The sequence below is a fragment of the Aquarana catesbeiana genome, linkage group LG08 (assembly GCF_042186555.1).
Source record: "Aquarana catesbeiana isolate 2022-GZ linkage group LG08, ASM4218655v1, whole genome shotgun sequence".
In the NCBI taxonomy this organism is placed as follows: domain Eukaryota; kingdom Metazoa; phylum Chordata; class Amphibia; order Anura; family Ranidae; genus Aquarana; species Aquarana catesbeiana.
In genome coordinates, this window is record NC_133331.1 from 73,647,377 (window position 1) to 73,791,555 (window position 144,179).

Consider the following 144,179-nt stretch of genomic DNA (forward strand, 5'->3'; position numbering starts at 1 on the left):
TGTGAGGGGAGCAGGCGCGATCGTCTCCACCGATACCTACGGCTCCGGTAAGCAGCGGAGATGACCAGAGCGCAGCTTACCCCTGCAGTTTATCATCTATACCTTACACGGATGGGTTTTGCAAATCCTTCATTTATGGACTGGAATATTATTGGAACTCTGCTTTCTTTTTCCTTTTTTACCCTTTTTTTTCACTGTATAAGCAGAAACAGTGTAAAAAAAATCCCTAATCATCCCTACCCCCAGAGTAGTACAGTGTCACTATGGTGACAAAGAGCTACTCTAATGAAAGGATGTAAAAAAAGGAAAATGTAAGAAAAAAAAAATGTTTAAAAAATTAAATAAAAAATGATTTACAATTTTTTAATTTTTTTTACATGCTGTGACCAGTCAGTATCCCTGATCACTGCCAGACCAGTCATATGATGACACTTTAAGAAAAATGGTGGAACTAATTTTATTTAATTTCTTAATTTTCCAAAATATTGTGACAAAAAAATTACAACTTGTGGGTGGCATTTTGGGGTCTCAAGAAATTAGATATGCCATCAGTATATCAAGATTGATCAATTTTCAAATATACAGGATATACCATAGTTTGGAGACGCTATAACTTTCACACAAACCAATTATTATACACTTATTGGGATTTTTGTTTTTTTACTAAAGACACGTGGCAGAATACATTTTGGCCTACATCTATTAAGAAATATGATTTTATTGGATATGTTTTATAACAGAACGTAGAAAATAGGTTTGTTTTTTTCAAAATTTTCAGTCTTTTTTTGTTTATATAATAAAAAATAAAATACCCAGTGGTGATCAAATACCACCAAAACATAGCTCTATTTGTGTGAAAGAAATTATATGAATGTAATTTGTGTACAGTGTTGAATGACCACGCAATTGCCAGTAAAAGTAGCGCAGTGCCTAACAGCAAAAAATGCTCCGATCATGAAGGGGGTTAGGAGAGCAAGTGGTTAAAAAACTTTAATCTTGGAAAAAAAAAAACTTAAAAAAAAAACACCCCCAGCAGTTCTACTGTGGCCATTTTCAGTAAGGTCAGATAGTTCACATAGCATTTACTTCTTGGAATCCATTTGCCCTTAGCTCAGGCATGCAAGCAGGAGGGTGTGCTTAGCTAGAAAGCCTCCCCTCCCACAAAGACTCCTAGGATGTGTAACATCATTTTGGCCTAGACCAAAAACCAGGAAAGCAACTGAAGACATGTATTAAGTTTAACACAAGTAAAATAATATACCTTCCTATCTATTTACTAATGTCTATTCCCCTTGAGCCTTTGGGGTGTATATACAGCTACCCGCAATAAATATTCTCCGCCCAGCCAGGTGTGTCAGAGTGTGTGGTTCTATATGCAGAGTTGTGGGCACAGGAACAAGGGACCCAATACACCCAGCAGCTCCTTTTGGGGTAAGCGCTACACTACATACCCAAAAACAGACAAGAACTTGGTGTGAGTGCTTCTAAGGAGGAAGGATATAGGGAAAGGTATTCCTTTTGTTCTGGATCTGTTACCAGAGTGGTTTCCGCTAACTTTTGCTGAAGTAGAAATGGTCAATTAACTTTTAAATTATATATATTTTTTTGCAATCAGTAATTTGGATTAGTTAATATATATTCACTGCTATAGAATACCCACATCGGGCTCGAGTGGGTAAATAGGTGGGAGGACGGGCGGGTAGGGGGGATGGATATGAAAGCACTGTGTGGTAAAAGAAGGGTAGAATCAGGGAGATATCTACGAGTAGTCCCCCCCCCCCCTTCTACCTCCTAAATATGTTTTTAATTTTTGTGTGCGTGGTTTTGTTGTGTCTTTTCGGGTGCTTTTGGGGGGCTTTTTTTCCCACCAACATAGGAAATAGTGAGTGGTTGGGGTGGGTGGTGTACAGACTTTTAGGCAGAGTGGCCAGGTAGACCCTAGAGTATAGTTGGGAGGAAGATCAGAAATGGTACTTATGCTTTGAAGAGGGTTTCCCCCATTTCTCGCTTGTCCCCTTGCCTCCCTTTTTTTGGTGAAGAAACGTGATATACAGTATACAGTGCCTTGAAAAAGTATTCATACACCTTGAAATTTTCCACATTTTGTCATGTTACAACGAAAAACATAAATGTATTTTATTGGGATTTTATCTGATAGACCAACACAAAGTGGCACATAATTGTGAAGTGGAAGGAAAATGAACAGTGTGGCGTGCATTTGTATTCAGCCCCCCCGAGTCAATACTTTGTAGAACCACCTTTCACTGCAATTACAGCTGCAAGTCTTTTTGGGTATGTCTCTACCAGCTTTACACATCTAGAGAGTGAAATGTTTACCCATTCTTCTTTGCAAAATAGCTCAAGCTCTGTCAGATTGGATGGAGAGTGTCTGTAAACAGCAATTTTCAAGTCTTGCCACAGATTCTCAATTGGATTTAGGTCTAACACATGAATATGCTTTGATCTAAACCATTCCATTGTAGCTCTGGCTGTATGCTTAGGGTTGTTGTCCTTCTGGAATGTGAACCTCCGCCCCAGTCTCAAGTCTTTTGCAGACTCTATCAGGTTTTCTTCTAAGATTGCTCTGTATTTGGACCCATCCATCTTCCCATTAACTCTGACCAGCTTCCCTGTCCCTGCTGAAGAAAAGCTTCCCCACAAAATGGTGCTGCCGCTGCCATGTTTCACGGTCGGGTTGGTTTGTTCAGGGTTATGTGCAGTATTCGTTTTCCGCCACACATAGCGTTTTGCTTTTAGGCCAAAAAAATTAGATTTTGGTCTCAACTGACCAGAGCACCTTCTTCCACATGTTTGCTGTGTCCGGTACAAGGCAGGGGCGGAAGGGGCGGATGCCCTGGGCGGTACAATTTGTGGGAGGGAGGGGGACGCAGGTGAAGTGCTGTCAGTGTGCTTCACAGTACACACTAGCTGGCGCCCCTCGCTGTACTGTAATTGTCTGTACCTTACTGCTGTAATGTGCCAAGTGCGCTCCTGCACCTGGCACAAGCCTACACAGTCCGCACCAGCTATCCTGCCAGAGCTGCCCCTTCACCCCCCCTATGAAGGCGCTTTGTAGTCCCGTCTGCGTGACGTCACTCATGGCCGGAGGCGGTAGAGGAGGAGAGCAGAGGGCTGCTGCCGAAGCTGCGGGAGGAGCTGCCGAGGAGGAACCAGCAGTTGAGAAAAAACGTGTGTATGGCCAGCCCTCTCCTCTCTGACCTGTCAGGTAACACATAGCCAGAAGAGGAAGTTTTCTGCAGAGCTCACTTCCTCTACTGGCTTTTCTGTGTTAGCTCTGGGCACTCACTGCTGCTGCCCTCGAGCACGCTTCTGCCACCAGCACTGTAAGCCACAGCTGCAGTGACTCCAGAGGCAGCTTGTCCCCGCTTGCTGCTGCTACTGAGACATTGTAGCACAGAGCCGAGGAGCTCTGAAACTCCTCATCGGCTCTGTGCTACAGCAGGTGGAGCTCTCTGTACTCTGAATAAAAAAAAAAAAGCCTGCACATACCATAGAGACTGGTGGCTGTCGGAAGAGGTGAGGGATTGCCAAAGACTGAAGTTGAGCAGAGAGGGCAGGAGTGCACTGTAAAGGTGTGGGGGATGGGGGAATATGTGCTGAGAGAAGAGGTAGCAATTTGTGCAGAGGGAACAGTGAAGGGGGGGGGGTAGCAGAGAGGAGATCTGGGGGGATTTGGAGAAAGAAGAGCTAGAGGGATGTGTGCAGAAAGGAGATCTGGGGGATGTGTGCAGAGAGGAGATCTGGGGGGATTTCTACAGAAAGGAGAGATAGAGGGATGTGTGCAGAGAGGAGATCTGGGGGGGATTTGTAGAGAAAGGAGAGCTGGAGGGATGTGTGCAGAGGGGAGATCTGGGGGGGAATTGTAGAGAAAGGAGAGCTGGAGGGATGTGTGCAGAGAGGGATCTGGGGGGGATTTCTACAGAAAGGAGAGCTGGAGGGATGTGTGCAGAGAGGAGATCTGGGGGGATTTGTAAAGAAAGGAGAGCTGGAGGGAATGTGTACAGAGAGGGATCTGGGGGATTTGTACAGAAAGGAGAGCTGGAGGGAATGTGTACAGAGAGGGATCTGGGGGATTTGTACAGAGAGGAGAGCTGGAGGGATGTGTGCAGAGAGGAGATCTGGGGGGGATTTGTAGAGAAATGAGAGCTGGAGGGATGTGTGCAGAGAGGGATCTGGGGGGATTTGTACAGAAAGGAGAGCTGGAGGGATGTGTGAATAGAGGGATCTGGGGGGATTTGTAAAGAAAGGAGAGCTGGAGGGATGTGTGCAGAGGGGAGATCTGGGGGGGATTTGTAGAGAAAGGAGAGCTGGAAGGATGTGTGCAGAGAGGGATCTGGGGGGATTTCTACAGAAAGGAGAGCTGGAGGGATGTGTGCAGAGAGGAGATCTGGGGGGATTTCTACAGAAAGGAGAGCTGGAGGGATGTGTGCAGAGAGGAGATCTGGGGGGATTTGTAGAGAAAGGAGAGCTGGAGGGATGTGTGCAGAAAGGAGATCTGGGGGATGTGTGCAGAGAGGAGATCTGGGGGGATTTGTACAGAAAGGAGAGCTGGAGGGATGTGTGAATAGAGGGATCTGGGGGGATTTGTACAGAAAGGAGAGCTGGAGGGAATGTGGGCAAGAATACCTGCGGAAATCCCCAGGGAGTGAACAGTGACAATAATTGGGGGGGGGGGGGCGCAGTTTGCCATCTTCGCCCTGGGCACCAAATGACCTTGTCCTGACACTGGTCCCCCACATGCCTTCTCGCAAACTGCGGGACTTCTTATGGCTTTCTTTCAACAATGGCTTTTTTTCTTGCCACTCTTCCATAAAGGCCAGATTTGTGGAGTACACGACTAATAGTTGTCCTGTGGACAGATTCTCCCACCTGAGCTGTGGATCTCTGCAGCTCCTCCAGAGTTACCATGGGCCTCTTGGCTGCTTCTCTGATTATTGCTCTCCTTGCCTGGCCTGTCAGTTTAGGTGGACGGCCATGTCTTGGTAGGTTTGCAGTTGTGGCATACGCTTTCCATTTCTGGATGATGGATTGAACAGTGCTCCATGAGATGTTCAAAGTTTGGGATATTTTTTTATAACCTAAACCTGCTTTAAACTTTTCCACAACTTTATCCCTGACCTTTCTGGTGTGTTCCTTGGCCTTCATGATGCTGTTTATTCACTAAGGTTCTCCAACAAACCTCTAAAGGGGCTTCACAGTACAGCTGTATTTATAATGGGTTTAAAACGCACACAGGTGGATTCTATTTACGAATTAGGTGACTTCTGAAGGCAATTGGTTCCACAAGATTTTAGTTAGGGGTATCAGAGTAAAGGGGGCTGAATACAAATGCACGCCACAGTTTTCACATATTTATTTGTAAGAAATGTTAAAAGCCATTTATTCATTTTCTCAATTTCTCTTTGGCTGTGGTCTGTTTTTTTCTTTTCTTAAAATAATAAAAAAGAGTTGAACCACAATTATGTACCACTTTGTGTTGGTCTATCACATAAAATCCCAATAAAATACATTTACGTTTTTGGTTGTAACATAACAAAATGTGGAAAATGTCAATGGGTATGAATGCTTTTTCAAGGCACTGTATGGATGTAAGGATATTTTTCCAGGAGATACACATTGTATTTTATATTTATTATAGGCTTGTAATTATATATGTATATATATATATTGAGGCTCATGTGAAACCTTTCTTCTGGTTTCTTATGGTTGTTTTTATTGAATAAAAGGAATTGAAACACAAGTGTGCCCACTAAATTGCTGTTTTCATTTATTTTTAGGGTATGTAAAGGGGGGGGGGGTAGTTAGGTTAGTTTAATTTAGTGGTTTTATATTTTCCCAATTTTTTGCATTATTAGCACTTACGATGTACTATCACTTTAAGTTTCTATTTTTCTACAGGTTTTTTCTTTCTGTAAAAATAACATAAAATAGTAAGGCTAATCACAGGCAATTTTGTTGGCCACAAGAATGGGTCCAGGATGGTTTAAAGGAGTTTTCATAACCATCAGGAGCCGTTTAAACTCAAATGCACTCTTCCAAATCACCAAAACCACCTTAAAGTGATATTTTTTTTTGTTTAAAAATAATAAACATGTTATAATTACCTGCTCTGAGCAGTGGTTTTACCATTGGCTCAGCCAATGAGGAGGGAGAGCCCCCGACACCCGAGGCTTTTGTGCAACATCGCTGGATTGAGATGGGCTGCTGCATACAGAAGGTTTTTTGCCTTAAAGAGGTTGTATACCCGCTGGGTTTTTTTTTTTCCCGTACACCTGCAAGGGAAAAGGCATAATGAGCTAGTATGCACCGCATACTAGCTCATTATGAGATACTTACCTTAGAAGGAGGCGCCGGCATCTCATCCTGTCCACGCTGAGGGAGCTGACATTTCCCCTTGGCGTGTCTTCCGGGTATCGCGGCTCAGGCGATGTGAGTGGCCGGAGCCGCAATGTCGTCACTCCTGCACTTGCGCGCAGGAGACTTCTGTCCGGCAAGCTCCGGAGTGGTTTCAATAGCCTGACTGGGCGTCATATGACGTCCTCAGGATATTAAGCCACTGCGCGCCCCGGGGGCGCGCATCGCGGCGATCGTTGTTGCGGTGTGTCAGTCTGAGACCCCGTAACACCGATCTAGGTAAAGAGTCTCTGACGGAGACTCTTTACCACGTGATCAGCCGTGTCCAATCACGGCTGACCACAATGTAAAGAGGAAGAGCCGGTGATCGGATTTTCCTCACTCACGTCTGACAGACACGAGTAGAGGAGAGCCGATCGGCTGCTCTCCTGACAGGGGGCGTCTGTGCTGATTGTTTATCAGCACAGCCCCCCCTCGGATCCCACCCAGGACCACCAGGGAAGCCGCCCAGGACCACCAGGGAAGCCGCCCAGGACCACCAGGGAAACCAGCCACACTGGACCAGCAGGTATGCCCCCTAGACCCCCAGGGAAATACTAATCTGTGCAAAGGCAGCTGCCAATCAATGCCCAGGCAGCTGCCAATCAGTGCCCACTCCAATGCCTACCACTGCCAGTGCCACCAGGGATGCCTGTCAGTGCCGCGTATCAGTGCCCATCAGTGCCACCTATCAGTGCCCATCAGTGCTGCCTATCAGTGCCCAGCAGTGCCGCCTATCAGTGCCCAGCAGTGCCGCCTATCAGTGCCACCCATAAGAACCCATCTTTGCAGCCTTTCAGTGCCCATCAGTGTCGTCTATCAGTGCCCACCAGTGCCACCCATGAGTGCCCATCAGTGCCGCCTATCAATGCCCATCAATGCTGCATATCAGTGCCACCCATCAGTGCCGCCTACCAGTGCCCATCAGTGCCGCATATCAGTGCACGTCAGTGCCCGCTCATTGGTGCCACCTCATCGCTGCCGCCTTATCAGTGCCTGTCAGTGCCACCTTATCAGTGCCCATCAGTGAAAGAGAAAACTTACTTATTTACAAAATTTTTTAACAGAAACAAAAGCAAAACTTTTATTTTTTTCAAAATTTTCGGTCTTTTTTTATTTGTTTCGCAAAAAATAAAAACCCCAGAGGTGATCAAATACCACCAAAGAAAGCTCTATTTGTGGGAACAAAATGATAAAAATTTAGTTTGGGTACAGTGTAGCATGACCGCGCAATTGTCATTCAAACTGCGACAGCGCTGAAAGCTGAAAATTGGTCTGGGCAGGAAGGTATATAAGTGCCCTGTATTGAAGTGGTTAATGCATAGAATGCATTATAAAAAAACTTCTGCCTTTAATCTCACTTTTCTAATTGATGCCCATACATTTTCCAAAACTGTGAAATTGATCAGAAATCTCCCATTTTTTTTACATTGTTTGGGGAAATAAGAAACTCTGTTTCACTTATCCATAATAATTATAATGCTTTCAAATATTTCAAAGAACTCCTTAAAGCTTCTTTAACCTCTGTGTTCCGAAGACTATATATCAGAGGATTTAACATAGGTATAATTATACTGTAGAACACAGAAGCCACTCTGTCTTGCTGTAGAGCATAGCTGGTAGATGGGCGAAAATACATAAAGAGGACAGTCCCATAGAAGACACTGACAGCAGTCATATGAGAAGCACAAGTGTTAAAAGCCTTGTATCTACCCTGGGCTGACCGGATCGTCATAATGGCCCGGATAATGTTGGTGTATGAGACAAGGATGAGTAGGAGGCAGCTCAAGGTGACCAGACCACCTAAAATGATCAGAATGGCTAAGTTCACGGTTATATCAGAACAGGACAGCTTGTAGAGTGGTGGAATATCGCAGAAGAAATGATCAATAGTGTTGGATCTACAGAAGTTAAGACGAAAGACACCAATGGTGTGCACAAGAGCAGTCATAAAGCCTCCGAAATAGGCAGCAGCCACCATACGGAAACACAATATGCTACTCATGAGACTCCCGTACTGCAGTGGGCTACAGATGGCCACATAACGGTCGTAGGCCATGATTCCCAGAAGAAGACATTCGATGGTTGCAAAGGACACAAAAATATACATCTGCAGAGCACAACCAACAAAAGAGATGACCTTAGCTTTACATAAGAAGTCATTCAGCATTTTAGGAGTGACTGCTGAAGAATAAGTCAGGTCTGCAAAAGAAAGACTGCACAGAAACAAGTACATGGGCTTGTGAAGACGTTTGTCCACCATACCTAGTGTAATAATCCCTATATTGCCTACCACGGTTACGATGTAAATATATAGAAAGATGACAAACAATGGAATATTGAGTTTAGACTGGTCAGTGAGCCCAGTGAAAATAAATTCCAGCATGGAACTCTTGTTTAATGCGAACATATTTGAATGTCCTGAATCTGTTCAGTAAGAGAAGAAATGGCAATAACTTTCACTGTCCTTTATATTTAAACAAAAATAAAAAGAAAGGTTGAGTCCCAGGCAATAATCACAGGAAAAAAGCACATAATGCAATATATGTTCAGCTGAACCATGCTGCTGTCTAATGGCAAAGGATCAGATGCTGCAATGCTGAAGACAAAAAGGGTTGACAACGCTCAGGAACTAAGCTGGAATTGATGGATAATGGCTGCAATGAACCACATGTATACTCAACAAGGTTGCTGGTGATTTATTCCAAAGATTAAAACAGTACAAAAACAGTACAAATTAACATTGTCATTCACATTTGTACTGTTTTAATATTTGTAATAAATCGCCAGCAACCTTTTTGAGTATACATGTGGTTCATTGCAGCCATTACCCATTAATTCCAGCTTAGTTCCTTCGCACCATCAGCCCTTTTTGTCCTTTATATCTGAAGTAGCAGCACAATTTCCAAGATGTCAAAACTTCAGTTCCCATATATGCTTGTTTTTCTTAAAAGCAGCTTTAAAATAATTGAACGAGAAGTTATTGTCTTAGATTGTCTGGGCAAAAATAAAATGTCTACATATCTGCAAATCATGCACATTTCCCCATATTTTCGCTTTAACCACTTGCTTACTGGGCACTTCAACCCCCCTCCTGCCCAGACCAATTTTCAGCTTTCAGCACTGTCGCACTTTGAATGACAATTGCGCGGTCATACAACACTGTACCCAAATGAAATTTTTATCATTTTTTTCCCACAAATAGAGCTTTCTTTTGGTGGTATTTGATCACATCTGGGATTTTTATTTTTTGCTAAACAAACAAAAAAAGATGGACATTTTTGAAAAAAAAAAAATCATGTTTCATAGTTTGTTATAAAATTTTGCAAACAGGTAATTTTTCTCCTTCATTGATATGCGCTGATGAGGCAGCACTGGTGGGCACTGATAGGCTGCACTGATGGGCACGGATAGGCACAGATAAGGCGGCACTGATGGGCACAGTTAAAGCGGCACTGATAGGCACAGTTAAGGCGGCACTGATGGGGACAGATAAGGCGGCACTGATGGGGACAGATAAGGCGGCACTGATGGCCACGGATGGGTGGCACGGATGGGTGGCACGGATGGGTGGCACGGATGGGTGGCACTGATGGGTGGCACGGATGGGTGGCACGAATGGGTGGCACGGATGGGTGGCACGGATGGGTGGCACGGATAGGTACCATGGATGGGGGGGCACTGATGGGTGGCACTGATGGGCACTTATGGGCACTGGTAGGTGACACTGATAGGTTGCACTGATGTGGGTGCTGATGGGTGGCACTGATGTGGGTGCTGTTGGGTGGCACTGATGGGTGGTACTGATGGGTGGCACTGTGGGCACTGATGGGTGGCACTGTGGGCACTGATGGGTAGCACTGTGGGCACTGATGGGTAGCACTGTGGGCACTGATGGGTGGCGCTGATTGTTGGCACTGTGGGCACTGATGGGTGACGCTGGTGGGCACTGGTAGGCGGCACTGGTAGGCAGCACTGCTGCCTATTGCCTTGTGTTAGAAGATCGCCGTGATCGGGACTGATGTCCCGATCACGGCCGCCGGTGATCGGGTCGATTACTGGCTCTGTTTACATCACATGATCAGCTGTCATTGGCTGACAGCTGATCATGTGGTAAGGGGTCGGGACCAACCCCTTACTCTGATCTGTGATCAGGCGAGTCTCATAGACTCGCTGATCACCAAGCGCGCCGCGCGCGCCCTGCAGGGGGCGCGCAGGCCGCTCATGCACGGGACGACGTCAATAGACGTCGTCCCGGCAATTTAGATCCGCGCTGTTGCCGTCATTTGGCAATGGCCCGGATCTGAAGCTGTTAAAGACTGTACAGAAAAATGCCTGTTGATTCTGCTAGAAATTCAGCAAGCTCCGAACTTCCTGTGACCCAAAAAGACCAAATACAGGTGTCGCTCAGGTAGAGAGGTAAAGTCCAACTAAACCGCTGTGAGTGTAGGCAGGGTCCGGGAGCTCGTCTTAGCTCCAAGCTGCAGCAATGTCAAAGGAAAAGATTTATAAGCCGCACATCATGAAGCAGATCCATATGCATGAAGTGAGATGAATGGCAGCCTCAGCCTGGAGCCCATTCAGGCCATACCCCCAGTGCATTTCACGTCACCCCTTGACATACCTCCTAACTTTCTGGGATGGGAACGAGGGACACCTATTAGCAAAAGTTTGTAGGCATAGGACACACCCCATGCCACGCCCTCTTAAAGGAGAATTATACAAAAAAAATGATTAGTGAAACTGACAAGTGTTTTTTTTTTTTTTTTACCACTACTATTCCATTATACTGGCTTTTGGAATTTACAAATGCAGCAATTTAGAAATTTGATGAAAGGTTTAGCACTGGGAAACACTTTTTGAAAGATAAAAAGTGCATTTTATATACAACTATATAGATCAGACCAAAATGAGGGACAAATGAGGTGGAAAGAGGGACAGAGGGACTTTGTTCCAAATCAGGGACAGTTGGGCGCTATACCTTGGAGCTTAATCAAGGGGTGGAGCGAAATGCATTGGGGCGTGGCCTGGCTGTGGTCTGGGCTGAGGCTGCCATTCATCTCATTTCATGGACATGGGTCTGCTTCATGATGTGCGACTTATGGATCTTTTCCTTTGACATTGCTCCTAACTTCCTGCTATAAGCTTCATGCCGCCTCTGCTGCACTGAAATCCTATTGCTTGTTTTCAGCACTGTCCAGTTTACTTCTGAAGGATTACAGAAATACTTCCCTGCTCCTTATCTTCATTGCATAGAGGAAGGTATTATGTAGTGCTTCAGAGGAGAACTCTGCAGGGCTGACAACACTGTCTATGATTTTAGTATAGCTGAGGGAGTGTTGTCACCTACATAAAGTTGGGTGTTCATTGGATTCCTGGCAGGAACAAGAAGTATTTTTCTTTACTTTTAAAGAGTCAAAACATGGGAAGATCTGCATGTACTGCCACATAGCTGATATATGTAATGATTCTCAGTACACAAAGACAACCATCTGTAGAGCACAGCCACCAAAAGGGATGGTCTTGTTTTATATAAAAAGTCCTTCAAGCATTTTGGGAGTGACCACTGAAGAATAAGTCAGGTCAACAAAGGAAAGATTGCACAGAAATTAGTACATGGGCTTGTCAAAATGTTTGTCCACCATACCTAGAGGAAGAATATCCACATTGCCCACCATAAACATGTAGAAAGATGACAAATGTGATGAATGCACTTTCAGATCCCAATGTTGTGACCAGAATAACACTTTTGCAGCTCTGAGACAACAATATTAGCACCAGCAGAGTGAGAGTAATATGACAATTAACTACACAATTAACCCTTTGCATACACATACAGTAACGTTTACCACGATTAAAAAAGAAACACACTCCATTTATGATATCTGCTATTGCATTTCTGACCTTTTAAAAGAATTGTCTGTATCACTTTCTACCACAGTTAGAATTTTAACAGAGTTTATAATATAGTAGCTTTGTTCAATGAGGCAAAAAAGTTCTTTAAATTTCTGATAAGTGCATTTAGAGATTTAGCGTAACAATTCTTAAATATTGTTTTTAGCAATAAAAAAAGAGAAAAAATTGCGTAAGAAAATAATTGCAGAAAAATAATATTACAAAACAGACAATTACCAACAACATTAAAATAAATGGGATTAAAAGTTAAAATTCTTAGCAAAGTTTGCCTGGTCTTTGGGTCCGTGCAGCGTCCAGTTCGCTTCCACGATAGTCAGAGGGTATATCAGAGTCACCGGCTCTCATAAATGGCTCCTAGAATTCCTTCATAGTTCTGATGGTAAGCATAAACTGCTGAGCTGCAAATGAAGCCATCTTTTCTGGTCCCTGGGGAGGGCGCTTAACTAATTAAAGGGTCTGCGGAGTGTGCTAAAGGAACTGGAGAGTATTGTATTATGCTCAGCAGGCACACCCCCTAATCTCAACTTTTCAAAATACATATACTATATTTCCATCTGTCTAGGTTTAACAACCAAATATTCAACATATTAATGAGTAGAATGATATCATAATTTGTCAGAAACTAAACATGATATATTCCAGAGGTATGTTTCTCTTAAGAGGACCAATCTAACCCATGTTCCCTCTGGACCTGGTAACATAGGTCTGTTTGATGTCCTACTGATTGTTATTTTATTTTACTAGATTGTAAACTCTAACTAGCAGGGCCCTCTGATCCCTCCTGTACTGAATTGTATTGTAACTGTACTGTCTGCCCCCATGTTTTAAAGCGCTGCACAAACTGTTGGTGCTATATAAATCCTGAATAATAATATATAATGCTATATATGCTATATAAATGAAGAATAATAATATACATTAGGGTAACCACAGTTTATGAATGTAATTCCATCACAGCATGAATTATGGATTATGGTGCATAGGGTTTGTCTTTATGGTGCATAGGGTATGTCTTTGGTAGTTAAAAAAAAAACCTGACTCAAGATTAGATATGACCTTCAGGTTCTGTTCGAGCATGAGGTGGGCAAACCAAAAATAAAGTGGTTCTAAAGCCTTAAAGGGGTTGTAAAGTAAGAAGGTTTTTTATCTTAATGCATTCTATGCATTAGGATAAAAAGCCTTCTGTGTGCAGCAACCCCCCTCAGCCCCCCTAATACTTACCTGAGCCCCATCTCTGTCCAGCGATGTCCACGAGTGTCTCAGCCGTCCGACACTCTCCCTCCTGATTGACTGAGACACAGCAATGGCGCCATTGGCTCCCGTGGCTGTCAATCAAAGTCAGTTAGCCAATCAGGAGAGAGAGGGGACAGGGCCTAATGACAGCTCTGTGCCTGAATGAACACAGGAAGCTGTGAATCAGCTTGGGTGCCCCCACAGCAAGCTGCTTGCTGTGGGGGCACTTAACAGGAGGGAGGGGACAGGTGCACAAAAGAGGGACCCGAGAAGAGGAGGATCTGGGCTGTTTTGTTCAAATCCACTGCACAGGGCAGGTAAGTATAACATGTTTGTTATTTTAAAAGAAGAAAAAAACGAGACTTTACAATCACTTTGTGGTTTTTCACCTTAATGCATTCTATGCATTAAGGTGAAAAACCTTCTATGCTGCAGCTACCCCTCAGACCCCCCTTTTCCTTACCTAAGCCCATCCGATCCAGCGATGTGCATGAGCACATCAGCTCCAGCCTCTGTCTCTCTTGGACAGATTGATAGCAGCAGGAGAGATTGGCTCCTGCTGCTGTAAATCAAATCTGGTGACACGGGAATGGGGGTGAAGCAGAGTCCCACTGTGTGTAAATGGACCCAGCAGCTAGCATGCACAGGTGCCCCTAGGGAAAGCAGCTTTCCTTGGGGACACCTGATGAAGAAGAAGGGCCTGGAGTGCCAGCAGGGGACCCCAGAAGAGGATTGGGGCTACTTTGTGCAAAACCATTACACAGAGCAGGCAAGTATAACATGTTTGTTTTTTTATAAAAAAAAAAAAGCCAAAGGTTTTATAACCACTTTAACAGATATGCCCAATTCTTCTGCCCGCCTAAACCCCTTGCTGCCACAGCTGGAAGTGATTCTTTAAGTTGTGGCTGGACTTTAAACATGCCTGCCTTCATTTATCTTCATTACTGTAAATATTAAAGGAGAGGGGTGGCAAATCGTCATCTGAACAGCTCATGCATCCAATCGAATCCAGGCTTTGACCGCTGACAGTGCTGGCTTTCAGAAAATAATAGCCACAGTGGGAAATTAATACATCCTGTTCAGCATGGATGGAGAAATCTGTTAGATATTTTTGTTCAGCTGAAGGAAAAAAAAAATCCAATGGCTTTATTTATATATAAAAAAAACAGAGCTATTAATTCTGAAAACTGCACATACCGTATATACTCGAGTATAGGTCGAGGCCCTAATTTACCACAAAAAAATGGGAAAAACTTAGTGACCCGAGTATAAGACGAGGGTGAGAAATGCACAGCTACTGTAAGTGGAAAAGAGGGTCAACAATGCCCATTTGCAGCCTCACTGTGCCCATTTGCAGCCTCACTGTGCCCATTTGCAGCCATAGGTCCCCCCGAACTTCAAACTCAGTAGTTAAGGGTTCCAAGATGCCCTCTAGCTGCAGCCAAAATTTGGGGTCTCTGAACCCAAAGGGTGCCGAAATGACATTGTTGCAGATGGACACAGTTGACCGACTTTGGGGCCCCGTACCTTGGGGCCACTTAGTGCTAGGAACTCCAAATTTGGCATGCAAACCCAGTGGAACTAGCACCATAAAATATCCCACGCTGGGGTTTCTAGCACCAAGTGGCCCTGAGATATAGGGCCCCAAATATCAGTTGTCAAGCACTTTTCTGCAGCAGAGAATGACATTTTCCGAACCTATTTTGGGGCCCCGTATCTTGGGGCCACTTGGTGCTAGAAACCCCAGTTTTTGGATATGTTATGGTACCAGTTCCACTGGGTTTGCTCACTAAATATGGGGTTCCTAGCACCATGTCGCCCTGAGATACGGGGCCCCAAATTCGGTTCAGAAAATGTCAAGCACTTTTCTGCAGCAGAGAATGAGATTTTCCGAACCGATTTTGGGGCCCCGTATCTCGGGGCCACTTGGTGCTAGGAACCCCAGCTTTGGATATGTTATGGTACCAGTTCCACTGTGTTTGCACACTAAATTTGGGGTTCCTATCACCAAGTGGCCCTGAGATATGGGGCCCCAAAATTGGTTCGGAAAATGAAATTTTTTGCTGCAGAAAAGTGCTTGACTGGAGTATAAGTCAAGGGGGGTACTTTCAGCACAAAAAAATGTGCTGAAAAACTCGACTTATACTCGAGTATATACGGTACATATATTCTGTACAAATAGGGGCAAAATCTAATGTTATTAATGTATTTTCTCTCCAAGCCAAATAGTATACATCCATTCATACAGAATAGAGTGAATCAGAAAAATGCTGCAATAATGCCATTAGAGTTAGCCAATGAACATGGCGAGCAAATATCCTAGAAACATTTTCCAGCATTTGCACAGAACAAATGTAGATGCAGTTATGCAGGACAAATAGCTCTACAAATTTCTTATAAATACACCCTTAAGTATAAATGGCCAGTTTGAGCCTCATGCTTCTTTTTAACCACTTGCCGCCCACACACAGTAATTTTGCCGTGAGCGGGCAGCAGGCAGCGCAATCCTGTGACTATTCTGTCATGGCGCTCGGTACCTGGCTGCACTGAGCAGCCAGGGTATCATGTGATCGCTATAACCAATCATAGCGATCACATGATTTAAATGTAAACAAAACAGTCATGAATGGCTTACTATTATAATGCTGTGATTGGCCCACAGCTATCACATGGTACCTGGCACCCTGTACCATGTGATTAGCTGTAGCCAATCACAGATTACAACAATAAGCAAGCTGTCATGAATGAAAGCCATTTATGACAGTTAAAGCTATTGTTTATAACAGTGATGATCACTGTTATAATCAACAACTGTGTAAAAAAAAAAACCCACCAGAGTAGTACAGTGTCAGTATGGTGGATATGGAGAGTATGTTCAAAAAAAATCTTTAAAAAAAAAAGAAAAGAAATTCTTAAAAAAAGAAAAACAAATTAATAAAATGTAGGAAAAACATATTTATTTATTTGTTGTTTTTTACATACTGTTACCAGCAAGTATCCTGAAACACCACCACACCAGTCCTATATATTTTACATTTCATTTAATTTTTCAAAAAACTGTGACAAAAAAATTACAACTTCAAATAACTCACCATGCATCTTACTATATACCTGTCTACTTTTCAAAAAGGGGCCATTTGGGGGATATTTGTACTGCCCTGGCTATTTAGAAATGAGGCAGAAGTAGATGAGGAGATCTGGAAGCCGCACACCGGTCTAAAAGTTAGTGCCTTTATTGTTAAAAGCTGGATCACAGAGGTATACAAAACACTACAGCAGGAGTGTACAGGGATCAGTAGACGCGTTTCGCACTCATAGCGGGTGCTTACTCATTAGAAATGAGATAGGAGGTCAGTACATCAGGATTAACCAATTTTCAAATATTCCATAGTTTGTGGACTCTATAACTTCCACACAGGCGAAATAATATACACTAATTTGGGTTACTTTCTACCAAAGAAATGTAGCAGAATACATTTTGACCTAAATTTATGAAGAAAGATTGTTTATTTGCAAAATTTTTATAACAGAATTTACCAAAACCCTGTTGTTTTTTTTTTTTCCAACATTTTTGGTATTTTTTTGTTTATATAGAAAACAATAATACACGCAGTGGTGATCAAATACCGCCAAAAGAAAGCTCTGTTTGTGTAAAAAAACATTATATAAAACTTTCATTTGGGTACAGTGTTGCATGACCGAGCGATTGCCAGTTATATTAGCGCAATGCTGAATATCAAAAAATGGCCTGGTCATTAAGGGGGTAAGATCTTCCATAGGTCAAGTGGTTAAAGCATTTCTGAAAGTACCTGAAATAGAAAAGTAACAGTAAAAAAAAAAAAAAAAAAAAAAAAAAGGAAAAAAAAAACGTTATTGTTGAAGTTTTTGCTCACAAATGCAATGGTATTACCTCTTATCCTCCTAAAATATAATACAGCACTGTCTCCTATTAATGAACAACTGCAGGGAAAAACCTACTTGTACAAATGATGGTTTATGATGAACAGTAGATTAGAAATTCAGAGCTGAAAGTGATTCTTAAAGGAAGTGGATTACATTTATATTATTATTATTCTCAAGGGACTCTGTCTTTGTTGCATTGTAGATTGCGTTACAATTATTCTAAGTCTCTGAGGGTTCCTAAATTAGTTTAATGTTTAAAAATATGTTTAATGAAAATCTCCATCATTACATTAGATGCACCATGAATGTAATAGAAAGTTATAGTCAATATTTGTTAACATTCATCACTAAACATGATGGGCTCCATTCTATTGTGGATTTGTCATGTTATCAGACCATTATTTGTGGTATAATCAGCATATTTAAACTCCAACAATGAACTTCTCCTATTTGGCTCATTTTTAACCACTTGACCTTCGGAAGATTTACCCCCCTTCATGACCAGGTCATTTTTTGTGATACGGCACATCGTTACTTTAACTGACAATTGCGTGGTCATGCAATGCTGTACCCAAAAAAATGTATGTCATTTTTTCCCCACAAATAGAGCTTTTTTTGTTGTATTTGATCGACTCTGTGTTTTTTATTTTTTGCGCTATAAACAAAAAAAGACCAACAATTTTGAAAACAATATTTTTTATTTTTTCTATTAAACATATAAAATCAAAAAATTTAGGTCAAAAAGTATTCTGCTACATATTTTTGGTAAAAAAATCCCAATAAGCGTACATTGATTGGTTTGCCAAAAGTTATAGCGCCTACTAGGGGTTGATCGATTATGGGCGCGGACGATATTCTCTTTTTTTGAAGAATCGGTATTTGTAACAAATTTACCGATATTACCGATATCGCTTCAAGTGGTTGTACCAGGGTGATCACCCCGATACCATTCTTTAGAGCGGACAGTCAGCTTACTTGTAATAACAACCGATGCAGCCTCTCGGCCGTTATCACAAGTAGTGGGAGGGGACTCAGCCGCTTCCTGCCACTCAGCCCGAGCCTCCTGTCCCACCGGGGGGCCCCAGCAACCAGGCGGCACAACCGCCGGCTGGCCAGAGACCCCAACAAAGCCGGTTGCTTTGTTGGGGTCTCTGGTCTAGTAACCTGGAAGCAATGTCATGACATCACTTCCCGATTACTCTCACCCTAAAGGTGCCGGTTTTAAAAAAATATGAAGTATTCAAAAACGCAGATCTTGGCGTTTTGAATACTTTTAAGTGCAGTGGAGGTGTTTGGGGTCCTTTAGACCCCCGATCCCTCCATAAAGAGTACCTGTCACTGCCTATTACCTTCACAAGGGATGTTTACATTCCTTGTGACAGCAATAAAAGTGATAAAAAAAATGTAAAAGGACAGTGTAAAAATAAAAACTTTAAATCTACAGAATATCGGGCACCAGATGTCGGCTATCGGCCTTATAGACAGCTGAAAAATCGGTATCGGCCCTGAAAAAAACATATTGGTCAACCCCTAGCAACTACAAACTATAGTATATACTGGAATTTATATATATATTTTTTTATACTAGTAATGATCAGCGATATTGCGGCGGACAACTCGGACACTAACTGACACTTTTGACCCTTGTGCGTACTAATGACACTGGCTGAGAAGGGTTTAAACATCAGGAGCGATCAAAGGGTTAATGTGTGCCTAACCAGTGTTTTTCTGTACTTTGTGTGGGGATGTGATGGATTTAAAAAAAATAGGAAGTATTCAAAAACGCTGATCTTGGCATCTTGGATACTTTTAAGTTCAGTGGAGGGGTTTGAGGTCCTTTAGACCCCCGATCCCTCCATAAAGAGTACCTGTCACTGCCTATTACTGTCACAAGGGATGTTCACATTCCTTGGGACAGCAATAAAAGTGATAAAAAAATATGTAAAAGGACAGTGTAAAAATAAAAACTTTAAATCTACAGAATATCAGCACCTGATGTCGGCTATCGGCCTTATAGACAGCTGAAAAAATCGGTATCAGTATCAGCCCTGAAAAAAAGATAGCACAAAGCAAGGTCCATAAAGACATGGATGAGCGAGTTTGGGGTGGGGAAACTTGATTGGCCTGCACAGAGTCCTGACCTCAACCCAACAGAACACCTTTGGGATGAATTAGAGCGGAGACTGTGAGCCAGGCCTTCTCGTCCACATCAGTGCCTGACCTCACAAATGCGCTTCTGGAAGAATGGTCAAACACTCCCATAGACACACTCCTAAACCTTGTGGACAGTCTTCCCAGAAGAGTTGAAGCTGTTATAGCTGCAAAGGGTGGGCCAACTCAATATTGAATCCTACGGACTAAGACTGGGATGCTATTAAAGTTCATGTGTGTGTATAGGCAGGCGTCCCAATACTTTTGGTAATTCTATCTATCTATCTATCTATCTATCTATCTATCTATCTATCTATCTATCTATCTATCTATCTATCTATCTATCTATCTATCTATCTATCTATCTATCTATCTATCTATCTATCTATCTATCTATCTATCTATCTATCCTTTTCTCACTTCATTTCTACTAACTTTTAAGAGAAACAGATCAGCATTTTCTGATGTTATTCTCTGCCAATTTTTAATGAAGTTCTGTTTACGTCTAGCCTCTTCTCTAGAGAAGGTGATCTCAGTGTGTATTGGGACAAATCAGTCTGTTTATTGAAACCTTGTAGCCAGAATAGTAATATCTCCTTTGGGCAATATGTTATTTATGACAGGAGAGAATCAGATGGGATCTAATCTGCCATTGTCTCTGTGCAGCAGCAATCTTTAGCTGGATACATGAAAGAAATATTAATTTAGCTTTTCAGTTATAGAGGTGGTCTCTTAGCTGATATTAAAAAAAAAAAAAAAAAAAACATTTAATGCAAATATATGTCTACTAAAAATCATTAAAGTGTATGTAAACCTTAAAGCAGAACTAAACTCTTTCAACCAACATGAATTGTTTTTAATCCTTATGCTGCTATTATTAGTAAATAGATAGGAAGGTATATTATATTTACTGTTTTTTAACTTTTTTTTTAATTTCTTCAGTTGCTTCCTGGTTTCTGGCCTAGGCCAAGATAATATCATATATACCAGGAGTCTCCATGGGAGGAGGGGCTTTCTCAGCTAAGCACACCCTCCTGCCTGCATGCTTGAGTTAAGAGCAGATAGATACCAGGGTTTAAATGCTACATGAATCATCTGCCCTTACTCAACATGGCCCCCGGCTAGAAATTCTGGGGGGTTGTTTTTCAAAGTGATTCCCCAACAAAATAAAGCATGGAGACATGAATGGATGGGGAGTCTGCTTTGAATATTAAAAATTAATTAAATCGTGTTTTCAGTTTGTGGTGGTCAGATACAGTTAACGTGTTACTAAACCCAGGACCCTGCATTCACTATAGCTGGTCTCCCACAGTACACAGAACATGGAAATGCAATTATTTTAGTAAATACCTTTTCCCATCAGAAGTATAAAGCAGTCATGTGACTTCAGTGTCCAGCTGAGCATGGGTTAAAGCATTCTACTCTGACTGTCCTATGAGGCCGCAGGACCCCTGAATTTTTGTCTGGACAGTGCTGATTGGTCCTGTGCTGATCACATGCACCTTCCCCCAAAAAAAAAAAAAACTCTAGCAATACACACCAAACTGAGCATGTGCAGATTGCCCCCAAGGCTCTGTACTATCAGCAGATGGATTGGTGACTGTGGAAGAAGGGGAGGATCAAGGAAGACAGGATCAAACAGCCTTTGTTACACAATGCAGAGGATTAACCCCTTCCACAGTGAGTATAAGAAGCATGTTTTATGGCATATACAGGCTGATTTTACTGATGTGGGTTTAGTAACACTTTAAGTTCCACTTTAAAAATGGCCTTTTCTGACTTGCTCTCTTTTCGTCTGTTTAATATACCATTGAAAGTGTTTTGATATATCTTTTTGATAAGTACAAATAACTGTTGACCCTGCCAGAAATCCAGCAAACTCATAATTTCCTGCAAATTTTCCTATAATCTCTAGTTTTGCCCTATAGGACACAGATTGAAAAAAGGGGGTTTTAACCTTTTCCTACTTTATCCAACATGAATAAAAAGGTTTTGCTTTTACAATATCTCACAACAGTTAGTACACCCCTCACATTTTTGTAAATATTTTACTATATCTTTTCATGTGACAACACTGAAGAAAGTGATTCGTGGGGAAATTAATTTTATTATTATTATATTATTATTTTTTATAATTATTTATATTAATTTATTATAATTTATGATTTTGTGTTTCAAACTTCATCATACCCGGGATATCTACTGGACTCTTGGTGGACAGATTTAAGTGTGTTATTGTTAAGAATTACAGGCCTACAATATAAAACGCCAAATTTCTATGCAAAATAATTGTACCGCTTTGAGACGCAAAAATCTGACATAATCATACCGCCAGGGAGGTTACGGCAGTGCTGGAAAATAACAGTGGCCACACAAAGTATTGACACTTTGGTCCCAATTTTGACATTTTCACTTAGGGGTGTACTCACTTTTGTTGCCAGCGGTTTAGACATTAATGGCTGTGTGTTGAGTTATTTTGAGGGGACAGCAAATTTACACTGTTATACAAGCTGTACACTCACTACTTTACATTGTAGTAAAGTGTCATTTCTTCAGTGTTGTCACATAAAAAGATATAATAAAATATTTACAAAAATGTGAGGGGTGTACTCACTTTTGTGAGATACTGTAGATATACTTTAAAGAAGAATCGTTGCCATAAAGTAAAAAAAAAAATAACTTGTTGAATCCCTGATGCTGGAACTACTTTAAGTCGCACAGATATGAACTGTACTCATTGGGAAACATGGGTTGTGACTTGTCATGCAACTTTGGGGTCCAAAGTCACATGAAAAGTCACACAAGTGTAAATGGGGCCTTAGGGGATCAAATGCATGTACAACGTAGCATTTAGACCTGTCCTGATCTGTTCTGTGGTTGCTGAGCTGTGTGGTCAGACAGCTTACCTCCCTGCCCCCACTGCTGTTTGACCGTGCTGTGTACAAGAAGATGGATGTATAATTAGGTGTGACTGACAGCGCTTGTCTCTGGCTACAGGCGCACACTAGAGACAAGCACCGTCATTCAGCACAGCAGGGGAAGGTACAGATCATATAGCAACACAAGTGCTCACAAGAACAGTGGATCAGTCAGTGCTGGTGGGGCTATGCAATCTATCGACCGGCTGTGTAATTGATCTGCCGGCTGTGAGTTTTATCAGCCGACAGATCAATCACACAGCCCCACCAATTCTGACAAATCCACCACTAATGTGAGTGCAATGAAAGGCACTGTGGATGAAGACCAGGCACTGTGAAGAAAACATCTCTGTGATTCAGCAGGCTACTAGTAAACGTCCAGGCTCTTCCAGGCAACTCTACGTCTAAAGCAGGAGGCAACGCCCTTGAGGGAACACTCACAGCTGATCTCAAGCAAGTGTCTCTGCGATCCCCTATTGCATAACCAACTGTTGGCACTACTACAGTGAGGGAAAAAAGTATTTTATCCCCATCTGATTTTGTACATTTGCCCACTGACAAGTAAATGATCAGTCTATAATTTTAATGGTAGTTTTTTTTTAACAGTGAGAGACAGAATAACAACAAAAATATCCAGAAAAAAGCATTTCAAAAAAGTTATGAATTGATTTGCATTTTAATGAGTGAAATAAGTATTGGATCCCTTATCAATCAGCAAGATTTCTGTCTCCCAGGTGTCTTCTATACAGGTAACGAGCTGAGATTAGGAGCACTCTCTTAGTCCCGGTTCACACTAAGGTGACCTGTCAGACAACTTAGCCGCCTGACAAGTCAAGCTCCATGCAGTGCAATGAAACCACTCCAATCAGAGCGACTCAAGTTGCTCAGACTTAGAAAAAGGTTTCTGTACTACTTGAGGGCGACTTCAGAGCGGCTTGCATTGACTTTATTACAGAAGTCGTTTGCAAGCTGCGCTGAACGGGGCAGCTTCAGAGTTGCACGACTTTGAAGCTGCCTTAGCGCTGGTTCACACAGGGGCAACACGACTTACAGCGCGACTTAGCAAGGCGACTTCAGCGCGACTTCAGCGCGACTTCAGCGCGACTTGGGGCGACTTACAAGGCGACTTCAAGTCGCCTCCAAGACAGGCGACTTTCCAGTGGCCAATCAAACTACAATCCGCTCTGGGGGAGGGAGGGGTTTGCGTGAAAAAAACATCTTCTCTTCCTGTGAAGTCGCTTCACTATAGACCACGATCCGACTTGTAGGCGACTTCCATTGAAATCAATGGGTACAAGTCGCCTACAAGTCGCCTTGAAGTAGTACAGGGACCTTTTCTGAAGTCGGAGCGACTGCAGTAGCATACATATAGACGGCTCTCATTCACTTACATGGACTTTCAGATGTCAAGCGACTTGGGGCGACTTGAGGTCTGACAAGTCGGATCCCAAGTCGCGGTAGTGTGAACCGGCACTTAGTGTGAACTGGCACTTAAAGTCAGCTTGTTATCTGTATAAAAGACACCTGTCCACAGAAGCAATGAATCAGATTCCAATCTCTCCACCATGGCTGAGACCAAAGAGCTGTCCAAGGATGTCAGGGACAAGATTGTAGACCTACACAAGGCTGGAATGAGCTACAAGACCATCGCCAAGCAGCTTGTTCAGAGGGTGCCAACAGCTGGTGTGATTATTCAAAAGTAAAAGTTAAGCCTCCTCTGCCCCCTCTTGTTCCTCCCCATTGGTCTTTTAATTTGATGGATAGACCCCCTACCAAAAACAGATCTTCAGATATGGGAATGAAAGGGCCACAGATTATTTTTACAGTAAAAGTCAAGATTTGTTTATAACTTTAGCTGGATCTACTTACTGATTTATGGTTTTAAACTGAGGGAAGCAAATATTAGAGGGGATTTACTAAAACTGGATAGTGCAAGATCTGGTGCAGTGCTGCACAGAAACCAACCAACTTACAGGTTTTATTGTCAAGGCTTAATTATACAAGCTGATTGGCTACCATGCACAGCTGCACCAGATTCTGAGTGCTCTGGTTTTAGTAAATCTTCCCCCATTGTCTAAATACAAAAATCATGCGTCTTCTTCTATGAATCTTGGAGTGTTTTCAACATTTCTTCCAGGTCTGTGCACTAATCATAGGTGTGCGCACAGGGTGTGCTGGGTGTGCCTGGGCACTCCCTAATTACCCTGTGTGCGTGCTGATTCCCCCTGCTGCCCAGTCCCGTATTGTCATTCCCCCCATAGCGCCGCCGGCTGCTGTGGGGGATGTTTCAGGATGGACAGCGGGGGGGGGAAGGGTCTGATAAATATGTCATTTACAGGCCCCTTAATTTCCTGGATTAGCACAAGTGAACGGTACGGATCGCTCCTGTGTCCATTTATAACTGAAGCATAGTAAACTGCATTTACTATGCTTCGGTTTGTGAATGAACAGGAAGCTGCTCAGCACGGAGCACTTAAGATTCATTCAGTGTCCTGTGAAGCTGAGGCTGCATAGAAAAGGACTGGTGAATCTCTGTCCTCGGTCTCTGTTTAGAGCTGTTTAGAGCTCTGGTTAGAGCTCTGATATTTCATCAAAGCTCCCCAATAGGGCTCTTAAAAAATTGTAAAAATAATGGTAAAAAATTATATTGTAAAAAATCATTTTAAAAAAGTGTAAAAAATAGAAGAATAAAATAAAAAAAACGACTAACACTGTCCACTGCTCTACTAACACCATCCACTGTCACCAATCTCTGTGCTATGACACGTCCACTGCTCTTCTGACACTGTCCATGTTTTAATGCATTTTAAAATGTTCATTAATATTTATTTATAAGCATGTGTGTGTGTGTGTGTATATATATATATATATATATATATATATATATATATATACAGTATATATAGTCTCTCACAAAAGTAAGTACACCCCTCAGATTTTTGTAAATATTTTATTACCATATTTATCGGCGTATAACACGCACCCCAAGTTTAGGAGGGAATTTTAAGGAAAAAAAACTTTTAGGAGGGAAGTTTAAGGGAAAAAAAACGTACATTAAAATGCCCATCAATGCAGCGTTATCAGTGTCCATCTGCAGCCTTGTCAGTGTCATTGCAGCCTTTTCAGTGTCAGTGCAGCTTTGCCCCAGTGCAGCCTTGTCAGTGCAGCCTTGTCAGTGCAGCTTTGCCCCAGTGCAGCCTTGTCAGTGCAGATTTGCCCCAGTGCAGCCTTGTCAGTGCAGATTTGCCCCAGTGCAGCCTTGTCAGTGCAGCCTTGCCCCAGTGCAGCCTTGTCAGTGCAGCCTTGCCCCAGTGCAGCCTTGTCAGTGCAGATTTGCCCCAGTGCAGCCTTGTCAGTGCAGATTTGCCCCAGTGCAGCCTTGTCAGTGCAGATTTGCCCCAGTGGTCAGTGCAGCCTTGTCATTTCAGTCTTACCCCAGTGTCCATTACAGGCTTGGACAGATTTAAATATGGCGCAGAGATTGCAGGGACTCGGCGGAGAGGAACGAGCGTCGCCTAGATCACATGGACAGGGCGGAGCCGAGATACACATAGCCGAGTGTACTCGGCTCTTCTCTGCGCCGCTCACAGTCACGCCCAGTCCCGCCCTATGATGGACATAACACAGGTTCAATGGCAGGACTGGGCGTGACTGTGAGCGGCGCCAAGAAGAGCCGAGTACACTCGGCTATGTGTATCTCGGCTCCGCCCAGTCCCTGTGATCTAGGCGATGCTCGTTCCTCTCCGCTGAGTCCCTGCAATCTCGGCGCCATATTTAAATCTACACACGGCTATGTGTATCCCAGCGGCGATCGCAGCGATTGCTCCGATCGATCACAATTAGTGGGGATCGGCTTATAACACGCACCCACGATTTTCCCCTGATTTTAAGGGGAAAAAAGTGTGTGTTATACGCCGATAAATACGGTATATCTTTTCATGTGACAACACTGAAGAAATTACACTTTGCTACAATGTAAAGTAGTGAGTGTACAGCTTGTATAACAGTGTAAATTTGCTGTCCCCTCAAAATAACTCAACACACAGCCATTATTGTCTAGACAGCTGGCAACAAAAGTGAGTACACCCCAAGTGAAAATGTCCAAATTGTGCCCAAAGTATCAATATTTTGTATGGTCACCATTATTTTCAAGCACTGCTCTAACCCTCTTGGGCATGGAGTTCACCAGCGCTTCGCATGTTGCCACTGAAGTCCTCTTCCACTCCTCCATGACGACATCACGGAGCTGGTGGATGTTAGAGACCTTGCGCTCCTCCACCTTCCATTTGAGGATGCCCCACATATGCTCAATAGGGTTTAGGTTTGGAGACATGTTTGGCCAGTCCATCACCTTTACCCTCAGCTTCTTTAGCAAAGCAGTGGTCATCTTGGAGGTGTGTTTGGGGTCATTATCATGTTGGCGCTGCAGCCCAGTCTCTGAAGAAAGGGGATCATGCTCTGCTTCAGTATGTCACAATACATGTTGGCATTCATGGTTCCCTCAATGAACTGTAGCTCTCCAGTACTGTCAGCACTCATTCAGCTCCAGACTATGACACTCCCACCACCATGCTTGACTGCAGGCAAGACACACTTGTCTTTGTACTCCTCAACTGGTTGTCGCCCCACACGCTTGACACCATCTGAACCAAATAAGTTTATCTTGGTCTCATATATATATCCATGTCCTTAGTCTGCTTGTCTTCAGCAAACTGTTTGCGGGCTTTCTTGTGCATCATCTTTAGAAGAGGTTTCCTTCTAGGATGACAGCCATGCAGACCAATTTGATGCAGTATGCGGCGTATGGTCTGAGCACTGACAGGCTGGCCCCCACCCCTTCAACCTCTGGCAGCACTCATATGTCTATTTCCCAAAGACAATCTCTGGATATGACCCTGAGTACGTGCACTCAACTTCTTTGGTCAACCATGGTGAGGCCTGTTCTGAGTAGAACCTGTTCTGTTAAACTGCTGTATGGTCTTTGCCACCATGCTGCAGCTAAATTTCAGGGTCTTGGCAATCTTCTTATAGCCTAGGCCAGTGATGGCGAACCTTGGCACCCCAGATGTTTTGGAACTACATTTCCCATGATGCTCATGCACTCTGCAGTGTAGTTGAGCATCATGGGAAATGTAGTTCCAAAACATCTGGGGTGCCAAGGTTCGCCATCACTGGCCTAGGCCATCTTTATGCAGAGCAACAATTCATTTTTTTCAGATCCCCAAAGAGTTCTTTGCCATGAGGTGCCATGTTGAACTTTCAGTGACCAGTATGAGAGAGTGAGAGTGATAATACCAAATTTAACACACCTGCTCCCCATTCACTCCTGAGACCTTGTAACACTATCAAGTCACATGATACCGGGGAGGGATAATGGCTAATTGGGCCCAATTTGGACATTTTCACTTAGGGGTATACTCACTTTTGTTGCCAGCGGTTTAGACATTAAAGGCTGTGTGTTGAGTTATTTTGAGGGGACAGCAAATTTACACTGTTATACAAGCTGTACACTCACTACATTGTAGCAAAGTGTCATTTCTTCAGTGTTGTCACATTAAAAGATATAATAAAATATTTACAAACGTGAGGGGTGTACTCACTTTTATGAGATACTGTAAATACACACACGCATGTGTGTTTGAGCTCTGGGGTGCACATTCTAATACAACAGGCTGTCCACACCTATGAGTGTGAGCCTTGTACCTGTAATAAAGACCGGTCACTGCTGCTCTCTCTCCTTGTGCAGGGGGACTGGTCTTGTCTCCGCCCCTCCTGTAGTTTTTTGCAGGCAGCCTGTAATGGGTGGAGTTTGAGTATATAAGTTGAAGAGCTGGCAACTTGTCCTCCCGATAAAAGTACTTTATTGATAAAGGGTACAGTGTGCAAATTACTGCAGCTTATGCGTTTCATTAAAAAAAAAAAAAAACCTGGGTGGCTATGAATAAGGTTTTTTACAGAAACGCACAAGTTGCTGTAATTTGCACACTGTAACCTTTATCAATAAAGTACTTTTATTGGGAGGACAAGTTGCCAGTTCTTCACATTATATTCTCATGCTGTTTTGAGTGCCAGGAAGACATCTTGAGCTTTGGAGCATGGTTGGTCTATCTCCAAGGAGAATTAACCTAGGCATATACAGTGCCTTGAAAAAATATTCATACCCCTTGAAATTTTCCACATTTTGTCATGTTACAACCAAAAACGTAAATGTATTTTATCGGGTTTTTATGTGATAGACCAACACAAAGTGACACATACCGTAATTTTTGCTCCATAAGACACACTTTTTTCCCCCCTAAAAATGGGGGAAAATGTCTCCGCGTCTTACTGAGCACTCTCACTTTCTAGATGTGCAAAGCTGGTAGAGACATCCCCAAAAGACTTGCAGCTGTAATTGCAGCAAAAGAAGGTTCTACAAATTATTGACTCGGGAGGGGGACTGAATACAAATGCACGCCATGTTTTTCAGATATTTATTTGTAAAAAAATTTGAAAACCAGTTATCATTTTCCTTCCACTTCACAATTATGTGCCACTTTGTGTTGGTCTATCACATGAAATCCCAATAAAATAAATGTACGTTTTTGGTTGTAACTTTTTCAAGGCACTGTATCCTTGTTAATGGGTGGAGCTGCTGGGCACCTCCCACAGCTTTGCTCTCTGCACAGGCTACAGTGCCCTAAAAAAGTATTCACATATTCTCAATTGGATTTAGGTCTGGACTTTGACTGGGCCAGTCTAACACATGAATATGCTTTGATCTAAACCATTCCATTGTAGCTCTGGCTAGAAGTTTAAGGTCATTGTCCTGCTGGAAGGTGAACCGCTGCCCCAGTCTCAAGTCTTTTGTAGCCTCTAACCGTTTTTCTTCTAAGATTGCCCTGTATTTGGCTCCATCCATCTTCCCATCGACTCTGACCAGCTTCATTGTCCCTGCTGAAGAAAAGCATCCCCACAACATCATGCTGCCACCACCATGTTTCACAGTGGGGATGGTGTGTTCAGGGTGATGTGCAGTGTTAGAAGCGTTTGCTTTTAGGCCAAAATGTTCCATTTTGGTCTCATCTTCTTCCACATGTTTGCTGTGTCCCCCACATGGCTTCTCTCAAACTGCAAACAGGATTTCTTATGGCTTTCTTTCAACAATGGCTTTCTTCTGACCATTCTTCCATAAAGGCCAGATTTGTACACGACTAATAGTTGTCCTGTGGACAAATTCTCCCACCTGAGCTGTGGTTCTCTGCAGCTTCTCTATAGTTTTCATGGGCCTCTTGGCTGCTTCTCTGATTAATGCTCTCCTTGCTCAGCCTGCCAGTTTAGGTGGATGGCCATGCCTTGGTAGGTTTGCAGTTGTGCCATACTCTTTCCATTTTCGGATGATGGATTGAACAGTGCTCCGTGAGATGTTCAAAGCTTGGGATATTTTTTTATAACCTAACCCTGCTTTAAACTTCTCCACAACCTTTTCCCTGACCTATCTGATGTGTTCCTTGGCCTTCATTATGCTGTTTGTTCACTAAGGTTCTCTAACAAACCTCTGAGGGCTTCACCAAACAGCTGTATTTATACTGAGATTAAATTACACACAGAAGGACTTTATTTACTAATTAGGTGACTTCTGAAGGCAATTGGTTCCACTAGATTTTAGTTAGGGGTATCAGAGTAAAGGGGGCTGAATACAAATGTACCCCACACTTTTCAGATGTTTATGTGCAAAAAATTTTGAAAACCATTTATCATTTTCTTTCCACTTCACAATGATGTGCCACTTTGTGTTGGTCTATCACATAAAATCCCAATAAAATACATTTAAGTTTTTAGTTGTAACATGACAAAAAGTGGAAAATTTCAAGGGGTGTGATTACTTTTTCAAGGTACTTTATGTACAACACAGTGATGATTTCATTGTTGCATTTACAAGGTAATATCTGGGTTTGCAAAGGCATTATGGGTTACCACTTCTTATGTAATTCTTCAACATAGGATCATAGTTACATAGTAGGTGAGGTTGAAAAAAGACGCAAAGTCCATCAAGTCCAACCTATGTGTGTGATTTTATGTCAGTATTACATTGTATATCCCTATATGTTGTGGTCATTCAGGTGATTATCTAATAGTTTCTTGAAACCATCAATGCCCCCCGGTGAGACCACCGCCCGTGGAAGGGAATTTCACATCCTTGCCGCTCTTACAGTAAAGAACCCTCTACATAGTTTAAGGTTTAAACCTCTTTTCTTCTAATTTTAATGAGTGGCCACGAGTCTTGTTAAACTCTCTTTTGCGAAAAAGTTTCATTCCTAGTGTGGGGTCACCAGTACGGTATTTGTATATTGAAATCATATCCCCTCTTCTCCAGAGAGAATAAGTTCATTCCTCGCAACCTTTCCTCATAACTAATATCCTCCAGGCCCTTTATTAGCTTTGTTGCCCTTCTTTGTACTCACTCCAATTCCAGTACATCCTTCCTGAGGACTGGTGCCCAGAACTGGACAGCGTACTTTAGGTGCGGCCGAACCAGAGTCTTGTAGAGCTGGAGAATTATCGTTTTATCCCTGAAGTTGATGCCCTTTTTAATGCATGCCAATATTCTGTTTGCTTTGTTAGCAGCAGCTTGGCATTGCATGCCATTGCTGAGCCTATCATCTACTAGGACCCCCAGGTCCTTTTCCATCCTAGATTCCCCCAGAGGTTCTCCCCCCAGTGTATAGATTGCATTCATATTTTTGCCACCCAAATGCATTATTTTACATTTTTCTACATTGAACCTCATTTGCCATGTAGTTGCCCACCCCATTAATTTGTTCAGATCTTTTTGCAAGGTTTCCACATCCTGCGGAGAAATCATTGCCCTGCTTAGCTTAGTATTGTCTGCAAATACAGGGATTGAACTGTTTATCCCATCCTCCAGGTCATTTATGAACAAATTAAATAGGATTGGTCCCAGCACAGAACCCTGGGGGACCCCACTACCCACCCCTGACCATTCCGAGTACTCCCCATTTATCACCACCCTCTGAACTCGCCCTTGTAGCCAGTTTTCAATCCATGTACTCACCCTATGGTCCATGCCAACAGACCTATTTTTGTACAGTAAACGTTTATGGGGAACTGTGTCAAATGCTTTTGCAAAATCCAGATACACCACGTCTACGGGCATTCCTTTATCTAGCTGGCAACTCACCTCCTCATAGAAGGTTAATAGATTGGTTTGGCAAGAACGATTCTTCATCAATCCATGCTGATTAATGATACCGTTCTCATTACTAAAATCTTGTATATAGTCCCTTATCATCCCCTCCAAGATTTTACATACTATTGATGTTAGGCTAACTGGTCTGTTATTCCCAAGGATGTATTTTGGGCCCTTTTTAAATATCGGTGCTACATTGGCTTTTCTCCAATCAGCTGGTACCATTCCAGTCAGTAGACTGTCAGTAAAAATTAGGAACAATGGTCTGGCAATTACTTTACTGAGTCCCCTAAGTACCTTCGGGTGCAAGCCATCTGGTCCCGGTGATTTATTAATGTTAACTTTCTCAAGTCTAATTTTAATTCTGTCCTCTGTTAACCATGGAGGTGCTTCCTGTGATGTGTCCTGAGGATAAACACTGCAGTTTTGGTTACTGAAGCCCCCCAATTCCCTCGTGAAGACTGAGGAGAAGAATAAATTCAATACCTTCGCCATTTACCCATCCTTTATAACCGGATGTCCTTCCTCATTCTTTATGGGGCCAATATGGTCTATCCTCCCTTTTTTACTGTTTACATACTTAAAGAATTTCTTGGGATTCTTTTTGCTCTCCTCCACTATGTGTCTTTCATGTTCTATCTTAGCCGTCCTTATTGCACCCTTACATTTCTTGTTGCATTCTTTATAAAGTCTGAATGCTGATGATGATCCCTCAACCTTGTATTTTTTGAAGGCCTTCTCCTTTGCTTTTATATGCATTTTTACATTGGAGTTAAGCCATCCAGGACTTTTGTTCGATCTTTTAAATTTATTACCCAATGGGATGCATTGGCTAATGCCCTTATTTAATATGCTCTTAAAGCAAACCCATCTCTCCTCTGTGTTCTTTGTTCCTAAGATTTTATCCCAATTTATGCCTTCTAGCAAGGTTCGTAGTTTAGGGAAGTTGGCTCTTTTGAAATTCAGTGTCTTTGTATTCCCCTTATGTTTCCTATTTGTGTGATTTATACCAATTGACCTGTGAATATTGTTTCCTAAATTGCCCCGTATTTCCACATCCGTGATCAGGTCTGTATTGTTGGTAATCAGTAGATCCAGTAATGCTTTATTTCTAGTTGGTGCGTCTACCATCTGACCCATAAAATTGTCCTGCAAGACATTTAGGAACTGGCGAGCCTTAGATGAATGCACGGTTCCCTCCGCCCAGTCTATGTCTGGATAATTAAAATCCCCCATTATGATAACACTTCCCATCCTTGCTGCTAATCCAAATTGTGATAGGAGATCTGTCTCCCCTTCCTCCCTCAGGTTAGGGGGCCTATAGCATACTCCCAATATTATTTTTCCCTTAGCTTCATCCCATAAGGATTCCACCTTCTCCCTAGCTCCTTTAGTGATGTCATCTCTCACATTCACTTGTACATTATTCTTGATATATAGGCATTCCCCTCCCCCTTTTTTACCCTCTCTATCCTTGCGATAAAGGGTATATCCTTGAATGTTTGTCAGCCAATCATGAGAGCTGTTGAACCAAGTCTCTGAAATTCCCACAAAATCCAAATCCTCCTCGTACAACAGTATCTCTAGTTCACCCATCTTGTCCGCCAGGCTCCTGGCATTGGTGAACATGCCACGTAGTTTAGTCCAGTCGCATTTTATTCTTTTATTGGGTGTTCCGAGATTGCAACTAGGACTAGCTACTATACTTACCTTGGGTTTATGTGCTTTGGTCAACCTACCACTAATGCCCCCAATACAACCCTCTGAAATATGTTCCGCGCTGACTATCTCTACCTCTGGACCCTCCCCCCCATCACCTAGTTTAAAAACCCCTCTAACTTTTTGCCCATCTTCATTCCCAGCTGATCTGCACCCTCCTCATTTAGGTGCAGTCCATTCCTTCTATAGTACCGGTTATCGACTGAGAACTTGGCCCAGTCCTCCAGGAACCCAAACCCCTCCTTACTACACTAGCTCTTCAGCCACTTGTTTACTTCCCTAATCTCCCTCTGCCTTTCTGGTGTGGCTCGATGTACCGGTAGTATTCCTGAGAATACTACCTTGGAGGTCCTTTTCCTCAATTTAGCTCCTAAGTCCCTAAAATCGTTCTTTAGGACACTCCATTTGCCTCTGACTTTGTCATTGGTGCCAACGTGCACCATGACAGCTGGGTCTTCCCCAGGCTCTCCCAGTAATCTGTCCACCAGATTTGTGATGTGCCGAACCCGAGCACCCGGTAGACAACATACTGTTCGGCGCTTCAGGTCTTTGTTACAGATTGCCCTCTCTGTCCTCCTAAGAATTGAGTCCCCTACCACCAGAATCTGTCTTTCCTTTCCCTTCGCTTCCCCCCCACTCTCACTGGAGGAGTTCTTCCCCTGGCAGCTAGGAGAGTCCCTCAGCTCCAGCAGTGCTGGTCCCTGACTGGTTTCACCAATGTCACTCAATGGAGCGTACTTATTGGGATGCTTCAGCCCTGGATCGGCCTCCCTGCAGTGGTGTATTAAGGTTTTGTGCTGCCCTAGGCCTGATTAAACGCATGCACCCCCCTAATTTAAATACGACCCACCCCATCCTGCCGAGGCCACACCCCTTCCTGTTTAAGACCCACCCTATCATCTGTAAACAACACCCCTTCCTCTTTAGGCTTATTTGGCACCTTTCAGGGGGGAACGGGTACCTGTTTCTGACAGGTACCCTTCCCCACTTCCGGGAGACTGCGCTGTCCCCTCTGAAGTTTGCCCCCCCCCTCCTCCTTCCTCCACTGGTCCATTCAGAAAGTGCAACGCGCTTCGCACATGTGCAGTAGGGAACCGGTCGGTTTCCCTTACCATGAATGATGGTGGCAAAACCCGAGAGCCAATCCGAAAATCGGCTGAGGTGTCGACATCGCTGGATCCCTGGACAGGTAAGTGTCCTAATATTAAAAGTCAGCAGCTACAGTATTTTTAGCTGCTGAGTTTTAATGCTATCACGGGGGGGGGGTCTCACTGTGCCCATCAATTGCAGCCTCACTGTGCCCATCAAACGCAGTCACTGTGCCCTCAAACGCAGCAGCCACTGTACCCATCAAATGCTGCCCTGTGCCATCAAACGCAGCCACTGTGCCCATCAAATACTGCCCTGTGCCATCAAACGCAGCCACTGTGCCCATCAAAACGCAGCCACTGTGCCCATCAAATGCTGCCACTGTGCTATCTAACGCAGTCACTGTGCCCATCAAATGCAGTCACTGTGCCCATCAAATGCAGTCACTGTGCCCATCAAATGCAGCCACTGTGCACTCAAACGCAGCCACTGTGCCCATCAAATGCAGCCACTGTACCCATCAAATGCTGCCACTGTGCCCTCAAACGCAGCCACTGTGCCCATCAAATGCTGCCACTGTGCCCATCAATTGCAGCCACTGTGCCCATCAAATGCCACTGTGCCCATCAAATGCTGCCACTGTGCCCATCAATTGCAGCCACTGTGCCCATCAATTGCAGCCACTGTGCCCATCAATTGCAGCCACTGTGCCCATCAATTGCAGCCACTGTGCCCATCAAATGCAGCCACTGTGCCCATCAAATGCAGCCACTGTGCCCATCAAATGCTGCCACTGTGCCCATCAAATGCTGCCAGTGCCCATAACACTGATATACTTTATTCAATCATTGTACCTGCTGTCCTGGGGGTTTCCCTCGTGCTCCTCTCTCTCCTCCTGATGTCACAGCTAGATCCCGCCCCAGGGCCGAGGAGAAGATTCACTGCAGGAAAGCAGTGCAGGGGAGGGTAGGCGGAGCTTAAGGCTCCACCTGTCACCTGCTAGTTATGGGGGCGCGAGTGACACACGCTGCCCCCCCATGAGATAAAGCCCCCCACACGTCTTGCCGATTCCCGGCTCCCGCACACTTGGTGGCCGGCTTTCTGTAGCGGCGCCGTGGTGTATGGGCGTGCTTGGCAGAGAGTAGGGGGGCGTGAGATACACGCCCCCACTCTCTGAAAAGCACGCCTATACACAGTGGCGCCACTACAGAAAGCCAGCCGCCGTGGGCTGCAAGTGTGTGGGAGGCGGCAGCGGGAACCGGGAATCGGCAAGAGGGGTGGGGGGGCTTTATCTCATTCAGGGGGGCGGCCCTTTTTGCCGCCCCCCGCAAAGTGCCGCCCTAGGCCTAGGCCTTGTCGGCCTAGGCCAAAACACAGCCCTGCCTCCCTGGCACTTCCCCCTCTACCGTTCATGATTGTCACCCATCTACTCTTTCCTAGTGCCTGCACCTCTTTGTCTCCACCTGCATCTGTGCTGGCTTTCCTTTAGTATGGAGGGACTTCTCAGTGCTGACCGTTGCTTCCCCAGTTTCAGAACCTGGGCTTCCAGGGAAACAATGTGCTTACATTTTGCACAGCAGTATTTACCCTTGATCGGATGAACAAGGAACGCATACATGCCGCAAGATGTACACAGGTACTCAACAAGACAATACACAGGTACTCGCAGAACTACGTGCACTCGCAGACCTACGTGCACTCGCAGACCACTTGCAGAACTACGTGCACTCGCAGAACTACGTGCACTCGCAGACCACTCGCAGAACTACGTGCACTCGCAGACCACTCGCAGAACTACGTGCACTCTCAGACCGCAGATCATCTCCCACTGTCCGGGTTTGTGCAGGTTCACTAAGGCCCCTTTCACACTTGTACGACCTGAAAGTTGTGTGATTTTGGTGCGACTTTGTTGCAAATTATTTGCAATTTAAAGCAATGCCTGTGTAACCTTGAGGTCTAAGGACCTCAAGTCGCATCAAAGTCTGACTAAAGTAATGCAGGGACTACTTTAAAGTCGCACAGATATGAATGGTACTCATTGGAAATCATGGGGTACGACTTGTCATGCGACTTTGCAGTCCCAAGTCACAGGACAAGTGGCACAAGTGTGAAAGGGGCCTAAGAGATAGTTGGCACAAAATACAGATTTTATTACAAACTGTTTCGTAGGCAAAATTACAACTTTAATTTTAATATTAGACTCTGGCAACCTACTAACATTAACATTGTAGTGCATTATAATATTTGCATTTAAAGGTGAAATCCAATCTTCCCATGAATATATAAATGTAAATATCAATTTTATCATCAATTGTGATAATAGGGATGAACACTCCCAGGTTATTGGGATTTCCGGATAAGATCCCAAAGGATAGCAGTCCATGTTTTTCTCTGTTGTCCTCCACCTTGTGATCAGTCGATGTTGATTATCTGCTCCTCTTTAATGATTCATACAATTTCAGTGACTGGAACTTCGTTCCCATCAGTAGGACACGGGCCATAGGTAGTAGTAGCACTATCCTCTGTGTAAAATGAATAGAAAACAATTTATTTCATGTGACAAAATACACTATTTACATACTAAGGGCTCATTCACACTAGTGGTTGAGGGGTAGTAAACCCAGGATGGAGCCGTGCTTTTACCACCTCTGTCCCACCCCTAAAGTAACTCCTTTAGCTGCGGTGGCAGGAATTATGCCCCCTGTTACTTTGGGGGGTTGTACTGCCCACTAGACATGTGCAGAATGAAAAAATGTTTTTGTTTAATTTCCATTAGTTATTTACATAAAATTAGTTTAATTCATTGAATTTGTTTTTCAAATTAATTTAATTTATTCAAACTCAATTCGACTGAATTTGGAAACTTTGAATCATTTTGAATTTAATTCAAAATGATTCGAAGTCAAATTTGAAATTTGGAAGATGGTTATATTCATTCTATTCCATTCTATTCTATTGTTTTTTCAATTCTATTCTATTCTTTTATTTCCTAGTCTATTCTATTCAAATTTATTCCATTCAAATTTGGGAAGATGGTTATATTGTTATATTCATTCTATTCTATTGTTTTCTTCATGGTATTCTTTTCTATTTCATTTTGAATTCTATTTTCTATTCTATTCAAATTTATTCTATTCGAAATTCGAATTTTAGAAGGAGGTTATATTCTATTTTATTCCATTCAATTGTTTTTTTCTATTGTATTGTTTTTTTTTCTATTTGAATTCAAATTTGTTCTATTCGAAATTTCAGAAGATGGTTATATTCTTTCTATTTTATTGTATGTTATTCTTTTGTTTATTCTATTCCATTCCTTTATCTTCTATTCTATTTCATTCTGCTCTTTTATTTATATTTTGTATTTATATTTATATTTTGTTTTACTGTCTTCTTTTCTATTCCATGTTATTCTATTATTTTATTTTCCAATCAATTATTGAGATTTTTTAGCAAGATGTAAGAATCAGCAAGTACATCAACATCTGATATTTTTCATAAATTGCATATCTGTTTACATATATGCAGAACATAGTAAATAAGTGTATTTTGCTTATGAACAAATTACTTAACATGAGGGATTAATAAACCAAAACTGTACTCTTTGAAGACTATTCTTTTATTTTCTATTACTTTATTTTTTATTCTACCCCTTTATTTTCTGTTCTATTTATTTCCATTCTTTTATTTTGTATTCTGTTCTGTTTTACGCTATTATATTTTATTTTATTTTTTTCTGTTCTATTATTATCTGTTCTATTATATTCTTTTCAATTTTATTCCTTTATTTTCTATGCTATTTTATTCTCTTCTGAAATTCTAATTTGATTCGCAAACTATTAGAATTTCGTTAAAAATGTTCATTTTGTTATTTTGGATTAGTTTAAACTCATTACTATTGTAATTCAGGAATTCAGATACTTTAGATTTCCCAAATAACAAAAAATGTGTCCGAATTTCGATTCCGATTGAAACGAACTGCACATGTTTACTGCTCACCAAACGCAATCCATTTACTCTGCAAGCCGCCTGCAACCAAAGTCAATGCATGCGATTGCGGAATGCTAGCGCTGGATTCCAAGGGGTTAAAGCAGGCGGTGAGAAGGCAATACGACACCTCCTCACCGCCTGTCAAATGCTCTCTGAAGAGCGATCTGCGCTCAGATTGCTTTTCAGAGTGCAACGCTAGTGTGAACGAGTCCTTACATACTTCCACATAAGCCTCTTTGACATGGGCGGCAGCTTCTACTGCCCTCTTCAGCACCATTGACTTCAATGCATGAGTTTGACAGGTGATGCCGTTGTCAAGCTCAGCATGCAGAGTTCAATTTGCTGCGGCCCCATCATGTGTACAATCCCCCCCGCTGCATGTCTGCTTGTAGGTGGGCGGTAAAAAAGCTGATCAACTATCTGTTTTTTCCGCACTGTGGCTGCTTTGGGAATGTTTCCCTCCACTAACTGCTACACCACTGGGCAAAACGGAGGTTGGATGAAGGCAGCGCAGAAGCGCTGATCATGGCGCATCACACTTACTTTTTTTCTATTAACTTTATTCTAAATGTCATACAGTGAGACTTCATTAGGTTCCATTGAACACATTGTGGTGGACTGCGTCGCTTTGCACTAAAAAGTCATGCTTGCCATACTTTTTTCCAGCGCACACCACCGTTAAATGGTGGTGTGCACCAGCCATGCAGGTGAGGAGGCATTTTGCTTTGTCTTGCGGTAGGACTGACCTGGAATAGCTGCTCAACACAGTCTTACTGCACCTAGTGTGAATGAGCCCTAAAAAGCTATGCTCCAATCGGCGGTAGAGTAGCGGCTGACAGGCATTCAGGAGTTACTACCACCTCCTTCATAATGCCTATTTTATTTTATTTTTTTACCTTTTTTTTTTTAATTGCCAAATAGCAATTTTACATTAACCACTTCAACCCCGGAAGGATTTACCCCCTTCCTAACCAAGCCCTTTTTTGCCATACGGCACTGCATCGTTTTAACTGACAATTGCGCAGTCGTGCGACGTTGTACCCAAATAAAATTGATGTCCTTTTTTTCCCACAAATAGAGCTTTCTTTTGGTGGTATTTGATCACCTCTGCGGTTTTTATTTTTTGCGCTATAAACAAAAAAAAAAAAAGAGCGACAATTTTGGAAAAAAAAAGCAATATTTTTTAATTTTTGCTATAATAAATATCCCCAAAAAATATATAAAAAAACAAATTTCTTCCACAGTTTAGGCTAATATGTATTCTTCTACATATTTTTCATAAAACAAAATCGCAATAAGCCTATATTGATTGGTTTGCGCAAAACTTATCGCGTCTACAAAATAGGGAATAGATTTATGGCATTTTTATTATAACTTTTTTTTAAAATTAGGAATGGTGGCGATCTGCGATTTTTATCGTGACTGCGACATTGTGGTGGACAGATCGGACACTTTTGACACTATTTTGGGACCATTGGCATTTATACAGCAATCAGTGATATAAAAATGCACTGATTACTGTGTAAATGTCACTGGCAGGGAAGGGGTTAAACACTAGGGGGCGATCAAGGGGTTAAGTGTGTTCCCTCAGTGTATTCTAACTGTAGGGGGGATGGGCTAACTAGAACATGACAGGGATCACTGCTCCCGATCACTGGGAGCAGTAGATCCCTGTCATGTTGCTAGGCAGAACAGGGAAATTCCTTGGTTACATCTCCCTGTTCTGCCTCTCCGTGCCACGATCGCGGGCCACCGGCGGACATTGAGTCCATGGGACCAGCGGACATGCTCCAGTGGTGCACGCCGCTGGCAGTGTGCGTGCCACCGGCGGTGTGCGCGGGCTAGCCGCCAATGACGGAGTGACGTATGGGTATGTCATTTTGTGCACCCGTGCCACTTTGCGAACGTATATCAGTGTGAGCCGGTCAGCAAGTGGTCAAGGACCGCAGAACAACTGCAAGCCAATCGTTTGCTTGCAGTTGCAGGTTCGCCCCATTGATCTCAATGAGACAGTTTGACAGGTGGTGCAGCCTGTCAGACTCTGCAGCCCAAGTTAAAAATGTGTGTGGTGTAATCAGATGCTTTGGAGGCTAAAGCAGAGATCTGGGGCCTAATAGACCCCAGATCTCTCCAAAAAGAGGACCTGTGAAAGCTCAAGCTATCACAAGGGAAGTTGTCCATCCCTTGCAATAGCAATAAAGTTTATATAAAAAAAAAAAGGAACGGCATAAAAAAAACAAAAAACGTGGTGGCATGGCCGGAAGACGACGGAGGGACGGCGGCTTTCTGGGGCTCTAAGCGATGGGTGATCACCTCAAAAATACACAACAACGGAATCAATTGATTCGCCAGAACACTAGGACCATGTTGAAATGAAGAAATGAGAGATCTGCTCCACGGAAACTCACAGAATTCTACCCGGGGAAAAACCGCTTCCAAAATGGTGCCAGTGGACCTGTGGCTGCATCCTGCGGTGGCCCCAACCTCTCACAAGCACAACAGAATGCTGCACACACAGCAATTTCCTCTCCTCACCTGCATGGGAACAGTTCCCTCGCCTTCACACCATCCACGAGCCCAGCCAAATCTAAATTGAAGCTCTCACAGGACACAGCACAAGACACGGAGGTGAGCCATAGTTCATTAGCTCCCCCTATGTGCCCAGCTACAGATAACTCCATCGCTGCATATCCCACTACTAATCAGCCTGTGCTGGTCACTACATTGAAAGACATGCTTCTCACACTGCAAACCTCCATCCACTCTGATATCTCCAAAATGATGCATCATTTTATCTCAGAAATTACATGTATGGGAGAGATAGTCACCATCATTGAAAACAAACTGGGGGAAGTGACCTCCTCCTTCAATACCTTAGTAGATGTTCAGAGTGAAGGGGTTGAAGATATAGAGTGGATGAAAGCTAAGATCTCTGACTTAGCAGACCGTTCCAGAAGGAACAACTTAAAAATAAGAGGCATACCAGAGACAGTCCAACCCTCAGCACTAAAAGATTATTTCACACAGTTGATGTCTACTTTTCTCCCTGATGCATTCCTGGGTGAATTCATAATTGATCGCATACACCGGTTGCAAAAACCGTCCTATCGGCCAGAAAATGTCCCAAGAGACATTATTGTTAGAATTCATTTTTTCCAAGTCAAGGAAAATCTGATGCGTGCCGCACGCAACCAAGCTGAATACCCCCAGCAATATGCCAATCTGGCTTTCTACTCTGATCTCTCTAAATATACCATGCTGCAACGCAAAAACTTAGCCACTATTATGAACCCCCTGTGAAACCATCAGATATCATACAAGTGGGGTCATCCAGTTAAGCTGATCATCACTAAGGACAACAAAACCCACTATGTCCATACCCTGGACGAAGGTCTTTCTCTGCTGCGACAATGGCACATCCTGGAACCACTGGAACAGAGGCAGCATAATCGCAGCCAAGGCTCCCGCACCACCGGTGACTGGGATGATTTTGATCCATCGGATGATATGACCACCTGAGTCTCTAAAGTTATTTCTAGCTTACTTGTAAGCCCTAGATTGCTTGCCCGATCCCAGCTCGTCAGCCTAAACCCCCAGTTTTAGTCGCGGCACAGACCGCTCAAGCAGAGTTCTGCTTTTTATATTTTTAGATTTCACCCACCCCCTGGAAACATTATACGGGAGTTAACTGTTTAAATTCTGATTTGTTCTAATTTTTTACAGTCTTTAGTCCAACACCGTTCTTCCTACAGCGTCTGACGGCCTCCAGATCTACAAGGTTCCTATAAGAACTTCTCCACAAACAGTGAGTCCACCATCTACCAGCACCTGCATACCCTTTTTAATACACAAGATATCACCACTAACTTACTCTCATTCTAAACCATATAGCTGAACCCACACATATACCTACAACTAATTCAGTGGTAACTCTACCATCCAATATGCCGATCAAAATAAAGTCACTTAAAGTAAAGGGTTTAAACCACCCGGGAAAAAGATATTCCCTCTGGTCCGAAGCCCGCAAACTTCATAGTGACGTACTGTGCCTCCAAGAGACCCATTTTTGTCATGATAAGGCGCCAAAAATGTCTCACAAAAACTTCCCACATATCTTCTGTGCTAACTCTCAGAACAAAACAAAAGGAGTATTGATAGCAATCAGAGACACGGTAGCATTTAATTTGATATCTACAATTGCGGATCCCCAGGGGAGATACCTTATCCTAATATGCAAAATGAATAATGCCACCTTCACTATTGTAAATTTATACGCTCCAAACACGGGCCAATTACGCTTCCTGCGGAAACTACTTAAATAAGTACATAAAAACCAGCAAGGCCGTACGCTCTTTTGTGGGGACTTCAATTTAGTCCCTGACCCTTCCATTGATGTTAAGGGACCCTCTCCTATACAACGCCGGAAATCTACTCTGACTCCACTACTACAAGCCAACGGCTTATTTGACATATGGAGATGCCAACACTCCATGGAAAAGGACTTTACCTTCTTTTGAAAACCATATTGCACTTATTCAAGAATCGACCTGTTTGTCGGAGACAAACAACTCCTACAAGATGCCATTGAGACAAAAATTCACACCATAACATGGTCAGATCATGCACCCACCCATATGTATAGGAGACAAGTCATCTCACTCATTTGCCACCAACTGGAGAAATGATCCATACCTCATGCCTATACCTGCCAATACGACATTCATACAAAAACGTCTGACAGAATACTGAGACATTAATATGCCTACAGCTAGCAATCCTGCTACATTGTGGACAGCCCACAAATTGTTTGTTCGCAGTGTTCTAAATCAACTGAATGCACAAACGAGGCGCCAAAGGACACAGCAGCTGACAGAACTACTCAATAAAATTGAAGATAAATAAAGTATCCCCCAGGCATTTCAATAGCGATAAAAGTTTTATGGCCAGAAATGATCTTAAAACCTTCTTAAATGCCAAACACACCAAGTCACTATTAAAAATACGATCTTCTTTCTACGCAGCCGGTAATAAAGCTGGTAAACTGTTAGCAAACCAAATCAAACTAAAACGGAACTAAAATAAAATTTTGCATATCCTACATCCCTCTACCAGAGACAAAGTATATTACCCCAAAGATATAGCTAATGCGTTTGGTGAGTATTATCGCACGCTATATAACTTAAAAGATGACCCCAACATAATACAACCCATGGATTCTGGCATATCAGACTTTCTAGAATCAATGAATCTTCTCAAACTTTCCTCAGAACAACTGATATCCCTCAACGCTCCATTGTCCATACAAGAAATCTCCCAAGCTATTTCCACACTTCCCAACGGTAAAGCCCCGGGCCCGGATGGCTTCTCTGCCGAATATTACAAATTATTCAACAAAACCTTAACCCCCCATATCTGTGATATGTTCAGCGCTGCTGTGTCCTCTGGTCAATTACCAAATGAAATGCTCTCTGCCAATATTGTAACCTTGCCCAAACCAGGGAAGGAGCCAGATACCCCCTTAAATTTCCTCCATATCTCTCTATTAAACACTGACCTCAAATTGTATGCCAGATTAATAGCTCAGAGATTAACCCCCATTATACCACACATCATACACCCTGACCAAGTAGGGTTCACGCTAGGCAGACAAGCCTCAGATGCCACGCGAAAAATACTAAATCTCCTACATTTTACTGAAAAACATAATATATCAACTCTATTCATTACCTTAGATGCCGAAAAGGCATTTGATAGGATTCACTGGGGTTATTTGAAATACACTCTCACCAAATTTGGATTTCAAGGCAACATATTATAGGCCATTCTAGCCTTGTATTTTAACCCCAACGCTCGAGTTCTCTCAGATAGGGTCTTTTCAGACCCTTTTATCATCAACAATGGAACAAGACAGGGATGCCCCCTGTCTCCATTGATTTTCAGACTAATGATGGAACCCCTGGCTCAAAAAATCCGATCCTCAAACTCCATTTTAGAAATCAAAATTAAAGGTCAAGAATTTAAAATCACACTATTTGCGGATGACATAATTCTCACTTTGACTGATCCGGCCTCTTCCCTGGTAAAGGTATGGGAAATCTTAAATACCTTCAATGCATGTTCTTTTTACAAGGTAAATGATTCCAAATCCAATGTCCTTGGCATTCATATTGCTAAATCTACCAAATTGCATCTACAATCTACAATTCCTTTTTAATGGGTATCCTCCTCAATGTCTTATTTAGGCATATCCTTGACATCTCCATCCTCAAACTTATATAGCTGCAACTACCTGCCATTTCTCCACACTTGCAGGAAAGATCTTCAAGAACTAAGCAAACATTATCTCTCCTGGGCTGGTAGAGCAGCAGCTTTTAAAATAACCCTTCCGAAACTCTTGTACCTATATAGAGCTCTACCAATACAGGTCCCCAAATCTTTTTTTCCAAGCTATTAAAAGATTACTGAGCACGTTTATATGGCAAGGTAAGTAACCTTGTTGTTCTTATGCCACTATTGTAAAACACAAAATTGCAGGAGTTATGAGCTTCCCAGACACAAAAGATTACTACATGACTGTAATACTGGATCAAATCAGACATTGGTTTAGGCCTCTGTTTCACAAACAATAGCAATTTATCAAGCAGTCATTTGTACCTGAAGGCAATTTAAGCTCTTCTGCTAGCTCAGAAAACTCACATAAAACCCAAAAAAACAGATCGCCCAACGATAGCAGCCGCAGTTGAGGCATGGCACTTCCTAGTCCAAAACACATCCCTCCCACATCCCCACATCCATCACAACAGAACAGCCTCCCACTGAAAGAACTAATACATAATGACCAATTCCTTCCATTCCAAACTCTTAAAACTAGATACCTAATACCATCGCAAGGTGCATACACATATAAACGTATAGCCTCCTATCTGAAAAAAAATCCTGCACCATCAGTCATAATTCCTACCAAGTCATGGTCCTTCTGGACTTCAAACTCCCCCAAAGCAAAAAGAATAACCCTAATGTACAATCTCTTACAAAACAAAGACATCAACTTACAAAATATGGGAAAGGGATCTACAGGCCTCTTTCTCAGATTCCCAATGGCGCTCAGCCATACATTACAACCACAAAGCATCCACCTGTATTAATTATTGGGAACTATCGCAAAAAATCCACCAAAGAGTGTATCTTACTTCTGTACAAATGTATAAATTTGCAAATCTTGACGACGACAGTTGTTGGAGAGGATGCTCCTCCAAGGGTTCACTAATACACATTCTCTGGGATTGTCCACACATTCACACAATTTGGAGAAAAGTATTCTCTTTAATCACAGATATCACTGGGATTATCACTAAACCTACTCCATCCCTAGCTATTCTCAGTATAGGACTAGAATCCTTCCCGTACGAATTCAGAACCATAATGATGCATATTCTATTTGCTGCTAGGTTACTCATATTATGCAAATGGAGAAGCTCTTTAATTCCAAATGTTTCTGATGTTAAACACCAAATAAACTTGATCAAAGAATATGAATACACTTCTGCCTTAAAACACAACACTCATAAATTTGTCAACGCCTGGAAGTTTTGGTTGAAATTCTAAGCGTGAGTAAGTAATGTACTTCCTTCTTTGGTTTCTCCTCTGAGTTCTACCTTGCTTGGACTAACAGACTGTATCCCACTGTTTACTTCTAGATGTATACATGTACACATGTTATGTGTTCTACAACAATATGTTTCCTTCCTTGTATATGAAAAATTAAAAAAAAATGATTTTGGAAAAAAAAAAAAAAAAGTAAAATAAACATTTTTAGCGCCCCGTTCCCTGTCAGCATAGCGCGCGTTGACCGCTTGGTGTAACCATGGAAACAGGCCAGCCTCAACTACATCGGCTGCTCTCAGATCTGTGCTCAGGCTGTGGGGGCGGCACTGAAGCCCCAGTACAAGGCAGAAGCAGAAAAGTCTGCGACTGCCAATGTGAGGCTCATCAAATTTGTAAATGGCTTGTTTCTAATTTAAACCACAAGACCAAATAAAACAGGGATTGTTTATTTATAAAAAAAATTTTAAAAAGTGCCCTGTCCCCTCGTGCTCATGCGCAAATATGAGCATGCACTTAGAGGTAAAAGGTGATTGCACCACACATGTGAGATATCGCTGCAATCATCAGGGCAAGAGCAATAATTCTCCTGACAGATCTCCTCTGTAGCTCAAAACTGGTAACCTGTAAATGCTTTTAAAGTGTCACCTATGGCTAATTGAATGTACCGTAGTTTGTTGTCATTCCATGGGCACGTGCAATTTTAAAGAGTGACATGTTTGGTATCTATTTACTCAGAGTAACATCATCTTTTATATTTTACCCAAAAATTGGGTAGTATATTGTGTTTGTGTTTAGTAAATTCTTTAAAGTATATTTCCTTAAAAAAAATGCGTTTGAAAAACTGTTGCGCAAATACTGTGTGACATAAAAAACCCACCATTTTATTCTCCAGGGCCTATATATATAAATAATGTATATATATATATAATTATATATAATGTTTGGGGGTTCTAAGTAATTTTCATTCTGCATGCTGGTCTACTTCTTACCATTTTGGTAATAGTCGTATATTTTTACATTAACCGGTTTGAGGCCAAAGACCACCATATCTTGCACAACGAAGATATTGTATTCTTGTGTTGAGTGGTCCAGCTGAAAAAAAGAAAAAGAGAAAAGAATTTCAATTAACCTTTGCACATTAAAGCGGTAGTAAACTGTAAAATAAAATAAAAAATCTCCCTGTAAGGTAGTGTCACAATGTGCATTATGAAAGAATTACCTGAAAAGGAAACCCTCCAGTGGTGCACTGTGACCGCTGACAGGGCTTCCATCTTCACTTGGTCTTCCTTCCAGGAAGAGCTGCAGCTATTGGATTGGCCGAGCCGTGACCCCCTTGTGCATGCGCGTGGGATTCACGGCTGTGGTACAGCTCTTTCAATGGACGGCGCACTGTCCACAGAGAGCGCAGTGCGCATGCACTAGTGACATTATCGGTCCTGCTTAGGTAAATATCTCCCTAACTGTACAAGTTTAGGAGATAGTAACTGTACCTACAGGTAAACCTTATTATAAGCTTACCTGTAGATATGCATACAAAAACCACCTTTACTACCACTTTAATCCCTTGGATACCAAGGTACATTTATAAGCAGCTTGAGAAACAAGGGGTTAAAACAAGTTCTACTGCAGCCGTGAGCTTGGTACCAATCGGTACATCGAACGAGGGCCTTTAAAGGGGTTGTAAAGTTAATTTTTTTTTTTTTAAAAAATAACAAACATGTTATACTTACCTTCACTGTGCAGCTCGTTCTGCACAGAGTGGCCCCGAACCTGGTCTTCTGGGGTCCCTCGGCGGCTGTTTCAGCTCCTCCCCGCAAGCATTTACCACCTTAATGCGAGCTCCCTCGCACGGTGGTGAGTGCTTGCGGGCGCGCTCCCGTGATACAGCCGGCGGCTATAGCCGCTCGCTGTATCACTCGGCCCCGCCCCCGCGCCCGTCATCGGATGTGATTGACAGCAGCGCGAGCCAATGGCTGCGCTGCTTTCAATCCATCCACTGCAGCCAATCAGCGACCAGGCTGAGCTGCAATGAAGATGACGAGGACGAGCAGCGAAGATTCGAGGCGTCAGGTAAGTAAAACGGGGGGGCTGGGGGCGGCGGTACTGTCAAAAGTTTTTTCACCTTAATGCATAGAATGCATTAAGGTGAAAAAATTTTTACCTTTACAACCCCTTTAAGGCAAAAGTGATCACTTTTATAGGGCTCCAAAGTTTCCCCCTTCCACTGGCGCCCGCAGTGGTTCTCAGGGTCTCCCGTTCTTTTGGGGGGCCCAGAACTGTGCTAAATATTTATATAAACACCTGTAATCTTTTCTGCAAGGTCTTCAAACTACATTCAAAACACATCTGGCCACAGCAACTGTCCTTGAAAATACCCCAACAGGCTGGTAGTGGTCCGTGTATGGTAATATGGAGACTCTAATGGGCATTCCCTGATGTAAGGGGGGACTCTGACGGGCACTACTGGATGTCAGGGGGGACTTTGATCAGCATTCTTGGATATAATGGGAGGACTCTGATGGACTCTCCTGGATGTAAGAGGAGACACTGATGGGCACTCTGGGATGTAAGGAAGGAGACTCTAATGGGCTCTCTTGGATGTAAGGGGGCACACTGATGCACACTCCTGGATATAAGGAGGGACTCTGATGGGCACTTCTGAATGTAAGGTGAAACTCTGATGGACTCTCTTGGATGTATGGGGGGGGGGGCTCTGATTAGGCATTCTGGAATGTAAGGAGGGACTCTGATGGACACTCCTGGGTGTAAGGGGGCAGCTCTGATGAGCTTTCCTAGATGTAAGGGAGGATGCTGATGGGCACGTCCAAAATGTAAGGGGAAACTCTGATAGACACTCTTGGATGTAAGGGGGGAAACTGATGGGCACTCAGGGATCTCAGGGCCAGGGGGACATTGATGGGCACTCCTGGATGTATGGGGTGACTTTGATGGGCACTTCTGCATGTAAGGGAAAACTCTTATGGGCATTTCTGGATGTAATAGAAACTCTTGGATCTGAGGGGGCTCTAATGGGCACTCTGGAATGTGGGGGAAGCTGATTAAAGTAGACTTGGATGGGCTCTCCCAGATGTAAGGGGAGACTCTGATGGACAATCCTGCATGTGGGGGAGGGGGTGGGCTCTTTATAAAACTGATTTTTTTTTCAGCCTGTTAATGTCTGTAAACCCCACAAACATAAAATAAATCAGTTAAATGTTAAAGGGGAACTCCAATGTTTTCAAACACCCAAACTGCCCCCTGCCACGCTAAGTGCTGGGAAGTGCGTTCTGTAGCAAACTCTGGTGCTTATCCAATAAGGAAGAGCAAACAACAGCGGTGATGTGGGATTTGCAGCAACACGTAACAACCAGAGAAAACCTCTTCCCTGGATGAAGTAGGCTGTACTTTGGTTGCTACGGGTTGCTGCAGTTTGGATAGTCTTACTGAATTGGCTTGTTGGTGTTCATCTCCTGACGATAAAACTATTAATGGATTTAAAGTGGAGTTCCACCCACTTTTACAACTCTTCAGCATCCCTCACTAAACTGTGCACTGTAAACGAATTGGATATTTAAAAAAAAAAAAAAATTCTCAGCACCTACTGTATATCTGCTGTATACATTTTTCACTTCCTCCTCCCTGGCCGCGGCTCATCGCATCATTTCCTGTTTGCAATGCCTTCTGGGAAGGGGCGACAACTTCCTCTGAAACTGCCGTTGCTATGGAAACCTGACCTGAAACCTATTACACTGCTTGTGCTGCACTGAGCATGTGCAAGATCTGCAAGGATGAGATCCAGGAAGAAATACAGTCTGGCTTCAGATGCCCACACTTAAGATGGCCACGGCCTGCTGTACATTTATAAAATAACAAACTACTGCTATAAACGAACAAAACAGACCTTAGTTTACAGACTAACTTTACTAGAATACATTAAGCTTGTGTATTATAGGGGTATTTTTATTTAAAAAGTATAATTTCGGCCGGAACACCAATTTAAGAACAAACCTTGAGAATTTACCAACCTGATCCAGATAAATGAAGACAGAGTTCTGATTGGACTCCACTTTTTTAACAAAAGAATAACCTGAGAGCTGAAAAGAAATAGAAAGAAGAATTAATGTTCAGGCAATGTGCATGGAATCCAGTAATTCATGGGTATCATAAACAATTGGCAGTTTTTGTTTTTTAATAAAATGACTGTTTTCCCCTTTCATTGCATTTCAGTGCTCCTGATCTTCTGCAGCCTCTTTGCAGCCACTTTCTGTCTACATGCACTCCAGCAATGGCTGCATGGCATTTCCCAGGGTAGGCTGACAACAATGGACCAGGCCTGTGTATTGCGTGTTGAAATGACCTCTTGTAGTCTCCATAGGGACAGCATGTGACAGAGTGACATTGCACGACAACTACTGGGAGATTGGGACAGGGGGTGTCATCCTATAACAGGAAGTGCCTGAAGAAGGATGTAGGTGAGGCCTAAGTTAGGTACCTTGAGTTGGGAGTAATTAGCCACGCAATTTGTATATAGCAGGCAGGGAAGGGGGTAACTTATTGTTGCTGGTGCGTGGCCTATTGTTTCTGATGGGGTCTTATGTGACTGGGAGGGATCTTCTGTTGATGAGGGGTCTATTGTTGATGGCTGCTGGAGGGTCTATTGGTGCTGGGTGATCTATTGTCGCAGGCAGGGGAGGGGGGTAATCTATTGTTGCTGTTGGGGAATCTGTTGTTGGCTGATGGAGGGCCTATTGGTGCTGGCTGCTGGCTAATTAGTAAATAGTGTAAACCTGTGTGTATTTTAATCTCAGTATAAATACAGCTGTTCTGTAGAGAACCTTAGTGAACAAACAGCATCATGAAGGCCAAGGAACAGACCATACAGGTCAGGGATAAAGTTGTGGAGAATTTTAAAGCAGGGTTAGGTTATAAATCCAAAGAAAAAAAACGCTGTTTCAGGTGGTGATAATCCAAATGGATTAGATGGGCTGGGTGCTAGCCCCGGCTCGCCACCGTGATATGAGGGAAAGGAAGAAAGGTACGGCTGCACAACACCATCAATCCAACAACGATTTATTATGTCAACATGGACTTCCACCAATTCATAGGACACATAAAAGAGGTGACGCATTTCACACTGCATTAACCATGAAGAAGCGCAAGATAAGTGTGAAACGCGTCACCTCTTTTCTGTGTCCTATGTCCTGGTGGCAGTCCATGTTGACATAATAAATCATTGTTGGATTGATGGTGGTGTGCAGTTGTACCTTTCTTCCTTTCCCAGGGTTAGGTTATAAAAAAATATCCCAAGCTTTGAACACTTCACAAAGCACTGTTCAATACATCGTCCGAAAAGGAAAAGGGCACAACTGCAAACCTACCAGGACATGGCCGTCCACCTAAACTGACTGGCCGGGCAAGGAGAGCAGCCAAGAGGCCCATGGTAACTCTGGAGGAGCTGCAGAGATCCACAGCTCAGGTGGGAGAATCTGTGTACTGGTCAACTATTAGTCGTGCACTCCACAAATCTGGCCTTTATAAAAGAGTGGCAAGAAGAAAGCCATCGTTGAAAGCAGTCCCATTTGCAGTATGCGAGAAACCATGTGGGGGACACAGCAAACATGTGGAAGAAGGTGCTCTGGTCAGACGAGACCAAAATTGAACTTTTTGGCCCAAAAGCAAAACACTATGTGTGGTGGAAAACTAACACTGCACTTCACCCTGAACACACCATCCACACCATGAAACATGGTGGTGGCAGCATCATGTTGTGGGGATGCTTTTCTTCAATAGGGACAGGGAAGCTGGTCAGAGTTAATGTGAAGATGGATGAAGCCAAATACAGGGCAGTTTTAGAAGAAAACCTGTCATGCCCCGTACACACGATCGGATTTTCCGATTGAAAATGTGTGATAGGAACTTGTCGGAAATTCCGACCATGTGTAGGCTCCATCACACATTTTCCATCGGATTTTCCGACACACAAAGTTTGAGAGCAGGCTATAAAATTTTCTGACAACAAAATCCGTTGTCGGAAATTCCGATCGTGTGTACACAAATCCGACGGACAAAGTGCCATGTATGCTCAGAATAAATAAAGAGATGAAAGCTATTGGCCACTGCCCCGTTTATAGTCCCGACGTACGTGTTTTACGTCACCGCGTTTAGAACGATCGGATTTTCCGACAACTTTGTGTGACCGTGTGTATGTAAGACAAGTTTGAGCCAACATCCGTCAGAAAAAATCCTAGGATTTTGTTGTTGGAATGTCCGAACAAAGTCCGACCGTGTGTACGGGGCATTAGTCTGCAAAAGACTTGAGACTGGGGCGGAGGTTCACCTTCCAGCAGGACAACAACCCTAAACATACAGCCAGAGCTACAATAGAATGATTTATATCAAAGCATATTCATGTGTTAGAATGGTCCAGTTAAAGTCCAGACCTAAATCCAATTGAGAATCTGTGGCAAGACTTGAAAATCTCCATCCAATCTGACAGAGCTTGAGCTTTTTTGCAAATAATGCCGCGTACACACGGTCGGACTTTTCGTCTACAAAAGTCCAACGGACGCTGACGGACTAAAGCTGGCTGGTAATCCGATCGTGTGTGGGCTTCTCCGGACTTTCAACGGACTTTTTTAGCCTCAAATCCGACGGACTTTAGATTTGAAACATGCTTCAAATCTTTACGTCGTAAGTACGACGGACCCCGAAATCCGCTCGTCTGTGTGCTAGTCCGACGGACAAAAACCCATGCTAGGGCAGCTATTGGCTACTGGCTATGAACTTCCTTATTTTAGTCCGGTGTACGTCATCACGTACGAATCCGTCGGACTTTTGTGTGGTCGTGTGTAGGCAAGTCCGTTCGTAAGAAAGTCTGCCGCAAGTCCGCCGAAGGTACGTCGGAAGTCTGTTGGACAGGCTGTCGGACTTTTGTAGACGAAAAGTCCGACCGTGTGTACGCGGCATAAGAATAGACAAACGTTTCACTCTCTAGATGTGCAAACCTGGTAGAGACATACCAAAAAGACTTTCAGCTGTAATTGCAGTGAAAGGTCGCTCTACAAAGTATTGACTCAGGGGGGCTGAATACAAATACACGCCACACTTTTCACATATTTACTTGTAAAAAATGTTGAAAACCATTTTTCATTTTCCTTCCACTTCACAATTATGTGCCACTCTGTGTTGGTCTATCACAAACATCCCAATAAAATCCACTTACGTTTTTGGTTGTAAAATGACAAAATGTGGAAAATTTCAAGTGTTATGAATACTTATTCAAGGCACTGTACTTACCATCATTTTCTTTTCCTGGCACTAATCCATGGCAGAATGCTAACAGATGTATGCTGCCATTTTGGAGCCAGGAAAATGAAAAATGTATCAAATACCTTCTGTAATTTTCCTTTTCTGGTGCCAATACATGGCAGCCTACTAACACATATATGCTGCCATACTGGTGCCAGGAAAATTGCAAATTGTATTAAATATTTATTGGAATTTTCCTTTCCTGGTGCCAATCCATGGCAGAATACTAGCACATGTATGTTGCCATTTTGGTGCCAAGAAAATTAGAAATTGTATCAAATTTCTACCATAATTTTCCTTTTCTGGTGCCAATCCATGGCAGCATACTAACACATGTATGCTTCCATATTGGTGCCAGGAAAATTAGAAATTGTATGAAATACTTTCCATAATTTTCCTTTTCTGGTGCCAATCCATGGCAGCATACTAACACATGTATGCTGCCATATTGGTGCCAGGAAAATTGCAAATTGTATCAAATACTTATAATTCCATTCCATAAAGGTAATTGGATTGTGTGACAGACCTCTGTTCTCAACAAGAGTATGTCCACCGTACAAGCTTCCTTTGTCCAGCACCAGCACGATCCAAGGCCCCTTAGCCCACCCAGTCACTTGTCGAGACATCAGTTTAGGGTGAAGAAGCTTAAGACTGTTTATTCAAACACAGACACAAAGAGATATACACTCAGGGGACAACCCCCCTTCTTTGCATAATGACACAGGGTGGGGTAAACTACATTCAGTAACAAGAGACACACAGGTGTATTCAACTTTCCAGCTGTAAACCGTCTTATCAGCAGGGAGGGCTGTTGGAGGAATTCCCCCCTCCCTCCACCCTGCCCTATTCTACATGCTAGAAACACATATACATCCCATAATAGGTTGCTCCCAAGGCAGACAGAAACAATAGAACAATGAGATACAGCCACACCTCAAACTATCTAGTAAAAATCTACAACAGTTTACGAGACCAAGCTTATACAATATTCCAGCAGTCAGAAAGGTGGAATTCATTTATCTTCATATATTTCTTGAGGGACATTGTTCAGAAATATTACTGTCCCAAGTGAAAGAGCCCCTTCATTCTTTCAACACAAACCACACATATAAGACCCAGGATAACAGGGGTACAAGGAAATGCTGAGTCCGGTGTGGTTGTACGATGAGTCAGGTTAGTGCAGACCCGAATGGGGTTCTTCTCAGTCACCCTGTGCCCCTAATAGACACAGGGTAACTTAAACATAGGAGGGGCCAGGGGAGCTGGACAAGGAGTTTCCAGAGCTATCTAAGGTAAGCTGGGTTCCACAAGCCCCCCGCCCAAAGTGGCGTCACAGATTGATTCTATCCAAAAAGGTTATTACAGCTAGAATAGGGTTAACCTGATAACCTTGGGTTTTTGTAAAATGAATGCAATTTGTTGCAATGGGGTTTTGATTCAAAACTTTCCTTGGGGAGCAGAGGAGCCTCCAGTGATGTGTACAACTACTTCTTTTTAGTTCTATCGGCATTTGTTATACTGTTAACATTTTCTTATACTTTACCAGCAGTGCTGTAAATTCATTCGTACTGAAACCCGACAGCATTTCAGCTTCAATAACGACCATATTGGTGGTTGTCCGAGGCCCATTGTAGCTGCAAAAAAACACCCAGTAGACCATCAGTTTTCATCAGTCTATCCATCAGTTATTTCCAGTAAAATGACAAAGATATTCAAGCCAGAATTTAAAAACAGATATTCTCTCATTATAGGGGACAGTTATGAAATATTGTAAATTGCTGGAAGTTGGATAGTCAAGAAGGCACCCCAACAAACTTCCATCATGGCATCGTATGTGGGTTGCGTCTGTGCGTGACATAATTTCCGGCACCGCGTCATCGTGCCGGGTGGTTGCCATGCTTGCGTCACTTCCGGCGCCACTTGCGCATGCGCGGTGGTGATTTCTTGGCGTCAGCGCCTCATCGGCAACATTGGACGCCAGTGAGGTGGAGGGGATATAAATAGATCCCCTTTTTCTGTAGACAGGCAGTGGCTGAGTTGGGAGCAGGGCGATACTTGATGCTTCAAATCGGTGAAAGGTAATAACGCTCAGACATTGGTGGGAACTACTAGGACTGGAACTTAGCAGATTAGATATGAATGCTTCCTCTTTTCTGTTTTGTTTGGCTATCCATTAGGGTATTTAACCACTTTAAAGTTCTCTTCTGGGAAAAAGCAACCCTCAGATCTACTAACCGTTTGGAAGTATCACCTGCTATGATAACATCCAGTACCATAAGTTGGTTCCCACATCTGTTTTCTGAGGTTTAAATATATTTATCTTTTATGGTCAGAAAGATACCATTGTTGATTTTTTTATTCTTGTCTGTCTAAGTTCATCATCTATCCCCCCTTTCTAGATAACCCTCAGCCTTATGGGGCCTGTATGTCCTTCTCTGTGATACACCAGATATCTCCGCTTACTTCAATGTCCTTGAGACACCAGGGTCGCGATCTCCAAACATAGGGCTTGTTCCACAGTTCAGGTGGGGACACAGCGGGGGGGGTACTCTTGGTCTAACTGTATCTGCGATATAATTTCATTTATATTTTTGATGTGTTTAAAATATTGTTCCGTTTATTAAAAACTGATTTTATTATACTGTTTTTCACCTATAGTTACCATGCTATGCAGTGCTTGTTGGAGGTCTCCTGAGGAAGCCATGGCATGGCGAAACATGTAGAGCAAGAAGTCACTGCTGGTTACTCATATTATGGTTACTGTATGATGATACTGTGATGTTTTATACATTTTGTATAAATACATTTATATTTTTTATATATTTGCTTAGGTAATTTCTTGGCACCCTAAAAATTCCATATTCCCTCTCTTACCAAGACAGTTATGCAATGTCAAAATATTAATTTCATTAATGTAGTAGTGCCCTGCTGGTTATATAAAGAGGCAGAAACTGGAGGGCCAGTAGGATAAGTTCACTTTAAAAAAAAAAATAAAATAAATTGACTTTTTTTTTGCAGGTAAAAAAATTTGCATATATATATATATTTTATTTTTAGGAGCTTGGAAAGCATTGCAACCACAATCAGCAGATCACTGATCCCATACAGGTCGCCTGCTGACTGTCATTTTAAGCTGTTTGCCCATTCCTTGTACGGACAGGCAGTTACACACTGACAGGAATGATCAATGTGCTGCTCGCAGGGCTGAACTGGGTATAAAAGCCAGCCCTGGTACAGGAGGTGGTCAGAGGCTGTGCAGACATGGTACAGGAGATGTCAGAGGCTGTGCAGACATGGTACAGGAGGTGGTCAGAGGCTGTGCAGACATGGTACAGGAGGTGGTCAGAGGCTGTGCAGACATGGTACAGGAGATGTCAGAGGCTGTGCAGACATGGTACAGGAGGTGGTCAGAGGCTGTGCAGACATGGTACAGGAGGTGGTCAGAGGCTGTGCGGACATGGTATAGGAGGTGGTCATAGATTGTGCTGACATGGTATAGGAGGTGGTCAAAGACACATCTCCCAACTTTTTGAGATTTGAGAGGGACACCTACTAGCAAAAGTATGTAGGCATAGGACATGCCCCCCACCATGACCTCTAATAGAGAATGAACCCCCAAAAAAAGATTAGTTAAACCCACAAGTGCTTTATTTACCACTACTATTCCTTTATACAGTATTGGCTTTTCAAATTTACAAATGCAGAAATTTTGCATTTGGATCAAATCGAATGCCTTACATTTAAAAATGCCGGTTGGTTGAGCGTGTACAGGTTTTCACAAGCCCGGCTACCTTGGGAAGGCGCATGCACAGCTAACATGTCAGCCTGCCACCATATTTTTTATGGACGCTGCTGCAGCCATAGCTCAGAGCGGCCCCAGGGCAGGTGGCTTACCAAGAAATTTCCCACTAACTGGTAGGCCAGTCCAGCCCTGACCAAAGCGCTCAATGCTGCAGACATTTATTGAGAACCAACAGCTGCTAAGGCTGTTGGTAATTGTAGCCCATTCATTCACAGAACACTGTGAATATATGATGTGGCTGGGTGGATGAAGCCCCACAGGGCCACATTTTTCTTAGATTGTGGCAGCGAGCAGGGGGAGAAGATCCCACGCTTGCTGCCATAAAAGGGATTCGGGTGGTGCGGGGTCAGTCCATTTGTAATATGTTACATGCAGGCCTGGACTGGGACATTAAATAGGCCCGGGCATTTTAGACTGAGCAGCCCAGATCCCTTGTAGGAATTGGCGGGAGGAGGGAACTCAACCCAGCAGTGCTGAGGGGAAGTATAGGGGGCGGGAGAGAGTACACAGAGGCCTGGAAAGAGGACAGGGGCCCGGGGGCAGCAGAAAGAAGATGGATAGGAGCAGAGGCATAACTAGAACCTTCAGGGCCCTGGTGCAAGAAACTATTATGGTCTTCCCTGAATTCTGGTCCTGGGGTCCTTCCCACTGATCCTGGGACCCTTTATTTCTATTGCAGATCCCTTCATTAAGGATCAGATGTGGGGCCCTTTTACATGTTTTGTAGTGGTGGAATGCCAGGTCCCAGTCGCAAGTGCGACCTTTGCGACCCTGGTAGTTCCGCCAATGGGCGCTAACAATATTTTTGGGGGTTCTGTAGCACCCCCTGATGCCGCTTCTAGTGACAGGAAGGCTGCATGGGTTCCCTGCAGCATGGTCAGGGGTCACAATTGCGGGTGAAGCTATACCATTGAAGCTATACCATTGAAGTGGGGGGGGCAGTATACAGTGTGGGGGGAGCAGTAAGCAGTATACGGGGAGAAACAGTGGGCAGTATGCAGTAGGTGGGGAGCAGTGAGCACTATACAGTGGGTCAGCAGTGGGCAGCATACAATGTGGAGGGGGAGCAGTATACAGTGGAGGGGGAACTGTGAGCAGTATACAGAGGTGCTAGAAATATTTTTGAGGGTTCTGTAACACCCCTGGTGCCACCCTAGTGACAGGGAGGCTGCATGGGCCCCCTGCAGCATGATCGGAGGTCGCAATTGACCCCCGAAGCTATGCCAGTGAAGCATTAGACAGTGGGGAGGAGCAGTGAGCAGTACACAGTATGGGGGGAGCAATATACAGTGGGGGGGCCAGTGGGCAGTATACAGGGGGGGAACAGTAGTGGACAGTATACAGTGTGGATGGGGAGAAGTATACAGTGGAGGGGGAGCAGTGAGCAGTATAAGGGGGGTCAGTGGGCAGTATAGGGTGGGAGGGACAATGAGTTGTATATGGGGGGGAGCAGTATACAGTGGGGGGGGGCAGTAACCAGTATACAATGGGGGGGCAGTGAGCAGTGTACAGTGGGGGAGAGCAATATAAGGGGGGAGCAGTATATAGTGGAGGGGAGCAGTGACCAGTATACAGTGGGGGGAAGCAGTATACAGTGTGGGGAGATGCAGTGAGCAGTATACAGGGGGGAGCAGTATACGGAGGAGGGGGGTGGACAGTGTAAAGGGAGGGGGCAGCAACCAGTATACAATGGGGAGGAAGTGAGCAGTATATGGGAGAGAGTGGGCAGTATACAGTGGGGAGAGCAGTGAGCAGTATACAGTGTGGAAGGGGGCAGTGAGCAATATACAGAGGGACAGCAGTGGACAGTATACAGTGTGGAGGGAGGGGCATGGGCAGTATACAGCGGGGGGGGTGTACAGTGGAGGGCAGTGAACAGTATACAGTGGGAGCAGTGTATGGGGGAGGGAGGGGGCAGTGGGTAGTATACAGCAGGGAGGGGGAGTAGTATGTAGTGGGGGGCAGTATACAGTGGTGGGGATGCAGTGAGCAGTATACAGGGTGGGAAGAAGTTACCATTATACAATGGGGAGCAGTGACCAGTATACAGTGTATAACAAGTTTAATTACCACTTTAATCAGCAACAGAACCTGTGTAATTAATATGTGTTCGGTTTTAAAGGGATGAGGTGGCAACCCTGGGGGGGTGGAGCATAAAGTGTAATAACCACAGTAGGAAGCTGAAGAATTGCACATGGAGGGAATTGCTGCAGGAGACACTCACCATATGGATGGAGGTGAAGCCTCCCAGGGTTGCCATCTATGCTCCTCCTCCAAGTCCTCTACCATTTTCAGCAGCCACCTGTGCATGTAAGTGAAGATGGCCACACCCCTGGCCCACCCACCAGCTCAGTCAGCCAGTGTAGCTGCAGGCTGGGAGAGAGACCATTAGGTCTGCCAACCAGAGGAGTTTGCACGTCGGACACAAAAGCTGCACTGCACCCTGGAGGAGAAACCAGAAGTAGCCTATAGTTCCGTATGGGCTCCCTGGTTGCATACACAGACGTGCCCGCATGGGCCCCCTGCAACATAGAGGAACCAACACGTTCATTTATCTACTGCCACCACTGAATGCCTGCAGGAGGAGAAGTGGGAATTCAGCGGCAGCAGGAGAGAAATGCACGGTTCGGTTCCTCTATGTGCTGCCCAGCCGCCCCTCCTACCCAGGTGGCCCCAGGCCAACGGGCACATGCCCGGTGTGCCCTATGGCCAGTCTGGGCCTGGTTACATGTTACACCCTGAATATGGGTGTAATATGGAACATGTTACAAAAAGTGTACTTATCCTTTAAATCCAAAAACAAATTGGATCCAACCGATCAGGGGTTTCAAAGGCCCCACTTCATTGCCAATGAGCAAATATGCGTCCTCTGGGTGCCTGGTCCTCAGCACTGAGGGGCTGCATATTTGTGTGAACTGTCCCAATGCACCTGTGCCGAGAGCGTGCATGCTCCTGGCACGGTCACTGTCCCTTAACCGAAAGCTCCCGATCACGTCTTGCGACCGGGAGTTTTCGGACCACGTGACCGCCAATCTTAAGCCACGCCTCGCCTAAACCTCTTAAAGGGACGGGAGGGGCGGCTCTAAGAGGTTGATTTATTCTGCCCATTAGAATGCGTTAACGCAAGACTGTGCCTAAACGCATAACGTTAATGCGCGCTCCTCTTCTGAATGCACATGTGGTGTTATTTTTTTCTGCCTCTAAACGCATGGAAATACCTGTATGTGCATGGACACATGCGGGTGGATTTACTAATGACAAATAGACTTTGCGCCCATATGCCGAGAAAATGGTTGAGCGTGTACAGGCTTTCCCGATCCCGGCTACCTTGGGAGGGCACTCTGCAAGTGCAGTTGCTTCAGAACCTAATAAATGAGGGGAAGCTATGCTGACTTCCGTCATCCAATTATGTGCAAGCAAAAATGCTGTTTTTTTTATTTTTCTTGCATGTGAAGGGATAGTCTTTGCAAAGTGAAATGTCACCAGGAAGAAAAATGCTGACTATGACCCTAAGAACACCAGTCAAGCACAGAGGTGGAAACATTATGTTTTGGAGCTCTGTTAAAGTTACCGACCAACTTTGTCGCATTGAGGGGCCAATGGATGGGGCCATGTATTGTAAAATATTGGATGAAAACCTTCTTCCCTCAGCCAGAACACTGAAGATGGGTCGTGGATGGGTCTTCCAGCATGACAACGACCCAAAACATACAGCCAAGGCAACAAAGGAGTGGCTCAAGAAGAAGCACATTGACCACTTCCGGACCACCGCACGCAGATGTACGTCCAAACTTTGAAGGGGGATATCGTTGTTATGGCAGCAGCTAGCTGCCATAACCCCGGTGTCCCCGTTTTCGAGCGGCGGCCAGCTTTCTGATAAAAGTGGTCCCTGCGGCGGATTCGCCGCGAGATCACTTTTATCGGTGGCGGGAGAGGGCCCCCCCCTCCCACCGCGATCCGGTGCCCTCCGCCACTTACCGGAGCCATCAGTAGCGGCGGAGGCGATCGCGTCGTACTCCGTGCTGTGCCTGGAGACGAGTGAGGCTAAGATGGCGCCCACTTGTCTCCATGACACTGCTGGGCGGAAGCAACGTCAAAACGTCACTTCCGCCCACGCCTCTTAAAGGCATATTTTTTTCAATGTCATTTTTTTAAATGACTTATTTTTTTTTTTATTTTTTTTTTTTATTGCATTTTAGTGTAAATATGAGATCTGAGGTCTTTTTGACCCCAGATCTCATATTTAAGAGGTCCTGTCATGCATTTTTCTATTACAAGGGATGTTTACATTCCTTTTAATAGGAATAAAAGTGACACAATTTTTATTTTTTTAACAACAGTGTAAAAATAAATAAAATAATGTAAAATAAATAATAAAAATAATTTAAAAAATTTTTTAAAACCCCCCGTCCCGACGAGCTCGCGCGCAGAAGCGAACGCATACGTGAGTAGCGCCCGCATATGAAAACGGTGGTCAAACCACACATGTGAGGTATTGCCGCGACCGGTAGAGTGAGAGCAATAATTCTAGCCCTAGACCTCCTCTGTAACGCAAAACATGCAACCTGTAGAATTTTTTAGACGTCGCCTATGGAGATTTTTGAGGGTAAAAGTTCCGCCAAGACGCCATTCCACGAGCGGGCCCAATTTTGAAGCGTGACATGTTGGGTATCAATTTACTTGGCGTAACATATTTCAAAATATAAAAAAAAAAAATTGGGCTAACTTTACTGTTGTCTTATTTTTTTATTCAAAAAAGTGAATTTTTTCCAAAAAAAAGTGCGCTTATAAGACCGCTGTGCAAATACGGTGCAAAAAAAAGTATTGCAACGACCGTCATTTTATTCTCTAGGGTGTTAGAAAGAAAAAACATATATAATGTTTGGGGATTCTAAGTAATTTTCTAGCAAAAAAAACCTGTTTTAAACATGTAAACACCTAAAATCCAAAACGAGGCTGGTCCTTAAGTGGTTAAGGTCATGAAGTGGCCTAGCCGGTCTCCAGACCTTAATCCTATAGAAAATTTATGAAGGGAGCTGAAACTTTGAGTTGCCAAGAGACCTTAAGGATTTAGAGAAGATCTGTAAAGAAGAGTGGACCAAAATCCCTCCTGAGATGTGTGCAAACCTGGTCATCAATTACAAGAAACGTCTTACCTCTGTGTTTGCCAACAAGGGTTTGTCCACCAAGTACTAAGTCATGTTTTCCTTGGGGATCAAATACTTATTTTACTCACTGAACTGCAACTCAATTTATAGCATTTGTATCATGTGTTTTTTCTGGATTTTTAGTTGATATTCTGTCTCTCATTTAAAATACACCTATGATAACAATGATAGATCCCTCATTTCTTTGTAAGTGGGCAAACTTACAAAATCTGCGGGGGATCAAATAATTATTTTCCCCACTGTAATTCCACCCCATAGGCTCTCACAGACATAAGATATGGACAACCCGTTTTTTTTATATATATGCAGTATTCGTTGACTAGAGTGACACTACCCACATTGGGTACACAATGTTTTGAGGATATATTAGTGTGTTACCACACACATATTTGGGCCCTTCTTTTTTCTTTTTTCTTTATCTCACAGAGGGACGCTTAGAGGCAGGAAAAAAAAAGTCAAAGGCCTGTAAAAGTGGCGCTTTTAATGTCCTGTGTGTATAAGGGCTCAATATAGCGTGCCCAGCAAGCGCACCTATTACTGCAGTAAACAGTTCACTTGGGCCACAACAAATTATTTAAAGGGACAAGAAACATGGAGTTAGGCTTCAAAGTTATAGTGAACCCATAATATTTTTTTTATTTAAAATAACAAACACGTCATACTTACCTGCTCTGTGTAATGGTTTTGCACAGAGCAGCCCCAATCCTCCTCTTCTTGGCTCCCCCGCCGGTGCTGTTGGCTCCGCCCCCCCCTCCACCAAGTGCTCACCATAGCAAGCTTCATGCCATGGGGGGCACTCGTGCGTGTTCGCTCCCAAGCCCACCTAGTGTGTCCATAGGCCCCCTCTTCATTGGTTCTGATTGACATTGGTTGCCACTTCCTCCTGCTGCTGTCTCTGAGCATATGAGGAGAGAGAGAGCCAAACTAATCCCATTAACTGATCCCACTAACCTTTAGAAAATAGAATGAATGTTCTTAAAACAAACTATTTCAAACAAAATTTTACTTCTGTATAGCCAGCTTAGTCCTGTGTCCCTGACGAAGAACAGTACCTGACAACTACATGAAGGTAGAACATTCCATCTGTACAGACAGTGGCCTCTGCAGAGATGCTAAACGGCGACTTTTCCACCTCCGGCAGTTCATTGTACTTTAGGACAATCTATTAGGAAAAAACAGATGGAATTAGAAGATTTACCAACCAGTTTTATTTAATACCACAGGAAAAGGAGCAGTGATGTGTTAACACCTATAACCACTAAATCACAAACCAGCTTTGAGCAGCTGTTTAGCCCCCGAAGGTTTTACCCCCTTCATGACCAGGCCGATTTTTGCGATACGGCACTGGTTTATTTTTAACTGACGATTGTGCAGTCGTGCGACGCTGTACCCAAATAAAATTCCTGTCCTTTTTCCCACAAATAGAGCTTTCTTTTGGTGGTATTTGATCCCCTCTGCAGTTTTTATTTTTTGCGCTAAACAAAAAAAAGACTGACAATTTTGAGAAAACAAAACAATATTTTTTGCTTTCTGCTTTAAAACATAGCCAATAAAAAATGTGAAAAATCGAATTTCCTAATCAATTCAGGCCAATATGTATTCTGCTACATATTTTTGGTAAAAAAAAAAATCCCAATAAGCGTATCTTGATTGGTTTGCACAAAAGTTATAGCGTTTACAATCTATGGGATAGATTTATAGACTTTTATTTTTCATTTTTTTTTGTTTTTACTGGTAATGGGGTCAATCAGCGATTTTTAGTGGGACTGCGACATTGCAGTGGACAAATCTAACACTAAGTGACACTTTTTAGGGACCAGTGACACCAGTAGTGATCAGTGCTAAAAAAAATGCACTGTCACTGTACTAATGACACTGCCAAAGAAGGGGTTAACATCAGCGGCGTCAAAGGGTTAAATGTGCTCCTAGGGAGTGCTTTCTAACTGTGGGGAGAGTGCTATAACTAGGGGAAGACAGAGATCCATGTTTCTGCCTAGCAGAAACACAAGATCTCCATCTTCCCCTCTTGTTTACATAGGCAGACCGCCATTCTGCCTCTCCTGAGAACGATTGTGGGGTGCCAGCAAACATCGGGTCCACCGGACCGGCTGATTGGCTCCCGCTGTGTCTAATCACAGCAGGAGCGGGTCGCACGTCCCTGACCCAGTACACAAAATCACATACAGGTACGTGATTTTGCGCAGGAGGGCCGCCCTGCCAAAGTATAACTGCATGGGCCAGTCCAGAAGAGGTTTTGCACAACTGTGGAAGCTTTTACTTTTGCTTTCAGAACCGGGCAAACTAACTCTTTCATTGCCAAAGCTTTTTATTTATTTTTTTTGCATTTTTTGCACACATTTACAAAAACATTTTAGGACTAAAGGTTACTTAACAGCCCTGGGGCCCGCCCCCTGAAAGCAGAGACCCTGGGGAATAAAATAGTGGTAGCTCCATTTTTTATGGCACAGGATATTAGCGCAAAGGTTTATCAAACATACAATTGCAGTAAAAAAAATGACACTAATTCTAGGGCACACAGACACAATATTTGTTTGTAAAATATAAAAGTTGAGGTTGCGGAGAGTAATGTGGAGGTGGGGGCTCAAAATATTTTTTTGGGGGGGAGGGGGTTAAATGCTTGGGTGCAACTTTAATTTCTGACCTTTTTTTTTTTAATTAAAACTTTATTTTTCATCACATAGGGCACAAAAAAGTCCCCTAAGTGATTTTCTTTTTTTTCCGACAAGTTCTCTTTAGTGAGACGTCAGGGTTTCAAAAGACCCCTGATGTCTCACCTGCCCTCCAATCAAGCTAATAAAGTGCAGATTGCGTTGTATTAGCGTCTACACCAGCCACACCAGCCTGAGGAAAACTACAGGAGGGGGCGGAGACAAGACCAGTCACCCTGCATAAAGAGAGAGAGCAGTAGTGAGCGGTCTTTATTACAGGAAAAGTCTCACACTGGATTACTGCACAGATCTGGAAGAAAGATACAAAACACACCAGGATTCAAGAAGAATACACGACTGTTGCATTTAGATAATATTGGTTTATGCCGGAGTTCAGCTTTAGCCTTTTCACTGGCACCAATGTAAGGCTTACATCAACATAAGCTGGAAGCAGCTTCATTGTCATTTCTGGTTTCAATGCTGTCATTTCCTGGTCACTGTGGCAGGGGTAGAAGCTAATCAAGCATGACCTGTGCTTGGTTAGCATAATTGGAGTGCTGGGGAGACATTAGAGGTCTAATAATATTTTGTCACTTTCATCCTGCTAAGACATAGGGGGCTTGTCACCTATTATTGTAGTTACGTACAAAAAAATTAAAAGTATTAAAGTTAAATAAAATTAATAAAAGAACCCCCCCCCCCCCCCCCCCCCAAAAAAAAAGTTCACACATCAGATTTGCCTACGTACAAACCTTTTATATTTTACAAAAAGTGATATATTGTGTTTCAATGCACTAAAATACAAAAAATATCAATAAAAAATTGGTTTAATAAACATTTAGTAAAACATGCAACTGTCATCATTTTATTCTCCAGGGTCTGTGCTTTCAAGACACAATATAAGATTTTGGGAGTTTAATGTAATTGTCAGGCTTAAAATGTGCAAAAAAAATTTAAAATAAACAGCTCTGGCAGCAAAAGGGTTAAAGTAGAACTAAAAAGGTAGAACTTTTCTTTGGATAGAGTACGGGAGGGTTATAACCCCGGTTAGTTTTTCGCCATCTTTGTCCCATTGGAGAGATTTCCCTTCATTTGTGTCATAACCAAAACAGGAAGAAGAAATCTCTCCAAAGTGAGGAAATCTTGGGGTGTCACCAGAAGAAATGTCCTCACTGGAAGATTTAGGGCCGCGCAGCGTGATTGGCCGCTCAGTCACCTGGGACCTGTAATGGGTCCCAGGTGATTGACAAGATGGAGGGAGCAGAGCTGAGTCCTTCCTGTGCCGAGGGGGAAGTGATGTCACCAGCCCAGGCACTGAAAGAGGCAGACTACGAGGGACCCCCTAGCAACAGGCATTTAGAAGCGAGTTAAAAAAAAAAAAATTTGCAAAAGTTTTTTTTTTTTTTTAGGAATTTTCATGTATTTTTTATTTTTTGGGTGGAACACCACTTTAAGCATCTTTTTTTTTTTGAGTTAGCGGTTTTTGGGTGTTTTTACAGTAAAAACACTTCCTTTATTGTAAAAACGCCTAAGACCACCAAAAGCAGCTAAATGTGGCTAAAAGCTTTTTACACCGTTTAACAGCGTTTTGCGTTTTTACAGCTCAACAGTCTCTGCTCCTGGACGCACAGGCTGTTGTTTTTTTTTTCTACTGCCCCATAATGCTTATGCCTCCAAACACCTCTGAAATGGACACATAGGCTAACATGGAGGGGCGTTTAGAGGGTAAAAAAAAAAAAAAAAAAAGTCAGACGCCCCTAACAGCAGCTGTAAAAAACGTCCTGTGTGCATGAGGCCATACCCTCTATTCCTGTTCTGGTGACAACCCACAAAGTAGGATTTCCTTTCACTTTCGGTGATAACAGTAAACAGGACAAATAGAGAGGGTGAATATCCCTAACGGAGGCACACACGGCAAAAAAGACTGACAGGTGTTCTATTTTTTTTCTGATTTACATTTTTAAGTTTTTTTTAAGTTTTCAATAGGATGGTATCGAAACGAAGGTATCGAAAACTAAAAAAGAAAAAACATTAAAAAAAAAAAAAAACGTAAAAAAAAAAAGTCATAACAAGATATAAGGGGAAATCTCCCTCTCCAAAAAAAAAATGGCACAGGAAGCAAAGAAGAAAAAAATGTTAAAAAAAGTTCTCACCTATGAAAATCTATCTTCATTTATTGAAACAACCATAGCAAAAACAAGTTTGTAGCGATTTGTGAAGGGTAAATCAAGTTAACAGAAACCAATAAATATAATTATTGAAAAAAAAATTTAAATATGGAACAGAATTTACTTGGTCTGTAGATATATGAATTATATAAATGAAACCAGGGGTGTCCAACCTTTTGACCTTCCTGGGTCACATGGGAAGAAGAGGAATTGTCTTGAGCCACACATAGGGGTTGATTTACTAAAAGGCAAATAGACTGTGCAGTTGCTCTCTGCAAGTGCAATTGCTCCAGAGCTTATTAAATGAGGTAAAGCTTCATTTTTGCAAAGAGTATCCAATCATATGCAAAAACAATTTTAAAAAAATGCATTTTTGCTTGCACATGATTGGATGATGGAAGTCAGCAGAGCTTCTGCTCATTTACTAAGCTCTGGAGCAACTGCATTTGCAAAGTGCACAGTCTATTTGCCTTTAGTAAATCAACCCCATAAAATACACTAACTAAGGTGAGCTGATACACAGAAAAAGTTGGGCAGATCACAAGATAGATAATGTATATCTGAGCAATAAAACTCTATTTTTTTGTAATATTTTTTATTATAAAAGTATAGGGGGGAAACATAAAACAAGTGCGTAATTTAATAAACTAACGCATCAATATCTGGTTAGATGGATGTAGTAAAAATCAGTGCTGAATTTTCAAGGTGCTCATCAGATATTTTGGTTCTAATTTTGCCCTTCTGTGCTTCATCCTAAAAAATATAGGTGCTGCCAAAAACTGATGACATGAATAAGGCGTCTGTAAAAACGTGCTTTATGGGGCGTTTTGCATTGGCGTTAATGCGCGTTTAGCAGCGTTTCTCTGTCCTCTTCTATGTTCCACTTCCAAATTCAAATACAACAGCTTAAAATCGCTTGACGCGGCTTAACGCTGTATACAGCGTTAACACGCGTTTAGCCACATCAGGCGTTTTTACAGCTTACCGCTGCTGCTCCAGAACGCGCTGGCCCTGAGTTTTTTTTAAAGCTCCAAAACGCCTATGCCACTTACAGCTCCTAAAAGCCTAAGGGGTTGATTTACTTAAGGAAAATAGACTGTGCACTCTGCGAGAGAAGTTGCTCCAAAGCTTAGTAAATGAGGGGAAGCTCTGCTGAATTTCATCATCCAATCATGTGCAAGCAAACAGGCTGTTCTTTAAATTTTCCTTGCAGATGATTGGATAGTCTTTGCAAAGTGAAGCTTTACCTCATTTACTAAGCCCTGGAGCAACTGCACTTGAAAAGTGCACAGTCTCTATTTGCCTTTAGTAAATCAACCCCGTAGAATAACATGGAGAGGTGTTTTTGACGCTGTAAAAATAAAACGTCTGACGCTGCTAAAAGCATCAGGAAAAACGCCCTGTGTGCATGAGGCCTAAAAGTCCAATAAAGAGACAATGTCAAATTGACCGCATTTTTCCAAAATATTACCCAAAAATTCAACATATTTACCAACTTCAATACCGGGCACTTTCACCTCTTCCTGTCCAGGCCAGCTTTCAGCGCTGTTGCATTTTGAATGACAATTGCGGTCATGCAACACTGTACCTATATGAAATTTTTATCATTTTTTTTAGACAGATGGAGCTTTCTTTTGGTGGTATTTATTCACCACTGAGGTTTTTATTTTTTGCTAAACAAATGAAAAAAAAAAAAAAAAAAAAAAAATCTGAAAAAAAAACCTTTCTTCGTTTTCTTCACTGATATGTGCTGATGAGGTTGCGCTGATGGGCACTAATAAGGCAGCATTGATGGGCACTGCTATTCTACACTGATGAGGTTGCACTGATGAGGCAGCACTGATAGGCACTGATAAGGTGCATCGATGGGCACTAATAAGGCAGCATTAATGGGCACTGATATTCTGCACTGATGGACACTGATATGCAGCACTGCTGGACACTGATGGGGCTGCACTGATAATCAGTGCCCTGATGATCAGTGTAAATGCCCCTGTAACCACAAGAAAGCCAGTTATCAGCTTTCCTTTCCTCAGACACTGATAGCACTTAAAGGAAAGGAAGTGCCGATTACCAGCATTTGTTTACATGTGATCAGCTGTGATTGGACACAGCTGATCACATGGTAAAGAGCCTACGTCACCGCAATCTGTGATTTGCTGTGTCTGAGGGACACAGCGTATCACCCATCACCTCGTTGCATGCCCCCGCGGGCCCGCATGCACGGCAACAATAGGAGGACATCATATGACGTCCACCCAGAACGAGAGCGGTCCCACCTGACCGCCATTTTATAATACAGTGGGCTGGAAGCAGTTAAGTAAGTATACGATTTTGTGTTGGGCCACATTCATATCCACCTTGGGCTGCATGTGGCCCGTGGGCCACAGGTTGGATACCCCTGCTTTAAACTGAAACTACAGCCAAAACATTTGGTTAGAGTGGAGAAAATTTAGAACATCCAATCCTTGTTTGGAGGATTTACCCTTACTTCCTGTTATAGTTATCACTTTTTTGGGAAAACAATACTGAACTTGATACATAGTTACAAAATTAGTCTGGTTGAAAAAAGCCACAAGTGGATCTAGTTCAATCAATAGAAAAAAAATACATAAATTGAAAATCTCCATATACAGAACCCTATACCCAGAGTCAATCCAGAAGATTTAAAAATAAACCCTTAAAGTGGCAGTAAACTCTCACACATGAATTGTACCTATAGGTTAGCCTATAAAACGGCTTACCAATAGGTACTGTAAATATCTCCTAAACGTGCACCGTTTAGGAGATATTTACTATATATATGCAGCCAATGATTTCATCGACGCATGCGCTCTAAAGGAACGGCCACCCGTGCTATCCGACATCATCGCGGCTGCGGCCAGTAACACAGCCGGAGTCTGCAGACCCAGAAGGAAGACGGGTGAAGATGGAAGCGGCCTCCAGTGATGACATCGCATCGATGGAATGCTTTGTTGTCAGGTAAGTTTCACATAATGCGATGCATATCTTTCCATTCTTTCCTGATTCCCTAAGGTAATTGGATCTTCCCTGGATCAGCAATCTCTGATAACTGATTTCCATTGAATTACTTTAGCATGCCATTCATTAGCAGAGAAGGTCAGTAAAGTATTAGTAACCCTTTCATTAGATCAGGGTGTTTTTCTTTCCAAAACCAGCCATGGCATGCTGGAAGTCAAAGGAAAGTTTCCTGCTGTCAGCATATGGTAAGTATAGGAGACTAGGGGGCAGATTTACTAAAACTGGAGAGTGCAAAAGGGGAATATCTTGGCCATAGATGGCCATTAGCCCAGTACAGGTGACAGCTTCCTGGCGGAAATGGGTTCAAGGCTAGGTTCCAAACAGGCCCAAACTCATCCCTAATCATAATATAAGCATAGTGTGACTTCAGATTTATGCTATGTTTATGTTATAGGGATCAACCCCATGTTACCTGTGATTGACAGTTGGATGGCCTTACAACAGAAGGAAAACCTTATCAAGTGGCCAACTCTTTATGACAGATCAGAAATGATCTGTGTCTCTGCAAGCACCTCGTAATGTAGTTCTTTGAATGGGTTCATTATCTTCTGGGCCACACTCCCTTTCTGGTGTCTCTGACTTTAGATGCCTTCCTCCACAATGAGCATGACCTTACTGGGTCTTCAGATCACTACACATTTACTGGTGCCTCTCCAGCTTATCATTTCCACAGGAACATTTTCTCTCAAGCTGCTAACTCCACAAGGATGACCAATCACTCTTCACCTAAACCACTGGTCTCCAAACTGTGTCCTGGGAGCCAGATGTCTCCCTTTGCTTGCTTTTATCTGGCCTTTTGGGCACTATTCTTCCCACAGACATTTTTTTTTTTTTAATAACAGACATGTCATACATACCTGCTCTGTGCAATGGTTTTGCGCAGATCGGCCCCGATCCTCCTCTTCTTGGGTCCACCGCCAGCGCTCCCTCCTGCTGAATGCCCCCAGAGCAAGTAGCTTGCAATGGAGGCACCCAAGCAGGCCCACTCCCGAGCCGCAGCTCTGCATGTACATTCACACACACAGAGCCATGGCTTGGCCCCACCCCTTCTTTCTCCTCATTGGCTCACTGGCTGTGATCTCAGCCAATGAGGAGAGAGAATCCCAGAAGAGCCAAGGCTCCTGTGCACATCGCTCTATTGCAATGGGGCTCAGGTAAGTATTAGGGGGGGCTGCTGCACAGAGAAGGTTTTCTATCTTCATTCATAGAATGCATGAAGGTAAAAAACCTTGAGCCATTAGAACCACTTTAACAATGGGTCATAATTCCTGCCACTGACACCAACGCTGGGGCACTATTCCTCCCACTGACACCAATGATGGGGTATTATACCTTTCACTGATCCAAATGATGGGGCACTATTCCTCCAACTGACACCAATAATCGGGCACTATTCCTCCCACTGACACCAATGATGGGGCATTGTTACAGGCATCAGGACATTTTCTACTCTTACTGGCCCCAGTCTGGCCCCTCTAAAGTCTGAAGGATAATAAACTGGCCCTTTGTTTGAAAGTTTAGAGACCTCTGACCTAAACTCAAGATGCTTGTGACCCCTGAGAGGAGCACAGCCAATGGTGCCATACTTTCCTGTGCAGGAGGAACCCAAAACTGGGCTACAACCATCGTCCATTAGCAACATGTGAGAGACCAGGGATAGGACCTTCCACCCTCTAGGTCTCCAAGGTACTACAGCATACCATGACATGCACACTGATATATTGTTACCTGATTGAGGGAAATCCACCAGTCACAAAGACAGCAGGCCACATGGGGTACTCCTTAAAGTGGATGTAAACCCGATTCATGAAATTTGACTAAAGCACACATATCTGTAGTGTTTTCTTATCTCTCCAAAGCACTAAGTTCCCTGTGTTTCTGCTGTTTCGTTGCTCTGTTATCAGCATGATAACTTCTGACAACCAAGATAAAACCAGCCTGAAATTTGTGTCGGGGAGGTTGCTATAAATAAATTAGCAGAGAGCTTGTTTTGTCACAGCACAGCTCTGCACATTTCTTTCTTCCTTTGCCTATGAGGAGAGGGTATGTGTGCCTTTCCTCCAATCAGCTGTCTTGGCAGTATGCCAAGAATCCACTCCCAGTGCTGAACAGTAAGAGGAAATCTCAAACACTATGTGCTCTTTCTAGTGAATATATAAAGCTGAAGACAGCAGATATACATGTAAAACTTATATAGGGAGATTTGTTCCATCCCTGTGTATCATGTGAGGCTCTTCACTTCACTGGGTATATGTGAGATTTTACATTCACTTTAAGGGAGATTAATAGCATCCTCCTTACATGTACATTAGTGTTGAATATGTTATTCTTCAGGTTCCTGTAACACTAAAGTGCAGCAGTTATTTTTAGGGACAGCACTGCAGAGACTTATGTCATTCAGTTACCGGAGGCATTTGTATATGATGTTTTTGAACCAAGGCTACCTGTTGGGGAACAAACCATGCTGAACGTTTGTTTGTGCTTAGTATCTCATAGTAAAACATAGAAAGTTGAGGAGAGACACCTGAGAGAAAATGCAACCATTTCCTTTAATGGTTAGATTGTAATTCCCAGGAATGTTAGGCAGAGGTTGTTTCTGAAGGAGTAGACGGTTGGTCTTGGCCACCTGGAACTGCTTCAGAGAGACACGATTTCCAAAGACCGTCACCAGCAGGTTTGAGTTGGGGTTGAATGTGAGTTTGGTGTATTTAGCAAGAGCTTGGATGGCCACAACTGTATCCTGTAAGCAGAGAATAGTAAAGATCAAACCAACCATAATGTAGCTCATTTAGCTTTGTAATTAATTAAAGTATGGAGTTAACTAAAATCTGTCAATACAGTTATCTTCAAATCCTGTTACCAGAAGTAAAACACACCCATAGAGATGTGACCTCCTGTAGCTAAGAAACCCCAAGCCCTAGGCAAATAAGCAAATACCAATATTTTCTTGGAGTGCCTAAATGTAGAAAACTCCCTATTGCCTAAAAAGAAGTCCCCCATCATAGTGATAAGCCAATAAAGGGAGGTTTAAGGTGCACATTAGCTATGAAAATGTCTAGGAACTATTAGTATTTGCATATCAAAGAAAGTGCTAGAGAAGACGTCAAAGTAAAAGCCCTACTTCCAGATGTCTGCTATTACCTTCAACCCAGATGACACAGACCCAGAGAATATACTGTAAGTGCAGAGCATTATGGTCCTCAGTCTTCTGGGTTTAATAAAGTGGTATTGCATATTTAGCTTTGGTGTAGCTGTGAACTACACCATGCATAACAGTGAAATTAAGGTCAATGTACTACAATCATTAGCAGCTATTTTTGTCCCTTTTGGGGTCCTATGTATATACTAACAATGGTCAAATTACAGAAACCTGAGAAAGAATAGGCCTGGAGCTGGAAGCGTAGCATAGAAGGAAGGCCGACATGTTATCGGATCTTACCTGATTGGAGGAAGCAAGGGTGGGGCAGGCTGGGGCCGCAGTGGAGTGATAATGGGGGGAGGACTCATGAGCCCCATAGTCAGTTGGAGCTGGACAGTGACAGAAGAGCTTCTCCCACCCTCCCTCCCTGATCCTTTGGCCCTAGTAGCAGTTATTTTTCTCCCTTTCTTTTCATACTGGCATTTTCTCTCATTTTAATTTCATGTTTTATGTGTTTACAATGGATGAGTGGGTGCTGCCTTACATATTCACAAATATGTCCTTATGAGTGTGAGTTGTCGTAGCAGCTGGTAGGGGTCTCAGGGCCTTTGGTGGTGGCGGATGGTTTAAATAATTGGGGTAGAGGGGATTTGTGTTAGAAGGGGGTTATTTGGGGGGTGGCAGGGGGTAACTTTGGGGGGGGGGCTAAGGGGGATTGGGGGGGGATTTGTGCTGGGAGAGGGGGATTTGGAGTGGGGGGGTAGAAGATGTGTAATAGGAGGGGGGCATTTTAGGGGTGGAGGATTTGTGCTGGGAGGAGTGAATTTTTGGGGGAGAAGGGACATTTGAGCTGGGGGGATTTGGGGGATGGGGAGGCAAAGATTTGTGCTGGAAGAGGGAATTTCAGCAGGGGGGTGAATTTGTACTGGGAGGAAGGGGAATTTATGCTTAGGGGGAAAGCATGCAGATAAGTGATCAGGGAGGGGGGGAATTTTTGCTGGCACAATGCTCACACTTCTGGGGGTGGGGGGCGCAGTTTGGCATGTTCACCCTGGGCTCTATATGCCCTTGTCCAAAAACCGAGTTAGGGTGGGGCATATTTGAGATCATGACAGCTGTAGGACATTGCAATACCTCAGTCAAGTGTACAGGATAAGAAGAGCAAAAGTGAAGAATTATGGAATGGGTAAAGATAAGCAATTTAATCAAATTGAGAAAATTTCTACAAATCAGCAGTTTCCTCACCTGTGTGGATGCAAATCCTCCATAAGGATTTTGTTGTTTGGACATCCAACTGACAATGCGGGAAGAAGTCGTTAGCTCTTCTGTGCTTGGCTGAGGGCCAGAGACCAATGCCAGCAAGACGTAAGCTGTCAGTTCTACACTGGCTGATACTAGGTCAGAAGGCCCTGAAGGGTATGGCCAATGCAAGTCACTTCCTGGAGAACAGAAGGCTTGAGTAAGTGACAGGTAAAAAAAACAGTGGCAAGAATCAGCCTACCTAAAAGGGATAGGTGGAGGCCGTCAAGTCAGCCCCTGGCTTCTAATATGTCTTGGTTGCTCAAACAGTGAGATCGCTCTGCCATAATTCTCAGTTCTGCTTCTGTCTGCCTGAGAGTTTGGGGCATGTCTGTCCACCTTTGTGCATTATAGCTCACCCTGTTACATTCTCTATATACTATAACATCAGTAAAATTACATTATAGATAGTGGGGGCCCCTTATAATGGGCTCAGCAGGTGTGCAGACCTAGAAAGAAAGCACAGGAATGGTAGGAACCCCTAATAATAAGCACAGTAGGCGTGCAAACCCAAGAACTCGGTGCATGGATTTGGCAGACCCTCATAATGGGCACAGCCAGTGCTGGGACAAGGCCATTTGGTGCCCAGGGCGAAGATGTCAAACTGCGCCCCCCCCCCCCGTTTTTAAGAAAGAATTATTGTGGTTTCAAAACAAGAATATACTTAAAACAATACAAATTCAATTAAGTTTAATGCAATAGAAACAGAGTTCACTCACACATTTTAATTATATGTATTTTTATTGGAGGCACTTTGAAATAATAATGCAAAAAAATGTGCTTGTAGAAAGGCCTGGTAACTATTTTTTCTGTCAAGGCCCATGTGAACATACTAAAGTTTTCAGTTTTGCATTATTTTGTGTGAGGTAGTGCCCCAATACCAAATATTCACATAAATAGGAAAAATGCAAAATCAAAAAATATCACAAACTTCTCAACCAACATACATGGCCTTCAGCAAAAAAGAACCCTCAATACAAAATATTAACATATAAAAGTGCAAAATCAAGGGATTACACTATTTTTCACTGAAACATATAACATTCAACTGTAGTCTTTCCTAAAGGTACTGGCTGGAAAGGGGTTAACATCTAGGGGGAATCAAGGGGTTAATTGTATCTAACAATGTGTAATGTAAGCTGCTTTTTACTACTGACTGATTTGTTTATTTTCCCTGCTTTGCACAGAAAAGAAAAAAAAAGTGATTGTTCCCTCTGTACAGAGCGCTGTGTTGATTATTAACACAGAGCTCTGGGCTGTGATTAGACACAGCCGATCAGCAGATCCCAGCCACAAATACCAGACTCTCGCTGTGTACAATTACAGGGGAGTAGGTGGGAGAAACCCGAAACAGGCAGCGACATGTGGGTATGTCCTGGTGCCTGTAGCTGCCACCTGCAGTGGGTTAGCAAGTGGTTAATTAGCAATGGTATTGGTAATATGCCCCAGGAAGGGCGTTAATGCACTGTCACTGATGTATTAGTGGCCAGTGGCAGTTAATTAACCCCCTTGTGCTGCATTAGTGGTACCAGTGTCCGTGTTAATTAACCCACTGGTACCACTAATGCAGCACAAAGGGGTTAATTAACTGCCACTGGCCACTAATACATCAGTGACAGTGCATTAACCCCCTTCCTGGGGCATAATACCAATACCATTGCTAATTAATTAATAAATCTGCTTACTTGAGTGATGATGTCCTCCTTGATCACACTCCCATTTTAATAGCTCTGGCAGGTGGCAGCACTCCATGCTTGTTTTCCATCCCACCTCCCGGCCAGCCTCTCTGTGAAGTCCCGCCGGCCAGGACTAGGAATCGCCTGTTGGGCGCAGCGGCGACTAGGAACAATATATAGGGGGGGGGGGGGTACACAAGATGCCACAGTCAAAACTTGGGGGGCACTAATAATTTTTACCAGTAAATCATACCACCAAAAATAAACTAAATAAGTGTGTGTGTGTGTATATATATATATATATATATATATACACACACACACACACACACACACACACACATACATATATATATATACACAAAAGTTGAGAGTAATGTGGTATTTTTATTGTCTTATCTTAACACCAGCAATGTTAGAAATCATTAACACAAGTGGTGAGGGGGGCTGTTAAACCCTGCAGTTGAGCCAAGTTTTTACCCTCACCCCCAACTGCTACTCCCGTTAGCTGCATAAAGGCAGTGGCTGTGGGTGTCTAATGCCTTCTAAAGAGTGATCTGCATGTGGAGTGCTCGAGTGCTCTTTAGAAAGCAAAATGAGTATGAACGAGCCCTAAGGCTTTAAGATGAAGCAGAGGTACAGAACACACAGACCTTGCATTCTTTTATCCCAGGTAGAGATCTAATGTAAGAAACAAAATTTCTGCTAGTTTAAAGGAATGCAAGTCTCTGATGAAGATCTTTCACAGCCTGGTGTCAGGATGAACATGAACAAACTGTAAGAGCATGTCTTCCTCGGATCCTGTTCCCCTTTCTCTCTGCTGCCTGCACTAAACAACCAACCTACCATGCTGCTGCCCCTCTCCCTATCACTGTCCATGCTGCTGCTTTCTATTCCTGAAGCAAAGGAAAACAAAACTCACTGTGACTCAGAGGAGCAGAGGGGTTATTTAGCCACTTCCTCCTCCTCTGGAACTGCTGCTTAAAAGTTGTCCAAATCTGGCGGCAGGGGAAAGGGGAGGGGCTGGAGTAGCATGATTGGATAAGATTTGCCATGTGACTGCACAGATCATCCTGCATCTCCTTGCTGTGAGTTTTAGCTTTCTGAGAATACAGACAGGGGCGGGCTGGGGGTCGGGAACACTGCTCGCTGGCTTCAGGAGCCGGTGTCTTATCGAATTCAGTCCCCTATCATATAGTGTCCTCCCTGTACTGCGCAGGCGCAGTACGGAGGACAAAAGAGACTCCGAAAGTCTCCGAAGTTCAACAGCTGATCGTCAGCTGTACACGGCGCCTGCGCATTTATTCTTACCCTATGTCCAGGATCATTCCCTACTATCCAAGTGGACATAGAGTTAGAATAAATATTTGCCGAGCGCAGCGAGGCCGTGCCCGAAGCGTGGCGAGCGAAGCGAGCCCGCGAGGGGCCCTCTTACACTGCCATCGCTAACAGGTGCCCGAGCGCCGTGTACAGCTGATGGTCAGCTGATCAACTTCGGGCATTTTCGGCATCTCCTGCTCCTCCGTACTGCGCAGGCGCTGCGCCTGCGCAGTACGAGGCGGACACTATCTGATACGAGGACACTATATGGCAGAACACCGGATCTGCTGCAGTCATTATGACAAGCAGGAGACCCGGTCTGCACTTCAGTTGGGGGAGCAGATGGGCGGCCTGGCTGTGCGAGCGATACTCGCATTAACAGTGGAGTCACTGAGGAGAGGGAGGGGGGGGGGGGGGGGAATCACTGCAGGAGATGACAGGCGTTCTCTCACTTGTAAGAAGTGAGGGGCGGGACTGGTCTCAGGCTTGTGCCAAGTGCAGGAGCGCACTCGGCACATGCTGTTGTTATTTATGTAGCGCGGCCAGTATACCAGCACTTCTACTGCGCCCCCATTGCTCCAGTAAATGGTCCCGCCCAGGGCATCCGCCCCTTCCGCCCACCCCTTGTACCGGTGTTCTGCCAAATACTGTCCTCGTATCAGATAGTGTCCGCCTCGTACTGCGCAGGCGCAGCGCCTGCGCAGTACGGAGGAGCAGGAGATGCCGAAAATGCCCGAAGTTGATCAGCTGACCATCAGCTGTACACGGCGCTCGGGCACCTGTTAGCGATGGCAGTGTAAGAGGGCCCCTCGCGGGCTCGCTTCGCTCGCCACGCTTCGGGCACGGCCTCGCTGCGCTCGGCAAATATTTATTCTAACTCTATGTCCACTTGGATAGTAGGGAATGATCCTGGACATAGGGTAAGAATAAATGCGCAGGCGCCGTGTACAGCTGACGATCAGCTGTTGAACTTCGGAGACTTTCGGCGTCTCTTTTGTCCTCCGTACTGCGCCTGCGCAGTACAGGGAGGACACTATATGATAGGGGACTGAATTCGATAAGACACCGGCCCTGGGCACAGCAGGCGTGTAGACCAAAGAGCTCAGCACAGGGATGGTTGAAATCCCTCATAATGGGCACAGAAGGTGTGCAAACCCAAGACACCAGTGTAGGGATGGCAGGAGACCCTCATAATGGGTACACCAAGTGTTCAGAGCCAAGAACTTAGCACAGAACTCTTACTAATACAGTCCCCAAAAGAAACTGTCAGGGGGTTCATCTTTTAAACATCCACCAAACACTGAAATATAAGCTTTGGCTGGAGTGAACCAGTAATATATGGAGAACATCAATGGGCTCTATATAAAACTATGAAACGTTAATATTATTTGTTTGTATGTTCCTAGCCTTAAAATGTTAATGTTTAGCAGGAGTGCGCAAATCAGATCGCTCGATGCCTGTGACATGCAGTTCCGGGTACTGGGCAGATGGGCTTAATTTTACATTTAGCCTTGCTGCTGGTAAGCAATTAGCGGACCTCCAGCTGTTGCAAAACTACAAGTGCCATCATGCCTCTGCCTCCTCTGGGTGTCATGCTTGTGGCTGTCAGAGTCTTGCTATGCCTCATGGGACTTGTAGTTCTGCAACAGCTGGAGGTCCACTAATTGCATATCCTTGACCATCACTCTTGGATACCTCTGCCAAAACAACTACCTTTGAATCTTTGCTACTATGGGTGGATCCACCAACACACACAGTCTCCCCACTGTATTCTATTTTTCTGGCATCGGCATTCCCAGACCTCCCTTCATATACACGGAAATGGGAAAAAGATCTCCAACAGACTTTCACCCCTTCGGATTGGCAAAAAAGTTTTATCCTGACACTAGCCACGAAAACCCAAGAAAAAGGGTAAAAGTTGGTAACCAGTTGGTATGGCCCTTCATCTCTCCATCAATTTATTCATAATATAGCCAATACCTGTTGGCAATGCCATGCCTCAAAGGGAAACATGGTTCACATCTGGTGGGATTGTCCCCCTGTGAGGATGTTTTGGAAACATATTTTTGACTTATACTGCAAACTTATGGACACAACTATCCATGCATCACCCGGAGTGGCTCTCCTGACCATGATTCCTGGATTTCTAAAGTCAGCGAAAAAGGATATGCTCAGACACTTTCTGCTAGAGCAGTCATTCTTCATCATTAGAAATCAACATCTATACCCTCCCCCTCTGGGAATGGGCAACCAAATTAGACTCCATTAGAGGCCTGGAAACGCTGTTGGGACAGGAAATGGGAAAGGAAGAACAGTTCTTCCACACTTGGACTAAGTTTCGACATTCATCTGAATTCCAGACCTGGGCTAAAGAAAATCCTACCACCATCTCCACTTAGCCATGCTAGAGTGTGTCTGATACTCCCATATATATATATATGTATGTATATTTGAACTATTTACATTTTAACCATAAGACCCCTTTCACACTGGGGCGGTTTTCAGGCTCTCATTCATTCAAGTGTAACTTTTCACACTAGGGCGGTGCACTTGCGGGACGTACTGAAAAGTCCTGCAAGCAGCATCTTTGGGGCGGGTTGGTAGCTCTGTATTTAGCGCTCCCAAATTGCCATGCCCATTGGAATGAATGGGCAGCGCTTCCGAATTGCCTAAAAAGCGATTCAGAAGCACCGCAACATAGGAGTTTTTAACCCCTTCTTTGGGGTTAAAAGCGCCCCGCTAGTGGCCGAAAAAGCGCTGCTTAAACAGTGGTAAAGTGTCGCTAAAACCGCAGCGCCTTACTGCGAATGCGGCCCCAGTGTGAAAGGGGTCTAACACTTGAACTCTACTAAATGCTGATACAGTTCATTTTTTATATTTAGGGAAAGTACATCCTTGGTTTACGGCAGGTGTACATTGTAACCTAATGGGATCGTAGGCAGAAATAGTTTACTTAATCTATAACTAATTTAAAATTATTAATAAATAAAATACTAAACCAACATTGGATACAATGGCCGCGGCCCTTTATTATAGGCAATTTATTATTATATAACATTAAACCATTTTATTTATTTCACATAACACCATATACATGCCATAAAAAGCTTAAGTTATACAGTTAAAAGCTTAATATATACAGCAAACACCATAACTTATACAGCCCCCTTTAAAGTATAAAGGAGCAAATGCCTCATAAATAGAGCCGCGACATGGGAGGGAGGGTGGGAGAACCTTCTTCTGCGGCCGACTGACAGCTGATGTCACATTTTAAAAATTTAAATAACAGGTTTTATTAGCAGAAACGCTGATAGGCTTTTGACAAAATTTAAACTAGCCAATCCTATTTGCATATACAAATTATGTAGCCTAATTAACTTTTTCCCTATTCTGCCACGTTCCCATAGGTGTAGGGCTAGGGACAATCGCCCCACTTTATAATGTATTTGCAGATGTTTATTACAGATGCACCTTCTTCGCTCACTGTAAATTAATTTTTGTTCTATATATTTGAAAACTTTAATAAAATAAGGTTGAGACGAACTCGTTCAGAACCCTTTTCTTAATCGCACATAAAACACAATGCGTGTGGAGCGCATCTGTGCAAACCACCTCAATAGAAACACATAATATCTAGCCTGTCATGTGAATCTGTGCATTTAAAAACACATCCAGAATCGAATATATGTGTGAACCAGGGCTTAGGCTCCATCCACACCTAGGTGTTTTGGGATTGCGGTAGAATGACTGTAATTTAATGGCACCTAAAACATGGTGCGGTTTCGCCGCGATTAATCGTGCGGCGATCATGGCAAATCGCATCACATAAAGCTTGTCGCCCAAAAGAAGCTCATGCTTCTTTTTGGTGGCAAAACTGTTTTGCGTTTTAGGTGCCATTGAAAATAATGACACCCGATTCTGCATTTTGTGATTGTAATGCGTTTTGTGATCTCAGGCAGAATCGCAGCTATTCTGTTACGATCCCAAAACGCCCAGTTGTAAAAACATTAAATGTTTAAGTCCCTTTTGTTAAAAGCCCCAGACATTCCAAAAAGAACTTCTGCCTAATAAAAAAAAAAAAAAGAGTCATGAGGGACAAGTAAATTAATTTTTAATTATTAAATTAACGTTAATTATTCATCTTTGTATTTTTACAAATCTCCTGGGCTCCTTATTGCTGGACCATTAGCCCTGGTTCACGTTGGTGCGATTTGGCATGCGATTTGACATGTCAAATTGGCAGCAATTGCTGGCAATGGCACCACCTTAATTGGTGCGACGCCGCAGTTTCTGTTTCTGTACTACTTTTGGCGATTTCGGTGTGCGATTTCCATTGACATCTGTGCAGAAACCCGCTCAGATGTCTCTGAAATTGCCCCCATAATCGGGACTGACATGCAGGCATAAAACTGTGCGAGTTCAGCTAAACTCACACAATTTCATTCCCGCAGTCAGTGTGAACCTGGGCTGACAGTCATTGATGGCCAGTGAGTCCCACATAGATTGCTGCCATGACCTGTCACAGCTGTTGAGTTCAGGGTATGCTTTAAAACAGAAGATGGGACTCAAAAGCAGGGGTCCACAAACTACGGCCCTCCAGTCATTCAGGAACTACAATTCCCATCATGCCTAGTCATATTTGTGAATGTCAGAGTTTTACAATGCCTCATGGGACTTGTAGTTCTGCAACGGCTGGAGGGCCGTAGTTTGAAGATCCCTGCTCAAGAGGTTAAAATCTCAATCATAAGAATATGATTCATGGCACAAAAATATTTAAAGGAGTTGTAAAGCTTTTTATTTTTTTGTATTAAAATAACAAACATGTTATACTTACCTCCTCTGCTCAATGCTTTTTCACAGGGCAGCCCTAATCATCTTCATCTGGGGTTCCCCACTGGCACTCCAAGCCCCTTCTCTTCATCGGGTGCGACTTTCCATGGGGGCACCCATGTGTGCTCGCTCCCAAGTCCCCCTGCTGAGTCCATTGACACAGACAGCGGTACTCGGCCCCACCCCCGCTCTCATGTCATAGAATTTGATTGAATGCAGTGGAAGCCAATGGCTCCTGCTGCTATTTATCTATCCAGTGAGGAGAGAGACAGCAGCTGGTGTCGCTGCACTCATGCACATCCCTGAGCTCAGGTAAGGAAAAGGGGGGGGGGGGGGGGGCGCTACAGCACAGAAGGTTTTTCACCTTAATGCATGGAATGCAATATGGCGAATAATCTTAAAGTGTTTGTAAAGGCAGTAGGTATTTTATCTTAATGCATTCTTTGCATTAAGATAAAAAGCCTTTTGTGTGCAGCAGCCCCCCTTAGCCCCCCTAATACTTAAATGAGGTCCCTCTCTGTCCAGCGATGTCCACGAGGGTCTCAGCTGTCCGAGATTCTCCCTCCTGATTGGCTGAGTCAATCAAAGTCAGCTGGCCAATCAGGGGAGAGAGTGGGCGAGGCCAGTTTGGGGCTCCATGTCTGAATGGACACGGGGAGCTGGGACTCAGGTGCCCCACATAGCAAGCTGCTTGCTGTGGGGGCACTGAACAGGAGAGAGGGGCCAGGATCACAGAAGAAGAGGCAACCGAGAAGAGGAGGATCTGGGCTGCTCTGTGCAAATCCACTGCAACAGAGCAGGTAAGTATAACATGTTTGTTTATTTATAGGAAAAAAAAACAAGACTTTACAACCACTTTAGTTTAATGTATGTGGTACAGGGCCGTGGTTTCAAGATCGCATTGCCCTAGGTACAGTTAAAGAGTGATGTCTTTCTGTTCTTTGGAGGCCACATGGGGTCTGTTTAATGAGAACTACTGTTCAACTGTACAGCAACTATTACCGCACAAACATATAATTAAAAAATGATAATCCAGTTTTCAAGATCTTCTTTCAGGTGCTCAGGCTCAGTGTGTCCTTTCACACTACAGCAGAAGGTAAAAGGATTGAGCCGGCAACTCTGTAGTCCATATAGCGATTTTAATATTTGGTTACAAAAAGTGACAAGCAAAACAGCAGACGCGTTTCGGCAACAGCCTTAGTTGTAGCATCTAGACAGCAAACAAATCTATAACTTTTGCATCAATGAATACGTTGGTTGTACATTAAAGCCGTGTCTTTTTTACATTTGTATAATTTTGTGTTCTTTTCATTGTTGAAGTCTTTTTTAACTTTTATCTCATTACAATAAATTCATATTTTTTAATTCTATGATTGTGGTGTAATAGTTGTCCTTTAAAGTCCCAAGTCCTATGGGGGTTTTGGTCCTGTCTACATTATCATGGGATGTTGGCAACTGGCACCTGGTCTTGCAATAGGAGAAATTATGACCAGACAAGAGAAAGGAGAGACGGATTTATGTTTCCTGAGCTATAAAGAGGATTCTGAATACTCTAAAGCCAGACATACATGGGTCGAATTCCAAACAAATTTTAGTGCGTTTTGTGATCTGATGGTGACACCATTGATTTCGAAATTCGACCAACCAAGCCTTCATTTTTGGTGTATGATCCCCTGATGAAGTCACGTGTTGTGTGACGTCACGCGTAGGGACGGGACAGGCACCTATGCCGACTGAGGCTTACGAGCTCGCCGCTCGTCGGAGATTAGCCATTTTTTTCACTGCTGTATTGTGAGTACCTATGTCTTATACTAATAAAAGCCAGTTTTAGCCTGACAATATTACACTATCTGGGACCTTCCTTTTTTTTCTATCTACATGCTCCCTTATCATCTGAGGGAATTATGCTCCAGGACTAGGACCACAAGGATAGAGGAAAAAACTTAAAGGATGGTATTCCCATTACTGGTCATATGCTGTTACCCCATTACCTTAAGGTAAGGGGCCACTGCTTACTAGTTTGTGTGTGAACACGAAGAGGAGCACTACTTTAATTTATTTGAGCACTTCACTGCAATTTGTGCATGCTAGGAAGCCGGTTTCATTCTGTGGAGGAGGACTCTTTATGTTTAAGCACCTTGATTGATTTATAAGTTTATGCCTTATTAGTCACGTGGACTTTTATTGCACAAGTCACTTTGTGTTTGTTGCATGTATATTACACACTGGAATTTACTGTTATATTGAATATTGTGCACTTTATATAAGAGGATTCACTCCTACATCTGCTGCTGCACCTTTTGTCATCTTTACAGTTAAACTCTGGCTATGGATATCCACTGAAAGTTACTATTATATATATCATGATTGCACTTTGCACTTTCTCTTTTTTTTAGTGTTTTGTTTCCACGTAGGATTGATCACATATTATCCATAACTGTTTATATTGTATTCTCCATATTCTAGTGTTGTTTAGCCCACTAGGAGATTAATTTTAATATTATTTGTGTTTTTGCTAGGATTAGCGCAGCACCACTTTAATAATTTATTAAGCCTTCATTTTTCACCTCATGTTGCTACAGAAAAGAGTTTTTGTGGCCGGAATCTTCTTTTCTCTCCAGGTCACAGCTCATGCGCATTTCTTTTTCAATTATATGTTTCATACGATTCTCCCATCATTGATTATAAATTTGTTTTTCCAAAAATTTCTAACATGCCTGATCACCCAAATTTGATGGCCGCACAAAAATCGACCATTGTTGCAGCCAACTAATGGTGTAAAATTTAAAGGAAAATTCTTAGTTACGATTTTCGTAATACAATTCTTTTGGAATTTGACCCATGTATGGCCTGCTTTAGTATTTGTACATATCAAGGCTTGGATCTGCCCCTAGGCACTAGCCCCCGAGTGTCATACAGCCCTGGCGTGACAAATGACAAACATACATGAGATGTAATCTTACCCCTTCCAGCACATTACCTGTAGACTGACCAAGCAGGTAGAGCCTGTTCAGAAGCGTCTGCCGTGTGTTCAAGTCATTGGCCAGGGTGAACGTGTATGCCATTAGAGCCAGCGTGTATGTGTTGGAAGTGCCACTGATGTTGTCTTTGAGGCAGGAGAGAGCAGGGCCCAACGTGGCGTCCTGGTTTCCAAACATAAGAATCAACATCCAGTTATCTGTTTTTCTTAGTATTTTCTTTTAAACAACTCCAGTCCAAACAGTTTTAAACAGTACAAGGTTGGATATATACATAAAAAATGGTTGGACTTTAGAGGCACGTGCTCACTCAAACAGGCAAGGTGGGAACATACACTATGTTGTCAAAATTATTGGGACACCTGCCTTTACACATACAGGTACTTTGATAGCATCCCAGTCTTTGTCTGTAGGGTTCAATATTGAGCTGGCCCACCCTTTGCAGCTATAACAGCTTCAAATCTTCTGGGAAGGCTGTCCACAAGGTTTAGGAGTGTGTCTATGGCCATTCTTCCAGAAGCGCATTTATGAGGTCAGGCATTGATGTTGGGCGAGAAGACCTGGCTCGCAATCTCCACTTAAATTCATCCCAAAAGTGTTCTATTGAGTTGAGGTCAGGACTCTGTGCAGGCCAATCAAGTTCCTTCACCCCAAACTAACTCATCCATGTCTTTATGGACCTTACTTTGTGCACTGGTGTGCAGTCATGTTGGAACAGGAAGGGGCCATCCCCAAACTGTTCCCACAAAGTTGGGAGCATAAAATTTGTTCAAAATGTCATGGTATGCTGACACATTTCCTTCACTGAAACTAAGGGGTTAAGCCCAACCCCTGAAAAACAACCCCACACCATAATCCCCCCTCCACAAAATGATTTGGACCAGCGCACAAAGCAAGGTTCATAAAGACATGGATGAGCGGGTTTGGGTTGGAGGAACTTGACTGGCCTGCACAGAGTTCTGATCTCAACCCAATAAGACACCTTTGGGATGAATTCGAGTGGAGACTGCGAGCCAGATCTTCTCGTCCACATCAGTGCCTGACCTCACAAATGAGCTTCTAAAAGAATGGTAAAACATTCTCATAGACACACTCCTAAACCTTGTGGACAGCCTTCCCACGAGCGTTGAAGCTTTTATAGCTACAAAGGATGGGCCAACTCAATATTGAACCCTACAGACTAAAACTGGGATGCCATTAAAGTTCATGTGTGTGTAAAGGCAGCTGTCCCAATACTTTTGGTAATATAGTGTATATTACTTATTGATGCACATTCATAGAGAGAATGATTGATATGTATATTTACTTTGTTAATTTATGTAAATTGTAGTCTGTTCTCTCTACTTACATAGTGAACTTTGTCTCTTTGCACGTCCTAAGGAAGCAGACAAGCGAAACGCATTGACTCATGAAGACGTACTGGTACAATAGCCAATTTACCAATGAGATGCACTATGTACTTTTGTATACTGCTTATGCAATTGGTATATTTACCATGAATGATTTTATTCACACATGATTTCACATGCTTTCTTTATCGTTTTCCTATTAAAAAAAAAATATTAATTTTATATTTGTATTGTCCCGTGGTGCCTCCAAAGTCTAACCATTTTTTATGTATATACCCTTCTATTCACATGGATGTGGCACTAGAGTGATCTACGTACTATTCAATATAAGGTTGGGAAGGGTTAGAACAGCCTCTCTCAAACTTTTTACCTTCGAAGAACTGTCAAAATAAGTCTTGGGGAACCCCTGCAAAAAATGATGAACCCTCCAGCTCATGGTCCTTTAGCTCAACCTTGTCCTCAAGTACCCCCAACAGGCCATGTTTTGGGAATTTCTCTTAGATTAAATAGCTGTCCAAAATACCAAGCCATTGACTCTGATTTAAAGCACCTGTGCAAGATAAAGGAAAACCTGCAAACATGGCCTGTTGGCGGTACTTGAGGACAGGGTTGAGAACCACTGCTTTAGCATGATCAGTAGCAGAAGGTTTTAAAGTGGAAGTAAACTTCCATCTTTTGCTTTTACCTATAGGTAAGCCTATAATAAGGCTTACCTATAGGTAGTGTAAATATCCCCTAAATGTGCTCCGTTTAGGAGATATTTAGTGTACATTCAGCCAGTGACATCACTGGCGCATGCGCTCTGAAGGAACGGCCACCCATGCCTTTTCTTCAGAGCCCTGTGCCGTGAATGACGGCTCCCGCGCTCATGCGTGGGAGTGATGTCATTGCGGCTCCGGCCAGTGACAAAACCCGGAAGCAAGACGGCTAAAGATGAGAGCGTCTGCAGTGCTTACATCTCAGCGCTGGAGGGCTTTGTTTTAAGGCAAGTTCAACATAATGCGCTAGTATATACTATAGTATATAGTGTATGTGAAGCAGGGCAGGGGGGTAAGTCATTTGGTATGTTGCTTTGTCCTGTATGAGTACAGCACAGGTTCAGTGTATGCATTTGCCCCAAAAACTGGACACACAGTGTGCCATAGACCTCATCAAGCAGATACCAACTCTGCTGAATGAAAATGGACAGCATTTAAGCAAAAAAAAAAAAAGGTTCCTCTTGGTCTGTTTTTGAAAAGACTAAATCAAAGACATTAGCTTTCACATCTTTTCTTCTATATGTTCCAAGATACTCACATCTTTGGGTTTTCCGCGTTCTAGTAGCGCAGATGTGATGAAAGCACAGAGTGACAGGTCATCATTCACTCCACCCTGAGAACATAGCATTGCCAGAGTTAAATATACAAGTACAGATACAGTCCAAAATGTACAAAATATAACTGGATATTAACATTTATAGGTAATAACACCAGGGACTGTCGATCCAGGGAACACCCAAATTCCTTCTGGGGAATCAAGAATGTATTTATTTATTTTCCCCCCCACTGGAGAAACTTGGACCAGGTATTGTAGTTTCCTTTATGATCAACTGTGGTCATAGGAATCTGTATATGGAGGTTTTCTATTTATAATTTTTTTCAATTGGTTGAACTACATGGACTTGTGTCTTTCTTCAACCTGATTAACTATGTAACTATGTTAGTTATTTAGTGTAGGCCCAGATCTAAGGGGTTGCTGGGTTGGTCTGCACCCCCCCCCCCCCTCGATTTATGCTGCACCCCCCCCCCCCCCCCCAAGTCTCTGAGAATACATATACTGATCCAGGAGCCAGTCTAATGGGGATAAATGATGTAAGGGGGGTCTTTGATAGGGATAAGTGATGTAAGGGGGCATTCTGATGAGAGTAGATGATGTAAGGGGCACACTGATGGGAGCAGTTGATGTAAGGGGCAATTGATGTAAGATAGAACTCTGAGGGGCACAAGTGATGTAAGGGCACTTTGATGGAGACAGTTGATGTAAGGGGCAATTGATGTAAAATAGAACTCTGAGAGGCACAAGTGATATAAGGGGCACTTTGATGGAGACAGTTGATGTAAGGGATCACTCTGACGGGGGCACTCAGATGGGGACAGTTGATGTAAGGGGACATTTTGATGGGGACACCTAGTGCAAAAGGGGACCCAGATTTTTTATTTTTATTTTTTTAAATTAAGTTTTTATTTTGGATAAAAAAACATAACATCTGAAAACATAATTGCGGACACAGCCACTGCAATACACATAAGTACAAAGAAATGTGTCCGGTTGAAATATATCATATACAACATAATGTAAATAGCATGACAATGACCATATGGTCGCTATTGTTGTTGGTCTTGTGTTCCTAGTATCCGGTGGCTCTGATAGAGACACCTGATATAAGGGGGCACAGGTTCTATTTAATCATCCTAACCTAATGACAGCCAATACATACTGGTATTCCCTGTTCACTGCTGCATCACCTCCGCGCCACCTATCAGACGTTACTTCTGGGTCGTGACATGTGGTAAAGAAGCGTGTCACGTAAACACGGAATACTGGTTCCCTGCATCTCTGGCACACTATGTTACACTGTCATGTGATGGTAATGCCCCCTGCCTTTTTTTTTATGCACCACCAGAACAGGTAGGGTAGATCTGGCCCCGATTCAGAGCCTTATCTGGTGCCACCAATAGAGCAGAGCAGAATCTGGTGCTACACTGAATGCATAAGACTTAAAGGGGTAAAGGTTCAGGTTTTTTTTTTTTAAACAAACATGTAATACTTACCTCCACTGTGCAGTTGGTTATGCACAGAGTGGCCCCGATCCTCCTCTTCTGGGGTTCCTCCGCGGCACTCCTGGCTCCTCCTCTTCTCGAGTGTCCTGTCGGAGAAGCGCTCTCCTACGGGACACTCGTGCGGGCGCGCTCCCATGTCCTGCTGCTGCATCTGTTGACACAGACAGCAGGACTCGGCTCCGAGACCCCCCCCAGCGCCCGTGTCATTGGATTTGATTGACAGCAGCGGGAGCCAATGGCTGTGCTGCTATCAAGCTATCCGGACACGAGACATCGACCAGAGCTGGTGCGCTCGTTCCCGTCACGGGAATTACAGGGCTCAGGTAAGTATAAGGGGGGCTCAGGGGGCTGCTGCAGTAAAGAAGGTTTTTCACCTTAATGTATAGAATGTATTAAGGTGAAAAACACTGAGGGTTTATAACCCCTTTAATTTAGAGGCATTTGCAGATATCTGTGATTCCAAGTCTGCTAAGAGAAGTGATGGAGGAGCTGGGATGGATCAGATTAGTTCACGTGTTGGTGTTGACCACCTTGGTCTGTCCCGGTGTCCATATGTCTCTAGGGCAGGGGTCTTCAAACTGCGGCCCTCCAGGTGTTCAGGAACTACAATTCCCATCATGCCTAGTCATGTCTGTGAATGTCAGTGTTTTACAATGCCTCATGGGATGTGTAGTTCTGCAACAGCTGGAGGGCCGTAGTTTGAGGATCCCTGCTCTAGGGAATAAAGAGGAAGAACAGTGTGGTTTTCAAACCCCTGGACCACTGCACCAGACTGCGTGGACAGTGAAACTGTGGAGAGGGGGGGACTGGGTGAAAGTGAGGATGAAGGGTGTTATTTCACCTTTTCATTTTTTCTGAAATAGTGGACTTACAATTTCAAGGCACATTACAATTGAATGAAAAATCATTTATGGAAAGTAAAAATGCTGCACGTAAGCATTTAAAATACTCAGTACTTTTGAGCATTTTTTTTAAGTTGGAACAGGGATATTACAGAAGCCAGCATTACACAGAGGCAGTTGAAATAGTCCAGTATACAGTCAGGTCCATAAATATTGGGACATTTCTAATCTTTTTGGCTCTATACACCACCACAATGGATTTGAAATGAAACGCACAACATGTGCTTTAACTGCAGACTTTCAGCTTTAATTTGAGGGTATTTACATACAAATCAGGTGAATGGTGTAGGAATTACAACAGTTTGTATATGTTCCTCCCACTTTTTAAGGGACCAAAAGTAATGGGACAGATAACGATCATTGATCAAACTTTCACTTTTTAATACTTGGTTGCAAATCCTTTGCAGTCAATTACAGCCTGAAGTCTGGAACGCATAGACATCATCAGACGCTGGGTTTCATCACTGGTGATGCTCTGCCAGGCCTCTACTGCAACTGTCTTCAGTTCCTGCTTGTTCTTGGGGCATTTTCCCTTCAGTTTTGTCTTCAGCAAGTGGAATGCATGCTCAATCAGATTCAGGTCAGGTGATTGACTTGGCTATTGCATAACATTCCACTTCTTTCCCTTAAAAAACTCTATGGTTGCTTTCGCAGTATGTTTCAGGTCATTGTCCATCTGCACTGTGAAGCGCTGTTCAATGAGTTCTGAAGCATTTTGCTGAATATGAACAGATAATATTGCCCGAAACACTTCAGAATTCATCCTGCTGCTTATGTTAGCAGTCACATCATGAATATATACAAGAGAACCAGTTCCATTGGCAGCCATACATGCCCACACCATGACACTACCACCACCATGCTTCACTGATGAGGTGGTATGCTTTGGATCATGAGCAGTTCCTTTCCTTCTCCATACTCTTCTCTTCCCATCACTCTGGTACAAGTTAATCTTGGTCTCATCTGCCCATAGGATGTTGTTACAGAACTGTAAACGCTTTTTTAGATGTTGCAAACTCTAATCTGGCCTTCCTGTTTTTGAGGTTCACCAATGGTTTACATCTTGTGGTGAACCCTCTGTATTCACTCTGGTGAAGTCTTCTCTTGATTGTTGACTTTGACACACATACACCTAGCTCCTGGAGAATGTTCTTGATCTGGCCAACTGTTGTGAAGGGTGTTTTCTTCACCAGGGAAAGAATTCTTCGGTCATCCACCACAGTTGTTTTCCATGGTCTTCCGGGTCTTTTGGTGTTGCTGAGCTCACCGATGCATTTTTTCTTTTTAAAGGATGTTCCAAACAGTTGACTTGGCCACACCTAATGTTTTTGCTATCTCTCTGATGGGTTTGTTTTGTTTTTTCAGCCTAAGGATGGCTTGCTTCACTGATAGTGACAGCTCTTTGGATCTCATATTGAGAGTTGACAGCAACAAATTTCCAAATGCAAATAGCACACTTGAAATGAACTCTGGACCTTTTATCTGCTCCTTTTAAATGGGATAATGAGGGAATAACACACACCTGGCCATGGAACAGCTGAGCAGCCAATTGTCCCATTACTTTTGGTCCCTTAAAAAGTGGAAGGCACATATACAAACTGTTGTAATTCCTACACCGTTCACCTGATTTGGATGTACAGTATATACTCGTGTATAAGTCAAATTTTTCAGCCCCTTTTTTGGGGCTGAAAGTGCCACCTTCAACTTATACACCAGTCACTGCCGTCTGCCTACATGATCAGCGTGTCATGCAGGCAGACGGCGGCCAGCGTGTGCTGCATAGACTCGGCAGCGGCTCTTACTGTTCAAAAGCCGCGCCTCCTCGTCTGTGATAGGCAGTCAGTGTACAGCCTATCACAGACATTCTCTCATCCTCGTCCATGGTATGAGGATGAGAGAATGTCCGTGATAGGCTGACCGCTGACTGCTGGGAAATGGAGTTTTTATGACGTACAGGAGGCGCGGCTTTTGAACAGTGAATGGCCGCCGAATACTACACGCTGATCGGAGCAGAGCGGTGTACGGATGATGCACAGGACACAGGTAGGATGCACACACACACACAGACACATGCACACAGATACATATACACATACACAGGACACAGGTAGGATGCACACAGAGACACATGCACATAGGTACATATACACATACACAGGACACAGGTACATGACACAGGTACATATACACATGACACATGCACATATACACAGGACACATATGCACAGGACACATGATACATGCACAGGTGCAGATGGGCATTGTTGACCCTCTTTTTCCACTTGCAGTAGCTGCTGCATTTCTCACCCTCGTCTTATACTCGGGTCAATACATTTTTCCCATTTTTTTGTGGTAAATTAGGGCCTCGACTTATACTCGAGTATATACGGTAAATACCCTCAAAGTAAAGCTGAAAGTCTACAGTTAACCTCCCTGGCGGTATGATTATTTCGGATTTTAGGTGCTGAAAGCGGTACAATTATTTTGCATGGAAATTTGGCGTTTTATATTGTAGGTCTGTAAATCTTAACAATAACGCACTTAAATCTGTCCAAACCAAATCTGTTGAAACACAAAAACATAAATTATAATATAATAAATAAAAATAAATAATTTTAAAAAATAAAAATAAATAGTAATAAAATAAATTTCCCCACGATTCACTATCGCTCAATTCTGCAAGTGTTCTAATTTACTATCGCTGTTTTCTAGCTGGTCTAAAGCCACTTTTGACGTAAAGGGACACTTTTTGGTTGCTATGGACAATCTCCAGTTTCCAGGCAGAAAGAACAGTGTATATCATGTAAAACTGCATGCAGGGCATGGGCCAAAGCACTGGGGACAAAAGGGATGTGAAATCATTTCATACAGTACTGTAATCTGTAAGATTACAGTACTGTATGTGTTATGATTTTTACTTTTTTTTTAATTTGCCGCCAGGCTCCGCCCCCGTGCGTCGCGACGCTCGCAGGGAACGGAGCCTGGCACAGAGAGGCTTCGGAGGAGGACACAGCCCGTGGACACTGCGGGGGACATCGCAGGATCCCGGGGACAAGGTAAGTAAGGAGGCACCAGGATCCTGCGATGTAATCCCGAGTGTGGCTCGGGGTTACCGCTAATGGTGCTGAATTTTAACCCCGAGCCACACTCGGGGAAAACCGCCAGGGAGGCTACAGCACATCTTGTTCGTTTCATTTCAAATCCATTGAGGTGGTGTATAGATCCAAAAAGATTAGAATTGTGTTGATGTCCCAATATTTATGGACTTGACTGTAGCTATATCAAATCCAACAAGCACATAAAAATGGTACGCGTTCAAATCAATGTTACTAGGAATAGCATGGCACACATGGGCAGGGCAATTCACAGAATTCAATACAAAAAAAATCTCCAATTCGCTTACTAGTTAGTCAAACAAAATAAAAGTCTAAACTCCGTCAACCACAGTCAATGAGTTTTCCTGCATTACCTTCATGAGAGTGTGAAACAGCATACCCCTGTTGTTAAAACATCCATCCGGCCTCTGCTCATTATTCAGCCATGACACGGCCTGACTGAGAATCTGGTCATCGATGAATATGTAATTTTTAGCCTGATAGAAGCACTTAATCACGAATGCTGTAAGCCTGAAGAAACACAAGTTCCAGCGGTCATATGGGGAGCATATGTACAGTATGTACAGTACAAGCTGAATACAGGTCAATACATTCCAAACCATTGGGCTGAATCTTCTTGGTGTGTTCCTCAGGGACTCTAATAGTGTCTTTAGCTTCTCAGGGACTTCAATGATGTCTTATGTTCCTCAGGGACTCTAAAGCCTGGTACACCCTATTTGTTTTTCTTTTTTCGCTCAACCCAGCAGACTGAATAATTTTGGAGGGACGTCCAGTTCTCGGTAATGTCACTGTTGTGCCATATTTTCTTTACTTGATGATGACCATCTTCACTGTGTTCCATGGTATATCTAATGCCTTGGAAATTTTTTGTACCCTTCTCCTGACTGATACCTTTTAACAATGAGATCCTCTGATTCTTTGGAAGCTCTCTGCGGACCATGGCTTTTGCTGTAGGATGTGACTAAGAAAATGTCAGGAAAGACCTACTAGAACAGCCAAACTTTGTAGACTTGTTATATTCACTGTACATGTTGCCAAGCCCCTGTAGGGTTTGCTTCTATATTGTGGTTCATCTGTCACCCTGCCCAGCCCAGCATTCATCTCTCAGGCACTCAGAGACATAGAACAGTCCATAAGCTTTTTTTTATCTTTTTTTATTGAGGGGATTTAACTTGGATTGGGAATGGTAAATTATGGGATGCCTAAAAAGATTCAGTGTAACTTGCTTGGGACTTCTATTTACACACCTGTATATACACTCCAGTCTTTTCTCCAACACAACTCTTGCTTAAGACCTCTTTACCTTACTCCTCCAGCACTTCAATTTCTGCAGACCATTACGCCTGCAGATTCCCAGACCAGCTAGCACCACATGGTTGGGCCTGACACTAACTCAGTCAGGCCTCAGTGAATTGCCTTTTGCGGGCAGGAACCCCAGGCCCCTATAATGTAGAAATATTTACGGTGCTAACTGTCCTTAACTCGGCTACTGATCCCAGTAAACCCTCTTTAGGTCCTGCCAGCCCCCTGGCTACAGTTGCCTCTTTCCACTGATTTTCCCACTGTCCACTCTTCTGGTTCTGCACCCATCTCAAACTGCAACTCCCAGTTCTCTCGGATGTGCCTCCCTAGACCTCCCAACTGTGCTTCACTCACCAGCTCTCCTGGCTATGACCAGTTGTCCTCTCTGGAGTCTCTTAGCAGTATTCTCTCCCGCTGTCTCTTTGCTCTTTCATGTGCCTCTCCTCCAGGATCTCTTCTCCTCCTGGCTGCACCCGAGCCCAGGCCCAAGGTCACCTCCCCCCCTCCCCAGACTGGGGATCTCCCTGTGGGCTCCGACAGCCTCCATACTCTCTCACTCCAGCTCTTCCACCCAACAACTCTCCCCAGGTTTGCTGACCCTAGGTATTTATGGAGGTCTGCCCCCTGCAAATCCAAGTTGGGGATTGGTCAAGGCTCCTTAGAATATCCCAGGCTGCTCCACCTCTCCTCTCCTCCTCTCTTTCCAGAATCTTCTGAAAACAAGAGGGAGGTCTCAGTGATGCTACCTATGAGTCACCCAGCCCTGTCCTGAGCCACCCCCCAGCCCAGAATAAAAACAAACAGGCCTACCTAAATTTTCCTGCTCTATAGAAAAATCCAACCTCTAGCACCTACCTAACTAGAGGGTGCTACGTACAGTGTATATATATATATATATATATATATATATATATATATATGCATATATATATATATATATATATGCATATACACACACACACAGTATCTCACAAAAGTGAGTATACCTCTCACATTTTTGTAAATATTTTATTATATCTTTTCATGTGACAACACTGAAGAAATGACACTTTGCTACAATGTAAAGTAGTGAGTGTACAGCTTGTATAACAGTGTCAATTTGCTGTCCCCTCAAAATAACTCAACACGCCTTTAATGTCTAAACCGCTAGCAACAAAAGTGAGTACATCCCTAAGTGAAAATGTCCAAGTTGGGCCCAATTAGCCATTTTCCCTCCCTGGCGTCATGTGACTCATTAGTGTTACAAGGTCTCAGGTGAGAATGGGGAGCAGGTATGTTAAATTTTGTGTTATCGCTCTTACTCTTTCGTACTGGTCACTGGAAGTTCAACATGGCACCTCATGGCAAAGAACTCTCTGAGGATCTGAAAAAATGAATTATTGCTCTACATAAAGATGGCCTAGGCTATAAGAAGAGTGCCAAGACTCTGAAACTGACATGCAGCATGGTGGCCAGGACCATACATCGGTTTTACAGGACAGGTTCCACTTAAAACAGGCCTCGCCATGGTCGACCAAAGGAATTGAGTGCACGTGCTCAGCTTCATATCCAGAGGTTGTCTTTGGGAAATAGACATATGAGTGCTGCCAGCATTGCTGCAGAGGTTAAAGGGGTAGGGGGTCAGCCTGTCAGTGCTCAGGCCATACGCCGACACTGCATCAAATTGGTCTGCATGACTGCCGTTCCAAAAGGAAGCCTCTTCTAAAGATGATGCACAAGAAAGCCCACAAACAGTTTGCTGAAGACAAGCAGACTAAGGACATGGATTACTGGAACCATGTCCTGTGGTCTGATGAGACCAAGATAAACTTATTTGGTTCAGATAGTGTCAAGGGTGTGTGGCGGCAACCAGGTAGGGAGTACAAAGACAAGTGTGTCTTGCCTACAGTCAAGCATGGTGGTGGGAGTGTCATGGTCTGGGGCTGCATGAGTTCTGCCAGCACTGGGGAGCAACGGTTCATTGAGAGAACCATGAATGCCAACATATACTGTAACATACTGAAGAAGAGCATGATCCCCTCCCTTCGGAGGCTGGGCCGCAGGGCAGTATTCCAACATGATAACGACCCCAAACACACCTCCAGGACGACCACTGCCTTGCTAAAGAAGCTGAGGGTAAAGGTGATGGACTAGCCAAGCAAGTCTCTAGACCTAAACTCTATTGAGCATCTGTGGGGCATCCTCAAACGGAAGGTGGAGGAGCGTAAGGTCTCTAACATCCACCAGTTCCGTGATGTCGTCATGGAGGAGTGGGAGAGGACTCCAGTGGCAACCTGAAGCTCTGATAAACTCCATGCCCAAGAGGGTTAAGGCAGTGCTTGAAAATAATGGTGGCCACACAAAATTTTGACACTTTGGGCCCAATTTGGACATTTTCTTGTAGGGGTGTACTCACTTTTGTTGCCAGCGGTTTAGACATTAGCGGCTGTTTGTTGAGTTATTTTGAGGGGACAGCAATGTTATACAAGCTGTACACTCACTACTTTACATTGTAGCAAAGTGTCATTTCTTCAGTGTTGTCACATGAAAAGATAGAATAAAATATTTACAAAATGTGAGAGGTGTACTCACTTTTGTGAGATACTGTGCATATATATATATATATATATATATATATATATATATATATATATATATATATATACACACACACACACATATATATACACACACACATATATACACATATATATAAAATATGTTATATATATATATATATAAAACGCCCACGTAAAGTCAGCAGCTACAAAAAGTGTAGCTGCTAACTTTTAATAATCAGACACTCACCTGTCCCACGGTCCAGCGATGCGGGCGAACGAAGCTCCGCTCCTCTCCCCCTCCTCTCAGCGACAACAGCATTCTGACTGTGGGCACCCGGCTGTGGCTTCACAGCTGGGCACAAACTGCGCATACGCGAGCCGCGCTGCATGCTGTGATTGGCCGGGCAATCTTCTGAGACACATGACGTGTCCCAGAAGATTGCAGGGAGGGAGGGGGGAGAGGTGAACTTCCTTCCGGCGCCGCGGAGCCCCAGTAGGAAGTGGGAGCTGGGAGCATCCGCTCCCCCCCAAAAAAATGACATGCCAAATGTGGCATGTCAGGGGGTCACCTTCACTTAAAGCAGAAATTATATTATTACCAACTGTTCAGTGTTCACTACTCTTCTCTGCTAATCCCCCCACCGGCTTCTGATAGAATTCCGCATAGAATTCAAAATGCTAACAGCAGACAAAGCCATCCAAAACTCTGCACCGAGCTACATCAGACTAACCTAGTCTCAAAATATTACACAGACCGTCCTCTACGCTCCTCCCAAGACCTCCTTCTCTCTATCTCCCTTGTTGCCTCCTCCGATTCTCACCTCCAGGACATCCCTAGAGCAACTCCCATCCTCTGGAACTCCCTACCCCAATCTGTCCAACTATCTTCTACTCTGTCCACCTTTAGGAGATCCCTAAATACCCATCTCTTCAGAGAGATGCCTATCCTGTCTCTAACTAATAAATTGTACTTTTACCTTGTCCATCACCTAATCCCTATTACCTTTTGTATCACTTGATCCTTTGTTTTAGATTGTAATAGTGGCGGCCCGTCCATTAGGGGCGCAGGGGCGCCGCCCCCCCATCCATGTGTCTGTCCCATTAATCTACATGCAGGATGCCGGATGCATGGATTCCAATGGCGTTTTTTTTTTTTTTTTTTTTTTAAGCACATGATTAGAGCCAGAGGCTCTAATAGACTTCAAAAGGGTGGGCTCGGGGGGCGCCCCAAGCACATCCACTTGTGTGACAATAGCGAATGAATATCCTCATTCTCCTCCCAGCCAATCAGGAAGCCCCTATTAGCCATATGCCTAGACAATCGTGTCTCAGGACACGCTTCCTGTTCCTGTGCGGCTGGGAGGAGAATGTTTCTGTGTGATCCCTGGCAGAATCGGTCAGTGTGGACCCGGCTCTTCCTTCCCCTGCCTCTATAAGGTAAGGCATCTGCCATCCGCCTCCTCCGGGTGATCGCCGCCGTCCATGTCTTCTGCGCGTATGGGGGTTGGTGATGTTAGTTTGTGCCGCACCCCCCAAAATTTTAAGCACCAGCCGCCATTGCATTGTAACTCCTAACAAGTAGGGCCAACTGATCCCTCTTGCATTGAATTGTATTATTAGTGTACGTTCTCTTTTCATTTTGTGAAGCACTGTGCGAATTGTTGCTATATAAATCCTGTATGAAAATAATGATAATATTAACATGGAGAGTGGCTCTAGACTTAGTATTAACGTCACCATGTGCTGCCTTCACCATCTTGTTCTCCAAAGGCGCTGTATGATCCGTCCGAGTGTTTATAGTTGAGCTCTCTTTGATATCCTGGTGATAAAGAAGACATGTCAGGTTAAATAAAAAAACACTGTAATGTAGAACTGCCGAAGGAAAAAATGTATACATCGAACTGTGATGCCATGCAGAGCAAACTGCCTGGATATATTACAGTGCTCACAGGATCCCTGCCGGGTCTTCCAGGATTTTCAGGACTCCTAGAACCTCCAGTGCTCACAGGATCACTGCTAGGCCTTCCAGGATTTCAAGGATTCATAGGACCTTCACTACCTCTAGGACTTCCAGAGTTCTCAGAAACAATGCTGATCAGAAGGGTATTAGGCATCAGCCTTTGAAGCGGCTGGTGCTGTCCTATCATTAGCTACCTAAGAGCCAGAGCACTATAATACTTACCTGCCATTTGCCTGTTTGTTGTCGAATTGACATGACTACTCTCTTGCTTGCCACCCACCAAGACTCCAGCCTGGACCTGACTACTCTCTCGCCTACCTGGGACCTGACTACTCTCTCTCCTGCCTGAAACTTGATAACTCTCTCATCTGCCTGGGACCTGACTACTCTCTCGTCTGCCTGGGACCTGATTACTATCTCGCCTGCCGGGGACATGACTACTATCTTGCCTGCCGCTTGCCAAGCACTTTGTCTGGCCACTCTATTGTCTGAAGCCCTGTGAACAATCTCCGCACCATAGCTTTTCCATTCCAGTCCCCCCCTTGGTGGGGTGATCCTGAGGGCCATGACTTGGTGCCAGTTTGCAGCAAAATAAACCAGGACCACTAGGGTTCTTGGCCCATCTCCACCATCAGGAGCTCCGATGAAGACCAACTACCCCTTTGACTCTGCACCTTGGGGGGGTCCCCGCATCACCACTCAGGGGGCGCCATAATGGAATGGGTTTCCTGATACTTTACCATGTCCTCCTCTGATTCCTTTCATTCATTTCTATCCCTTACTAGAAAAACAATGGCTAAACTGACTTTGTAGACAATTTTTCTTTCCAGTTTCCATACCTACTGTGTTCATTCAGAGCCTGCTTTAGCAGCCTGCTGTTGCAATGTGGGAATTTATAAGCTCATAACATCCCATTTGAAGAAACTGTGCAGCTGCACTAGGACCCTCTATAATTTAGATGCTCATTTGCAAGAAATGTGATTGGTGCAAGCCAGGGGCGGACTGACCATTGGGCCACTAGGGGGCCCCATCAGGGTTGCCAGCCTCAGTAAAACCAGGGACAGTATGTATAAATCTGTTTTTTTTACATCTGTCTGTGTATACTGTGTGTACATGTATGTGTATACTGTGTGATTGTATACTGTGTGTGTGTATACTGTGTGGCCCCATAATCTCTGATTGCCAGGGGCCCCATAATCTCCTATTGCCCGTGGGCCTCATGACTTCTCAGTCCGCCCCTGGTGCAAGCGCTACAACCTCTCCTGCTGTCATGGATTATTTCTAGGACAGATGAGTATTGGGGATATGCTTTATAATTCACTAATTCTTGAACATGTCTGTGATAGCCAAGTGGTATCAAGCACAGAGAACTTCCCTTGTCTTTGGGGCAGAAAAAAAAAGTAGGACATACCCTGTAAGATTCTTTTAAAGTCTATCCTTCAGCTTTAACTATTACCACTATGCAGTGTTTGTACTTGGGAAGGCAATTGCATTGGGGACCCAAATATGGTTATGGTAGTGGAGCACATTGCAGACCCTTTCCATATCTCCATATTAGTAGCTTGTACCGGGCTTGTTTACTTCAAGTAGCCATGTCAACAACTTCATACAAAGTCCAAGGAAAGTGTCAGATCAATAAACTAAGGGTCCAAACATTTTTAATATTGGCTATTATTCAGCAACACAATACAATACTGCCAATGTGTTTTGGGGACCCAGAAGCCTGGAAGGACTAAAAATGGCAGAATCACATTTAAATCTTTTGAAAAATTAAATAATTTTATAAAGTTCCCAGGAGCAAAATAGCAACAGCAAGCGTTCATGTGCATTCTATATGGTGCCTTTCAGTGGAGAAGAACGTCATGCTGCTATGTGAATGGAACAGTGTATGTATTGTGGTTTACCTCCCTAAATTATTCCATTTTTGAGGTAATGAGCCTTTAATCTGCCCGTTCAGCGGCATATGTCCTGGGTGTGGAGCACCCCCTTATCTACAGTATGTGCTGCCTCTGTGGGTGACTGTGGACCTGGGATATTATGGACTATGGCTCCCTCCTCTTATGTTTAAGCAATGCTACCTGCATGTATTTCTATACCAGTTCACAAGAATAGATAGAGATCCATCAACTTCTCAAGTCCCACTTTTTGATAATATTGATATATTTTGTATATGCCTAGACAACTCCATGTTTTGTTTACTTTACATGGCTGTTTATGGTGGGCCTAATGCTGAAGGTGCCTGGTAAAATACTATGCACCAAATATATTATTGATGTTTTAGCTTGTTTTTAACTTTCTGAATAAAATAAAATATGATGTTTTAATAATACAAGTTATATGTTTCCATCCCTGAAATGTGGGGCACCTTAAAAGTCCAATTTTTTGCTTCTTATATTTCTTGTTCTGATCTTTAGGAATGTGGTCCTCACCATACCCACTTGTGCCATATTTATATAATACAGCCAATGTGTTTTGGGGTCAGAAGCCTGGAAGGACTCAAAATGGCAGAATCGTCTAAAAAACTTGTTTGAAAAATAGTGTTCATGTAATATCTGTGCCCTGAAGAGGAATTCTTCCGAGCCCTTGAAATGTGTTGGCTGTTTTGTAGTGTGCTGCTAAACCAGGGGTGTCAAACTCAATTTCATTGTGGGTTGCATCTTCAGTATGGTTGTATCTGGGGTGTGCTATGTACAGGGGAGTGCAGGGTTCAGGAGTGCGCTATGTACAGAGTGCAGGGTTCAGGAGTGAGTTGCGTACAGAGTGCAAGGTTCAGGAATGTGTTATATAGAGTGCAGAGTTCAGTTTTACACTATGTACAGATTGCAGGGTTCAGGGGTTGCATTATGTACAGAGTGCAGGGTTCAGAAGTGTGTTATGTACAGAATGCAAGGTTCAGGAATGTGTTATGTACAGAATGCAAGGTTCAGGAGTGTGTTATGTACAGAGTGCAGGGTTCAGGGGTGCGTTATGTACAGTGTGCAAGGTTCAGGGGTGCACTATGTACAGAGTACAGTTCCAGGGGTGCCTTATGCACAGATTGCAGAATTCAGGAGTGTTCTATGTGCAAAGTGTGGGAATTAGAGGTGCAATATGTACAGAGTGCAGGGTTCAGGAGTGCATTATGTACAGAGTGCAGGGTTCAGGCGTGTGTTATGTACAGAGTGCAGTTCCAGGGGTGCCCTACACACAGAGTGCAGGATTTAGAGGTGCACTACATACAGAGTGCAGGGTTCAGGAGTGCGTTATGTACAGAGTGAAGATTTCAGTGGTGTGCTGTGTACAGAGTACAGTGTTTAGGGGTGTGCGATGCACAGTGTGCAACCCCAACCCCCACCCTCCCAAAGCTCCCTCAGATATCTCTCTCCTACCTGGCCCAGCTCTAGTACCTCCCTTGTAAAGGCGGCTCTGCTTCGCCTTGCACGGAGATCGTTCTCTAGCTCAGATTCCAGAGTTCTGTCTCTACCGTGAGTGCGTTCAGGGATCTGTTCCAGGAGCTGCTGAGAGCAAAGCTGTCCCTTGTAAGCACAGAAGGCTTGTGTGTTTACAAGTGACAGTAGGGTGCAGGAGCGGAGGGCGAGAGCCGGAGATGGCGGAATAGAGTTCCGCCACATCTTGGCTGCAAAACTGGGTGCTAGGGCCACATGACAAGGTCTGGCAGGCTGTATTCAGCCCACGGACATAGTGTTTGACATATGTGTGCTAAACATGCATCCCGCTGAGCATGCTTTTAAGCAAAATCTGAGCTGTGATGAAGCTGGATACCTCTATGCTACCCGAAAGGCAATAGCTGTGTTTTATTATCCTGCTAAACAAACACCAATATTAAAAGTTTTTGGACTCTCAGGTCATATGGACTTTGCATGTGTGGTTTCCAAACTATAGCAACAGTCACTAAACAAGTTATGTTGAAATTTAGTCTTATTAAAATTACCTTTGCATTTCAAAAGTGGGGATATTTATTATAGCAAAAAGTACAAAATAGTGTTTTTTTTCAAAATTGTTACTCTTTTTTTGTTTATAGCGCAAAAAATAGCAAACGCAGAGGTGATCAAATACCACCAAAAGAAATCTCTATTTGTGGGGAAAAAAGGACGTCAACTTTGTTTGGGTGCAGCGTCGCATGACTGCGCAATTGTCAGTTAAAGCGATGCAGTGCCGAATCGCAAAAAATGGCCCGGTCATTCAGCAGCCAAATCTTCCAGGGCTGAAGTGGTTAAGCATTTTTATGCAGAATAATCAAAAACAATGCAGTATTTTTCCTACAAAATTTTTTTATACAACAAGGCAGTCTTAAGGCAGAAGAGTAATTCAGGGCTTACATACAGGAGGCATGCTTCCTTAAATGTGTACCCATGAGGCTTCTTGGAGGTGACCTTCCCAAAGGGATGCTGTCTTAACACTGTGGTGCACAGAAATGCACCAGTCCAATTAGTTGGAAAATTAGTATGCGTACTTTCCATGGATACCCGAGTAGTTTTCAAGGGTGGCCGGGAGGGTCCCTAAACTTTCCCTCCCTGTCAGGAACCTGCTAAACCTCACAAACGGGTCTCTGCCCTACCTGAGACTTCCCACACTGCAGCAACACAAAAAAATGTACAGCAGGGGTTATATACTGTATAACCCCTCTGTCTCAAATATGTTGCCCAAATCTCAAAAGAACTTTGTGTCCAATCAGAAATAGGCTCTCCCAAGATGGTGCCTAGAGTCTATGGCAGAGGACACACTGGTGCCATGCCTTTCCCCTACCAAGATAGGACAAAAAAAAAAAAAAGGAACTTCCCCTGCAAAACTAACAAAGCAGTGGTTCCCAACCTGGGAGTCGGTACCCCCCCGGGGGTCGAATGATGATTTGCCAGGGGTCAACAAATCCTGGGCTGTTCCTGAAGCCCGCACCCCTTTCTCAGCCTTTTTTGCAGCCTCCCAGCTGGGCTGTTCCTGGAGCCCGCGGCCGCCTACTCAGCCTCTTTGCAGCCACCCATTCAGTTCACAGCATGGCTGGGGGACAGAGACTAGAGGTCAGCTGACTGGCGAGGAATGTGAAGTGGGAGGAGCTGGAGGAGACCCCATCTCCTGATTTGGGCAGAGGTGTCACTGCTACGAGACACCACAAAGTCGGGGACACAGTGAGTAACACTACCTGTGATTATAGTTGCCATTAAAAGTCCCCACTACAGATCTCAGATCAGCAGATGACCTTGATCAAGAGCACCTAAGTTGGCTGATCAGAACTCCCCCCAGCACTGCCTCTCATCCCTCTCCCCCACCGAGGGGTAAGAAAAGGAATAAATATAGAGAATACATGGAAGGGAGAGGAAAAGAGGTTGAGGAACAAACAAAAAGGGAGAGAAAGAATAAGAGAAAGAACAAGAAAAACGGCTAGAGAGAGGGATGGGGAAAAAAACAAGAAATTAGGATAGAGAGAGAGATAAAACGGAAAGAAAGGAGAACAAAGAGACTGGTACATTCTAAAATGTACCATAAGGCCTCATGCACACGGGATGTTAAAATAACGTTATGAAAACGCTAGTATCTTTGCAGTGATTTTTTAAAACTTTTTTCAGCATTTTTGCAATAGCATTTTTTAGCGTTTTTGAGCGTTTTTCCGCGTTAGCGTTTTTTAGTGTTTTTTTTTTTCCCAAATTTTTTTTTTTTTTTTTCAATGGCTCAAAAACGTTAAAAAAACATTGGTGAATGACGTTTTTGAGCGTTTTTGAGCGTTTATCAGCGTTAGAGCGTTTTTACAGCTGAAAAACGTCTCTCAGAACCCACTGGTCCTGGGTTTTTTTTACAGCTTAAAAACGCCTATGCCATTTGCAGCTCAAAAATGCCTAGGTGGGCATAAATCCATAGACTAACATAGACAGGCCTTTTTAAGCTGCAAAAAACATTCAAAAAAGCGGCTGTAAAAACGTCCGTGTGCATGAGGCCTAAGGGTTTTAATACTGTACAAGTGGAAGGGACTCAGGGAGCACTAAATGTCTGTGGGTTAAGGGTGCAAATGACTTGTCTTGCCTTGGGTGCTGACAACCCATGCTACGAAAATAATTTTACTGTTAGGGGTCCCCACAAGTTGGAAAATTTTATCAAGGGGTCACGGCACTAGAAGGTTGATAACCACTGCAATAAAGGAACTAAAGACAGATGAGGGCATCTAGTGGCAATAAGTTAGAACTGCATGCCAAACACTGTTATATACCCTGAGGCACTGAGGTGTCCTGACGAAGCGGGAGTTTCCCCATGAAACTAGTTGACGTCTTTCCCCCTCCATGTGAACGTCTGTCACTCAGAACATTGTGCATTAGCGCTCAGGAGCCATGGCACGCAGGCCCGGATTTACTCCCTTTGCCGCCCCAAGGCCGGGTCCTTCAATGCCGCCCCCCCCCCCACACACACACACACCACCATTCTCGTCCTTTATCGATGACTGCTACAATAGATCAAGTAAAAACATATCTCCACACACGAGAACACTGAAAACAACTGGCTTTAATTGTACTTCAGGGTAAGCGCGCGGGGTAGCAATTTTTCGCGGGCAATTTTTCAGGGCAATTGCTGGTGTTAGTGCCTCAATCATCCCCGGCACCATGGTTGGTATGGTGTCAGGATGATTGAAACACATTATTTCTATCATTACATTGTAATATAAAATGAGTTATAAAATAGTTCAACTCACCATAATGCAGAATCATTGGGAGCCCTGAGCGCGTCACTTGCCACCATCGCTTGTCACTTGACACTATGCCTGCCACCAGATGGAGATGTCACTTGCCACACTGCCTGGCTGCCACCAGATGGAGATGTCACTTGCCACGCTGCCTGCCACCAGATGGGGATGTCACTTGCCACGCTGCCACCAGATGGAGATGTCACCTGCCACACTGCCTGGCTGCCACCAGATGGGGATGTCACTTGCCACGCTGCCACCAGATGGGGATGTCACTTGCCACGCTGCCACCAGATGGAGATGTCACTTGCCACGCTGCCACCAGATGGAGATGTCACTTGCCACTCTGCCTGCCACCAGATGGAGATGTCACTTGCCACACTGCCTGGCTGCCACCAGATGGAGATGTCACTTGCCACGCTGCCACCAGATGGAGATGTCACTTGCCACACTGCCTGGCTGCCACCAGATGGGGATGTCACTTGGCATGCTGCCACCAGATGGGGATGTCACTTGCCACGCTGCCACCAGATGAGGATGTCACTTGCCATGCTGCCACCAGATGGAGACGTCACTTGCCACACTGCCACCAGATGGAGACGTCACTTGCCACGCTGCCACCAGATGGAGACGTCACTTGCCACGCTGCCACCAGATGGGGATGTCACTTGCCACGCTGCCACCAGATGGAGACGTCACTTGCCACACTGCCACCAGATGGAGACGTCACTTGCCACGCTGCCACCAGATGGAGACGTCACTTGCCACGCTGCCACCAGATGTTGATGTCACTTGCCACACTGCCACCAGATGGAGACGTCACTTGCCACACTGCCACCAGATGTTGATGTCACTTGCCACGCTGCCACCAGATGTTGATGTCACTTGCCACGCTGCCACCAGATGTTGATGTCACTTGCCACGCTGCCACCAGATGGGGATGTCACTTGCCACGCTGCCACCAGATGGGGATGTCACTTGCCATGCTGCCACCAGATGGAGACATCACTTGCCACACTGCCACTAGATGTTGATGTCACTTGCCACGCTGCCACCAGATGGGGATGTCACTTGCCATGCTGCCACCAGATGGAGACGTCACTTGCCACGCTGCCACCAGATGTTGATGTCACTTGCCACACTGCCACCAGATGGAGACGTCACTTGCCACACTGCCACCAGATGTTGATGTCACTTGCCACGCTGCCACCAGATGTTGATGTCACTTGCCACGCTGCCACCAGATGGAGATGTCACTTGCCACACTGCCACCAAATGTTGATGTCACTTGCCACGCTGCCACCAGATGTTGATGTCACTTGCCATGCTGCCACCAGATGGGGATGTCACTTGCCATGCTGCCACCAGATGGGGATGTCACTTGCCATGCTGCCACCAGATGGAGACGTCACTTGCCACACTGCCACTAGATGTTGATGTCACTTGCCACGCTGCCACCAGATAGGGATGTCACTTGCCATGCTGCCACCAGATGGAGACGTCACTTGCCACGCTGCCACCAGATGTTGATGTCACTTGCCACGCTGCCACCAGATGTGGATGTCACTTGCCATGCTGCCTGTCTGCCACCAGATGAAGGAGGGCGGAACAGCGGTGCTGGCAATGAGAGATGTCATCTCTCTCCCCCCGCCGCCGCACCGCTGACATTACTTCTTAATCTTTTCAAAAATGGCGCCGGGCGACGAAATCACGCTACTGCGCATGCGCCGCCCGGCCGAGCGCATACGAGTTTTCCCGAGCCCGGCCGCTTCAGAACTGCACATGTGCAGTAGTGGGCGGCTCGCGGCCATCTTTTCTAAGGGCACCGGTGCCCTTAATCATCTTTAACGAGCAGCCCGAAAGGGGGGGGCGGCCGCCAAGTTGCCGCAGGAGCGGCGCCGCCCCTGCACCACTGCCGCCCCGAGGCCTGGCCTCGGTGGCCTTATGGCAAATCCGGCCCTGATGGCACGGCTGTTTATTGGTATATAATGCAGGACACGGCTTTCCTGGTAAATTCTATTCAGCTAACACTCTAAACGGCCATTTCATCATTCATCCTTTATGCTTCTTGGATGTATGAATTCACAAGTCCGGACATAGGTGAATACTGTGGAATAGAGATACTGATTGATACAAGAGGTGTTTCCTCGCTCAGCTGTTTGATATCCATCTTTATATGAACACCATTGCTTTTCCATCAGAAGTAGAATGGACTACTGAACACAGCAGACCGCGGCAAAGTACCTGCAGCATATCACTGTTTACATATTGGGTAAGGTAGATCATACCATATACCTACCCGCTATTTAGACTGTTTGGTCTCTGCTATTAACGATCGATGTGCAGGCTATTTTCCTGTGTCCTGTGGACTGCACCATATATATTTTTGTGCTCACCAAATGGATATCCATCTGTTATAATCCAATATGCCAATACCCTTTTGCCGTTTACCCTCAACAGCTTCATACAGCCCACTTTATCTACAATTTTCACTCAAACGATTTTGAATGACTATGAGTTATATTATTTTTTGCTGCCATTTTTTTCATAAAAGGATTACCTGGTTCCACATCCGATGTTGCCACATTGCTTAAATTTATATAGCATTTCTATGGCCCATATATTTATGTACATTCAGTGATGACGTTCCCCTATTTGTTTGTCAGCCTGTTAGTTTGTCTGGTCATTGACAACGTTATTTGGACAGCGTCATTGGATAGTTAATGGTGGAGGTTATTGATTTTATACTTTGTGTAGTCAATTGCTGTGTATTTCTACATACAATACATTTATATTTTTTTATAATTCATTATTCATTTTTTCAGACACTATATCTCTGTGGGTCTATATGTGGTATCTTTCCTACACCCTTTCTCCTTTTGGTGTAACTTCCCCTTTTTCATTGCATGGTTAGCCTCTGAACCTCAACCCATTATCAGGGTGAGTAGATGATTGTCTGTTCTTTTTAATTGTTTAGTTAGGTTTCCAGACCCATTTTTGTTTTTTCCACTCTAATAGGGACTCTGATGTAAGGGGTGCTCTGATGAGGAACCTGATGTAAATAGGGGACTCTGATGGGAACCCTGATATAAGGGGGGAGTTTGATTGGGACCCTGATAAAAAGGGGCCCTCTGATGGGAACACTAATGTAAGTGGGCACTCTGGTGGGAACCCTGATATAAGAGAGGAGTCTGATGGGGACCCTAATATAAAAGGGCACTCTAATGGGATCTCTGATATAAGTGGGGACCCTGATGTAAGGGGTGATCGGATGGAGACCTTAACGTAGGTGGGGGGGCTCTGATGTTGACCCTGATGTAAGTGGGGACTCTGATGGGAAACCTGATATAAGGGGGGAGTTTGATTGGGACCCTGATAAAAAGGGGCCCTCTGATGGGAACACTAATGTAAGTGGGCACTCTGGTGGGAACCCTGATATAAGAGAGGAGTCTGATGGGGACCCTAATATAAAAGGGCACTCTAATGGGATCTCTGATATAAGTGGGGACCCTGATGTAAGGGGTGATCGGATGGAGACCTTAACGTAGGTGGGGGGGCTCTGATGTTGACCCCGATGTAAGTGGGGACTCTGATGGGAAACCTGATATAAGGAGGGAGTCTGTTGGGGACCCTGATGTGAAGGGGCACTCTAATGGGGACTCTGATGTAAGTGGGGACCCTGATGTAAGGGGTGCTCTGACTGGGACCCTGATGTAGGTGGGGAGACTCTGATGGGGACCCCAATGTAAGGGAGGACTCTGATGGGATCCCTGCTATAGGGGGAGTCTGATTGGGACCTGATATAAAGGGGAACTCTGATGGGAACTCTGATATAAGTGGGGATCCTGATGTAAGGGATTTCTGATAGGGACCCTAATATAAGGAAGGAGTCTAATGGGGACCCTGATATAAAGGGGCACTCTGATGAGAACTCTGATGTGAGTGCGGACCCTGATGTAAGGGGTGATCGGATGGAGACCCTAATGTAGGTGGGGGCTCTGATGTTGACCCTGATGTAAGTGGGGACTCTGATGGGAACCCTGATATAAGGAGGGAGTCTGTTGGGGACCCAGATGTAAAGGGGCACTCTAATGGGGACTCTGATGTAAGTGGGGACCCTGATGTAAGGGGTGCTCTGAATGGGACCCTGATGTAGGTGGGGAGGCTCTGATGGGGACCCCAATGTAAGAGAGGACTCTGATGGGATCCCTGCTATAGGGAGGAGCCTGATTGGGACCCTGATATAAAGGGGCACTCTGATGTGAACTCTGATATAAGTGGGGATCCCGATCTAAGGGATTTCTGATAGGGACCCTAATATAAGAGAGGAGTCTCTTAGAGGACCCTGATATAAAGGGGCACTCTGATGAGAACCCTGATGTGAGTGGGGAGCCTGATGTAAGCCCCAGTTCAAATATATGTGAATTGGATGCATTTTGAACTTCATCCAATTTGCATGACATGTGAACCAAACCGACTTTCTATGGAGCCGGTTCACATATGATTTTCAGTCCGATTTAGATGCGATTTCCAGTGCCATACACTTTAAAAATTCGCACCTGTGCTGCATCTGAACCGCTGAGCAGAATCGCACTGGACTTTTTTTTACAAATCACACTGAAACCGGCCCTGCACATATGTGAATCCAGTCTAAGGGGGGGGGGGGGGGCTGACAGGCACCCTGATATAAGTGGGGACCCTAATGTAAGGAGTGCTCTGATGGGGACCCTGATATATATAAAGGGGCACTCTGATGGGGACTCTGATATAAGTGGGGACCCTGATGTAAGGGGAGCTCTGATGGGGATCCTGATATAAGAGAGGAGTCTGATGGAAACTCTGATATAAGTGGGGACCCTGATATAAGAGAGGAGTCTGATGGGAATTCTGATATAAGTGGGGACCCTGATATAAGAGAGGAGTCTGATGGGAATTCTGATATAAGTGGGGACCCTGATATAAGAGAGGAGTCTGGTGGGGACCCTGATATATAGGGGTAGTCTGATGGGAACTCTGATGTAAATTGGGAACCTGATGTTAAGGGGGGGTCTGATGTAAGGGGAGACTTCGATGGCCTGCAAACATTTGTAAAATATAAGATGTGCCCTAAGGTAATCAGATAATCCCTGGATCCACCTTCTGCAGTATTACCTATAAATATTAACAGTCAATTATATTCTAAGCATTTATAAAGAGATCCAGTGCTTTTTTTCTTTTTGAAAGCAATCTGCAAAGTTGGCTGGAACCAGCTTTCTGTATATGGTGATTAAACCTTCTTCCCTTCCGGAGCCCCTCCCCCACCTTTGTCATTTTCATATCTTACCGCTCTGTAGGTAGGAAAGGGCCGTTGTCTTCAGTGAAGAGCTCAGCTGTCCTGTGGCTGAAAGATATTCCAACACGTATACAATAGGGGCCATCGTCAGCATGTTCTGCTCTCCGCAGCCATACGGCATTACAATCAGACTGTTGAGGTTCTGCAGCGCTGTGCCCAGAATGTCACCTAAGAAACATTGCATAAAGGACGCCTTTATTTTAATCATACGGTGGTGGGTATATACAGTAAAGTGCTACAAAGTGCAATACTAATATAGAAAGTTCATCAACCCAATATGACCAAAAAGAAATAATCTCAACTGATATGACTTCTGTAAACGGAGACCTGATTGGTTTGTAGAATACTGCATTGTGTACATCAGTATTCCTCTTAGCACGACCATAGTGAGTACTGTAACTGTCAGTGGATGGAAACAAATTCCAACAGGAACTAAAGTCAATCAACGTTCCATTGGTCTTTGGAAGCTTAAAGCGTTTGTTACCCCAACATTTCATATTTCTGATATGAGCCTGCTGTACCATTTACCTTTATGAAAAACTATCCTGTTCTCTTTGTATTGCTTCCTTTTTTGTGAAATCCCTGGTGTTCCCGCTGGTCCCTCTGCTTCCCTATTAAAAAAACTGACCACACTAAGCAGAAGAACACCATGGTCAGTTTTCTAGCTATGCTGGGATCTCTCCTCCAATGATCAGACTTCTCCTGACACGCCCCCACTGCACAGCCATTCACTGGGAAGCTCAGTGTGCTGCTGCTTCTCTCCCCCTAGCTCTGATGCAGCTGAGAACAGAGAGAATGTGATCACTTATGTAGCGCCCTCTACTTTAGGTAGGTGCTAGAAGTAGGATTTTTGTAGTGCCAGTAAATTTAATCCCGTTTGTTTTGATCTGTGTGGGCTTGGAGTGGCTCAGAGTTGGCTGGTGACTTACAGATAGCATCATCTTTCGGTTACCTCCCTTCTGCTTCTAGAGGATTTTATAAGAAAGGAGGGGAAGAGAGGTGGGGCTGTCTGGGGTATCTCAGGGAGCCCTGACCAATCCCCAACTAGGATTGGCAGGGGGCAGGCCTCCTTGATATACCCAGGGTCAGCCCAGCTGGGGAGGAGATGTCGGGTGGAAGAAGCTGGAGATGGAGCACTCTGAGGGGGGGGTGTGACCTTGGGCCTGAGGGGTTCAGGTGCAAGTCGGAGCATACTTGAGTAACAAAGGAGGACTGGGACAGGAGGCACAAAGAGGAACGAGAAAGATAGCGGGAGCTAGTGGCAAGACTCCAGGAGGGATCCACTGGAGTGCAGCCAGGGGGGCTGGTGAGTGACAGGCACAGTTGGGAGAGCTGGGGGGGCTTGCCGGAGTGGACTGGGAGTGTGCAGTCTGAGATGGATGTAGAGCCAGCGGGAGAGACTGTGATGTCATGGGCAGTGGAGTCTGGCAGCTGCAGCCGAGAGGGCTGGCAGGGCCTGAAGAGGACTGACTGGGAGCAGTAGTCCACCAAGGTCAGCTAGCACTAAAGACTTTTCTATTTTTGTTGCTACACTAAAGGGGCCTGCGGTCCCTGCCTGCAAATGGCAGTTGCTAAGGCCTGACTGAGTCAGAGTTGGGCCTACCATGTGCTAGCTGTACCAGGAACCAAGTATTGTACAGGAGAGAGGGAAACAGTCTACAAATAAGAACTCTAGAAGTGTAAACAGAGGTTCCAACTGATCATCTTATTGATTTCATTATTGATTCTGGACATCCCGTAATTTCCCTTACCCTGTCCAAGTTCAAAATCCCTCAATAAAATACAAAACAAACATACGGAATGTTCATTGTCTCAAGAGTGACTGGGAAATGAATGCCGGGCTGGGGCAGGGTGACAGGTGGACCACAATATCCAGCAGCCCCTATGGGGGTACCGCTACATTTATAATATATTTTTTACAGCTATACAAAAATGTTTTGGATTTCATTTCTACTTTAACAGCTTGAGGACTGCTCCACATGCATATACTGCGGCAAGGCGGCCCTTAAGCGCAAAATCATGTACCTGTACTTGATTTTCTTCTTCAGTTCTAGGGCGTGCGTGTGTGTGTGGCAGCAGAGCCCCGCTGTCGCTGTGATTAGACACAGCGAGAGCCAATCAGCAGGTCCGGCGGGCCCGATGTCAACCGGGAACCCAGCAATCAATCCGAGAGAGGCAGAGCGGCAGACTGCTAGTAAGGAAGACAGAGAGCTTGTGTTTCTGCTAAGCAGGAACACGGATCTCTGTCTTCCTACAGTTAAACCATCCCCTACACAGTAAGAAATCACTCCCAGGGAACACATTTAACCCTTTGATCGCCCCTGATGTTAACCCCTTCCCTGCCAGTGTGATTAGTACAGTGACAGTGCATTTTTTTTTTAGCACTGATCACTGTATTGGTGTCACTGGTTCCCAAACACAGATCACACATCACAGTCCCACTAAAAATCACTGATCGTCGTCATTACTAGTTAAAAAAAACAAAAACAAAAAAACAAAAAACAAAAAGTCCATAAATCTATCCTATAGTTTGTAGACACTATCATTTTTGCATAAACCAATCAATATACATTTACTGGGATTTTTTTAATACTAAAAATATTTAGCAGAATACATATTGGCCTAAATTTATGAAGAAATTTGATTTTTTACATTTTTTTTTTATTGGATGTGTTTTATAGCAAAAAATTGAGTCTTTGTTTTTTTCATTATCGTCTGCCTTTTTTGTTTATATCGCAAAAACGAAAAACCGCAGAGGGGATCAAACACCACTAAAAGAAAGCTCTATTTGTGGGAAAAAAAGGACATCATTTTATTTGGGTACAACGTCGCATGACCGCACAATTGTCAGTTAAAGCAAAGCAGTGACGCATCGCAAAAAATGGCCTGGTCGGGAAGGGGGTTAAACCTTCCGGAGCTGAAATGGTTAAACTGAATGGATTGTTTTACAAAGTGATCGTTTACAATCACTTTAACTGTTTTTGGTGTAATGACTGCGAGGATCCACTGGGTGGTGATCTGGAAGCTCTTTGGAAGCCTTTTTACTACTTTGTATGCGTTAATTTTCAGTGGTCAGTGCACAGGAAATAAAAAAATATTGTTTTGACCAGCTAATTCTATAAAAATAGATTTCCCTTCACTTCCTGTCCCATAGCCAAACAGGAAGTGAGAAGAAATCCCTGCAAATTAAGGAATTCCTTGGGGCCCCCAGGTCACCAGAACTAGTGGAAGATTTTCCCTCTATTAATTTTCTGGGGACAACCCAAAATTTGGGATTTCCTTATACTTTCACTTTCAATAATAATGGTAAACAGGACAAATAGAGAGGGCGAATCTCCCTCACAGACAGCAATAAAAGCTAACAGGGGTTCTAATCCCTCTCCACTCTATCCAAAACAAAAAAGAAAAAGGTTTTGCCTTTAGTTATACTTTATCACAGACAGGGGTGCTTACAATGATCAGCTTTTATTTATTCACATAAAATCTTTACCCCAAAAGGGAAAAAAACTGCTTGCTCTAACTGATTATAAAGTGTGAGCTGGAGATTGGCTTCAATTCATTAGTGTATATAAATCTTCTAATACATTTAACACTCCGCTCCCCCCAGGCTGACAATGCTGCTGTCCAAAGGTTCCCCCTGTGCTCCTTCATCCAGAGTGGGGGCGCTCTAATACAGGAGGTGTGTTACTGGCCAGTTCACCAGGTGAAAACAGAGGGGGGAAAGCCAAAGAAAAGAAAACTAATGCAACCTCCACATCTAATGATTGGTAAGCTGCAATTTATAACATGTTTTGGTTTTGGCTTATTACCACTTTAAGGGGTCTATTTATAAAACAAAATATCACAGCATTCACATTGCTGTTAATTAAAGTGGAGGTCCACCCTGAAAAAAAAATTGCACAAAAAAAATACCTAAAAAAATGAAGGAAAAAAGAGAAAAACTGTTTTTTTTTACTTACGTGAAATGACTGTTGCTAGGCAGTCTTCCTAATCTGCCTCTCCCTACACCGCGGTGATCTCCAGTCTTCTGCTCCCCGCGTTGTCTTCTGGGGCATGGGGCGCGGTGTGTTATGAGAACTGTGTGTTTCCCACAACACATCGCGTCCTATTCACAAAGCGCCGCGCCACTCGCGTGTGCGCAGTAGGAAACTTGCAGTGAAGCCGCAAGGCTCCACTGCCTGTTTCCCTTACTTAGGATGGCGGTGCCAGGACCTGAGAGCCGTGGGACGGGTCGGCCTCAGGCAGCCGACATCGTGGGCACCCAGGACAAGTAAGTACTTATTTAAAGTCAGCAGCTACAGTGTTTGTAGCTGCTGACTTAATTTTTTTTTCAGGGACGGAATCCTGCTTTAATAATGCCCCTGATGTGTCCAATATGTTTATTCCTTCATCGTCAGCTCCATCTAGTCGCCATAATGCAGTATTTTGCTAAAATAACTCAATATGGAAAGAACAGTTATAGCCACTAGATGGAGCTGACGGTTATAGTAAATATACATATTAGACTCATTATGGTTCTCATTCATGACAGCTGTGTGAATGCTGTGACATTTGTACAGCGAATAATTTTACAAATAGACCCCCTACTGTTAAACAAATGCGCCCTGCCCCGCCCTATTTTTCACAAAAAAAAACAAAAAGTTGTGTTTTGAAAAAATCTCCCTCTCTTGAACCCAGTCCGGAAGTGCAAACTGTGCAATTGTGTGTGGTGTCCCATGATTCCTTCCCGCAGCACATGCGCCCTGAGCGCAATAAGAGCCACGGTCACAATGTGCATTACTATTTTGATTTTTGTAATCCATTAAAGTGTATTTTTTTCCATAAAAATTGCCGTTTGAAATATGGCAAGAAGGAACACCTGTCACACTGCACATGCTTGCCTTATTAATGGCACCCAAGCATGAATAGAATAAGTAGGACCTGGCCTGGGGGCATGCACGTCAGTAGGGCTCCAGGGAGACCCTGCATGGCCATGCAGTCACCCTAATAGGCAGAAATAATATAATTATGCTACATACAGAAAGGGACTGGAAACAAGCATGTACAGTTGTGCTCATAAGTTTACATACCCTTACAGAATTTATGATTTCTTGGCCATTTTTCAGAGAACATGAATGATAACACACAAACATTTCTTTCACTCATAGTTAGTGTTTGGCTGAAGCCATTTATTATCAGTCAACTGTGTTTACTCTTTTTAAATCATAAACTGTCCAAATGACCCTGATTAAAAGTTTATAAACCCTGGTTATTTCAGCCTGATAACATGAACACAAGTTGACACAAAGGGGCTTGAATGGCTATTAAAGGTAACCATCCTCACCTGTGATCTGTTTGCTGTAATTAGTGTGTGTATAAAAGGTCAATGAGCTTCTGGACTCCTGACAGACCCTTCCATCTTTCATCCAGTGCTGCTCTGACGTTTCTGGATTCTGAGTCATGGGGAAAGCAAAAGAATTGTCAAATGATCTGCGGGAAAAGGTAGTTGAACTGTATAAAACAGGAAAGAGATATAAAAAGATATCCAAGGAATTGAGAATGCCAATCAGCAGTGTTCAAACTCTAATCAAGAAGTGGAAAATGAGGGGTTCTGTTGAAAGCAAACCACGGTCAGGTAGACCAACTAAAATTTCAGCCACAACTGCTAGGAAAATTGTTCGGGATGCAAAGAAAAACCCACAAATAACTTCAGGTGAAACACAGGACTCTCTGAAAACATGTGGTGTGGTTGTTTTAAGATGCACAATAAGGAGGCACTTGAAGAAAGATGGGCTGCATGGTCGAGTCGCCAGAAGAAAGCCACTACTACACAAATGCCGCAAAGTATCCTGCTTACAATATGCCAAACAGCACAGAGACAAGCCTCAAACCTTCTGGCACAAAGTCATTTGGAGTGATGAGATCAAAATTGAGCTTTTTGGCCACAACCATAAAAGCTACATTTGGAGTGGAGTCAAAAAGGCCTATGATGAAAGATACACCATTCCTACTGTGAAACATGGAGGTGGATCGCTGATGTTTTGGGGATGTGTGAGCTACAAAGGCACAGCAAATTTGGTCAAAATGGATGGCAAGATGAATGCAGTATGTTATCAAAAAATACTGGAGGAACATATGCATTTATCAGCGAGGAAGCTGCGCATGGGACGTACTTGGCCATTCCAACATGACAATGATCCAAAACACAAGGCCAAGTCGACCTGTCATTGGATACAGCAGAATAAAGTGAAGGTTCTGGAGTGGCCATCTCAGTCTCCTGACCTCAATATCATTGAGCCACTCTGGGGAGATCTCAAATGTGCAGTTCATGCAAGACAGCCCAAGAATTTACAGGAACTGGAGGCTTTTTGCCAAGAGGAATGGGCAGCTTTACAATCTGAGAAGAAAAAGAGCCCCATCCACAAATACCACTAAAGTCTTCAAGCTGTCATTGATGTTAAAGGGGGCAATACGGTATTAAGAACTGGGGTATGTAAACTTTTGATCAGGGTCATTTGGTTAGGTTCTGTTGCCATTATGATTTAAAAAGAGTAAACACAGGTGATTGATAATAAATGGCTTTAGCCAAACACTAACCATGAGTGAAAGAAAAGTTGTTGTGTTATCATTCATATTCTCTGAAAAATGGCCAAGAAATCATAAATTCTGCCAGGGTATGTAAACTTATGAGCACAACTGTAGGTTCCTACATTAGCCCAGTACTTAAAAAGAAAGCCTGCAGCAGGAAAATATAACGGCTGCCCTGTCTTTCTGTAGCTACCACTTCTCTGGCTGTCATGCTGATCCATTGGCTTCAGTATTTTATTAAGTCACTTACCTGGAACATCTTTACAGACCAGGAGTTATGACTTCACTTATTTCTGTATGCTTGTTCCAAGTCAGTGGCTCAAAGTACTGAACCCAGAGACAGCCATGAAGCATATTGTATACTTTTGTGGCCATAATGGTATATTTTCCTGAAATACCTCAATCAGGAAAATACTGCATTATGGCCACTAGATGGTGCTTCATTAGGAAATAAACATATTGGACACATTACAGGGATTATTTGTAATGGCTGTGCAAATGTCAGGCTTCATATTTTTAGTACAGGCTTTAAAGTTAAAAACTATGGACATTACAGGTTTTACATAATTTTAATAAGGAGCCATCGCTAAGGGGGTATTAAAAAAAAAAAATTAAGAGCTATTAATCCTACAAAACTGCATGTACATTCATTCTGGGTGAATGCCGGAAAAATCAAATATTATTGTTTTCTCTCCAAGTAGGATTTTATTCATTCGGAGGAACAGAGTAAATCAGGAAAATACCGCGCTATGACCACTAGATGAAGATGATGATCACAGGAAATATTTATTATGATCATTGGCTCCATCTAGTGGTCACAATGTGATATTTTCCTGATTCACGATATTCTATTGAACAAATAACATCCAATCTAGAGAGAAACTGGCCAAGTAGCATTTACTTTTGCCAGCGTTCACCCAGAACTAATGCAACAGCAATTTTGCAGGACTAATAGGTCTGTGGAGTTTTAGTAAATACATCCTTAGAACTGAAGGAAAAACATATTATTCTTCATTTTGGATAGAGTAAAGGCTCGTACGCACTTAAAAGAAAATCGGGCATTTTTATCCGAGGAACGATCGTATGAATTTCTTATTTTCGACAGCCGATTCCGACCTTCCAAACGAAAATTTCCGAAGGGACAAACTCCAAAATTTTCCTGGTACGGAAACATAACGAACATTATTTCCTTCCTTGGTTCCGACTTGCTTTGAAACAACAACAAAAAAATCGAATGAACGTTTGCCTGATTTTATTATAGTGTGTACCCCACTTCAGGGAGCGTTATAACTCTTGTTCATTTTTTTTGCCATCTGTGTCCAATTGAAGAGATTTCCCTTCACTTCCTGTCTCATAGCCAAAACAGGAAGTGTGAGGAGAGCCCTCCAAAGTGAGGGAATCCCTTTTTATCACCAGAACTAATGTTCCTATTGGAAGATTTCCCCTCTATTACTGTTCTGGTGACAACCCAAAATTTGTGATTTTCTTTCGCTTCCACTGTTGGTGACAACACCAGTCACCAGGACAAATAGAGAGGGTGAATCCCCCTAATAGGGAAACAGGCAGCAATAAAAACCTGAAAGGGGTTCTAATCCCCCCTCTCTACTATATCAAGACTATGTACCCCTTACTCATTCACGTGGTTGGGGGGGGTTATATATATATATATTTTTTTTTAGCAGAGACACTAGAGAATAAAATGGCAGTTGCAATATTTTATATCACACCATATTTGTGCAGCGGTATTTCAAACGGCAATTTTTGGGGAAAAAATACACTTTAATGGATTACAAAAATCAAAACAGTCATTTTTTTTGTATCATTTGAAAGATGACGCTACACGAGTAAATTGATACCGAACATGTCACGCTTTAAAATTGCGCACGCTCATGGAATGGTGACAAACTACACTATTTAAAAATTTTCATAGGTGATGCTTTAAAAAATCTTTACAGGTTACCTGTTTAGAGTTACAGAGGGGATCTAGTGCTATAATTATTACATATGCGGGTGCAACTTATGTATGCTTTCGCGTCTGCGCATGAGCTCAGAGGAATGGGGGGCTTTAAAATTATACATTTTTTTCTTATTTATTTTACTTTTTATTTTTACACTGTCCCTTTAAGCTATTTATTTTTTGATCACTTTTATTCCTATTACAAGGAATGTAAACATCCCTTGTAATAGAAATATGCATGACAGGTCCTCTTTATTGAGCAATCTGGGGTCAAAAAGACCCAACATTTCTCATTTACCTTTCAAAGCAAAAAAATAAAAATGACATTTTGCCTTTGAAAAAAAATCCTTTCTGTCTGCCTGAGAAAAGGAAGTGACATCAGACGTAGCTCCAGTCCTCCAAGGGCATAGAGACGAATGGGGGCTATCTTGCCCTCACTGGACTTCCTGCCTAGCCATCGGCCGCACAGGATCGGTTCCGGGCTTACCAACAGCTCTGGTAAGCTCTGAAACAACCGGGAAACAGTAGGAGGGGGGCACCTTTCCCATCGCCTATAAGAGTGATCGCACGGTGAATCTGCCACTGGGACCACTTTTATCTGAAAGCTGGCCACCAAAGGAATAAAACAATACCGGGGTTATGGCATCTAGCTGCTGCCATAACAGTGGCATTTAAAGTCAAAATCATGATGTACTTTCCTAGTTAGGCGGTTGGCAAGGAGTCTTCCAGACTCCAATAAGCCACCCCACTTGCAGACCCCCACTACCACCGGCCTAGGTTGTGGGGAAGAGGCCCTTGTCCCCATCAACATGGCCTGGTATGGTTCCGGGTGGTGCATTCTGTATGGATTTTTAGGGAAACCTCATGCATCAAGGTACCCCCTTGATTTGAGGGGGGTTTGGGTTCAGAAACCCAACCTCTTTGAAGTTTACCTAACCCTGCTTGAACCGAATCCAGGGCAGTGTATCCCAACTCAGAACAAGCATGCAACAATTCAGAGTAAAGGCATCACTCCTTGATAAAGGTTGTGGGGTTCAGGAAGTCAGGAAGTTCAGGAAGTCACATGGTAGCCAGTCATTTTCAGAAGGAGGTCACGTATGACAGTTTATGTATTTTTCATAGACCCACCCATCACAGAAATGTATGCGCTCTCAGAGCCCTTCACAAACTTTTTCGGCAGCTCCAGCAAGAAATTTCTCTCCATAGTTTGATTGGAACCTAGAAATAAAGAAACAATCAATTATATATATATTGGACGTCAGCAGCACTGCAGTCTGTTCTGTACTTACAAATTATATTTTTACTAAGTGGTTTTACATTTGGAGCATCAAATGTATGGCGTTCTTTCACAATACAATAATTTTGGGTCTTACTTTAACACAATCGATAAAATCTCATAGAAGTTTTAAAGTGTCAACAAACCCACATCATAAAAAAACAAATCAATAAATGGTGTATTACATGCTCTTCATACTCACTCAGACACTATGAGATTGGTTTTCTGTATTCTGCAAAAACCGTGGTTGACCCTGCTGCTCTCTATCTCCCCCTTCTGTCCATGTCCCCACTGCAGTTGGGGATTTTACAGAGCAGTGTTGGCAACTCTGCACATGCTCAGTTTTCAGTGAGTTTTTATGCTGAGTATTTCCTCTGTATCACATCTTAGCAGCCCATGTGACTATAGAGTCACACATGTGGGTGTATACACAGTTATAAATGACAGCCCACTTCCTTCCTCCTCACTATGCTCACTAAACAGCTAAACGCAATTGGGACGGGATATTACATGTAGATTTATGGAGGCTTCACCTCCTTCTTATTCTCAGACACAGGTTGGAAGGGTGTGACATAGCCTGTGACTGACAGAAATCCGCCCACAACATGTTATTGCCAATAAATAATAAAGATTTGATTTTAAATACATATTTGTATGACAATTTAAAACAGTTTATTGATATTAAATTATTTTTACTCTGTATCCCAAAAGCTGTTTTTTTTGTTTTTTTTTAAATGTGACCAGCAGCAGAGGACTAGAAGCTCCTCCTGCCACTGTTTCCCTGCAGACAGGCTGGGGAAGAGCTGGGTCATGTGACAGCTGTATATCGATTAGGAAAAAGATATAGATGTTTTAATTAAAATAATTACAGTGCCGTCATCCCCAAACAGAAATAGAAGGGACAATGTCAATTACACATTGTGTGCTTAGTATCACTTTAACATGTTTTGTTTTCAAAATGATAAATCTGCGGCTTTCATTAAAATAATGCCTGGTGATCCTGCCATGGAGGTTCTTGTTCAGGCACTTCCTGTTCCAGAGTAACAACTCTCTTCCAACTGTGTTGTCACCCTGTGACATGCGCAGCTGATGGAGACAACAAGAACTGGTGCCAACACAGACGTGGTCCACCATTATCATACGATCAGTAAGCCGATTCAGAGCAGCCAACATTGGAGGTGGGTGCATGTAGAAAGGAAGTGGCTGAAAGAGGCAAGAGGAGACCAGCAGCACTAAAAGAAAAAAAAAAAAAAAAAAAGAAGAGGAAAATCTCAGACTTTTTTTTTTTTTTTTTACTGACGTACTTTCTTAAAAATCCATACCAAATTCAAAGGGTCTAGTAGGTGGGGGCTGTTGTACTATATGCATTTTTTTTCCTTGCTGTAGGACTGCTCCTGGCCAAATTGAATAAAAAAAGTATATATTTTTTTTTTTTTGCATTGGTAAATGTTCCTCAAGGTATCTCTATTGTCCGTTATAGCACAAACACCACTAGTAGTCCCAAGAATAGTGGTAGCCAGATCATATGGCAATGACTCAAGTCCTTAGAGCAGTTCCTCTTTGGACTGAAGGAATATCTGCAGTATAACAGAAGAACATGAGAGGGCATTTCTAAGCGCAGCAACAAAATAAATGTATTGATATAAAAAAATAAAATCCGCTCACATTTGGTAGAATGGTATCATATAAGGATTAGGCTGTCTGTGAACCCTGAAGATGCAGGAATGTACCCGACGAATATACTCCAAGCGGTCTGGCATGAAAATCCTTCAGTATAGACAGAGAAGCCAGGCTGTCAGGGATTTGACAGCGTGGGAACCTCTTGGATGATGTCAGATGCCGGGGGTGTATAAACTTATTTTAAGGCAGGAAAGCCTCTTCCTCAGACCTCTGAGGGGGCACGTTACCACGCCCCTACACACCCCTGGCGTCTGACGAGGTGCCCACGCTGTCAAACCCCCCCGACAGCCTGGCTTCTGTGCTTCTAAGCGGTTTTTTTGTCAGGTGGCTTGGAGCATATTCCTCACGTACATTCGTACATCTCGGGGGTCCACAGATGACAGGCTCATCCTTATATGATTTACGAATTACCATTCTACCACTCATAAGTGGACATTATTCTTATACTGTAGATCAATACATTTATTTTGTTGCTGCACTTAAAAGCGCCCCTTGTGTTTGTCTTATATTCCTCAAGGCAATGCCCACTCCCCATCGTGCTATCGTGAAATCCCCTGCCCATTAGCCCAGAAAATGGGCATTTCTAATTTGACAGATTCGGCCCCTATTGATTTCAATAGGGTTTGGGTTCTGCATCTGAACTTCTTTTAAGTGTGCCATGATTACAGATCCCTGACAGCAGCGTCGGCTGGTCCATTAGGGGCGCCACCATCTAAAGTCCGCGTGGGGCGCTTGACGCATAGATTTCTACGAGATTTTTTTTTTTTAAGCACAGGCCTTTTCGCCTTCCTCTGGTGGGTATAAGATTGTATTTTTTTTTCCCCTTCTATTGGTTGAAATAGATGGACTAACTATGTAACTATGTTTTTTTGTTTTGTTTTTTTTGCCTTGCAGTGTGTTGCGTTTATGCACATTTGTGTGCGTTTGTGTGCATTAGAACATGTTGCGTTAAACTGAAAAAAAGTAGTGCCTTTTGTATTTTTTTCAGCACTGGGCAATTGCAATGCAATGCTCTAGTGTGAACTGCACTCATATGGAACCATTAGTTTTTGGTTGCCATGAGTTAGGAATGCACTCACAAATGTACCCCAGCGCATCTGGTGTGAATATACCCTAACAAAATAGTTGGTTGCAGAGCTGCATAGCTGAAGTTCAGATTACACACACAGCTAAAGAGTCAGATGAGTGCCTCCTCTCCCTCCCACCTCTTTCATCCTGAACTTTACAGCTCCAATGATTCAATTGTATACTTTTTTCCAGAGCCTTTTTTTCTCAGAGAATAGGTGCAGTTACTCCCCCCTTACACATCCCTCCTTGTCTCCATCCTCTACCCACTTCCGAGTACCATTCTGTGCAGCCAGCAACAATAGATCCCCCCCAACAGCAATGGATTAACCAGAAACAATAGGTACCCCCAGCAACAATAAATCCCCTCTAGCAACAATAGATCCCCCCCCCCCAACAACAATGGATTAACCAGCAACAATAGGTCCCCCCCAGCAACAAAAAATCCCCTCTATCAACAATAGATTCCCCCCAGCAACAATAGTCCCCCCCATCAACAATAGATCCCCTCCCCAACAACAATAGACCCCCTATGTAACAATAAAGTAGATCTCCCAGCAACCAATATCAATAGACGCTTCCCTCAACAGTGGATCTCTCTCAGCAACAATTGACCCCTCCAGCAACATAAGATTCCCCACTAGCAACAAAAGATCCTCCAGCAACAATAAATCTCCCCGGCAACAATAACCCCCCACCAGTAAAAATACAGTAGATCTCCTAGCAGCCAGCAACAATAGACCCCTCCCACAACAGTAGATCCCTCCCACCAATGATCAGCCCCCTAGCTACATAAGACCCCCCCCCCCAGCAAAAACAGATCCCCCACCAGCAAAAACAGACCTTCCCAGCAACAAATGATCCCCCCAGTGACAATAGATCCCTCAGCAGTCGGCATCAATAGACCTCAAGCACACCCCAGCACCCCATTCAGTGCTAGAGGTGCCGGAATTGTGTTCCCTGAGTTCCTGCTGAAAAAAAACACCCTGTTTTTTTCCATGAAAATGCTAATTTGACCCAATACACATGACTTTGTTTTTTTCACCTTTCAAACAGAGGAATATGTTCTGAGGAATTTCCTTTGTGATGCCTTGTGCCTGCAAACAAGACAATAGGAGATCAGTGTAAGAGGGATGCAAGATTACGGTAAAGTACAATAATATTTGACCTGTAGAGAAAATAAAAAGGAGAACATTTGCTTTTCTCCTATTCGTAACAGCAGTTTTGCTGGGCAAATAGCTATGTCAACATTTTACTACAGTGCCTTGAAAAAGTATTCATACCCCATTTTCTACATTTTGTCATGTTACAACCAAAACCATAAATGTATTTTATTGGGATTTTATGTGATGAACCAACACAAAGTGGCACATAATTGTGAAGTGGAAGGAAAATGGTTTTCAACATTTTCTACAAATAAATACATGTGAAAAATGTGGCATGCATTTGTATTCAATACTTTGTAGAACGACCTTTCCCTGCAATTACAGCTGCAAGTCTTTTTGGGGATGTCTCTACAAGTTTTACACATCTAGAGAGTGACATTTTTGCCCATTCTTCTTTGCAAAATAGCTCAAGCTCTTTCAGATTGGACAGAGAACATCGGAACAGCAATTTTCAATTCTCAAGTCTTGCCACAGAGTCTCAATCGGATTTAGGTCTGGACTTCGACTGGGCCATTCTAACATATGAATATGCTTTGATCTAAACCAGGGGTGCCCAACCGGCACCCTCTGATGTGGTCTGCCACCTATTGCTCTGTGATGCGGGTCGGCAAGCCCAGAATGCAGGTTCCCGACCCGCCATCCCTGAGCATCAGTGTGAAAAACAGAGCCAGGCACTAGAGGAAGCAAAGTCAATGCTTCCTGTATAGCGCTGGCTCCTGTCACAGGTGGAGTGATACCAAATGTACTCCTGCCTTTGACAGGAGCAATACAGGAACCATCGGCTCTGCTCTCTACTGCAGCCGCATGCTTCCTCCAGCACCGGCTCCTGTCACACTGATGCTCGGGGATGGCGGGTCGGGAACCAGCCAGCAATACCCACTAACAGTACCCACCAGCAGTACCAGCCAGTAGTGCCCACCAGCAGTAGCAGCCCTGGAGGACAGCCAGTAGCAGCCACCAGCCATACCCACCTGGGGAACAGCAGCAGCCAGCGATACCTGCAGGAATCCTGAGGAAGAAGTGAAGATTGAGGTCAGTTGAGGTGCAGGTACCACAGTGCATAAGTGTGAAAGCAGCCTTAGGCCCCTTTCACACGATCTGTCCTATCTGGTCCGCCTGTCTGTTTTTCAGGCGGACCCAATTGGACCCTCCATTCACCTCTATAGATCAGCAGATGTAAACGGACTTGTGTCCGTTTACACCCGCCTATCTCCAATCAAATCCACTTAAAAAAACAGAAGGGGATCCGTCCTCTTCTGTCTGGGTGGATCGGAGGGCCCATAGAGAAGAGCGGGCTGTGTCCATGTCTGCTCTGCATATGCAGAGTGGACAAGGACCTGTCATCTGTCCGCTACGCTCATTGTGGCCCCGCGACCGGTTACCAAGTTGCTAAAATAGCCCTCACTCCTCAAAAGTTTGGGCACCCCTGATCTAAATCATTTCATTGTAGCTCTGGCTGTATGTTTAGGGTCGTTGTCCTGCTGGAAGGTGAACCTCTGCCCCAGTCTCAAGTCTTTTACAGACTTATGCCCTGTACACACGGTTGGATTTTCTGACGGAAAATGTTCGATGGGAGCTTTTTGTTGGAAATTCCGACCGTATGTAGGCTCCATCAGACATTTTCCATTGGAATTTCCGATGCACAAAATTTAAGATCTTGATCTCAAATTTTCCGACAACAAAATCCGTTGTCGTAAATTCTGATCGTGTGTACACAATTCCAATGCACAAAGTGCCACGCATGCTCAAAATAAATTACGAGACGGAAGCGCTCGGTCTGGTAAAGCTAGCGTTCGTAATGGAGATAGCACATTCGTCAAGCTGCAATTTTTAAAATAGTTTAATGCAGCGCATTCTCTTCTTCTTTATAATGCTAGAATAATGAAGTTGTTTTGCTGCTGATATTCACACAGTTCTCACAAACTGATTTCTTTATTATTTCTCATGATCTCCTGAATATTATTATTTATTTTTTTCATCAGATCTCCATAATAATGTTTCTAATTTTTGTTTATATATATATATATATATATATATATATATATATATATATATATATATATATATACATACACTTTTTTTTTTTTATCAAGATTTCCTATTTTAATTTATTTTTTATAGCGATCTCCAAAATATATTTTCTCGTTTTGTGTGTCAAGTTACCACAACACCATTATGATCTTGTATTTTTTAACCTCAAGGAGGTTGGTGTTGGTGTCCTTTGTTAATTTGACACTGTATTTTGGAAATGTACCTGCCTACTCACAAACAAACTGTCCTTTTTGAAGTAAAACACATAGGCAAGTATTTCAGAAAAAAAATATCCATTTATTCTGGGTCATAACAAAATAAAGAGGAAGGCAACGCTGGAGAAACTGCTGAAATTTGCAAAGCCTTTGTACCCCAGAGCAGACATCAATAATTTTACAGTCAAAATTGGTGGCCTGAGGAGTCTATATAATAGTGAGCACAATCCGGTCCAGGACTCCAAGAGATCAGGAACAAAAGCAGATGACATATCTGTCCCCAGGCTGTGGTCTGACCACAACCTGCATCTTTTGTCAGACCAGACTGAACCCAGGCCATCACACTCTAGGTCTTCCTTACACACTACTTTCCAGGCTTCCTTTCAGGCTGTGGCTCTGGTGTTGTATTTGTGGCAGGAGGAGGAGGAGGACCATGGTTGAACTCACAAACACGGCTTTGGTTTGTGAGTTCGCCCCTCAAACCCTTATTTAGGCCTTGTAAGATCAGATACTCACATAAGAGGCATTGGCCCTCCTCCATTTCCTGCATTTTGCAGGCTGCCATGTAGGCATATTCCTCTTGATTATTGGGGGGGGTTCTGAGGGCCACAGTAGCCTTCCGAAAGATGCCAATTGCAGCCTCCTCCAGGTTACTCCTCTTCCTGGGACTTTTTGTTGGAATGCGGAGGGGAGGGACCTGGGATTTGGGCAGGCTACCGGGCCCGGCCACCTCCTGGCTGCCACTTTCCACTGCCAGGCTGAGACTTTCCTGTGTATGAAAAAGGGACATAGTTTTAGTTTTTTGTTCAGCAATCACACACAATTTTCAGCTCACGACTGTTGCAAATTGAATGTTAATAAATAGAAAAGACTATCATTCTGACCCAAGCATTTTTCATTCTTGTCCCAATCATTTGTGGCCACTACTGTCTATTGATATGTAAAACACTTTGTGAAATCCTAAATTAGTGATCAAAACTAACATCTTGTTAACATCATTAATTTGACAACCAGAAATATTTTTAAGAATGCTATACCTGACTCAAGCTGGGCTCCTCCACATGTTGCTGCCTGGAAGGCTCAGGTTGGACATCAGAAGCCTCAGCTGGGGGGAAGGAAGCCTTGAAGGAAGACTGGAGAGTGCTGGCCTGGATTCCCTCTGGCCTGCCAGAAAATGCAGTCTGTCATAGTACCACAGCCTGGGTACATAAACGTCATCTGCTGCAGCTCCTGATCTCAGGGAATCCTGGACCTTCTTGCGCTCCCTATTACTGTATAGGTGCTCCTCAGGCCACCAATTTTAAACTTTAAATACTTGATGTCTGCCGTGGGGATCACCAGATTCACAAATTCAAGCAGTTTTTCCAGCGCTGCCTGCCTCTTTGATTATTAAAAAACATGTGGTTCACCTGCCACAGACATGGCAGCTCCCTGAACATATCAATGAATATTCCTAGAAATTCCCTATCATTGAAGGGATCCATTTTCTCCACAAAAGAAGAAAATATTACAGCGCACACATGCAAAAAAGACATTTACCTCCAGCAAGGCTAGTTTAAAAACACCTAAACATTTTCAAAAAAATATGGGGATTTGGTCACACCAAAGGGATTTGGTCAGAATCCATACAATAGACAAACAAGATATTTGGGGGGCACACCCTAAAAGATGCATTAAAGATGGTGCAGCCATAAGACCATACAGTAGAAGAAAATATTACAGCGCACACATGCAAAAAAGACATTTACCTCCAGCAAGGCTAGTTTAAAAACACCTAAACATTTAAAAAAAAAAACATTTTCAAAAAAATATGGGGATTTGGTCACACCATATTGCTATATGGTGCTAAGCCCACTTACTGCGACAAAGTACCCCATGATTAGTGGGTCCTACACTATCCATGGACTGGGAGATCCTGCTTCTCTGAACCATGAGAGCAATACACTCTTCTAAATGGGAGAATCTTGAGGTCTCCACCTATGACACAAGTGGATACTAATGAAAGGTACTTAGTAAGGGAGTGGGGTGCTCCGCACCCAAAGGGATTTGGTCAGAATCCATACAATATACAAACAAGATATTTGGGGGGCAAAAAATGTACCGTTTTATCGTGTATTTTTGCTTTTAAAAACAAGTTTTAAAGTATTTTAAAAGCCAAATTTTGAAGATGCACACGGTGTGTCAACATGTGCAATTTGCCATCACAGGATATCAATGTACACGTTTTGTGGGTGCAACCCCTTCCTCGCAACTCTAGTAGGTGAGAGGAAGGGGTTGTACCCCCAAAACACGTCCATTGATTCCCCATGATGGGAGATAGCACATGTTGACAATAGGCATGGGATCAGGAGGGAAATCCCCATTTTGACTCTCAATTTGTGTGCATCTTCAAAATTTGGCTTTTACAGGGGTGCTATCACCCCATCTGATGAAGGTAAGATCAACACAGTTTGGACATACTAATGTCTGATATTGCCTTCACTTTATTAAAGTTGAACTTTGTAAGTTCCTGAGTTGTGTATGTTATGGTTTGAAACATGCCTGTTTAACCAAAAAAAGGCTATTTCTAATTTTGCAAAAAAAAAAAAAATTTTATACACCAAAGCTGTTGGTTTGTTCAAAAACCCTTTTCTAACGCACGTGTGAATGTGCTTTGAGTGAAATGTTTTCTACTCAACAATGTGTGGGTTCTTCTTTCAATGCTCAATAGCAATTTTTGTAGTAAGTTGGTGTTTACAGTGACAATGGGAGTTATTTACTAAAGGCAAATCCACTTTGCACTACAAGTGCAGTTTCGAGTGCACTTTTGCAGTGCACTTGGAGTGCAAAGTGGAATTTCCTTTAGTAAATAACACCCACAGTGCTTTATAATTTGCCACATTCAGGCCATTTTCGTGACTCCACAAATTTCAGTCATGGTGCTGAAAACGATGAATATTTTTTATCAGTAATGCATTACATACATTAACAACAAAAAAAAGGTGTCTGTGTGTGTGTGTGTGTGTAGCAGACCCACAACATAATAGTTTGCTGAAGAAGAGATTGTCACCTCATGTATCCAAAAAATTACCTTTGCACTATTGAACAAAAAGGCAAAAAAGAAAAGCCCATTGGAGAACCTAGGAGCCAGCTAAAAGAAACACAAGCAGTAAATCAAAGTAAATATTATTTAGGTTTAAATAAAACATTTATTTTTAACATGTTTCTTAAACATTGTCTGGCATATCAATGCCCCCCCTACCCGCAAAGTACTCTAGATACTTTTCACAAACTTCACGGGCTTTGGTGAATTCAACCATAAATATGACCACAAAAAAGGTAAGTATAGTGTATATGGGTTTGGCAAAGTCAGCAGATAGAGGATTGGTATCGGTTGACTTAGCGGTTGGGGGGAGGGAGGGTTCCAAATGATTTTGGGACCCCAAAAAAAGCCTCTTGCACTCTGCCTGAATTTAAGGACACAAATAACATTTGTACACATTTTAGGGGGTGTTTAGGGTAAAGCAGTACTATGGAGCTGACAAAATTCATTGTTAAGTGACTAGGCTAGGTGTGTATGGGCCCAGGATAGCATGCTGGGGAGGGCAGTGAAGGCAAATATGCATGAAGGACAAAAAAGGAACTTTAAAAGCTCCCAGCATGCATGAGGATAAAGGGGACATTCACAGCATATTACAATCATGGTAATGATGAAAGAAATACAATACATTAGCAAACATGAAATACATATAATGTGATGTTAAAGGAGAAAACTTACCCTAATATAGTCCTTCTGCAGGACTTGTATGATGGCTGAACAGGTCTCTGGAATAATGATTCCCAGAGCCTGGGGGGAGATGCCTGTCGAGAACTTGATGTCCTGCAGACTTCTCCCTGTCGCCAAGTACCGCAACGTGGCGACGAGCCTCTGCTCAGGAGTGATGACTTGCCGCATGCAGGTGTCCTGCCTGCTAATATAAGGGGACAGCAAAGCCAACAGACGGTGAAAAACGGGGTCCGTCATCCGGAGATAATTCCTGAAATCATCAGGATTATTCTCACGGATATCCCGCAACAAAGGCATGTGACAGAATTGGTCACGCTGGAGCAACCAATTCTTTGTCCATGAACTCCTCCCCACCCTGTTCATGGACTGGGCTTGGGTCAAAGCAAGAACTCCAACACCAATCCCCCGCATAGCACGAACTCTACGACGAGTATGTAACCACAACATGGCTTCAAAAGGGTCGGCTGGTCAGAACGAACTAACAGAAAGCACTGAAAAACATAAAGGCCTGAGAAGAGCGAGCTGAAAATCAGAAATGAGCAGACAAGAACGCACTGAACATCAAATATGTACTATAATAATAATACTACGCACTGACAAACAAATGCGAACTGACTACACGCACTGAAGAAAAGATACGAACCCACAAGCACAAACTGAAGAGCAGTAACGATCTGAAAAGCACAAGTCTGAAAATCGTCTCTCACTAAACTTCTACTAACACGAGATTAGCAAAAGGAGCCCAAAGGGTGGCGCACTTGGTATTAAACTTCCCTTTTCTAGTGCCGCCGTACGTGGTGTACGTCACCGCGTTCTTGACATTCGCAATTTCCGACCAACTTTGTGTAACCGTGTGTATGCAAGACAAGTTTGAGCCAACATCCGTCGGGAAAAAAAAACATGGATTTTGTTGTCGGAATGTGCGATCGTGTGTACATGGCATAACAGGTTTTCTTCTAAGATTGCCCTGTATTTGGCTCCATCCATCTCCCCATCAACTCTGACCAGCTTCCTCATCCCTGCTGAGGAAAAGCATGCCCCCAATATGATGCTGCCACCATCATGTTTCACGGTGAGGATCGTGTGTTCAGGCCAAGGTGCAGTGTTAGTTTTCTACCACACATAGTGTTTTGCTTTTAGGCTAAAAAGTTCAATTTTGGTCTCATCTGACCAGAGCACCTTCTTCCACATGTTTTCTGTGTCCCCCACATGGCTTCTCACAAACTGCAAATGGGACTTCTTATGGCTTTCTTTCAACATTGGCTTTCTTCTTGCCACTCTTCCATAAAGGCCATATTTGTGGAGTGCACGACTAATAGTTGTCCTGTGAACAGATTCTCCCACCTACATAGTTACATAGTTAGTCAGGTTGAAAAAAGACACAAGTCCATCTAGCTCAACCAAAAAAAATACAATCCCATATACACAATCCTTCACCCACAGTTGATCCAGAGGAAGGCGAAAAACCCCAGCAGAGCATGCTCCAATTTGCTACAGCAGCGGAAAAAATCCTTCCTGATCCCCCAAGAGGCAATCGGATTTTCCCTGGATCCTTGTCCTCTGTGATGACCTTAAAGTGAATAACTCAAAACCAAGTTCACTATATGGACCACTTATGTATTTGTACATGTCGATCATATCCCCCTTAATCTCCTCTTCTCAAGAGAGAATAAATTCAGTTCCTCTAATCTCTCCTCATAGCTGAGCTCCTCCATGCCTCTTATCAGTTTGGTTGCCCTTCTCTGCACTTTCTCCAGTTCCCTGATATCCTTATTGAGAACTGGTGCCCAAAACTGAACTGCATATTCCAGATGAGGTCTTACTAATGATTTGTACAGGGGCAAAATGATATCTCTCTCTCTGGAGTCCATACCTCTCTTAATACAAGACAGGACTTTGCTCGCTTTGGAAACTGCAGCTTGACATTGCATGCTAATATTGAGCTTATGATCTACCAAAACCCCCAGATCCTTCTCCACCTGAGCTGTGGATCTCCGTAGCTCCTCCAGAGTTACCATGGGCCTCTTGGCTGCTTCTCTGTTTAATGCTCTCCTTGTCCGGTCTGTCAGTTTAGTTCAGTTTTGTGCCATACGCTTTTTATTTTCGGATGATGGATTGAACAGTGCTCCGTGAGATGTTTAAAGCTTGGGATATTTTTTTATAACCTAACCCTGCATTAAACTTCTCCACAACTTTATCTCTGACCTGTCTGGTGTGTTCCTTGGCCTTCATGATGCTGTTTGTTCATTAAGGTTCTCTAACAAACTTCTGAGGGCTTCAAAGAACAGCTGTATTTATACTGAGATTAAATTACACACATGTGGACTCTATTTACTAATTAGGTGACTTCTTAAAACAATTGGTTCCACTAGATTTTAGTTAGGGGTATCAGAGTAAATGGGGCTGAATACAAATGCACGCCACACTTTTCACATTTATTTGTAAATAATGTTAAAAACCATTTATCATTTCCCTTCCACTTCACAATTATATGCCACTTTGTTTTGGTCTATCACATAAAATCCCAATAAAATACATTTATATTTTTGGTTGTAACATGACAAAGTGTGGAAAATTTCAAGGGGAATGAACACCTTTTCAAGGCACTGTATTAGTGTCACTGGTCCCAAAAAAGTGTCAGTCAGTGTCCAACCATCTGCCGCAATATCGCAGTCCTGCTATAAGCCGCTGATCGCCGCCAGTATTAGTAAAAAACAAAAAAAATTTTAAAAATAAAATATCCAATAGTTTGTAGACGCTATAACTTTTGTGCAAACCAATCATACGCTTATTGGGAATTTTTTTTTTACCAAAAAGCAGAATACATATTGGCCTAAATTTATGAATAAATTCGATTTTTTACATTTTTTTTATTGGATACGTTTTAAAGCAGAAAGTAAAAAAATACTGCTTATTTTTTCAAAAATGTCTGAATTTTTTTGTTTATGGTGCAAAAAATAAAAACTGCAGAGGTGATCAAAAACCACCAAAAGAAAGCTCTATTTGTGGGTAAAAAAAAGGACATAAATTGTATTTGGGTACAGTGTAGCACGATCGCGCAATTGTCAGGTAAATCAACGCAGTGCCGTATCGCAAAAAATGCCATATCGGCTGGTCAGGAAGGGGGTAAATCTTCTGGAAGTCAAGTGGTTAAGAAGTGAAAATAATTATCTGTTGATTCTGCCAGGGACACCTTTCAACACAAGGTGTGTACTTAATGGAAAAATACAGAAATGTCTCCACCTGGGAACCAACCTTCCTCAATGCATTTCATGACCCCTGGCTTGCTGCTTGTGAGCAAGCCAGGTGTGGTGAAATTACGTCAAGGAAGGTTGGTTCCCAGGTGGAGACATTGCTATATGACATTGCTCAAAAGAAGCAAGCCAGGGGTGGTGAAACGCGTTGAGGAAGGTTGGCTCCCAGGAGGAGACATTGCTGTATGCAGTCATTTCATTGATGACTAATAAATATGGCAGTAGGAGCTGAGTGGAGTGCCTCTGATACATTTTTTCCCAATTCTGATGGGGAGTGGAGATGGACTACACTGCCCAGAACCCGAATTGCCCATGTTCAGGACAGGGGCGGATCCAGAGTCCAGTCTCGGGAGGGGCACTGCCAGAAAATATTTTTTTTTGCGGGCAATTTATCGGGGAAATGGCTGGTGTTGGCTCTTCAACCATCACGGAACCATGGTTGTTATGGTGTCAGGATGATTGAAGCACATTATTTCTATTATTACATTGTAATATAAAATGAAATGGTTCAACTCACCATAATGCAGAATCAGTGGGAGCCCTGAGTGTGTCACTTTCCACGTCACCTGCCACACGTTGCGGATTACACTTGCCACGTCACCTGCCACACATTGCGGATTGTCATGTGCCACGTCACCTGCCACATGTTGCGGATTGTCACTTGCCACACATTGCGGATTGTCACTTGCCACATCACCTGCCACACGTTGCGGATTGTCACTTGCCACAAGTTGGGGGCGGAGAAGGAATAATGCTGGCACTCTGCCACTGACAGTGGACGCTGGACATTTTAACTAGTCTATATAAACTATAGCTAACTCTATCTATCTGTCTAAACTCTAAACTGCAGCAACAACTGTTCCCCTATTTGAGGCTCCAGCTCCTGTCACGTCGGCTCTGAGACTCTAGTCCGACGTGACTCAATGATGTCACGTGTCAGCGACTCAAGTCCAACATGACTCTGACTTCACTCGTTGCTAGACGCCAGGCGGCCCAGGCACTAGCAACAAGAGCAGGGAAGAGACTCCACCCACCTCCTCCTGGTCAGTGCAGCCGCGGAGTAGCCGTAATAACACTAGACGAGTCTCTCTCTGTGCCGCTGATCGGCTGATGTGAGAGAGATACTCGGGCAGAGCAAGTGCAAGAGACATATCAGTGTGGTATTTTCGGAGGGGCAATTGCCCTGTTGCCCCCCCCTGGATCCGCCCCTGGTGCAGGAGGGGCAGATCTTGAGCAAAGCTGTGGAATTGGGTATGTTTCTATGGCAGAGAGGATTTTTTTTGCTCTGAGAGATAAGGAAGGAAAAGACCCAAAACAGCTCCAACCCTTCGCAATAGTCATTATATCTCGGACCATGGAAAGAATTGGCTCTGAAAATAGTTCTTTATGGCAAAGAATATATATTGGAAAAGGTCAAATATTTTACTGCTGGTTAAAAAAAAATTAGTAATGTCAATTAAATTTGAAATGAAAGAGAGTCGTGCTTGAAAGGGTGCTCAACCTACACACAAAGAAAAGACTTACCTTGACAAGCAGTTGTTTCTGCACTGTGTCCACACTTCCACTAGAGGGCATATATACTGGATTGCCTCCGCAGGGTTCAGGGCTTTTGATGGCTTCGGCTCTCACAGTGATCGGCACAAAACCTGGACAGACAAACAACACACAGACCAACCAGTTTATAATAGTTTATTGTTTACAACGTATAATAGAAGTTTCCTAAAATAATTTTTTCCTGTTTTAACCACTTCAGCCCCGGAAGAATTTACCCCCCTTCCTGACCAAGCCATTTTTTGCGATATGGCACTGCGTCGCTTTAACTCACAATTGCGCAGGCATGCGACGTTGTACCCAAACAAAATTGATGTCCTTTTTTCCCCACAAATAGAGCTTTCTTTTGGTGGTATTTGATCATCTCTGTGGTTTTTATTTTTTGCGCTATAAACAAAAAAAGAGCAACAATTTTGAAAAAAAACACAATATTTTGTACTTTTCCTATAATAAATATCCCAAAAAAAAAATTAAAAAAACAAATTTCTTTATCAGTTTAGGCCGATATGTATTCATCTACATATTTTTGGTAAAAAAAAAAAAAAACGCAATAAACGTATATTGATTGGTTTGCGCCAAAGCTATAGCATCTACAAAATAGGGGAAAGATTTATGACATTTTTATTATTATTATTTTTTTTTTTAGTAATGGCTGCGATCTGTGATTTTTATCGGGACTGAGACATAGCAATAAACAAATCGGACACTTTTGACACTTTTTTGGGACCATTGACATTTATACAGTGATCAGAGTTAAAAATAGCCATTGATTACTGTATAAATGTCACTGGCAGGGAAGGGGTTAACACTAGGGGGCGATCAAGGGGTTAAGTGTGTTCTAACTGTGGGGTGAATGTGGCTGACTAGGAGGAGGAGACAGATCGTTGTCCCTACTTAGTAGGAAGACACAATCTGTCTCCTCTCCCCTGACAGAACCGGGATTTGTGTGTTTACATACACACTGATCCCGGTTCCCGCTCGGTCATCGCACCCGCCGGGCACGCTCGTCGGCTCCAGGGACACGCTGCAGACATGCACCTGCTACAGCGTCTTAGAGAGCCAACGTACAGCTACGATGGCTGGCGCAGGGGAGCCATCTTGCCACCGTATTACTGAGGCGGCTGGTCAGTAAGGGGTTAATGGTAAGGAAGGGTTAAAACCCCTTTTCCCGGTGCCTATTTATGCTGACATGAAGGCACCAGGAAAACAGAAAATTGAATACTTACTTGAAGACACCAGGAAAGGAAAATGACAGAAAGGTGAGTATTGAATTTTCCATTTTAGTGTCACATTGGGCCGTTTTTTCCCTTCACTTCCTGCTCCTGAGATGCAACAGAAAGTGATAGAAAATGTTTACGCCTTGCTGAAACAGGTGACCCCATTGAAAGATTTCCCCTCACTCTTGTCCTGGTGACAACCCTAAAATTTTGGATTTCCTTTCACTTTTTATCTCAGTGACAATGGTCTTCAGGACAAATAGAGGGGTGATGGGCACACAGACACCAATGAAAACCTGGCAAGCTTCTTTACTGTAGGGTTCTTTGCTGTAAGAGCTGTAAAAATGTGTCTCACAGAGTAAGCAGGTTGCCTGACAAAAAGTCATTTGTTGTGTTTTGAATATCTTCAAAACTACACGTCAGAAAAATGATAGCGTTGCTGTGTCCTGTGACTTGTCAGGAATGTATACATACAGACTGCGGATAGGTCCACCTTATTGATTGTGATATAAAGTGCAGCGCTGAGATATGTACACAAATGAAAGTGCAATAATGGTAAAAATTTAAACATAACTGACACCAATAATAAGTGTAAATCAAACAAACTTGTTACTGATAAAAAGCGAACATCAATAAATCATAACATTCTTATAAAAATGCACGTGATAAATCATAAGAAATTCCAAGAAAGGAAAAAGGTGACTGACGTGAAAAAACAGTTCAATATGGATTCAAACTTCTACTTCTGGGGAGAAGTTCGATGTGCTTGTGAAGAGGACCACCAAGAGTGGAAATTGACATTGAATGTGCAGCCACCACCAAACACAATGATCGGGTACAATTACCAGATCCAATGGGCTACTAGCAAGCAGCCAAATGCACAGAGAACCAAAGAAGATAGGACTCCACAGGGACCAGCAGACACGGGGACCAGCAGACACGGGGACCAGCACCCAGCGTCCAAAAAATCCAAGGTTCAACCAGACATATTCCATAGTTGCCAACATTGCAAAAAAAAAATGTGGGACACTTTTTTGGCTGTAGGTGGAGCTGTACAATAATTAGGGGGCGGGACATTTGTTTGCAGGCGTGGTTTAGCAAAAAAATACAAGCGCGCCGTGGTGAAAAATGGGCGTGGTTTACGTGAAATAGTGGGAGTGGCTTAAATGGGCATGGCTCAAGAGGGTGTGGTTAGAGTCTGAGATGAATGAGGGATGGAGAGGGAAAGGGGGAGAGGGAAAGGGGGAGAGGAGGAGAGGAGGAAAGGGAGAGAGGGGGAAAGGGAGAAAGGGGGAGAGGGAGAGGGAAAGGGGGAGGGGGAGAGGGAGAGGGAGAGGGAAAGGGGGAGGGGGAGAGGGAGAGGGAAAGGGGGAGAGGGAAAGGGGGAGAGAGGGAAAGGGGGAGAGGGGAATGACGGGACAGCAGCCCCAGATCCTACACAATAAAAATATGTGTATTCTAGAAAGTTTAACAATCAGCAGATAAAGATACTCCAAACACCTGGTGTTGGCGCTTCAATCATCCGGGCACCATGGTTGTTATGGTGTCAGGATGATTGAATCGCATTATTTCTATTATTACATTGTAATATAAAATTAAATCATTCAACTCACCATAATGCCGAATCAGTAGGATCCCTGAGCGTGTCACTAGCCACGTCGCCTGCCACCAGCAGAGTCTGTCCTTGCATCAGGTGTCCCCAGCAGAGTCAGTATAGACCCCCTCAGTGCAGACCCCCCTCCATCAGTGCAGACCCCCTCAGTGCAGACCCCCCTCCATCAGTGCAGACCCCTCAGTGCAGACCTACTCCATCAGTGCAGACCCCCTCCATCAGTGCAGACCCCCTCCATCAGTGCAGATCCCCCTCCATCAGTGCAGACCCTCCTCAATTAGAGCAGCCCCCCCTCTATTAGTGCAGCCCCCCTCAGTGCAGCCCCCCCTCAGTGCAGCCCCCCCTTTATTAGTGCAGACCCCCCTCTATTAGTGCAGACCCCCCTCACTGCAAACCCCCCTCTATTAGTGCAGACCCCCCTCAGTGCAGCCCCCCCTCTATTATTGCAGCCCCCCCTCAGTGCAGCCCCCCCTCTATTAGTGCAGACCCCCCTCTATTAGTGCAGCCCCCCCCTCTATTAGTGCAGCCCCCCTCTATTAGCACAGGCCCTCCCCTCGTCCAGGAGCGGCCGGTGTTCTGCCGAGAAAGTTCCCCTCAGCAAGTAAGGACCCCCTGTACTGCGCAGGCGCAGCGCTTGCACAGTACGAGCTGGCGGAAACAGCCAAACTGGGGATCTTTTCGGCAAGACACCGGCGCCGTGTGTTCAGTGGAGAGGGGAGGGGCCGATCCGTGCAGGTAAAGAAGCCAATTAATTGGCTGCACGGATCGAGCCCCCTTCCTCTCTCCACTGAATACTAGGGGGAAGATCGAGCTGCGGCGCCGGCGGACATTTTACTGGAGCCAGCTGCTCCAAAAATTAAAAAAAAACAACATTCCCGATTTTCCTGATGGAAATCCCGATTCGGGACAGCCTCCAATCGGGACGAGGGTCCCAATGTCGGGATTGTCCCGGGAAAATCGGGACTGTTGGCAACTATGATATATGAATCGAGGAGGGAAAAATGCCAAGATAGCATAAAATCCTTAAATGATTTTCTTGAATAAGTAATACACTTACATCAATATAGATGGATATAGGCACTGTATATATGTGATCACAAAAGGAAGATAATGAGTAGGGGTGAGCTTTATGTTAGGGTCGAACACGAGTTCGACTCGAACATTAGCTGTTCAAGCGTTCGTCGAAATACGAACATTAGGGGGGGTTTGCGCCAAATTCGAGCGGCACGTCACGCCCCATAATGCACTGCAATATCGCAGTGCATTGCTGTCTGATGATTGGCCAAGCGTGCACTATGACCCGCATGCTTTGGCCAATCACAGCGCCTTCAGCAAAGAGGGCAATAATTGGCCGAGAGAGAGTGTCATTTCATTTAGACTGAGCAGGCAGGCGATTCAGTTAGCTGCAGTGTATTTAGTATACATATATATATATATATATATATATATATATATATATATATATATATATACACACACACACACACACACACACACATATATATATATATATATATATATATATATATATATATATATATATATATATATATATATACACACATACATCCAAGCTTGTATATATACAGTCAGGTCCATAAATATTGGGACATTGACACAATTCTAATCTTTTTGGCTCTATACACCACAATGGATTTGAAATGAAACAAACAGGATGTGCTTTAACTGCAGACTTTCAGCTTTCATTTGAGGGTATTTACATCCAAATCAGGTGAACTGTGTAGGAATTACAACAGTTTGTATATGTGCCTCCCACTTTTTAAGGGACCAAAAGTAATGGGACAGATTAACAATCATCCATCAAACTTTCACTTTTTTTTCCAAGTAGACATCCCAAGGTATTTAGTAAGAGGCATGTGAGTGAATATCCTTACTTCCTACCATCGTCCCTAAAGATTCCAGGTTGAGTTCCAAGTCATCTGCGTTTAAAGCTTGCGAGTTGGTAAGCACACTCTACAGCTACGGTGGTCGGGTCATCACTTTTGTTTTATGTGCACATCAGGGTGTTCGCTGCAACTAAGTGTCCATATGTGATACCCAGATATACTACACTATGGCCAGTTCTCTTGTTCTTTCTGTCTTTTTGGTATATATATATTGAGGGAATGGTGATCGGAGCCGGTAGAGAGCGGAAGTATTCACTACACTCAAAAGGCCCAGGCTGGGTTGTAAGCCATCTGCTCATAGTGCTTGCTGTTTGGTAAGCGCAATTTACAGCCACGGTGGTCGGGCAACTCACTATATATTGTTTTTTCATCATGGTGTTTGGGAGATCCTTAGCGCCTCTGTTTGATGCCTACTGATAAATCTTTTGGACACTTATTCTCTTTTAGCGCAGTTTTTTATTTTTATTTCACTTTTTAATACTTGGCTGCAAATCCTTTGCAGTCAATTACAGCCTGAAGTCTGGAACGCATAGACATCACCAGACGCTGGGTTTCATCCCTGGTGATGCTCTACCAGGCCTCTACTGCAACTGTCTTCAGTTCCTGCTTGTTCTTGGGGCATTTTCCCTTCAGTTTTGTCTTCAGCAAGTGAAATGCATGCTCAGTCAGATTCAGGTCAGGTGCTTGACTTGGCCATTGCATAACATTCCACTTCTTTCCCTTAAACTCTTTGGTTGCTTTCACAGTATACTTTGGGTCATTGTCCATCTGCACTGTGAAGCGCTGTCCAATGAGTTCTGAAGTATTTTGCTGAATATGAGCAGATAATATTGCCCAAAACACTTCAGAATTCATCCTGCTGCTTTTGTCAGCAGTCACATCATCAATAAATACAAGAGAACCAGTTCCATTGGCAGCCATACATGCCCACGCCATGACACTACCACCACCATGCTTCACTGATGAGGTGGTATGCTTTGGATCATGAGCAGTTCCTTTCCTTCTCCATACTCTTCTCTTCCCATCACTCTGGTACAAGTTGATCTTGGTCTCATCTGACCATAGGATGTTGTTCCAGAACTGTGAAGGCTTTTTTAGATGTTTGGCAAACTCTAATCTGGCCTTCCTGTTTTTGAGGCTCACCAGTGGTTTACATCTTGTGGTGAACCCTCTGTATTCACTCTGGTGAAGTCTTCTCTTGATTGTTGACTTTGACACACATACACCTACTTCCTGGAGAGTGTTCTTGATCTAGCCAACTGTTGTAAAGGGTGTTTTCTTCACCAGGGAAAGAATTCTTCGGTCATCCACCACAGTTGTTTTCTGTGGTCTTCCAGGTCTTTTGGTGTTGCTGAGCTCACGGTGCGTTCTTTCTTTTTAAGGATGTTCCAAACAGTTGATTTGGCCACACCTAATGTTTTTGCTATCTCTCTGATGGGTTTGTTTTGTTTTTTCAGCCTAATGATGGCTTGCTTCACTGATAGTGTCAGCTCTTTGTATCTCATATTGAGAGTTGACAGCAACAGATTCCAAATGCAAATAACACACTTGAAATCAACTCTGGACCTTTTATCTGCTCATTGTAAATGGGATAATGAAGGAATAACACCTGGCTATGGAACAGCTGAGCAGCCAATTGTCCCATTACTTCAGGGCACCACCAGTGCCCTGAAACAAAGGTCCAATTTTTCTGGCCCTGTTTAACAGGGGCGTGTAATTACAATTTTTGCTGTAATATTTCACAGCAGGGCTCGTTCCTGCGCTCAACTAGAGTATCTGTGAGGGCTTACAATGTTGTGGCACCACCACCACACCACCACCAAAGGCCCAATTTTTCTGCCCCTGTTCAACAGGGGCATGTAATTACAATTCTTGATATAATATTTCACAGCAGGGCCCGTTCCAGCACCCACCAAGAGTAACTGTGAGGGCTTACAGTGTTCTGGTACCACCAACACCTAAGGCCCAATTTTCTGCAGAGTAAATTGGGCAGGCCATATAGTATATACAGGCGGTACCCTACTTTTAAACATCCGACTTACAAACGACTCCTATTTACAAACGGAGGGAGACAACAGGAAGTGAGAGGAAATTTTCTCCTGTAAGAGTTAATGCGGGAAAAAGATGTCTCCTCTGATGCTTTATCACCTATCCTAGTTTCCCTAATAACCCAAAATTTTCAAAATCCAATTGTCATTGGGACAGAAAGTGAGGTGAAATCTTCTGAATAGGGGCACAGACAGCAAAACAAATGTTACAGGGGTGATAACCCTTCCCTATGTTATCTAAAAAGCTTAAAAATAGATTTTTTCGCTGGAGCTACACTTACAAAATGTACCTGTTCCAAATTACAAAGAGATTCAACTTAAGAACAAACCTACAGTCCCTGTCTTGTTTGGACCGCCTGTATACTGCTGTTCAGAGTATATAGGGCCTGGGGGCCCCATGCCTTTTCTTTTTTTAATTTGGGTGCGGGGTTCCCCTTAATATCCATACAAGACCCAAAGGGCCTGGTAATGGGCTGGGGGGGGGGGGGGGTACCCATGCCGTTTTGCTCAATAATTTTCATCCATATTGCCGGAACCCGATATTACATTACAGCCGCAAGCAGTTTTCAATGACTAATAATGAGGGGCGCTGTAACATGGAGCCAGCACGATACCTCCCAACGTTTCATCCACTGAGACATCATCCAGGGTATATTGGTGTTTTTCCCTCCTCAATTCATATATGTCTGGTTGAACCTTGGATTTTTTGGACGCCGGCATTGGAGTGGCTGCATTCCATCTGTGCTGGGTCCGTGTATGCCTGGTCCGAGTATGTGGGTCCCTGTCTGCTGGTCCCCGTGTCTGCTGGGTCCATGTCTGCTGGTCCCTGTGGAGTCCTATTTTCTTTGGTTCTCTGTGCATTTGGCTGCTCGATCATTGTGTTTGATGGTGGATGCACATTCGATGTCAATTTCCACTCTTGGTGGTCCTCTTCACAAGCACATTGAACTTCTCCCCAGAAGTAGAAATTTGAACCCGTATTGAATTTTTTCACGTCAGTCACCTTTTTCCTTTCTTGGAATTTTATGGTTCATCACGTGTATTTTTATATGGACGTTATGGTTTATTGATGTTCACTTTTTATCAGTATCATGTTTGTATGATTTACACTTATTATTGGTGTTGGTTATTTTTATATTTTTACCATTATTGCACTTTCATTTGTGTACATATCTCAGCGCTGCACTTTATATCACATTTACTTATGCAATCAGTTCTATTGCAGTGTCAGCAGCTTAATATTTTTTTGAGGGCTGGCGCAGTATAATTTTCAATTTTTATTCACCTTATTGATTATTACCTATTGCTTCAGCAGTGATATTCCAGTTGAAGGTTTCGGATTGATCTGCACAGATGCAT

General features: G+C 43.6%; 2 protein-coding genes across 3 annotated transcripts; both read right to left on the reverse strand.

Moving 5' to 3' along the window:
• Positions 1-7,888: 7,888 nt before the first annotated feature.
• On the reverse strand, positions 7,889-8,824 carry LOC141106680 (olfactory receptor 5AR1-like). The gene has a single exon (XM_073597618.1). It carries the CDS (start codon positions 8,822-8,824, stop codon positions 7,889-7,891), a length of 936 nt encoding a protein of 311 aa, XP_073453719.1.
• Positions 8,825-36,741: 27,917 nt separating this feature from the next.
• LOC141105843 (alpha-2-macroglobulin-like protein 1) lies at positions 36,742-88,262 on the reverse strand. 2 transcript variants are annotated; one of them, XM_073595974.1, is made up of 9 exons: positions 88,170-88,262; positions 85,527-85,689; positions 74,667-74,860; positions 72,807-73,022; positions 63,456-63,565; positions 54,977-55,067; positions 50,151-50,219; positions 47,115-47,217; positions 36,742-37,055 (listed from the first exon to the last, which is right to left on the reverse strand). In XM_073595974.1, the coding sequence occupies exons 1-9, from the start codon at positions 88,257-88,259 to the stop codon at positions 36,982-36,984; spliced, it is 1,110 nt and encodes a 369-aa protein (XP_073452075.1). In that variant the 5' UTR covers positions 88,260-88,262; the 3' UTR covers positions 36,742-36,981. The 2 variants fall into 2 exon arrangements, with proteins under 2 accessions (XP_073452075.1, XP_073452076.1); XM_073595975.1 differs by lacking the exons at positions 85,527-85,689; positions 88,170-88,262 and adding an exon at positions 77,319-77,503.
• Positions 88,263-144,179: the final 55,917 nt, after the last annotated feature.

What these genes read in the sequence shown, in the direction of transcription:
- LOC141106680 (XM_073597618.1), bottom strand. Translation starts at nt 8,824, where the DNA reads ATGTTCGCATTAAACAAGAGTTCCATGCTGGAATTTATTTTCACTGGG.
- LOC141105843 (XM_073595974.1), bottom strand. Translation starts at nt 88,259, where the DNA reads ATGCTATGTTCTCAGGGTGGAGTGAATGATGACCTGTCACTCTGTGCT. An exon ending in ATGAATTTACAGCACTGCTG is followed by an intron (nt 50,220 to 54,976) that starts GTAAAGTATAAG and finishes ATTTCTTTTCAG; the next exon opens with CTCTCAGGTTATTCTTTTGT. An exon ending in ATACGACTATTACCAAAATG is followed by an intron (nt 37,056 to 47,114) that starts GTAAGAAGTAGA and finishes CATTTTACACAG; the next exon opens with AGGATAGTGCTACTACTACC.